Source organism: Microtus pennsylvanicus, chromosome 8 (genome assembly GCF_037038515.1).
Source record: "Microtus pennsylvanicus isolate mMicPen1 chromosome 8, mMicPen1.hap1, whole genome shotgun sequence".
Lineage (NCBI taxonomy): Eukaryota > Metazoa > Chordata > Mammalia > Rodentia > Cricetidae > Microtus > Microtus pennsylvanicus.
Genome location: NC_134586.1, coordinates 84,065,784 through 84,209,962, shown reverse-complemented (window position 1 = coordinate 84,209,962; position 144,179 = coordinate 84,065,784). Strand labels below are relative to the sequence as shown.

The window sequence follows — 144,179 nt, the reverse complement described above, 5'->3', positions numbered from 1 at the left end:
AGATAACCTATCTCAGTGCTCAAATTTGATCACCATAAAGGCCTTATTTAGCACTGTGGATGCCATTGAAAATAATCAGTTTGCCATGAGATGGTATATACCATGAAATAGTTAGTGTATGTAGAAGGAAACTTGGAAAGGAAAATGTTTTCCTCCCTCTATGTCTAGAGAAAAAAGATGGGGTGGGTAATTGGTGAATGAAACTATAAAATAAAAGTTGAGAATCTACTGACTTGTGTCCTGCTTGCTTGGTCAGGTTCCACGGGTTTGTGTGAACTAACATAGGCAGGTTTGTCTCTTTTTGTGCTTAATGCAACTTAACTCATGCGGAACACACTTATGGCCTTAGTGACCCCTGGATTTGGCATAAGGTTTAAACCTCCAGGCAGGGAGACATTCTCACAATCCAGATTTCTACATCATCTTACTGTCTTAGATGGTTTAGCCTACATCAGATACCATCAAGGAGACAGGAAAAGGAAATAATTTCACTGTTCTGTTGATATTTCTTTCAGCTGTTTAGAAATTTATAGATGTAATTACTACAGACAAGATTAAGGCAGAAGAGTGTACCAATCAGATACTTTGGTTGTAGTGAAGTTTAAAGTCACTCAAATTCACAAGGGAGTAAAAAAAAATGTATGATTTTTAAAAATTATATAATTAACTTTCCCAAGTATATTGATGTAGGATAAAATTAATACTTGCATATTAAATAATAACGAAACTACTATACTTAAATTCTTTGGGAGCTTACGACTTTAGCTATATATGCACTCTCATTTATGTATAGGACTCTTGTGGGTCATAGCTCATAAGATTCTACCACCTCTAGGAATCAGTTCATTTCTTTCATTCGGATGTAGGAAAATAACACAAAGTGATAAAACTAGCATTTGAACTTGAGTCTCTTCTTATTATTGCCTTTTCTTTTTAATTATGTGTAGAGTGTGTGTGTGGAGGGGTTGTGTGTGAGCATAGATGTGCACAGAGGTCATAGAAGTCAGATCCCTGGAGCTGGAGTAACAGGCATGTTGAGGTGCATGACACAGAATTCAGGTTTTCTTCACGAGCAGGACACAGTCTCTTTACTGCTCAGCTACCTCTCTGACCCTTAAGTCTGTTTTTCTGATGGCCTATCTGCTGTTTTCATCCCTTCTCGTCATTCTGTGTAGCCTTTAGCAGTCTTTACTAATATATTCAAAGCAGTGGGTAGACTGTAGCAGTAAACTGAGCTGGTACCACATGCGCCCATCTCGGTTCTAAAGATGAGCTTTTTGTGGGATGTTTCTGGAGGTGAGGGCCACTGGGAAGGAGAGAATCTCAAGCTTAGCTCAGGACGTCTCTGTGGAAAAGCAAAGATCCAGGACTTATTTCCTATGTCTAAGGAGTCATGGCGTAGTCTTGAGAGGACAGCTGCGGCCTGAGCTGAGTGAGCGCTATCGCAGTGACCTAGTGAGCATCCCAGCCTAGCAGGCAGAAGACTGAGTAGAGGGAAGCTGGCTTCTGGGTTTCCCCAAAGTGTCCTGGGGGTAGGCCACCTGGAGCTCTGCAGCAGAAGGCAACTGTCACTCAGACTTCCTATTTCAGGATAGTTCGGGCTGATGCATTTCTAGGGCCCATAATAGAGCAGTTCCTTCTGTTGTGCAATGAAAACCGTTCCCAAATTACAGAGAGGTGGAAAACATTTAGTGAGCCATTAGCTCCCAGAGAGGACCTTGGGAGAAGTGTTCTGAGATTTTTCCTTCCCTCAGGACACAGAAATGAGGGTCTATTTTCCTTTCCTTGTTTTGTTTGTCTCTTCAGAAAATCTGTTAGAACTCAATATGAACATTTGATTGAGGTTTTGGTTGTCTAAGTATCTTCCAAGAGACAAAAAAAATTTCCAAAGAAAGAAAACTAAAACCAATTTTTAAGTAGATACATATAAAGTAAGTTTGTGTATATTAATACAGTATGTGTTATGTTTCCATATATTGATGTTTCACATTAACTTATGCATGTCCAATCATTTCTAACATTATGTCTCTATACTGAAAGCTTTCAAATTCTTTTCATCTGAAATGTTCAGAACAGTTTTTTTCCTATGAGCACTGGAGGGGCAATGCTGGATTAGAGCTCCTGTTTCTACTTAGCGACAACATATTGCTTGTTCACCCATAACCAACACTTCTGGGCTTGAGAGATGGCTCAGGATTTGTTCCTGCAGAGGACCTAGATTTGAAAGTCAGCATCCACATGGGAGATCTCAACTGTTAGAGTCAAAGAGAGCTCCAACTCCCCAAATTCCAAAAGGCAGTCCAATGAGTGCAAGCTGAACTATGGAGGATTTCTTTCTGGTGGTCAGATAAAAGCCAGCATTCCTCGGAAACCTGTAAACTAGTTTCCCTCTACCAAAAGATGTCATTTCCCTTACCTTCTGGCAAGAGGGACATACGGATGCCTGTAGTATCTATCTGCACATCAAAGCACATGTTGGGCGCTGCTGGTGTGGACTCGGACTTCGCTGGGACAGCCCCTCCCGCTGCGGGGCGGCGGCACCTGCCCAGCCGCCCCTCCACTTGCCGCCCCGCCAGCCACTCCGGACCCGGTTTCCAGCGCCTCTTCCTCCCAGTCCCGGGCGAGACGCGTTGGGTTTATGTCTTTTTTTTTTTTTTTTTTTTTTGGTTTTTCGAGACAGGGTTTCTCTGTAGCTTTGGTGCCTGTCCTGGAACTAGCTCTGTAGACCAGGCTGGCCTCGAACTCCCAGAGATCCGCCTGCCTCTGCCTCCCGAGTGCTGGGATTAAAGGCGTGCGCCACCACCGCCCGGCCGGGTTTATGTCTTTATTTGACGAAAACGAGCTGTTGCGCAGCCATTGGTACCTGTATTGGGGAAACATAGCATACAAACAAGAAGCTTACAGCCTCAGTGGCGAAAATTTTTTCATGTCAGAGACCGAGAACTCTTGCAGTCTTTTATGTCATCCCTTCTTCTCCAGGCAGAAGATACCAAAAAGTTGCAATCAAAGATCTGTTCATCTTATTGATAAAGTCAATAATAAGCCAAAATGTCTGTCAACGTCAACCGCAGCGTGTCAGACCAGTTCTATCGCTACAAGATGCCTCGTCTGATTGACAAGGTTGAGGGCAAAGGAAATGGAATCAAGACAGTTATAGTCAACATGGTTGACGTTGCAAAGGCGCTTAATCGGCCTCCAAAGTAACCCACCAAATATTTTGGTTGTGAGCTGGGAGCACAGACCCACTTTGATGTTAAGAATGACTGTTACATTGTCAATGGTTCTCATGAGGCGAATAAGCTGCAAGACATGTTGGATGGATTCATTAAAAAATTTGTTCTTTGTCCTGAGTGTGAGAATCCTGAAACAGATTTGCATGTCAATCCAAAGAAGCAAACAATAGGTAATTTTTTTAAAGCCTGTGGGTACCGAGGCATGCTTGACACACATCATAAACTCTGTACGTTCATTCTCAAAAACCCACCTGAGAATAGTGACGGTGGTACAGGAAAGAAAGAAAAGGAAAAGAAAAATAGAGAGGGCAAGGACAAGGAAAATGGCTCCGTATCCAGCAGTGAGACACCACCACCTCCACCACCAAATGAAATTAGTCCTCCTCCACACAAGAGGAAGAGGAGGAGGAGGATGATTGGGGGGAGGATACAACTGAGGAGGCTAGAGGCGCAGAATGAATGAAATCAGTGATCATGCAAAAGTTCTGACACTCTGTGATGATTTGGAAAAAACTGTAGAAGAGCGTGTTAACATCCTGTTTGTTAAGAAAAAGAAAGAAGAGGGCATTATTGATTCATCTGATAAAGAAATTGTTGCTGAGGCAGAAAGACTGGATGTAAAAGCCATGGGTCCTCTCGTTTTGACTGAAGTTCTCTTTAATGAGAAGATAAGGGAGCAGATCAAGAAATACAGGCGCCATTTCTTAAGATTTTGTCATAACAACAAAAAGGCTCAGTGGTACCTTCTTCATGGTTTGGAATGTGTGGTAGCCAAGCATCAAGCTCAGCTGATCTCCAAGATTCCACATATCTTGAAGGAGATGTATGATGCAGCCTTTTTGGAAGAAGAGGTTATCATCCGCTGGTTGGAAAAGGCCTCTAAGAAATATGTCTCAAAAGAACTTGACAAAGAGATTCGTGTCAAAGCAGAACCATTTATTAAATGGTTGAAGGAAGCAGAGAAAGAATCTTCTGGTGGTGAGGAAGAAGATGAAGATGAAAATATTGAGGTGGTATATTTGAAGACTGCCAGTGTACCAAAAGTTGAAACTGTGAAGTCTGACAACAAGGATGATGACATTGATATTGATGCCATTTAAAAGGATGGATACAACTTAGCTTAACAGTGTAATGCTGCAAATTTTTCTCCATTATCAGCCAGAAGTGCAACATGTCTGTGCAAAAGCTAAAATGGCTTAACATCATGCTACACTTGATACTAAAAAGCTATTACTGTGAGTGGTCTATAATTAAGCCCAATGAGACATCTAGGGAGTCCATACATAACAGTGAACAGTTGTAGTTTGCTTATTTATAGCATGTTTCTTTTGGAAAAACTAGTGGTGGACACATTTGGATCACATTTATACTGTTATAAAAAATAAAGATTTGATTTTGGTCATTCTTCAGACTTTGGGCTCTGAGTGGCTTATACTGAAGTGATTGGCTACTTTTAGGATGTTACACCGTTTATTAAGGTCCTTGAGCCTGCTAGATTGTAGGTGCTGAAACTTGCAGAATGCAAACAATTGTAATGATCTTACTCAGCCATTAAGAAATGGAGTGTTTTAAAAGTTGTGTCTCCAGTCCCCATCTGTTCAGATTGGAAACTGACAATTTTTGTCATCCTAAGGGAGGCTGATGAATACATGACAGTATGACATCTTCATGAGCAGTAAAGACCTGCGTGTCCTACGGTTTTAAGAGCAAGTTGTGAAATTTGGAGTTGTGGTTTTTCAGTTTGTGTACACTCACCCCAAATTGTAATCTTTGGAGTCATGTGCATTGCACGTTGGATGAGACAGGGAAATAATTGACAAGTATTTTATGTGTTATTTAGTGGTTGCTTTGTACTGAGAGAAAAGCTTTGAGGTGTGATTAAATCATAAACTCTGATTCTATTTGGGAGAAACAGGAAAAGCTGGACTTAATCTCTAGCTAAAACAGCATAATTTTTCAGCTTTTACCCTTAAATTATAATTTCAGGATGTTTAGACATACTCTATCTTGTTTTTGATGTGTTCTCCTCTTGCCCCCAATATTATGGCTTATTCTTCAATGCCTTTTAATTTGAATATAATAGCTTGTACTTTAGATTTTGGTTGCTGTCTTGCCAAAATAAGTGTTATTGTGTTTCAAGCTTGATCCCCCTCCCCCTAATTGTCTTATTTAAAGAGAAAGTTAAAATTATACTTCTGAGTCAGAGCCTGTATTTTGGTGTAAGACTTGGGATATTTTTTACTTCATGTTGATATAGCTGGGCACCTGAGAGTGGGTACAGTTGCTAGGGCCTGACCAGCCCATTCAGAGCCTTGAACTACACACAAGTGAATTTCTTACCTGCTATCTGGTGTAAATTCCATCTGGGTTCCTGATTGTGTTTGCATACTTGTCTTCAACATTAAAAACTAGTTAGCATATACTTCCACAAGTGCATTCTGGGAGCTAACCCATGTGGTTAATTTGTGTGGCATACTAGCTTATAACATTGTTTAGATTTGACCTTGTGTCATCCATCTCACAGATTATAAAACTTTAATAAATGTATGTAAAATTTTTGCATTGAAGTAATACAAATAATTTGGTCAAATTAAAACCTTGAGTCTGCTGAGCATGGAATGGGAGCCATATACCTGGAGTGGATACTAACAAGGAAGTGTGCAGTGTCACACCAAAGAAGAAGCATTTGCAAACTCACTCCTAGGTTTAGATTCTTTGTTGCGTGGCCTCCCATCCATTTGTTACCATTTTCTGAGATTGTCAAGTAGATCAGCACATTGAGCCTCAGGCTGTTACAGTCAGGTCTTCAATACTTGGAAGGATCTTGGGCTTCAGCCACTGTTCCGTCAGGTGCCAAGCCAGTGGGATTCAAATTCACACAATCTGGGTTCATTGCTCTATTGAGGTGTCCTAAAAAGTTTCCTGTTTCAAACAGCTACATTACTTGATTAAAACAATGTTAAAATTAAAAAAAAAAACATAAAGCACATGTTGTCCTCCAAGATCCTTCAGCATCACAAGTACCTGTTACACATTTCAATAGTCCTCCCTAGCATGCTAGCCCTTCTCACCTTGCACCTACCCTATACTCCCTCCAGCTCAGGCTTCCCTCCCCACGCCTACTCATTCTCCTTATATCCCTGCTATTCTTTCTAGGATCTCCCTGCCTCCCTCTCTGACTTCCTCCTGCTTCCCTCACTATGATTTCTCTCTCCCCTGCTATCTTCCACTCTCTCACAGATAGCGCTGGCCACGTTCAGGCAACTGCCCATGTCCAGTCTACTTTCTCTCTCTGTTCTGGACTCTTCTGCATGCCTCTAGCTGTTTTATCTCTCATTTCTACAATAAAAACGTTTTCCTAATCATAATATTGATCAGTCATGACATCTGTAACTCCATTTACAGGGGATCTGATACCATCTTTTGGCCTCCTCCAGCACTGCATGCATGTAGTACACTGACATACATGCAGGCAAAATACTCATACACACAGAGAGAAACATCTTTTAAAAAATTAGCATTTCCCTACCCTGGTTACTCAGCCTCTGGTAACCACATCTGTCCACTTGATATCTTCTTCTTCTTCCTCTTCCTCCATCTTCTTTTTCTTCTGATATTTTAAGACAGGGTTTCTCTGTGTAGCCCAAGCTGTCCTGGAACTTCCTTTATAGACCAGGCTGGCCTTGAATTCATAGATCTGCTTGCCTCTGCCTCCCAAGTTCTGGGATTAAAGGCATTTGACACCACGCCTGGCTCCTCTTGACTTCTATGAATTCAACTTTCTTAAAAAAAAAAAGACTTAAATGCATTTTAAGAAGCTGATGTTGCCAAATTGTTGTATTTTTTTTTTCAGAAAAAATTGAATCTGAAGTAATGGGAACAAATCAAACATGGTATGCCAATACAAAACACACACCATAACTACCTGGATGAGTATAGGTAAGGGTTACTTTTTCTTTGAATAATCTTTTTTTGGGCATTGGCATTCTCAAGTCTTTGTTGAACATTATCCCAAATATTTGCTGCTTTAACCTTGTACTAAAGTTTCTGCCAGCTTTTTTTACTCCATTTTCTTTCCCAATTGGATATTGCTAAATGGGTTATATTTCTGTTGATTTACTCTTTTTTTCTTGTTGACCTATTCTGTGATGTGTACCTTCTAAGATCCTTTTAATGTTTCTGAGTGTATTTTACTTTCAAGGATTTCTGTTATAATTTTAGATTGCTTGCGTTTCTACTAGAATTTTCTCAGAAAGAACTGATACTTCTCTGTTTTTTTTTTCAAATTCATTTAGTTTCTCCTAAAGAGCTGTTTCTATTGTTTTTTAACTTAATTTTTTTCATATAGTGAACTTTGGTAATATTTTTTCTCCCACCAAATCCTCCCAGACACCGTCCAATCAAATTAATGCTTTTTTTGTCTTTCTTCAAAGCACAAAAGCAAAAATCCAAAACAAGCCAAAGAAAACAAACAAATTACACAAAACAAATAAAAAAGGACAAAAATCTAGAGTCTGTTTTGTGTTAGTCAGTTACTTCCAAACATCAGGCTCTCCCTGGAGTATGGTTTGTATCCCACACAGACCCTCCCTCCATTGAAGAAAGCTGATTGTCTCCCCCCACCCCTTTGTTACCAGTCACAAAAGCCTTTTTGGTTAGGGGTGGGACTTTGTGTCTATTCCCCTTTTCCAAGCTGGGATTTTGTATGGTTTGAACTAGTGCATGTCATTCATGTGTCATTATAGGCTCTGAGTTCATATGTGTATCAGTTGTGTTTTGTTTGGAAAGCTGTTTCTTTGGAGTTGCCCATTACCTCTGGCTCATACAATCATTTTGCCCTTTCACATAGAACCTTGAGCCTTGAGAGAAGGAGTATGACCAAGAAATCCTATTTAGGACTGAGAGCTTCTAAGTCAATTGTTCTTAGCACAATTGTCCAGTTGTAAATCTCTGTTAGTTACTATGTATTGGAATCATACTCTAGTTTGTGGGTCTAGCATATGTCATTAAAAGTAATTTTATTACTGTGTTCATATAGAAGAATAATAGTAGTAGGTTTTACCCTAGGCCCATGACTTGTCTAGTCTCAGGTTCTTGGCCTCATTAACAGTTGCTAGTATAGATTCCAGGTCTTAAATCCAATAAAAAAAAAAGCAGTTGGTTACTCCTGTATGTTTGTGCCTTCTCAAAATCCCAGAAGACTATAGGTTTAGGAAAAGACTTTTAAGCACTGTTTCAGGAATATAAAACTTCTACTTTGTGAAAACATATCTCCTTTGAAAGCAAGTGCACATATTTTTGAAAATACAAGGATTCCATCATTCATAAATTCCTAATTGGTTTAATATCCTGATCATGCATTTGTCTCTGGTGTCACTAGGATCAGTTTTTGCTGACAAGAATTTTATCTTAAAGGGAAAAAGAAGTCAGGATAGACTTCTCTTCTTCTATTGAAAAAACTGGTGATCCGATTAAAAATGTATACCTTCCAATCATTTTACTAATTGCTTTAAAATATGCTCAAGGCTTATTCATACATTTTATGAGTTGTAAAGCTCATAAAAATTTAATTTAATAATTAATTATTAAGAACGCAGTGAGGGTAGAAAGAAATTTCATTTGCTATAATATCATTTACAAAAAGAGCAAAAAAAACCCTCCTAATTTGTGCAATTGTATTTCAACTGACACATATATAAATCCTATACTCATCTTGACAAGAATTAATTCCAGAACTGCAAAAATAAAAAAAAATATTTACTGAAACTAAAGTTACTTTTTCCTTTTCTTGATAAAGGAAAAAAAATTGGGGTTTTGGAGGTTTTGTATGCAAACAAAAGATTCTTATCTATGCTTGCTTGCTTTCTGCCCTTATAGGTAGTAATTAGTGGAAATGAGCTTCATTTTCTACTAGAAATATTTCTCTTGAATTTATTAAAGACAACAATCAATTCTCTGGCAGCCCGAGTTAGTAGAACTTTATAATGCCTACTAGGAGAAAACATTAGGTTGTAAAAAGATAACTGCTATTCAAATAGCATCTGGCTTTCTGATTACCAGTGATTTTGGGTCTCAGCATTTCAGTGTGCAGAAAGGTGGGCACACTGGACTAATTGAGTAGATAACAAAGACATCAGGGAAGTCTAGGTGCCATCACTAACTCCCCATTGTTCTTAATTTATCTGTGTTTTGACCATTTCATCTATTAAATAAGCATGATAATAATCATAATGATAAAGTCACAGGGCTCTTACAGTGAGCAGTAGGATAAGAAACTTGAAATAATGATTAACATAGATTAAACAGTGACTTCTCATTGCTAATTTAATTTAGCAGCCTAGAAAAAAGCCAAAGTATACCCATTTATGTATAAGTTTCCTATAAGCAAAAAATAAATACAACAAATTATCCCATTTGGTAAATAAGGACTATAAGGCATATATTTTCATTAGCTATGCAGTATGAAGTATATATGTCTATACATTATAGCAACTTAGTTTTTGTTCTGCACCAGTATTCTCCTTTATTGAAAGTCACTATCATATAATAAATACTATTAAATATTTCATTAATATTGATGCTTCAGAATGGGAGGGTCTGTGTTTCTTGATGTGGGTCCGCACAGAGATAAATAGACCCTTGAATACAAAATTGAATTTTAGCTATTCTGAATCTCCACTTGAATAAAATCGTATTATATTAATTTTCAATTCCCACATAATGAATGACCACAAACTGAGCAACTTAATCTAACTCAAGATAAGTTTTCTAATTTCATTTCCATTGCTGAGGTAAAAAAAAATATTTTGAAGAAAAACAACTTAGTAGAGCATGAGAATCTTAATCTCAGGGTCATGGGTTTGAGCCGCAGGTTGGGGCCATCTGTCATTACTCAATACTGAGACAACATCTGTCAGTGTCTAACCCTGACAGGTTTATACGTTTCAGGGTAGAGGTGTGAGTTAGAAATGTTAGGAAAAAATGTTAGGAAAATAAAACAGATATAAAAGAAATAAACAGAGACACAAGATAGAATTGGGAGGGCAACCCAGTGACTACTGAATCCACCTGTGTTTATTTCTTGTGATTTTTAAATATCCTGATCCAAAAGGGAGAGGGAAGGCAAAAGACTTCTTTACCTTGATACAAGACACAATCAAAGTAATTACTATCTTAATACCCCAAACACCAATTAACCACACCCTAGATCAAGATATCCTGGTAGTTGCTACAATTTAAGTCAAAACTCCTGTCATAACCTTAAAGGAGCAAGGATAGGCCTGATTTCTCTGACCTTTAGTCAAGGTGGAATGAATCCACTTCTGTGGGCTCCGGCACTTAGGCAAAAAAGGGGTTTACTTCAGCTGACTACTCCAGTTTATGCTCCACCATTGTGTGGAAGTCAAGGCAGCGACTTTAAACAGCTAGTCATATCACATCCACAGTCACATACACTCACCTTTCTGCTGGTGCTTGGTTTGACTTCTTCACTTTTATACAGTTCAAGACTCTTTACTAGGGAATGGTGCCACCTACATTGGTCTGGGTTATCCCACATCAATTAGCTCACAACAATCACTCCTCAAGTCATATCCATGGGCCAACTCAGTGTAGACAGTCCCATATTGAGACTCTCTTCCCAGGTACATTGTAACAATTAAAGCTGACCATCATAATTACAGGCTCACAATCGCTGTAGGTCAGTGTGGCTCATTTCTTTGCTTAGGTTTTGCTTGGCAAACATCCAGAGTAGTGATGATGAAGAAAGCATCTTTTCCCTAAATGCATGTGTTCTCCCTTAAGCTGACTGGTTGTTGGCAGGATTGATTTCTGTACAACTCTGGGAAGGATTGGGTGCTTTTTTTCTTCCTTGCTTACCAGTTAGGGTCCGATTTTAGCACTAGAGTTAGGTGGCACTTCTGTAGATGTGGGCTCTGGGGTATGTGGCTTTCCTAAAGGACAGTTAACTGGAAACTGTTTCTCTGACATTTCCTTTGAGAATCAATTGGATGAAACTTTTTAACAGTTCATGATGATTGTGTCAGTCTTAGATAACTGTATTTTAAGGCCAAATGACTTTGGACTCAAATTACATGCAACAGTGATTCAATAACTAGGAGAAGGCACACAAAGTGGGGAGAAGAAATCTTAGGAGCTATCTTGAGATTTTGCAAAACACAGTGACCAGAAATAAAGCAGGGTTTTTCATTTCCTGCTTCCATTTCCTGTACAGGGTCTGATGTTATTGACCTCTAAAATATGTAGTAACTCAGGGACCTCTAGATGATCAAGAAATACAAATTCCTTTGGGGCTGACAATTCACATGGCTCAAATACAGCAAGTACATACTTAGTGACAATATCTACCTAATTTTGGGGGGTTCGTCACTTGATTCAATCGTCATATCATTAAACATTACAAATGCAGTCTCTCATTTCCAAGATAAACTATTCAGTGTCATGTGACAATCATGTGAATAAAAATGGAATGTGTAACTGCCAGATGAAATGACTGTCTAATTTATTCTAGTATAATAAAAACTCAGGAGTCAGAAACTGAACTAAAAACCTGAAGAATCCAAGGAAAGTGGAAAGGCTGACCATGTTTCTGGAATATGCGTGCTAGAACCCCCACTCCCCTGCCCCTGCTCCCACCCTGAACTCCTCCCAGGTTCCTCTGTTCCCTCTCTAACCTCCCTGTAAAGTTCTCCATGAACTTTATGGGTAATCTCTGTCAGCCAATTGTGATTCCATCCTAGATTCAAGGTTGCTTTGTTGGCACACTGGAATGTCTGTATGGACAATTCCTCCACAACAGTCATGCTTTTTTATGATCTGAAGGCTTTTCTGTTGCTTGATATTGTGCTCTTAATATAACGTATATCCCCAAAGGGCCCATTGTGAATGAAAACTTTATGTCCAGGGTGAAACCTTTGGGAAGTAGAATCTATTTTTAGACCTTTATGTCAATGAGTGTGAGGTAGCTGTTACATGTCTTCTTTGGTAGTTCTCATGACAGGGTTGATATAAAGGATGAAAGCCTCACTCACCCATTCTCTATCCCTGTCTTCCTATTTCAACACATAATCACATGCTTGCTTTACACACATGCTCATTATGCTATTGACCACAATGTGGTGCAGCTGAGACTGGAGTTCAAACCAGTGCTGTGCCCTTGAGTCTCCAGAGAAGTGGGCTAGATAAATCTCTTCATAAGTAGCCAGGGTCGTATTTGAATAGAACAATGTAGAGATGATGAATTTGTAGGTCAAGTGATTTTGAATCTTTTCTCCTACTCTCAAAAGTTTTATTTCTGACAGTCTGGGTAAAGTTAAAGGAGTGAGGAGAAGAGAGGATATGAAAGGTTCATTCTCCTTTGGGTGCTGAAGTCTCAGAAGTGGCAAGTGCTCCCATCTATCTGACCATGGTTTCTGTAGATTCTTTGCAGAATGTTTCCTCTTCAGCATCATGCAGAGATTCAAATACCACCAGTTTAGCTTCAGTTTGATATTTTTTTTTTGTGTATTTTATTTTTTTTAGTTGTTGCAAAAAAAAATATTCCGCTTCCTCCCCTTTTCCCATTTCCCTCCCCCTCCTCACACATTGCCCCCTTCCCCTACTTCCATACCCTCTTCCCCTCCCCCCCACTCCATTCCCCCTCCCTCTCGAGAATGAAGAGCAGTCCAGATTCCCTGCCCTGCGGGAAGTCCAAGGTCCTCCCACTTCTATCCAGGACCAGGAAGGTGAGCATCCAAACAGGCTAGGCTCCCACAAAGCCAGTTCATGTATTAGGATCGAAACCTAGTGCCATTATCCTTGGCTTCTCATCAGCTCTCATTGTTTGCCACGTTCAGAAAGTCTGGTTTCATCCCATGCTTATTCAGTCCCAGTCCCTCTGGCCTTGGTGAGCTCCCAATAGATCAGTTCCACTGTCATAGTGGGTGGGTGCACCCCTCGTGGTCCTGACTTCCTTGCTCATGTTCTCCCTCCTTCTGCTCCTCATTTGGATCTTAAGAGCTCAATCCGGTACTCCAATTTGGGTCTTTGTCTCTGTCTCGATCCATCGCCAGATGAAGGTTCTAAGGTGATATGCAAGATATTCATCAGTATGGCTATAGGATAGGGTCATTTCAGGTTCCCTCTCCTCAGTTGCTCAGTTTGATATTTCTTGATAAGGTGAAGTACTTTCTTTTGACCCTTTGTTGTAGACTCCTAGGTTAACCTCTAGCAACATGGAGGTTCTCATCTGTCAGGATAAAACTTTGTGGACTCACGATTTTCTGTTCAGTTGGTCTTCCTTCAAAGTGACCTGCAGGTGTTCTTCCTATGTTTTAAAAAATCATGTCAATCATGTCACTTTTCTAGCAATTTGTATGTAGAATGTTTTTTTTTTTTTTTTAAATCACATTTAAGGTTTAGGTTCTCACGTAGCTAAAGTTTCCAAGTTTGTTTTCACTTTCCCTCCTTTTTTGAACTGGCAACATTTTATATTAATATTTCACTTTAATCTTATAAATCATACATGATGTGACAAAATTAATCCAAATCTTTTCCTATTTTTCAAAGATCTGACAACTGTGAGTGGTTAAAGTATTGCCTGTCCTCATGCTTCAAACAGCAAAAGGAAATAATTTAAAAGTCAATTTGATGTCTCATAGTCATGTTTAAAACTATTCTGAGCAGTTATCTAGGTTTACAGAAAGTGTAGTATGGAGAAGAAAATGGCAAAACTCTAGGCTTTTAGCAATAAAATGATAAAGCTTAGGGTAGTTGGGAATGGAATTGTTTTGTCTATCCAACTAAATTCCTACAGTTTTTGAGATTATTATTACCCTCAATTTATATATGAATGCTTCCATATTCAGAAAATTAAATTACTCAGTCAAGAATTCCAGTTCATAAATTTGAAGCTGAGATTTGAACCAAGGATCTGTTGACATCAAGAGTATCTACCCTGCATCCCTTTTGATCATCTAAATTGTTTGAAGAATCTGCCAATGGAAAAAGGACATGTTACTGAGACCTGGTGTCCATTTTTACACAGCATCATCTGAGGTTCAGGTATATATGGAAGTGCTCAGATGAATGCTTGGTATGTATTTATTATCTTAGTTTTCATCATAGGCTAAAGAATATAGATATCAAGTAAATCCTTTCCAGCCCTTCATGAAATCTAACTTCCTTGTAAACACAGTTTAACTGAGGCATGTAAAGTGGGGACAAACCAGGTTTAGAGATTCCAGAGATGCCAATCTTCCTTCCAGAGAAGCACTTCAAGCATGTTTAGTATTCATCCAGATAATACGAATTTAATCATGTTAGTTCTCTATGTTTTATTCAGAAAAGCTAGCTGCAGAACATCGTTAGTGTAGTTACTACACCTACAAATTTTGAAACTCTAAAAATTAGCTCACTAATACTTTATAATGGTGTGGGTGAAATTGAACTACTTTTGGCATTTACAACATTAGTTATAGATTAATAAATTGACAAGTTCATTAAAAATGTATCAGTGGTGCTGAAGAGATGGCTCAGTAGTTAAGAGCACTTGGTGCTCTTCTAGAAGATCTGTATTTAATTCCCAGAATCTGCACGCCACAGGGCAGTTCACAACCGCCTGTAACTCCAGTTCTAGTCAATCTACTGACCTCTTCTGGCCTCTTTGGTCACTGTAGACATGGCACAAACATATAGGCAAAACACTCTTATATAGAAAATGAAAAGAAAAAAAAAACAAAAATAAATGTCTGCTCTGGTCCAAATGTATTTATTCACCAAAAATTTGCATGTAAATCATAACTCCTGATGTGGTGGTAGGAGGTGCCATCTTTGGCAGGTGATTAGGGCATGAGAACAGATGGGACTATTGTCTCATTTATAAAAGAAGCCTGACACTCCTTGCTACGTCTATTATGTGAGGATACAGTGAAGTAACATTATCTTTAAGCTAAAGAAGCCACCCACTAGACAGCAAACCAACTTTTTCTGATGGGCTTTTCAGCCCCTGGAGCTGTGAATAATATATTGATGGACCACCAAGTTGATGATGTGTATTATGTAGCTACAATAGACCCAGATGGCCTGGTACTCAGAAAGTCATCCTGCAAGGCTTAGAAAGGGATGGTCTTTCTTCACAAACAATAGTTGTTTTCATTTTTAGCTTTTTGTTGATTTTTGGTGAATTTCACAAAGAAATCATGTACTCCAAACTCATCTTCTCGTCCCACCATCTCCACCCCCTGAAAATAAAAATTAAAATAAAGGTTAAAAAATCTCACCATGGAATCGGCAGTGTACCACACAGTATATCATTTTGCACAAACAACTTTATTTGCACATGAAGTTTTATTTAATATCACTCCAGTTAAGCCAAATGATGCGAAAGACCTACTCTGCACATTTCTCAAACCTAAAAATAGGGGGAGGTGAGAATAGTTGGCAGAAGAGTCACTTAAGAAGACAGCAATCTAGTGTAATCACCCTGTGACCACTGCCAGACAGTGTCTCCTAGGATGGAAATGTTTGAGGCTTAACAGAACCAGGATAAAATATCTTTTGTTGTTGTTTCTGTTTTTCGAGACATGGTTTCTTGGAATTTTGGTGCCTGTCCTGGAACTAGCTCTTGTAGACTAGACTGGCCTGGAACTCCCATATATCCACCTGTCTCTGCCTTCCCCCCGCCCCTGAGTCCTGGGATTAAATGTGTGTGCCACCATTGCCTGGCCAGGATAGAATATCTTAGTATAGAAGAGTAATAGCTACCCCAGGCACCATTTGACACTGTGACAGCATATGTTTAGATGTATTTAGATGTACATGTTAATTTAGAAAGACTGAATAACTACAGGAAAATTTAAAGCTATCACTGTTTAAACAAATAGTTGTTTTAAGCAGTGGTTTTCAATCTTCCTAATGCTATGACCATTTAATACAGTTCTTCATGTTGTGGTGACCACAGTCATAAAATTATTTTGCTGCTACTTCATAACTGTAATTTTGCCATTTATGAATCATAATGTAAATATCTGATATGTAACCCCCAAAGGGGTCATGACCCATAGGTTGAGAACAGTTGGTTTATAGTTTATGGAAAATTAATCAATTTTTGTAAAGTTTAAGTTTATAAATCTTACACTTCTCCTTAAAAGTTCTTTGATAAAATGAAGACAAATGTAAAGAAACAAAGGGGTCAAAGTATGATGTTCATTTAATTAATCATCAAGACCAAATCAAGGACAAGACTGGACTTCCTTTTGCCTTTTGGGAATCAAGATAACAGGATCCAATAACTTACTCAGGAACAGAGGTTGGAAGAGCACAGCAATAATCTTGGAAAGACAGCAGGGTGTGGATAAAAGGCAAATAGGTTCCACCACCTTGCCTATAGTTCCAGCAGCACTAAGCTGTTATATCTCTCCATACAGGCTGGTGCATGTGCACACATACATATACACACAAGCACGCAAAGATAAATGCACATAAACATACAGACATATTCAATCTCCCCACCACCTCACTCTATCAAGTGCAAGAGAACTTGTGCTTATGATAATCAGGAGGTATTGCTGACCCAACATGGGATGTACTCACTCATAATTGGTTTCTAGCCATAAATAAGGGTCACTGAGTCTACAATTGGTGAACCTAAAGAAGCTAAATAAGAAGGTGAACACAAGGAAAAACATATAGTTATCCTCTTGGCTATGGGAAGTAGACAAAATTGCCGGGGAGAAAACTGGGATCTTGGGGGTGGGGTGGGATGGGGGTAAGGGGAGATGGGGAGAGAAAAGTGAGAAGGGGAGGATGGGGGTAACTTGGGGAAACAGGGTGATTCGGATAAAGGAAGGTTGGATAGGGGAGCACAGAAGCACAATTCTTAGTTAAGGGAGCCACCTTAGGGTTGGCAAGAGACTTGAACCTAGAGTGGCTCCCAGGAGCCCAAGGCGATGTCCCCAGTTAGTTCCTTGGGCAGCTGAGGATAGGGAACCTGAAATGACCCTATCCTATAGCAATACTAACGAACATCTTGCATATCCTCATAGAACCTTCATCTGGTGATGGAAGGAGATAGAGACAGAGACCCACACTGGAGCACTGGACTGAGCTCCCAAGGTCCCAATGAGGAGCAGAAGGAGGGAGAACATGAGCAAGGAAGTCAGGACCTCGAGGGGTGCACCCACCCACTGAGACAGTGGAGCTGATCTATTGGGAGCTCACCAAGGCCAGCTGGACTGTGACTGAAAAAGCATGGGATAAAACCGGACTCTCTGAACATGGCAAACAATGAGAGCTGATGAGAAGCCAAGGACAATGGCTCGGGGTTTTGATCCTACTTCATGAACTGGCTTTGTGGGAGCCTAGCCAGTTTGGATGTTCACTTTCCTAGACATGGACGCATGGGGGAGGACCTTGGACTTTCCACAGGGCAGGGAACCCTGACTGCTCTTTGGACTGGAGAGGGAGGGGAAGAGGAGTGGGGGGAGGGGGAGAAGGGTGGGAGGAGGGGGAGGGAAATGTGAGGCTAGGAGGAGGCTGAAACTTTTTTCCTTTTCTCAATAAAAAATTATATATATATTATATATATATAATTCTATCTAATCTAAGGAAAACACATCTCTTTTGTGGTAACCACTCTAGGCTCTACTCCACATTCCTAGTAGAAAAATGTCAGTCAGGAGATCAAGTGACTGGTATATCCCGAAACAATTTCCACAGCAATGGTGATAATAGAAACAGCAATAGAAGTGTAGGAAATTTTATTTCATATTATATTTATTATGGGAAGCGAGATGCAAAAATTATATTTCAAAACTTTTAAGGACAAAAGTAGCTAGCCAGCTGAATCTCAGTATTTTAAATACCAATTAAAAAACCAAAGGCAAATGCAAAATTAAGGTTGCAGTCTAAGAAATCATTATCTTTGTATAATGACCTTCCATGAACGAAAATGAATTTACTGAACAACGACCAAGAAAAGAGAACTTTTTAAAACAAACTATTTTATGATCTTTATAGAAGACATTATGCCATAATAGTTTCATACTTTCAATTTTGAATATTACCATTTGTTCAGTGATTAAATATGGTAGTTCATTTTGGTCAGTGTCCGTAAATGATTGTCACATTGATGGAATATTTTGGTGATATTTAAATTGCATACATTTTTCAAGAGAACATACATTTCTTTTATGCAAGAACAAAATTGGTGAACATCAAGATTTCAGGAATTGTATTTCTATCACAGGTGAACCCAGCCGTCTGCTGTCATGTAGTGTTTGTACAATGGTTAACCTTACCCATCTTTAAGGTGTGAAGACTATACATCCACTTCCTAACCCATGAATGTATGTTCAAATGCTGTTCATAACCTTTAGTGAAAGTGGTTGTATTTGTACAGAATAGAATTCTCTATCGAGGAGTAACGCTGATATTTCTGTTCATATTGTCAGCCCAGCAACTAGATAACAGATTTTAGTGCCATAGTGTTGGGGTCAAATTATACTAATTTTTAAGAATGTTGGTTTCTAATTTTTATTTAGCAGATGATTTTCTTTGAGAAGAAATGAGAAAACTTTGGTCAATTCCTTTCTGAAAACTGATAAGATTGTATAATTTTGTTTAGTATTACCAATAACTGGTTAACGGCTCTGGCCTTTGGATTAGTCTGTAGAGTAGTACCTGTGAGTCTTTCTTAAGGAACTTCCAATTGTTCATTCTATCCTTTCTTACCAACAGCACCTATAATTTATTTTCACTTTGAACTTTTATTTCTTTTAGTGTGGGTACACATGGTTTGATTAATATCAAGAGAAGGCCTATGGTTATCTCTACTTTGAATGATTATGTATACTGGAGAAAGCTAGGGAGACTTCGGCAAAAATGTAAGCTTTCTGTCAGGCTGTGAGTATAAATACTGGTAAAGGTCCAAATTCAGCTTCCAAAATATAAGTAGTTTCCCCCAGTGTGTGTCATTTCCAGATATAGTGCTCTATTTAAAAAAAGAGTATTAATACCCTGAAGCTGTTCAAATACCAGACTCAGTGAGACGTTAAATAGGAGGGACTTTCACACACATAAACTCTGCCATTTGGGTGTAATATCACTCAAGGGGGATCATTGAGTTCAATACTAATAGATGTCAAATAGGAAAGCCATGGAAAGATGGAGCTGTTAATTAGTTGTTTTAATATGCTAACGATTTATTCAAATGTAGTAGTATGAATAAAATGCATTTTGTGTGCACATCAATTTGGATATGATATTTACATTTGGCTATATACACATTTTATGTGTAGAAAATGGAAATCCATATTGACTAGCCCTTTTGAGGCTTTTGAATAATTATCTCTTCATTCTGCTTTCTTGCAACTGCTTAGAGAATTTAGATAATTCATACAAGGTATGTACACAATCACACCCATGGTATGTACATATTGTCACACACTTAACACAGAGGATGTGTGAAGAATGTCAATCAACCCAGTGGTCAAAGAACTGACCTTACTTGTGACTAATGACATGTGAAATTAGCTCTGGCATATTTAGTAACATGTAAATGTACAGACCACTCCATTTAGCCTTTGCGGTAACTATGCTGGCTACTCTTGTAGATGATAAAAACCAAACCAAACAAAACAAAAAAATCCAAACCAAGCCTGGTCCCTCTTGACCATCATCAACTGAAAGTATCTACTCTGTTACTGAACATACATGCACATTTTTGTTGATTTTATTCACTCTCCTGAATGTGCCTACCTGGCAATAGGAAATAGCCTTGAAATGGGCTATAGCATGCGATTGTTTTTCCTACACATGAAAGTGGCAGTTACTCACAGACTACACACACTTATAGAATGTACAGACACATCACATCCAGCTACAGTATTATGCACAACATATTTTTCACACATTACTACAGCAGAGGTAAATAAATATAGAGATTTAGGAATTGCTACTTGAAAGTTTTTCTTGATTTTTCAGGCCATGTTGACTTCTGTCGTCTTTAATACTAGGTACCTGTCGATCCCCTGATAGCAAGCGTCAGTAGTCGTTCCTGCCTTCTAATGCAGGACTAGACACTGTCATTTCACAATGTGTCATTTCAAGACATGGTAAAACGTGACTCCAAGACATGGCCCAAAATGAATGCCCATGAATCCACACTGAAATTAGAAAGAATGCCTCCAGACAAAGACAAGCTCCTTTTGCTCATCGGGGGTGGTTTGCTCCACACACCACCTTCACAGAGAGTTAATAAGTCACATGAATCAGAAAGAAACTGTTTAATACTTAGAAGTTTTCCCAAAAGAGACAGGTTAATTTTTAAAATAAGAAAAGTTAATACTAGCAGCAATGTTAAAATAAAACAAACCCAAATTATAATTTTATACCTAGGGGAAAAAAAAACCGATGACATTTTCACATTGAAGAGATCTAGGGGCTCGATGTTCTCTCCCATTTAATTCTCCATAGCACTCGCAAATCATGAGAACATCTCATCATAATTATCATTTGTTGGCTGATCATCAGTGTCTTTTCCTGAAGTGCAAAATATGTGACTTAATTCCTAATACTTTGCAGCCAATTAATTTTGAACTTGAACCCAGAAAGACACTTGACGAGTCATTAGTATTCAGAAAGTGTCTAGAACATTCTCTGTAAGGCATTATTTGAGGCTCCTTTTGCTAGAAGGGCTTGTGTTTCAGTACTTTTGGGAGCCTGCTTTTCATTGCCACATCTGGCAATCCACTATGTCAAGTTAAGAGAGTTGCATCTGTCATGCTAGTGTCCTGGAAGAGAAATTCCTGTAAATTCAATCCTTTTATTTGACAAAGGTTCTGGTTTGAACTGGAAGCCAGCAAGACTTTTAGTGACTCCTCTTCAGGCGTGGCTGGAATGAGACAGAGATGCAAGCTAACCTTTGCTCCTGGTCATGGGTGCGGTTTTCATCTGTGATACCTCTCACCAGGCTTTCCAACAGAAAGCAGAAATTGTCCCTCCACGTATCCTCTGAGATCGTCAACCTTCACAGAGGAAACTATACTTACATAATGTGTGCCCGCAGCTGATGCGCTTGCTGGTACAACTGCCTCATTTTGGCATGGTATTGCTTGGCTTTGGTTTCACAGTCAACAGTCTTTATCCTCAAATTGGTTTCTGAGATATCTGGTTTTTAGAAAAAATGTGGAAATAACATCTTGTTGCACCATTCTGGCCCCCACCACCATGTTATTGAGACTGCAGTTATTTGGATGTCCTTTATAATTATTGTCACCTTGGTTTTCCTAACAGCCAAAGTGTCTTCAGGATCATCCGTTGTTTGTTTATATACACATTTACAGATGTATTGGATTTACTTTGAGAGAGGTTATTCGGTTGTGGCAAGTGCGTAGCTGAGCTGGTGAGTATTCAGCGTTAACGTAGCAGTAAAGACCTCTGGCATTTATCACCATCAGGCAGAAATGTCCCATATCACTTCTTCATTTAGTTTCTTGGTTATTGAAATCAAACTTACTTGAATTTTTTAGTCAAAGAGAATAGTCTCTGTTCCAAAAGTAAGACAAAGTTCATGGAAAAACTGCTTAAGTATTTACAAAGCTATTTTTGGAAAATTGTTCAAAATTATATAGTTATTAATAAGCCTATGTGTCTACACAGATTACTTTTATAGTCACTTATCAGTTACAGAATTTCATTAGGGGAGGGTAAGGTCCCAAGGAGATTCACAGATTGCAGTTTCATTTGCCAGGGGGCAGCAGCAGCTGAGCTGCATTTGGAAAGAACCAAAGAGACTGCGCACACATCAAGAGACACTGCTAACAAATCAAAATGCTCAGGTATGAATGTGGTACAGTGGGTACCGACATGGTCAGAAAGAAGGCTTCTGACTCATCATATAGACAACGCAGTGGTAGCGACAATGTTGTCAGCTCACTTAAGATATTTTGAAGTTCACTCTGTCACCACACTGGGGAGTTCACAAGTTCATTTCCCACACACCACTTAGAACAAAGCCGGAGAGAGTAGACAGCCTCGGCTCCATGGCTGCACTGTAGCTAGTTAGTGAATCTGAGTCTACAAAAGGCCATGACTGGCCAGGGTCTAATAAACGCATATATACCTATATGCAGATGTTATCCTAATATATTGTTTTCTTTATACTGATCTGGAAAAGTAGACAAGAAATATGGAGAATTATGTGACACTAAAAGGGGATCTTTTAAAAATACTTCCATTGTAGAAGTAAAAGAAGACAGTGATTTCTCACGTATTTTCAGTAAATGTAAAAGTGAATACAAAAATGACTGGATAGGTCACATCAAAAGCACACTCTCATACACCCCCTACAAATAAAAGTTGAAGCCCCATTGTGTTCTGTTTTTGGTGTGGTATATACACCATACCCAGAATGATGGAGGATCCCCAAATGAAGCAAAATAGCACAAACTGAGGGCAGCCAAACTCCAAGATTCTCAGGTCCAACCAAATGACAATTTCCTTATCTTCATCTTTCTCTTCAAGATAGCAAGCTCCTGCTAAGGATTTGGTTACAAAGTACAGCCTCTGAGTAGAGGCTTTACATACACATTCAGTCCAACTTACTTCAGCTTTATATTTAATCTATAACACCGGGAATAGAGATATCCAAAATAATGTGTTGGACGATTTCTAAGAATAAAAAAATTATCAAAAATCAAATTACAGTCTGGGTAGCTAAACTGATCAAAGTAGGAAAACATATGAATCTGTTTTACAACTATTTCATTTTGAACATACATACATACACACAGGTTTTGGGTTAACTTTGATATAACAAAATATTTATCTTATGTCATTGATTCAAAATGATGGGTTGATCAGGGTTTTACTGTATTTTACATAGGCGGTCCTGGTATCAAAAACCACGAATTCAAAAAGATATTGTTATAAAATCATTCATGATAAACGAACAGTGGAAGCTGGGGTGTTTGTCTCATGGTCACAGAAACAGAATAATTACAGTTTAAGAATTCTAGTATTTTCTTCGTAAGTGGTATAGCATCTTTACATTGTAAATGCTGAAGGAACTTCTAGATCCTGAGTTCTCACTTCCTTTACCACTGATAACAAGAAATCTTTTCTATTTCTTTCTTTAATAAAGCATTTACAATATATATTTAAAATCTAATATGTATTGGGAAGGTCTAAATGGCATGTTACAAAATAATGAGAGACACAAATAACTTTCAAGCCAGTGTGTGTCACACAGATAAAGCAAGAAGAACAAGTGATGGAGAGTGAGTGTGCCACGAAAGACACCATGTGTCTCCCTGGTTAAAGAAGGTGAGGGGTTCCAGTGCTGTCTTGAAGGTCAAATGCTGGGCTGTGTCATAGGCTAATGGAAAGGAAAAACTTCAAATGCAATTTTACTACGAGTGTGTCTACGGGTAGTTTCTGTGACATAAACACCTGAACAGCTTCCCAGCTTAATGTATCCATTTGGTAAGTCATTTCCACTGCTGTTTCTAGAAGGAGCAAAGCCAAAACCTCTTTGTACCACTTTGTGATGCTTTCTAGAGTCTTGTAGAAATTGCGAATTTCGTTCTAGTACCAAAGAAAACCAAACTTAGTAATCAAACATTTCTTTAGTTTTCGATGTGAGAGGTACAACTATAACACCCAACTGAAGACTTTTGATTTACTGAATCTGGGACAGATGCCTACAGCTCTCTCAGGCCTCTGCTTCATTAACTATCTAGGCATTTTATGATTACTCTAAACTCACAAACATTATTACTGATCAGAATTCTTTCTTCTCTGTACGAGCAGCCTGCTGCAGCACTTCAGTGTAAAGGCTTGCTAGGGCCCACCATCCGCAGTGGGCTCTGTGGGCAGCTGCTCCTGGCTATGCACGGGGGTACTCTGTGTATACACAGCATGAGTGCTGACATGTGACAGAAGGCCCCAGTGTGTGCAAGATGGGAGATAGATTAAGTCCCAGCAAACGTACTTATACTAAAGGAGAGTTTTATGCTAAATCTCTAATCATTAATACAGCAATTTGATCAGCAATTTGACAGTAATTTCTACTTTATAAAGCATTCTTAACAGAGACCAATTAGTAGGAAACTGAAAATGTGCCTTATTAAAAATTCGTTATAAGCCTCCAAGTATAACACCGTAATTATCATTCTCCGACTCAGAGAGTGCTGTCACCGTGGCCTACTTAGACACAGTCAAGTTCTCTCCTAGACATCAAAGGCAATGCAGCTTTGGTTTTCAGAGCTCAGGTATAATTTTTATATTTATAATCTGCAAAATAGAAATAAATTGAAAAAAAAAGCCAAAGTAGATATTTGGCCATACCCTTGCTATTTGAGTCTCTGAAGAAAAAAGAAACAGAAACCACATGGCAGGTCCTCTTTGCTGGTGAGTGATTTCAGCCAAGGCAGTTAACTGCCGCTCTGTCTTTCACATGAGTTAACAGCAACCTTCAGATCAGCACTGCCTAGAGAAAATGAATGTGCTCCTTCTCCATACTACCCCAATGTGCAAGTTACTGTTTTCACCCCAGCTCAGGGCCCCAACAATGATCCCATGGTTCATGTTTATCCTGCTGTAGAAACCAGTGAGACAACATGGCCACCCAAAGCTACGATTTCACAAAGATCTCTGAAGGATGTCTCTGAAAAGTGATAAATATGGAAGAATCTAGGTTGTGCATTTAAGGAATCGGAAACTGTTACCAGAGGACAAATTTCACAATTCAGAATTTACTGTTATCCTTAATTTCATGGCTCCAGTCACAGATACTTCCCCTAGAGTAAGAAAATACCATTTTAATTTGCTCAGAAGGACAGAGAGATGCACTTTGCTTTCAGTGTAGGAAAATGTACAGATTTAAATTCATGTTTGGTCCAGGCAGTACTCATGTTTGGAGGCATAGCTAACCTTTCTAACCAGAACTTGCTCACATAAAAAGCTTCAGATGCTTATAGCCAATTCATATTTGTTATTATATACTTTTGACTACTTTCATTTTATCTTATTTGTCCCAGGGATTAGTTGAATTTGTTTCAGTTTTTCATATTAAGGTTCTTATGAACTACTTAACTTTTGTGGTACTAGCATCTTTACTTCAGTAAGACTAGAACTCATCACAGTGTTGCTAAGAGTGGTGTTTGCTAGTTTTAATGTAAAGTGGGTATTTTAGTGGAAATACCACCCTGTGATAGACTGAGGGGATGTACCACACGACTCACATGTAGTGAAAATGTGTTTTTATAAACAATTATGTATTAGGAAAACCTCAGTGAAGATTATTTCTTCTTTCTTCACCTCCAAGCTTTGCTTCACTTCTTGTGTTCTTTCATTGCGAAATGGCATTTTATTTATGGAGGACCAGATAGTTTGGAATAGCTAAGTCTGAAACGAAAACAAGGACAACAAACCCCAAACAAAAGAGAAATCCAAACTCTTAAGCATTGATAAGGATAGACATAAGAAATACCACAGCTCATACAGCAGTGCTGTTTCCTTTCAGTCCAACACAGAAGATGGCGCTGGGCGGACACAGCAGTTGGGGCGCCGGAAGTTTTGCAGCATGGACTGCAGAACGCCCTGCTGTCTCCCTTTGAGCTTCTTATTTGAAGAAGAATCTGAGGAGATAGATCTTCGAGTCTGGTCACTTTGTGTTTTAACTAGCTTCTCATTTTCCCTAATTTGTCTTTGTAAATGGTTCTGGATGGCAATTCCCAGGGACTCTGGGTCCAAGGAAGCACCATACACTTCCCAGGTCATGCCCTGGTCGTCCCACACGACGTCCCTGACTCGCTTGGACTGTTTCAGATGCAGCTTGGAGTCTGCGCCCATCTGTTTCTTCTTTTCTCCTGGTGTGAGCCCCACCTGGGCAGCAGCCGCGGTCACGTTGAGCTCCTTCAGGAACTCGCTGACCCGGCTGGCCCTGCGTGGGCTGGCCTTGACTGAGCGAGAAGGGGTCCTCTTGCCGGAGCCTGGGCTTGAGTCACCCGTGCCATCGGATGGCAGGCTAAGGCTTGTGGCGGTCTTGGTCTGTCTGTGTTCTTCCAAGGTGTTCTGCTGGCTCTTCCTCCCTGGGGAGGGTGCAAGATTGGCCTCTGGTCCTGTACCTTCATTTTCTTGAGATTTAGGATTCAGCAGTAGGATTTTGGCATCTACGGAGCAGGTGGTCCCAGGTGTGGGCTCTTTTACAATAAGAGGAGAAGCAGGCTTCCCATCCTTTGCACCTCTTTTATCAGTGGGGTTCGAGCTCTCCAGCTGGTCATCTTTACCGGCACCTCCACGGGAGTCAGGTGGTTTGCCGTCTGGCTGTGTTTTGTGGTCATTTGTAGTTTTCACTACAAATTCAGATGACCTGGCTTCAGAGTTCCCCAAGCCATGATTTATCCCAGCTTGACTCCCAGTCAGGAGGGAAATTTGGTCAGTGGGGCTATCTTTCTGGGAGCCAGGATTAGTTCCTGCAGGCTGCCCGGAAGTTGCCTCTTTGCTTGCTGAAGACCGCCCATCTTCTTCTGCATCCTGGTTTTGACTGGAGGCCATCAGGGAGGATTTAAAGGCTTCTCCTGGTTGATTCTCCGGTTTGCATTCTGCCTTGAAAGCTGCAGGAGTGGCAGCAGCTGGCTGGATGTGTACCTGCGGGACAATGCCGGGACACTGCCTTGGCTCTTGGGGGTCTACCATGCTGTTAGAGAGTTCCAGTAAGTGGCCCCCACTGCCTTTGCCATGGCAAACTACACGTAGCTGCTCTTGCCCATTCTCATGCTCAGGAGCAGGGATTTCCTTTAGGAATGCCGGAAGGATGCTGGGGCTAGTAGAGACAGACCTGCTCTCCACACTTGCCACTGCTTGCACCTCGGCGTCTTGCCAAGCCCTGCCTGGGACCTCCTTAACCTCCCTTTCAGCATGGCAGGTCATTGTACTGGCTTCTTTGAACCTTGACGCTGCCCGAAGCTGCACTAGCGGCGCCACTTTCTTTTCGTCCGGACAACAGGTGGAATCTCTGCTGGTGAGGGAGGATGGTGGAAGATTTTCAGATCCTTCATCCTTGTTGTCCAAGGCAGTGGCTGAGGGTTGTTTGTTCTCTGAGCATCCTCTTCTTGGTAGAGGTTCACTGGACCCCATTGTGGTGTCGCTGTTGACTTTCTGCCCTTCCCCACCAGATCTGTCTGTAGAAGGGCACGGGTGACCCGCCGTTGCTGGATCTGAAGCCTGTACAATTCCCTGGCTATTTTCTGGAGATGGAAAATCACAGAACATTTGATTTTTGCTGCTGCAACAGGTGACCCTGGTAGAACAACTTGACTTCTCAGGTTTCTCACTGTTTGAGTTTGCCTTTGATTTGCCCAAGGAGTTTTCTGGTACCACACAGGTGCTGCTGGTATTTGGCAGGTCACCTTGGATGGCATGGTGTACAGATACAAGTTCCTTTTCTGCTGAAGGATTCGGGCCTGATGCTGCCAGCTCCTTGCTTCCTAGCAGCTGGGACTCATCAGGAGTGTTGTGTGTGGGCGACACTTGCTGCACTTCATGGAGGACACCCGGAGATGCCATGTCCGACTGTCTGGTCTCCTGCACACAGGCTTGCATCAGGGCCTCAGCGGCTGTGCTGAGCCCAATGCTAAGTTCAGCAGGGGCATTGCCAGCGCCACTAGCATTCTTCCCTGCCTCAGCTTGTTGTGGGGAGATGCTCTGCAGCTCTCCTCGACCCTCTTCCTTTCCAGACGCTGTCACTATGGAGGCTTTCGTTACTCTCAGAGACTCAGGTACAGTCCCCATGGGACTTCTTTCCAAGAGCACTCCAGTGTCTGTTCCATGTATGTTTTCTCCAGGAAGTAGTCAGAGCTCAGAGAGAAGATATAGGGATGAGTCCTCTGGAGAGCTGGCCTGGGGAACCAAGCAAACAGTGTTGTTAATATACCATACCTTTGCAGGAGAAAAGAGAATAGTGAGCTACCACTCAGGATCGCATAAGTTCATTAAAACCTTTCTACTTGAAACTAGATTGGTGGTACAGACCCGGCTTTCCAGATCTCAGAGGACAAAGGCAGGAGGGTCACAAGTTCAAGGCCTGTTAGGGCTAGAGGACAGTGGAAAGTAAGCCTGGGCAAGGGAGGGAGACCTTCTCTTTTAAAAGGTGTGAAAATCTCAAGAGCAGAGCAGTTCCTAGGAGGTGGTGCCCTTGACACAGGTTCCTTCTCTACGACCGACAAGCAAAGGACAACAAAATGACACACACACACAACCACAACAGAAACTTCTTATATCTGTTGTTATAAAAATCTACCCGAGGTAGAAAGACTGAAAAAATATTCTAGCTGCACTAATATTATTTTGACTGAGGAGTTTCTGCTCACATTCCAGTGCTGTGCATTGAGTGAGTTTTTAACATAACTACCTTCCATAACTCAGAAGTCATCATTGTAATCTGATTTGTCAGAAAAATAAAATCCCACATTGCTACTGGGACTAACTTTGAGAAGCCCTAAGCAGACCTGAGGAGATTAAGAATCTTTGCAACAGAGTACCCAGAAATGGGTCTGGATGTTAGGGGGATTTTAGTCTTTGAAAAAAAGGGGCATCTCAAGTCTGTTAAAGGACCGAATCGAAAAGACTAGTAAAAGAGCTAGAACAGTTGTTCTCAACCTGTGGGTCATGACCCCTTTGGTGGTGGGCGTCAAATGACCCTTTCATAGGAATTACTGAAGATCGTCAAAAAACACAGACATTTACATTATGATTAATAATACAAATATAATTACAGTTATAAAGTAAAAATAAAAATAATTTTATTGTTGGTGGGCACCACAACCTGAGTAATTACATTAAAGGGTCACAGCATTAGGAAGGTTGGGAACAATTGCTCTAAAAGGAAAGAAAGGGAAGGTTTGTTTTATTAATCATATTCCAGTTGAAAAAATCCTAGATATATTTACATGGACTAAAGCATTAAAATGTAAGACACAAATAAAGACCATGTAAGAAGTAAAATCTAGGAGCCATCAGTGTAATAGGGCAGCAATAGTATGCTTTGTGATAAGGCACAAATTAAGGAAAACAAACAGGGCACTGGAGTGATGGCTCAGTGGTTAAGAGCACTGGTTGTTCATCCAGATGACCTGGGTTCAATTCCCAGCACCCACATGGCAGCTCAAAAGTGTCTTTAATTCTAGTTCCAGGGGACCCAACACACGTGGAAAAACACCAATGTGAATAAAATAAAAATAAATAAACTAAAAAGAAAAGAAAATCACCAGATTATGGTCATTTGTAAAAAAGAAAAAAAAAGAAAACAAATGGGTAGGAACCTGAAGCTCAAAACTTCCGCATAACAAAAAGTTCCATAAAATATATTTTAGATTACATACTTGAGGAAAAATGGTTTGTGAAAATTGGAAGATATTTGAACATATCTATATTATATCAAATGCTCTTAAAATTTAAAGGAGATCAAATAATCTGTTGGAAAAGTGGGTAAAATAACAGGAAAGCACAGTTAAGAAGAAGCCAATAACCAGTGAGCTTCAGACATGAAGGGCAAGATCATTTCCCACCAGATAAAAATAGACAGTGAGACTTGACTTTACAGCAACTGCTCTTGCAAAGGCAAATGTGCACCAGTGTGGCCTGTGGAGGCTGAGTGGAGGAAAGGAAAGGATCTTAGTGGTTGCCAGCACAGAGGCGTCTCACTCTAGCTGTTCCAGGGAAGTGGGTTAGTTGCTAAAGCACATTCCTGACCCCAAGAAGCAGACTTATCAATAGAAAGAGAAATGGCATGTTCATTCAGGTGTTATTGGTAGAGCAAAACCTGGAAACAAAGACTAAGAGAAACAGTAGGCAATATCAAGACATATTCTACTGTAAGGAATATGCAATATAACTGTAAAAATAAAGGCATAATGAGGCTTCAGCTTTTCCCTTGGCAAGGATTTCCTCAAATATTGTTGTATGAGCAAATCAAGGCACAGAAAAGTGTGTGTGTGTGTGTTTACGTGTATCCTTGTGCAAAAGATAACCAAGTACTTCATATGTATGTATACACAGGTTCACGTATGAGTATACAGATTTTAAAAACATTTAGGATGAGACCTACTAAGTATTAAATCAAAAGAGATTTCCTGGTTGGAGACAGAAAGGGGAGATAGATGAGCTAGTTGGGAAAATGCTGATTCAAAACAAAATGTATCTGATATGACCTAGTCTATGTACCTATGCAAAATTATATACATACTTCTGTATTGGTATTTTAGGAAAAATAACTAGATATCAAGGCATGTGGATAAAGTAATAGCTCCTAAATTAATACAGTATTATTATTGGTGACTGTATTAAAATTTATTTCTCTTACAAGCAGGCAGTTATTTTAAGCTAAACTCTTAATTTTGGGGGCTCCAAATTAATTTATTGGCACAGCTGACCATATGATTTCTATAGGTCTCTCAAACTGTATCATTTAAGGGCCCTGCTTCTTTGCATAGGGTGGACAGTACATCATCAACAGATACTCCTCAATGAGGCTGCAAGGTCTCAAGAAAAAAAATTAAATCTGATTAGTGTTGTTCTTTTGCCGAACTACAGTTCCCAGCATTCTCCTGGATACGGACATTTCCCAGAAGCATTTGTATTCCTCGTTAAAAAGCGAGGGTCCTACGACCCTCTCTCTCTCTTCTCCCCCTTCTCCCTTTTGTCCGTTTTCCTATTGTATCGGCACACCTTTACCTGCCTGTTGCCCCTCCCCCATTAAAGTGCACCCACGTGGGACCGCCGCGTGTCTGTGTCTTTTCCTCGCGTAACCGTCTTCGTCTTCTACCTTGCAGCCAGAAATTAATTAACAACAATTAGGTCTAGATTGTTTTAAATAAAGAATTTTACCATATTTTAAATAATAAAAGGAGATTTTTAGTTGTTTTATTGTTGATTATGTTTCTCCCCTAAGTTTTCGTGGATGATTATATAAACATAGGCAAGCTCACACTGGCAGATTCACTATCAAATGCTCAGTCAAAACTCTCTATAGAGAATTTTATCTCTAGTAGTATTTACCTAGGGCCACTATCATGTGAAATCTAAGGATAAACCAAGGTTATTTTTCTAGCTTACTGTTGATATTACTGTGTTGAATCCATCGCCAGTCTTTGCTCTCTCTACATTGATATCATTTCTAGGAGTTCCCATTCTCTTGGTTCTCACTGGAGAGCTACCACGTGCCATAACAAGCTGTTTCATTCTCTCACTTTCCTGGATTTGTGTCTTTGCGCCTTTTCTTTAATTCTCTGTCTTCCTCATCCTTAGAAAATGCCCACTGTTCTGCAAGCCCCCACTTGAATCTCTTTTCTTTTCCCAAGGCCTCTAAAGTCTTTGGGTCATGGTCTTTATCTTTTAAAATCGTTTTAGAGAATAGTTATCTTTGTTCTTTGAATTGAAATTTTTACATACCATTTGGGAAGACTGGAGGGAGAGGATGGGTCCTATTCCCTCCACAGAATACAGGGCAGGGTCTTATACATAAAGAAAGATCAGATATGATGCTGTTTCCCTCTAAAGTAGATACTATTAAAGGCCTGCCAAAATCCAAAGTAATGGGATATTTTAATTTGCAGATCAAAATATTAATGAAAACATAAAAAGAGTGTTGTTAGGGGGAAGTAAGAAAATGAGAGTGTCTTGGTTATTAAACTGTGTGTGTCTATAATCCACATTTAGACTATTAAGGCTTGGATACCTGCTATGAAAAGCTGGTAAATCTCATAAAGTTAGAACAGTCTGTCTCCTGTGTTATGTGGATGGATCCAAGAAATGAGTGTGCCAAGTAGAATTATAAAACAGAAATGCCTTGAAGTTTAGCATCTGAGACTCAAAAGACTTCAATGGAAATGACTTCATGGCATTTCCATAAGTTGTGTTATTTCCATTTTATACTTGCAGTGTTATTTTAGTGTTGAAATGTGATTCCTATAATCTGTTTTGTTAATAGAGGTCAAATTATCCATCTATCTAAGACGAAAGAGGAAAAGATTATCCTCTAACACATGCTAACCCCTATTTCTTATTAGTAGACAAGCAATCAATACTTGTCTCAGATAATAATAATAATAATAATAATAGACATCACAACATCCAAGGTAATGGGGCCATCACAGCATCCAAGCACCGACATACTACCCACTTTCTCCTCCTTTCCCCACCAAATGGTAGAAGCTTCCATCTCTGCCACATCAGAAAAACAGACACTAAAGTACAAATGTGTACTTTTATCATCACCCTGATCCCAGCACTTGGGAAAGTGAGGCAGAGGATTATGAGTTTCAGGTTAACTTACAGGACAAGTCCCTTTCTCAATAAAGACAAAATACAGAAAACACTTATGTTACCCCCCCCAAAGATAGCCCCTGGACAGAAGTATTTTTTTTTTTCTGCAGAACCTCTCCTTTCCTTTCCCTCTCTTCTCTCTCCTTCCTATCATCTTTCTCCCAGCTTTTAATTTTTCTTGAATTAAAAAAATCTGCCATGTAGCTATTTCCTCTTAATAAGTAAGAGTTAATTGAAGCATTCTTTGGTGCTAACGTGTTCTCCTTAGATGGTCCATTGCTTGTTAGGGGAAGCATTGTCTATCTAAGTGGCATAACTTCATTGAAGCTACACATGTGCGCACTCACGTACACACATATACACAAACAACTCCACACAGGAGAAGAAACCTTTTTTTTTTGTTATTTTTTTTTTATTGAGAAAAGGAGAAAAAAAAACAAGTTTCCACCTCCTCCCAGCCTCCCATTTCCCTCCCCCTCCTCCCACCCTTCACTCCCTCCTTCCACCCTTCACCCCCTCCTCCCACCCTCTCCCCCTCCTCCCACCCTTCTCCCCCTCCCCCACTCCTTTCCCCCTCCCTCTCCAGTCCAAAGAGCAGTCAGGGTTTTCTGCCCTGTGGTAAGTCCTAGGTCCTCCCTCCTCCGTCCATATCTAGGAAGGTAATGTAGGATCAAAACCGCGTGCCATTGTCCTTTGCGTCTCATCAGCCCTCATTGTTCGCCATGTTCAGAGAGTCCAGTTTTATCCCATCCCTAAGGTCACCAGTTAGGAGTCAGTGTTACTTGCATCTCTGCTACTTGCAGTGCTGTGAGTCACTTGCAAAAGAAAGGTTTCTTCAGTCACAGTCCAGCTGGAGAAACCTTTCTTTTGCAAGTGACTCACAGCACTGCAAGTAGCAGAGATGCAAGTATCACTGACTCCTAACTGGTGACCTAAGGGTAAGTGAGGATTGCTGACTCCCTACACCTCCAGTGTTCCTTCTGAAAACAATGGGTTCCCTGAGGACACCAACCCCCTATTTTCATAACAGACACCCACACTCAAAAATGCAGGTGGCAAAGTACCACAGCCCTTCATGAGGTTTTCCAAACCTACAGTACTGGGTGATGGGAAAACCTGATGTAGGAGGGTCATCTGTCTATGTGTTACTTTCATTGGTTAATAAAGAGACTGCCTTGGCCATTTAATAGGGCAGAAAATTAGGTGGGCGGAGTAGACAGAACAGAATGCTGGGAAGAAGGCGATGAGGCAGACGCCATGCCTCTCTTCATTGAGATCGACGCCCGCCCGTTAGACTCATCCCGGTAAGCCAAAGTCAAGTGGTGATACAGATTATTAGAAATGGGTTGAATCAATATATAAGAGCTAGCCAATAAAAGGTTAAAACTAATGGGCCAGGCAGTGTTTAAAAGAATACAGTTTCCGTGTTATTATTTCTGGGGCTAAGCTAGTGGTGTGGGAGTTGGGTGGGACAAAAATCAGGCCTGCTCGCCTCTTCACTACAGTAAAACACGAGGCAGGAGGAACAGAGAAAGCCTGTGTTGATGACCAGGAGGATGTCAGTGCATTCAAGACAAAGCCAGCATGGCTCAGACAGCTATTATCTTTGAGTAAAGCAGAGTGGCTGCTTCCCCTGACTGATACTTAGCCTATGCCATGCCTCTTTAAAGATGCCACCCCAATGTTCTGGGGACCCAGGGAAATACCTCAGTCTCTAGTTCTCTGACAGCTGATTTTAGACTTTAGGTGACTAAGGCAGAAGGTGAGAATCTAGCAGTTGCCTGGCACCCACTATGTGTTTTCTGGTGACAGTCTGATACCCAATTTGGGGCCACAAAAGTGATTACTTCTATGTGATGACTGTCCAAATTGGCACCAGGTCCTGGAATAAATCCTTTGTGCCCAGTCATTTTGGTGCCTCTTTAAAAGGCAGTTGTGGGAGTTATTTCTGGGGACAGCTTCCCCCTTCAGTTTGGTCAGTGGTCTGTTGGTTTATTGGGAGCTGGTTCTTGGATGGACTCTGATTTGCTTCAGTGCATTTTATCACAGATTTCACTTCAGAGGTTTTGTCAGAACCCGTTTCCTCACATTTAGCCCTCTTCTCTTCCAATATCTAACTGATCTTTTCCCTATCACCTCTCTGGCACAGAATAAACGTTCCCTTTTAGTTTAGACATATCCTGAGTATCTAATCATAAAGATATCAAAGAAATGGGTCGTCTCATCTAGGGCAAAGGATGGAGGAGTCACGGGTAACTCTTCAGGACACATACACGCCAGTTTCACAAGGTTTAGTCAGCCTCATCTTTACATATCCTAAGCATGAGCCGTCCTGGTGTAAGACTGAAAACACTTGGTGTTCATAGGCACACATGTGATGTTGTGTGACCAGCCTTGGAAAATGGATAAAATTCCTAGAGTTAAAGCTGTACCCAGGTTAAAGGTTCTAGACAGCTAATGACAATACAAGATTGCAGGGAGCTACCGTGCTGGGTATCTCAGGCAAAAATTATCTTGGGCTAGTTCCTACCAACACAGAAGCTGAAATCCTCAATTGGTAGCATCTGGAATCCATAGCAGAGATTTCTTCACTTTCCTGTAATTCATCCACCTACTGTCTCTGCCAATGTAAATGCCTTGATTTAGGATTTTCTTTCGGTCTGACTATTAAAAATGCATGCCACTATTCTCACATTGGAACCTGCTCTTCGGGTGTGTGGGCATCCATATCTCAGACCATGGTCGTTCCCATTTGATTCAGCTTAAAGAATCTTCCGTCCATTCTGAGACTAAAGCTGTGTTTTTCCTGAACACATACTTAAGTGTCAGACCTATTTTGTCCTTAGAATAAGTCCTGGAAACTGTCTGTCTTGCTCTGAACTCTGCTTTGCACATGGGTATCTCAGGCAATGACATTTACAGTAAATAGCACAGAACAGATGAAAACCCAGGCTGCATGTATGACTCCAAGGACACTACTAGCTACTCATGCATGGAGCTAGCTTAGTGACCAGGGCAAGAAGTGTTATCAGTTTTTTGTTTTCTGAATTGGAGTTTCTTTGTGTAGCCATAGCCTTGGCTGTCCTAGAACTAGTCGACCAGGCTGGCCTAGAACTCACAAATTTCTGCCTACTACTACCTTACTAATGCTGGGATTAAAGGTGTGCCCCACCACCATATGGCTTAAATATGTTTTATACTACCTATAAATCAGACTGACAGAAGACAGAGTATTAAGATACACATGTTCATGAATCTAATGTAGGCTTCATATGATGGAGGAACCTTTGTAGAAAGTAAATGGAAAGACCTGGCTCAGTGAACAAAGGTGATTACCATGAAAGTGTGTTGGTTTGAGCTCAATCCATAGACCTGCTATAAAAATGGAAGGAGAGAAGTGACTCTTTAAAGTTGTCCTCTTATCTCTGTACACTTGTACTTGTGTCTTCATATATCATATACATTCATATACAATAATAAGTAAAAATTTTAAAGCATAAATAAATGAAGACTTGAAGAAGTGACTAAGTCTGCATGCTTTTACGGTAGGTTGGAAAATCATGGGAGATGGCAGGATAAAGAGGATCAGCTAATGCAGGACACTGGGAGGAAGTGGTAAGGCCTCCTCCTGATCTTGTGTTTAATCCTTCTCTCTTAAGACAATGATGCTCTGACTGATGGAGTAAGGGGTGGGGGCTTTGTATGGGGAGATATCATGACTTGTTTGAGGGAAGGGTCCAGACAGCACTCTCAGCACAAGCCACTTTCTAAATCCTTCAGCTTAGAGAAGAACGCCAGGGCACCATCCTGTGGAGTATTGCCTCCCAACACCACTGGAAATCTTCCCATCACTGAACATAGATCTCCTTCTCAGAGGCCACAGGAAAACATCAATAAGTTAAACTTTCCTGTCTTAAAGAGAGGGAGAGAGCTTAAATGAAATAAGGTGAATCTATTTGGCCCATCTCTTTGAAGCAATAATGTGTTATTGTTATTCATTTAAAATTATCATTTAATCATTTGGTCAAAGCTTATCTATGAAGAAACTATGCAATGTATTGTATATGGCTCAATATTTAAAAACATTTACTATATGTTCTCTCAAGCTCTCATCTAAAGACGGTCCTGTGGAAGAAACATTCTGTCTACCTGAAATCAGCACACCAATAAACCCTCCTTCTTCTTTTTAGATTAGTTCAATATGGAGATACTTTAGTCTTTTATCAGCAAAATCAAAAACTCTGATTTCAGTAACCTTGAGAAATTTACCTTCGGATTAACTTGTGACTAAATATAAAATCAGCATTTAAAAATTCCTGAAGGTTTTTTATTTTTAATTTGAACTCTTGAGAATAAGCATTTGCAACATTTATGTTCTCTACTTTCACCTTGTGTAATCAAGCTGACTCCCAGCACTTTCTTGGTTTGCCTCATAGATATTCACACATTGGTGTGTTTTTCTTCTTTTGCAACTCACCTTTGAAGTGCTTCAATTTTCGGCTTATTTTAATTGCAAAGATCGTGCAAAGGGGCATCTCAGGGCTAAGGGGTGGTTAAATAACATGCTAATGGAAGTCAACCTAGCATTCTGTATTTGCATTTGCATTTTTGAAATCCCATATAAGATATGATCAAAGCTACTCCCCACCCTGATTTTTTTGTAGGATATATTTAGCTGCAGTGAAGCATCACTTAGTCTTCTGTGTGACACTGTTGTCCTTGCTTCTTCTCCCTTCCTGACCTGGCTGGTCCTACTGCCTCCCTCCCTGGCTCCTCCATCACTGATCTCCGCTCCAACTATCCAAGTCATTAAAATGAAGCCTTCTCCTCAGTCCATTTTCCTATCTTCCTATAGGTAAAAGCATCTTCCAGGGGCTGAGGCAAGCACCTCAGTGGGCAGACACTAAGGAATGACTTCTGCCTTCAGCTTATATCAAGCAGCAGTGGTGAGGAGTCCCTCTTCTGGTTCTCGTGGATGAATGAGAAGTGTACAGGGCAACGCTGGTGGTGACTTGTGAAGAGAGATGCTGTGGAAAGTGAGCAGCACAGCAAACTAAGACCATAGGGCTTCTGCTATCAAAGTCCCAGAAACCCCAGAAGAGACAAATTACCAGGAAACAGCCTGGGCCTTCCAGCTCCTTCTGTGCTGTGCAGCCCGTTTGCTCTGTGTGTCTGAAAGAATCCAGGGTGCTCTGTTCTCTGCTACTGGGAATGAGTAGGTTTCTTTTCTAGACTCAGGATCCTTGAGATTTGGCTTGTGAATTGAAATGAGAGTTAAGTAAATTTTGAAATGAGGAGACGGAGGGGGTGGGGAGAAGGGGAGGGAGGTGACAGGAGGGTAATGAAAGAAAAAAGGGAAGGGAATCAGTACACTAACATAGGCAACCTTGCTTTCCTGCTGGTAGCTTGCACAAACCCTGTCTGAACTGGGCATCATTCATGAATCTCAAGGTATTTGAAAGTGAGTCTGTTGTCCAGTATAATGGGGTCTGTACCCATGGTGCACATTCGTCTGGTCTCTGTTATGATTCAGCCACAGCATGGCTGATTCAGTCACGCCATGGCTGACACTTCCAGGTTCTAGGGCTACGCATGTGCGGACAAGCCCTCGGACAGAAGTGCCTAATGGCCCTGGTATCAAAAAGGGCCCCTGCGTGACCCACGTATGGCATGGTTGCATTATCTATGCATGACACAGCTGCGGGAGCCCTTGCATGCATGCCTGAGCTCCATCATCTGCGTACGACATAGTCATGTCATCTCCCTGTGCATACACGCTAGGTAACCTTTCAAAGCTGGATTGCCATCTTAGCCTCCCTCCCCCTGCCCCGCCTCTCTGTACACCCACCTCACCAGGCCTTAACCCTCCCCCCAAAACTCCTAAGTGGATTTGTTGCCTGTTTCATTCTTCCTTCTCACTCGCACCAGGTAATTTCAGTCTCTTCAGGCTAAACCACGAAAACGTGTTCTGACAATGCACCTGGAGTATGGTGTAAACACTACCCATCCTTTACAGGAAGGGAAGGAGACTGAGACTCAGAATTTAGAACCACTTCAAGGCTGACTACCTCCTACTCTCCTTTAACTGAATTCGAATGAATGCTCACGATTGGCTCCTTTCTATTGTCTAACTAGAGAAAGAAGTCAGAAAGTATGCAGGTATACACACACACACACACACACACACACACACACACACACACACACACACACACACAAAACAGCTCCATCCATGAGAGGAAACTTTTATTTTGCAAGTGATTCAGAGCAGTGCCTGTAGCCGAGATGCAAGTAACACTGACTACAATATCACCCCCCCCTTTTTAAAAAAAAAACCAAACTGTTGTTGGGCTATATATTTTCCTCTGTTTCCCTCTCCTCCTCTCCCCTCTCCTTCTACCCTTTCCCATGGTCCCCATGCCCCCAGTTTACTCAGGAGTTCTTGTCTTTTTCTACTTCCCATGTAAATTAGATCCATGTATTTCTCTCTTAGGGTCCTCTTTGTTGTCTAGGTTCTCTGGAATTGTGAACTGTAGGCTGATTTTTCTTTGCTTTATGTCTAAAAGCCACTTATGAGTGAGTGCCTATTATATTTATCTTTCTGGGTCTGGGTAACCTCACTCAATATGATGTTTTCTAGATCCATCCATTTACTTCAAAATATACAAAGAACTCATGAAATTGGTCATAACCCTGGCAACACAGACACTGAAATAATCAACTAATAAATGGGACCTTTTGAATCTGAAAAATTTCTGTAAAGCAAAGGACATGGTCAACAAGACAAAATGACAACCTACAGAATGTGAAAAGATCTTCACTAACCCCACATCAGACAGAAGTCTGATCTCCAAAATATACAAAAAAAACTCAAGAAATTGGTCATTAAAAAAAACCCAAATAATCCAATAAAAAAAGGAGTACAGACCTAAACAGAGAACTCTCAACAGAGGAATCTAAAATGGCTGAAAGACACTTAAGGAAATGTTCAACATCCTTAGTCATCAGAGAAATGCAAATTAAAACAACCCCGAGATTCCATCTTACATCTGTAAGAATGGCCAAGATCAAAAACACTGATGACAGCTTATGCTCAGTCCTCCATTGCTGGTGGAAGTGCAAACTTGTATAGCCCCTTTGGATATCAATATGGCAATTTCTCAGAAAATTAGGAAACAACATACCTCAAGACCCAGCAATACCACTTTTGGGTATATATCCAAAGCATGCTCAATAGCACAAGGACATGTGCTCAACTATGTGCATAGCAGCATTATTTGTCATAGCCAGAACCTGGAAACTATCTAAATGCCCCTTGACTGAAGAATGGAAAAGGAAAATGTGGTTCATTTTCACAGAAAAAATAATGACATCTTGAAATTTACAATGTCACTCCTAACTGGTGACCATAGGGTAAATGAGGACTGCTGACTCCCTACACCTTTAGTGTTCCTTCTAAAAACAATGAGTTCCCTGAGGATACCAACCCCCTATTTTCATAACAGACACCCACACTCAAAAATGCAGGCTGCAAAGTACCAAAGCTCTTCATGAGGTTTTCCAAACATGCAGTATTGGGTGATGGGAAAACGGGAGGCAGGAGGGGGCAGAGCAAGCCTGTGTTGGTGACCAACAGGAAGGCACTGCATACTAACAAAAGCAATCTTCCTTTCCTGCTGATAAAACACTGCTAGGCATCAGGAATCCAAACTTGGAGACTTAACCCACTTAAAGAAAGAAGACAATCTCAATCACAGGCTAACTGTGAGCACAACAGTATGCAATTAGTGACTTTGGGAACACAAAAACGTGAGCCTATTCTAGCTTCTCTGAAGGTCAGAGAGCTTGAGCTTGTTTTTGCTCTTTCAAAGTTGTTGACAACAGCTGTGGCTACAAAACAAGACATCCTGACCTAGGGTGTGGTTCTTGGTGTTTTCACATCAAGATGGCCCGAGGAGGTAGATTCACTGAGCCTTGACCACAGATCAGAGAAGTCAAGCTCCTTCTTTTGAAATAAAAGGTTTGACTTAAATCGTGGCTGCCTGCAGGATACTTGGTCTAGGGTGGGTTCACTGCCCCAAACATCAAATTTACTCAGGAATTAGTGGCTTGATGCCTCAACAAGTATTGGCGCTAGTAACTGTAATGGTTACCCTTTGTATCATGTTAAAGTAGTTTTTTTGTATTGAGGTATTAAAGTGTATGAAAAAGCAACACGGGTGAACTCAGAACTCAGTATGCAAGAGGCACTGAGCTGCCCTCCTGATACTTTCCTATGTCTCTGTGTTTGGTTCTTATCTTTGTTCCTCCTACCTAACATTTCTAATCCTCATGTCCCTATTCTGGAATGTACAAACCAGCTGTGGTTACGATCAAGGCAGAAGTCACCCCAGAATGCTGACTTGTGACAGTGACTTAATGCTGTGGCAATGAAGTATACCCTGTAGGTGTTCAAATCTGTAGAACAATATAACTAATTCAGCTGGGAACTCCTGTCAGTATCATTCTGAAAGTTCAGAAAAAACAACTGCCCATAAAAATCTAGAGAACAGGGGAGTAAATGTAAACCGAATCAGATTTGATTAAAATGAAAACCTTTAAGTCAGACTCAAAGGTAAGACTGAGTACTCATGAGTGTCTCTCTGTGCCACAGGTTCAAGATAAAAAAAAAAAAAACACAAAGAAAGCACTATCCTCATGCTTGTGAGGGGCTCCCAATTCCTGCAAGGCGTTGGGTAAAACTGGCATGTTGTAAGAGAAGAGAAATAAAAAGGCCAAATGTATCACAGAAGTGGGTTCATTTTACTTTTTTGGCAATACTTCACCCTAAAGGATGTAGACCTTTGTAAAAAATGTATTTAGTGTGATGAAGGGAAAGCAGATGCTGTGTGGGACCCTAGTACTAGGAACATTCTGTGCTTCCTTTTGGTTAAAGATCATTGTCCTATGCGCTATAGGAGGCTGAGCAGCCCACTCTCCTGTCCTTTCCTGTCCTGTCCTGTCCTGTCCTGTCCTGTCCTGTCCTGTCCTGTCCTGTCCTCTCCTCTCCTCTCTTCACTAGATTCTAGTATCAATCTAGCCTCTATTTGTGACAATTGAGACTTGTAGTTCTCAACCTCCCTAACGATGCAACACTTCAACACAGTTCCCACATTGTCGTGACCCACAACCATAAAATTATTTAGTTTCTACTTCATAACTGCAATTTTGCTACTGCGATAAATTATAATGCAAATATCTGATATGCAGGATATCTGATATGTGAGCCCTGTGAAAGAGTCATTTGACACCCAAAGAGGTTGCCACTCCCAGATTCAGAACCACCCGTCTAGACTGTCTCTAAGAATCATCCAATAACTTTGTGGGGCAAAGGTAAATGTAGTCTTTAACAGCAAGAAACATGTCTGCAAAGTATAATAACTTCTTCCAGCTGAACATGAAGAGATACTGGGGTTTGATCTCAGGGTAAAGAGAGTGCTCTGATAGCTGATACTCACCCTCTGAGGATTGTAAGTTAGGGCAGCCTGTGGAGGGAAATCTTTGTAAAAATGCAAGGCCATGTGAGCTTTGGCTCAGTAAGGCCACTTTTGGTACTGACTTTATGGGAGTGTACTAATGCATATATGCACTGGGTTATTTGGCACATGAAATTAGAAGAAATTTAAACGAGCATGCACTGGCAATTCTTGGCATGAATGGCAACATCGCACCCGGTGAGTATGACACACTGAGCAGCGTATCTCATGAGGACAGCAACGCGAAATGGGAAGGAACAAGCCCAGTAGTACAATTTTAAGTGAAATGAAAACAAACAAAACAAAACAAAAAAACTAGTAATAATTAAAAAATGTCAAAATAAAGAATGTCTTCAGAGTGCTACCATTCTCACTGAAAGGTGGACATAAAGATCTTTATTCATACATGAAGGAACTATTTCTGCAAGGATAAATATGGAATTGATCAGAGCAGTGAAGTGGACAGGGTAGAGAAATATTTTATCCTAAACTATTTTATACATTTCAAATTTTAATGTATATAATGACATAAAGTCAATGTTCACATAGTCCATACCCTGTAACATTTCCATTAGAGGAGAGGGTTTGTGCTGTCTGACACTAAGACACTTCCTACTTGCTTTTTGTTAAGTAAGGAGGCCAGCCTGGCCACAAGTAGTTAAAGAAGTCACACTTATCTCTCTTGGTTATCTACAAGCTCCAGGCATCGTCAGTAATATTCATTGGCCATAGTTGACAAGACACTGCAGTGATGTCGTGAAGTTACAAGAACAAATCTTGTTTAAGTTACTTGTGCCGGACTATCCCTGTGCAGGGGTAGTTTTTACTTATAAACAGACTGTTTTAATCCAAAGGAGTGACTCATCTAGATGATAAATCTTATATCTATCAGAAGTCAGGGAATTTCTATCTCCGTGTCTAGATGGGTAAAGCTTATCGGGGCTGGCAAGAAAGTGCTTACAATGCCTTTTCATTTGTTTGTTCCAAATACTTAGGGGAAAATGTGATATGTAAATTGATTTACAGAAACATGTAAAAGATTAAGAAGTCTCCTCTGATATCTTCTTGTCTAGGGAGCAGCTGCGTTTGCATATTCACAGGTTTTTGACAAACTCAAGAAGTGACTGTGAACACAGAGGTTGTGGGATATGTTGTGGGTTATCACGATTTTGTCTAAGGCTGATGATAAGTTAGGGTCATACTATGGTTGGGTGGTCTCCTTCTTCCCTCCCTCCTGTGACTTCTTCCTATTGCATCTACAATTTTGTTGATATACCCAGTATAATTTATTTGAAAAATTTCTATAATAGTACAAAGCAAAAGTGTAAATCACAATGCTGTTCTCATTATTTCTTTTGGAACAAAGTAATAAGCTTTGTAGCTACAATTAATTATACAATGGTGTCTTAGTTACTGTTCTAATGTTGTGAAGAAGCAACAGGACCAAGGCAACTACTATAAGAGAAAACACTTAATTGGGGCTTAGTTACAACTTCAGAGGGTTAGTCTATGATTATCATGGGGCATGGCAGCATGCAGGAAAGAGCTAGAGCAGTAGCTGAGAGTTACATCTTATTCCTTAGGCAGAGCGAGAAGAAGGGAGAGACTAAAGGGAAGTGGGCTGCGCCATGTGCTTTTGAAACCGTAAAGCCCACTCCCAGTGACATATTCTTTTTCTCCAACAAGGCCACACCTCCTAATCCTTCTCAAATTGTACCACTCCCTGGTGACTGAGCATTCAAACTGATGAGCGTATGGGGGCCATTCTCATTCAAGCCACCACAAAAGGTTGTGTAGAAGATGCAAATTAAGGAAGTTTCTTGGTGAACTCATATACATGCAGTTATGAAAGACTCCATTACATTATCTGATACTACATCCAAGTGAATTACCACTAACGCCACAGTCACAGTAGTTACATGGGCAGGGTGAGACTGAACATTTTAGTCCTGTTTTTGAAAACGTGAACAGACAGATGGAGAAGATTAGAAGTACCCATATCATTGAGGTAAACTTTGACCTGATAATTCTACCTATAGGAAGTGAGCTTGAAAAGCAAGTGAAATAACTGGTATAGACATGATGGAGCTCACCAGAGGGTTCACAGTAGAAGTTCTCCAACTACTGACTAGCTTTTCGTTCCCAGCAACAAATTTGCTGACGAGGCCCATGACATGGAGTCCCATCAGCTGACAGTCTTGGAGTGTCTGCTCAGCAGGAGCCAGGAACTCTTTCTCAGCTTACTAGTCAGTTCTTGTTCTAGCCACCACATCAGTTGGCTCTAATTATTTTGCATGAAAGCATGGAACAGAAATCTTTGGAAAAATTTGGCAATGGTGGTTGCTAAAAATGTTGCTACTGAGTTAATGGTGAGTGAATAGCTGGGAAAACAGGACAAGAACTGTAAACACTGAATCGTCTTTTAAAATAATTTGTTATTATTAATCATTATTTAACATGTATGTGTATGTGGGGGGAGGTGTATGTGTAGGCACGCACATACCATGCATGTGAGGCAGGTCAAGCTGGTTCTCTTTTCTCTTGGGTTTCAGGACTGAACACAGGCGTCAGGTTTGTGCAGCAGACACCTTTACCAGCTGAGTCATATCTGCCACCGCACTGCACACTCCTGTTCTTAGCAATGCTTCGCTCCACTGTAGCGAAATTTGAGGTAGACAAGTGTTAAAGGTTTCTGGCTAGTTTATATGAGAAAGATGTTCTGAAATAAGTCCATTAAAAACGATAGTGTTTAAGGCTGGATAAAAACAGTAATTTGTAAATGCAGAAGTGGGGACGTGGTTTAGGCTGGAAAAATCCGCATGCATATTAGAAGGAACACCAAAGGAGAGGTCAAACCTACACCACTCAGGGATGGGGCAGGCTGTGAAGTAGGAGTCTGTGTGTCAGTCTATGGAATGTCTGAGAGTACTTTCCGTCTGTGAAGTAGGAGTCTATGTGTCAGTCTATGGGAAGTCTGAGAGTACTTTCTGTCTGTGAAGTCTATGTGTCAGTCTATGGGAAGTCTGAGAGTACTTTCTGTCTGTGAAGTCTGTGTGTCAGTCTATGGGAAGTCTGAGAGTACTTTCTGTCTGTGAAGTCTGTGTGTCAGTCTATGGGAAGTCTGAGAGTACTTTCTGTCTGTGAAGTCTATGTGTCAGTCTATGGGAAGTCTGAGAGTACTTTCTGTCTGTGAAGTCTATGTGTCAGTCTATGGGAAGTCTGAGAGTACTTTCTGTCTGTGAAGTAGGAGTCTATGTGTCAGTCTATGGGAAGTCTGAGAGTACTTTCTGTCTGTGAAGTCTATGTGTCAGTCTATGGGAAGTCTGAGAGTACTTTCTGTCTGTGAAGTCTATGTGTCAGTCTATGGGAAGTCTGAGAGTACTTTCTGTCTGTGAAGTAGGAGTCTATGTGTCAGTCTATGGGAAGTCTGAGAGTACTTTCTGTCTGTGAAGTCTATGTGTCAGTCTATGGGAAGTCTGAGAGTACTTTCTGTCTGTGAAGTCTGTGTGTCAGTCTATGGGAAGTCTGAGAGTACTTTCTGTCTGTGAAGTCTATGTGTCAGTCTATGGGAAGTCTGAGAGTACTTTCCGTCTGTGAAGTCTATGTGTCAGTCTATGGGAAGTCTGAGAGTACTTTCCGTCTGTGAAGTCTATGTGTCAGTCTATGGGAAGTCTGAGAGTACTTTCCGTCTCTTGTAGGTTGACAGCGAATTACGAGATGGAAACATCCTGTTGTACACGTGGCTTGCTACAGGTGTCCTTGTGTTCTAAAGACTGCAGAGTTCTCATTTACACTCCACAATAATCCGGAGAGGTGGTACTCATTTCACTCATACTTTAGAATTGATGAACCAAGCTCAAAATATTTAATCAATTTCCCTAAAGTCCGATAAAAAATGAGCAGAATGACTGACCTACATCTGCATCCTTTACTAGCTCACTGACATCATTCCAGGACAGGAATGGCAGGAGCAGAGAATACTGCAGGGGACACGGGGGGATGTCTATGGCTAAATCAACATTCTAGACAATCAGTAGGAAGAGAAGATATAGAGGGATTATATCGGAATAGTTTCCTCCATGAAGACATATTACCTGAGCTAATCAACTTGGGGAGGAAAGGCTTGCTTTGGTTTCATGGGCTTCAGTTCCAGGTTCCTTGGATCCACTGTTTCTAGCCAGGTTTATGGTATATACAGAGACAGAGGGTCATGCTGAGAACATGGAGTAAAGCAAAGCACCTCACCTCATGGTAGACAGGACACAGATAGGGATAGAGAGGAAGAGGAAGGGTCCAGGGACAAGTAATAGCCTCAAAGTATAGTGATCTCCATCCTCCACTTACCTATCAACTTGTCATCAATGAAATTAAAAGCCTCATGATTAATTATCAGTTAATCGTACTGCTAGCTCAGGACCATTTTTCTTTGAAGAGAGATACTCCATATCCAGACTGTAGCAATATTTTTCAAAAGAGAATTGTGTAAACTTAGTTGAATGTGGTAGAATGTGCCTGTGATCCCAGAAATTAGAGGAGACTGTGATAGGCGTGACCTTGTCTCAAAAAGCCCATCTGCAACCGGAAAACCAAATCCAATCCAAGCAAGCAAGCAAGCAAGCAAACAAACAAACAAACAAAAAACTCCCCAAATCCCCAGCAAATCAATAGCAGCAGCAACAACCCACACAAACAAACAAACTAATCAAACAAAGGTAAACAAGGGTTCTATTCTGGACTGCATAATTGTTGTTCAAAACTCAGATTTTGAAAGCTGATCTCAATGATGGATGGATGATGAGAACCTAAGGATGCAGCTTTTATGAAAGGGATTATTGATCCTGTAAAAAGGACTGAATTGCTCTCAGCCCTTCTGCCTTGCTAGGATACAAGAAGAAAGGAATCTTCTGGTGCTGCCTCACCAGACTTCCAGTCTGCCTGTTGTGATTAGGAGCGGCGGGGCTGCGTCCCCAGCACCCCGGCAGCCTGGCTAGCTTATGCCCCGAAATAACAACACACAAATTGTATTCTTTTAAACACTGCTTGGCCCTTTAGCTCTAGCCCTTACTGGCTAATTCTGATATCCAGATCAACCCATCTCTAATAATCTGTGAGCACTGGACTTACCGGGAAGATTCTAGCCTACGTCCATGCTGGGTCGGAGCTTCATCGCGTGTGCCTCAGAGAGCAGAGCTCTCGCGTCCGCCCTGGAGATGGGAGCATGGCGCCTCTCTCCAGAGAGCAGAGCTGTCGAGTCTGAGCTCACTTCCTCTTCCTCCCAGCATTCTGTTCTATTTATTCCTCCCACCTATGTTTTAACCTATCAGGGCTAAGCAGTTTCTTTATTGCTTAACCAATGAAATCAACAGATTGATATATGACACTCCCACATCATCTGCCCATGCCTTTTCTACTTCCAGAACCATGAGGAAATCCCTGTTGTTTAAGCTGGCCAGGTCTATGGTTCTTGTCACATAGCCCTAATGTGTTCAGACAGACATCAATATGCCAAGGAGGATTGTGACAAAAACTATGGATTCAACCTGTACCATGATGAATGTCTGCAACATGTAGGATTCATAAATGAGTAAAGGGATGGGCAGAAAGAGGCCGGGCAGGGGTGGCATCAGTGACCCAGCACAGCAATGGTCAAGGCTGCTATAGTAACATCATACAACCAAGAAGTTTTTAAGCTTTTTTTACTTGTGGTTACTCTTGCTCCCAGAATGCTCTGCTAGATCTCATAGCTATACAAAAAAAGTATACAACACAAACATTTACTGATAGATTTAAAATAAATTTATTTCAAGACAGTTCTTTAAAGATTAAAGTACAATGCATACTAATGCTATGCAAATCCTTGTTTACTTTTATATAAATAATTAAATCTTGGCTGAATATTTGTCACTTCAGGACACTGAATATTGCTTTTTAGAATGATATGTACTTTGTACAACTGTCAATGCTAGAATGTTGCTTCACATAAATATGTGGTACAAAATGGCGGAAGTCTGTTGAGGGCCAACTCAGAAAATGATGCAAATTTTGTTTGAATAACAAGTCAAATTCAATGAATATTTTTTTTTTTACAAAATTTAATTCAGCAACTTAAATAGCAATTTAAACTACTTTTAAAGAGTTATTTCTTTTTATTTTGTGTGTTTTCCTGAATGTATGCACATATGAGCACCATGTATTCCTGGTGCCTGAAAAGGCCAAAAGAGGGTGCTGGATCCCTTAGAACTGGAGTAACAGATGGTGTTACTGTGAGTAAGTCATGTGAGTGCTGGGAACCAAACCCAGGTCCTCTACAAGAGCAGAAAATGCTCTTAACTGCTGAGCCATTTCTGGAGGCCCACTAAAAAACAATTTTCAGAGCCAAACGTTCTAACATGACAGGATACAAATATATACTATGGCCTAAGCTGAGGAATTGCAATAAGAAAATATCAAAAGTCTTGAAATAAAAACATTATGTTTCTGTAGAAGCAGAAGATGCTATATGCACAGTAATGACACTTCAGGTCATAACACACAGTGTCATGAAGGCTAGTGGAGGTATTTCAGGCAGTATTCACTGCTGTGTGGTAGGACAGCAATGTGCACATGCTATGAGCTCAGAAATAAAGCTGCACTGAGTCTGTACTACACCAGGGAGAATACTTCCAGAAGCCTCTCAAATGCATTAGTTGTTTGATTTTGAATTTATTTTATTATTGCCATTTTTCCCAATTTCCATAAGTATATGTTCTATACAGGGGTGTGACCCACTTTCAGAAGTGGGAAGAGCCACGTTCCCAGTACACATATCTCTGACAGTCCCATGAGAAGCCTTCTTCTGAAGTCTAATCAACCACGCTATGGTATTAGTCAAGGTAACCTCAGCTTTTCTGAAGTCAGGATTTGTAAGAAGAAAATTTTCTCTTCGCATTCCCAATTGCTTGAATGTGCAAAGCAAACCTGCATTTGTTCTAAATGTTTTTTTTTATTTTCTTTATAACATGTTTCTAATTGTTCTAAGTGGTTTAATTGGATTACCAATTCAATGAAATATTAAGGTTTCACAAACTTTATCTATCATTCATGTATATCAATGAACTGTAAACCTTTTGACCCAACCTGATTTAAATATATTGCAACCAAAATATACATATTTATATCTAAGTGCTTTATTGTTTCTCCCAAATCAAATATTGATACAAGCAAGACTTATCTTCTGCTTTTTTTATTAAATTTTCTCTAAAAGACCCTGAAGACTCAAACAGAAAATTCTAAGAACTGATAGTTGTAGTAAAATGGCAGTATATGAAATTAGCATACAAAATCAGTAGCCTTTCGGTACATACCAATGACAAAGATACTGAAAAAGAAAAAGGGAACTGATCTTATTTACAATAGCCTCAGAAAATAAAACATAGCATCTTGGAATAACAAACCTAACCAAAACCGTGAAAGACCTCTACAATGAAAACGTGGAAGAAACAACTGAGGAAAACACTAGAAGGTGGGAAGACCTCCCGTGCTCATGGATCAAAGGAGTCAGTATGTGAAAATGGCCATCTCTACAATACAGTCTGTAGTTCCAATGAACTCCCAATCAAAGTTCCAAAGCCATTCTCCAGAAATTTTTTAATGTTAAAATTCATATGACAGTGCAAAAGATCCTGGATCATCAAATAATTCTGAGCAAAAAGAATAGCACTCTCCTGAACCTATCCCCATCCCTGATCGTAGTAACAAAAATAGCATGCTCCTGCTGCAAGAACAGACATATAGACCAATGCAGAAGAACAAAAGCTGCAGGTAAAAGTTCACACAGTCATAGCCATTTCATTTTTTACAAAAATATCAAAAGCTCTCATTGGATAGCTGCACGTTGAAGAACAAAGCTAAACGCTTACCTTTCCCTTTGTACAAAACTCAGCCCCTTAATGTCCAGAAATTGTGTGAGGGATAGAGGAAAAAGGAAGGGTGATACTCTCTAAACATTTGCTCAGGAAATAAGACAAACATTGAAAAGTGGGAGCTCATAAAATTAAAAAAAAAATCAAGGGAAGATATAGCTTACAGAATTTGAAACATTCTTACCAGCTACACAGCTGATAGAAGATTACTATCCAGATAACACAAGGAATGTAAAAGCCAGAAAAACAAGAAGAAAACAATCTAATCAAAAGCTGCCCTAGTGCTGTTGAGTTACCAAGGCTCCAGCAGAGACCTTCTTACTCAAGCCCACCTGGGCAGCCCTTGTTAAACCCAATGAGTCACAAAGCAAAACCAAAACAAAGCAAAAAGACACACAAATGGGGTGGGGACTTGGTGGCAAGTGGAGAGGAGATAGGCATATCAGGAAGAAAAGAGAAAATAGACGGATGTGATCAGAATGGATTATGTGTGTGTGCAAAACTGTCACAAGATAAATTAAAACCAAAAGTGTGTCAAGGATAGACCAAGGTCAGAGCCAGCGCAGACCTCTGCCTGACAGTTCTATACACAGGCACTCCTCTTTGAACAGAGCACCAATACCTAGATAGCAGCCTAGGACCCCTCCCTGTGTGGAGCTGCGTGCACATCCTTCTCTGAACAATAATATAGTTTCTCCTTCTGGTAATTTCTGACCTTCAGTAATAGACAGTTTCTACTGAAATGCTCTCCAGCTATATCTAGGTAGTGCAGAATAGAGAGAGTTATCGGGCCTGTAATAATTTTGGATGTATAGGCAATATGGTAAAGTGTGTCCTCTACTTGGAACTTTTTGGAGAATTCTTTATCCCTATGCATATTTGAATGTGTATATGATTAAAATCAAATGCATCATGAGAAAAGATGTGCACAGTGATCAAAAGCTTTCCTAACTCAAATCTGTCAATCAAAATAGGGAATTATGCAAATTTACCCTGTATTAATTACTTTTCTTTTACCATGAAAAAATACCATGATCAAAAGCAACCTAAAGAAGTCTATTTCATTGGCCTATATGTCTAGAGAAGAAAGAAGTTGATTTGGTTCCAGAGGGACCATAGCCATGGCAGGAGGAGCAAGAAGCAGGCTGATCACATTGCATCTGTATACAAGAAGTAGCAGAGAGGAGCAGGAAGCCATCAAGCATGTAAACGTTCAAAACTCACCGCTAGTGATGTACTTTCACTAGCTGCGCCTCCTAAAAATTCTAAAATTCTTCCCAAACAGCACCACCCAGCTGGGAATCAAGTCAAATGCATGAGCCTCTGGGAAGCATTTTTCATTCAAGCCATCACATACCTCTTAGCAAACAGCTTGTCTTTCTTCAGACTCCACAAAAGAAGACAGACAGTGACTTGAGACCCTTGAGTGCTCTCTCCCACGTGCCCCCTTTCACAAACATATCTTGAATGTATTATTGCCTTGCCCTTAAATAGTTTCTCCTGCTACTTAAAAATCTTTGTGAACTTATTTTAAGTCTTTGAATAAAACGCCAAGAACCTAGAAACTTCTGACCTACTCCTAGCCACTGGTAACATTTTGATAAATGGATAGGATGTGCCTATCAAATTGCCTTCTAAATAACTATGTTTAAGTTGAGAGATTCATAGTGCTGCCTTTGTATTTGGGCATAGAAGGTTCTTTTTGCAGTGGGAGGAGGTTACTGATCAATGTGCTGAGATTTCTTGGAGCCCACAGGTATTATACAGTAGATGTACCCCTGACAAATCTATAGACTAATCCACAGGAAGTGTATACATACACATCCACATGGAGTAACCCCTTCGGCAGAGCTGTGGGAACACTTGTCTTTTGGAAAAAGTCACTGTCAAATCTATAAAAGCCTTGTCAAGCCATGATTTTCCCTTCAAAATGGGATTCATTCCCAAAATAACTTCTCTTGCATGGGCAATGGAAAGACCTTTCCATTCCCCCATACCACGAGGCCTTAGAGCGATAACATTCACTCTTTGTTCTAACACTCAGATTTACATAGAGTAAGTCCCACAAAACTACCTACTAACAGATCACATAGGAATTTCAAAAGAATAGAAAGACACCATCCTTACCAGTCAGACAGGTCTGGTGTGGGTGAAGTCCAGGTTCAGGGACATTGAGTAACCTTATCTGATGGTTTGGAATGTTAGGTATTTCCCATTGGATGCTGACTCCACGGGTGGTGCCAGCTGTTCTGGGGCGCTGCTTTGCTGCTTTGTCAGGCTGTATCTGCCCTTTTTGTGATTTTGATATGCATATAATCATCTTTGCCTATGGAATTTTTTAAACCATGTCTGTAAAAATTAAAAACCTGGTGGAGATCACCTCTTTTTTTCCTTCTTCTCTTTCTTGCTGTTTCTTCGCTCCAGGGAATAAAGAACGAGAGCGGATTTATTTCATTTTATCCTCAGATTCAGTTAGCCAGGTTTTCACTTTGCCATAGAGAATCTAGCTGGACCCTGTGGGGTTGCTGAGGCTGATACTCAAGACACCCGAGAGAGACTGAGTGAGTGTAAAATGACCGGCCTTAAATAGGACATCTACATCACCTGCCATAAAGCACGGGGGCCATCATGGAGAAGAGGGCATACAGAATGTAAGAGCTGGAAGAAGAAACACTGTATTCCAGAAATAACAAGGTCTTGACTCTTAAATTCTCAGCAGCTGCACACGATCAGCCTGAGAATGGCACCCTCAATATCCTGTCATGAAAGGGAAAAAGGTTCATGATGCTCCAATCTTCCCTGAAGATTATTGGCAGTCTATGGTTGATGGAGGAAGAAGAGGCATTTTTTCCAGTGGCATAGCCTCTGACAAGATATTCATGTTCTTATAAATTACTTCTCATCTATGCTCTCATAAATCCAAAGAGACTCACTGGAGATACACACATAGAACACATGTGTGCAGGCATGTACTGAGTGTGTGCTCTGGTGCCTAATGCAGAACCCAGTGTATGGAGCTTTAGAATAGGGAACAAAACTTTTCAAAAAGAGCTGCACCTTTAGACCAAACCCTCTGCAAGTCTGGTTAACTGATCAGAACTTCAATGAGGTGGAGGTTGGGATGCTGCAGGTCTATTGCTAATTAAATTTACCTTGAGTCACCTTTAGCCCCTTCAGTAGATTTTTCTTTCCCCCTCTGTGTCAGACCTAACCCCTTTGACTCTCAGAAAGAGATGTTTTATAATGTAATAATGTAAGAAAACCTTAGTGTCTACCAACCAAAAGCCTGTCATCCGACAGCATCTGAGGCCCATAGCTGAGACTTCTCCACTGTGCTGTAATTACCTTCTTAATGTTCTCACCAGCGCATTTGCAAAGTGCCTTGATTCATTTCTTTGTTCTGTTACTATAAATTAACTTCATGAAATTGCTTCTATCATCAACCATGAAATTTGAAAAACCTAACTCTGTTCCTAGGCCATTGTCACTCATGCTTGGTTGCAGAGGAAAGTTTCTTCTTTCCTGTGTAAGGTGAGACCTGCAGTTTTTTGTTCACAGAAGTATTGGATACAAAAAGAAAGGAGTGAATGCACTCCTTTCGTCTTGGTAGATTGTGTAATTTTTTTTTTTTGAGACAGGGTTTCTCTCTGAAACAGTCTTGGCTGTCCTGGACTCTGTATACCAGGCTGGCCTCAAGCTGGGATTAAAGGTGTGAGCCACCACTACTGGGAAATTGTACAATCTTAATTTGAAACATTAAACATTTCTTGAATGGCAGTCTCACTTTGTTAATATTATATGAAATTTAGTAAATATGTTCCCAAGCCTAAAATTCAAGTTAACCAAAATGCTTAATTATATCACTAATCCAACTATCACTGAGAAACAAGGTTTAACCCCCTGAAAGAGATAGCCATGTTAAATCTAAATAGTACAATGCTTGAAAGCATTTTTAAAAGCAGAGTGGAGACACAGGAGTAGAAGTCTGGACTAGATTATCAAAGCAGAGCATTGTCACTCACTCCCGCCTCAGAAATTTCTAGAAACCACACAAACTTTGAGAACTTACTCAGTGATTGTAAAAGCACCCGTTCCAAGATTCATTTTAACAAGCAAGTCTGTGTGACACACTGTACCCTGATTTGTGTCTGGCATCTGTGCCTTTATATGTGATGGTCCATGTCCTTCGCAAGCACCACATCTTCCTTCCTGCTGTTTCCAATTGCAGTTGAGTTCAGCTTCACCCATTACCCAGAGTATCCAGAGTTCACAGACAACTGCAGTAGGCACTGAAGACACAAAATCAGCATGGACTCTGATCTCAAGAAGAGTGGTTGAAATAAGCAAGAGAGAGGAGTCTAAGGAAATGCTAATTACAGAGTGGCCAAGGCACATAAGGGAGGGATAGCTGAAGTCTATGAGGATAGAGAGCAGGAAACAAAGGGGTTACGTTGAGCAGTGTGGGAGGGAATAGTACTGCTTGAAGCATCCACAACCCACAGAAGTATGGAGAGAACATGGTGCGCCAAGAGACACTGACACAAAAGTGTGTTTGAGTATTTTATGCCCAGATGAATCATGACAGTCTCTAATGCTGCTTGTTGGAGCTGACTCGTGCTTACAGTGATGCTGCAAAAAGGAAATATTTGATTTGATAGTGCAGCTATGAGTCCCAGGTGACATGTCTGCCAATTGTGGCCAGATATAGAATAGTTTTCCCATAAGGTCATAAGGGTGACAAGTGAACCATCATGGTGCAACGCTACCATCCTAAACAAGGAAGCTGATGTGCAGATGTAACTCACTCTAATGACAGTAGGTGACCATATTGGTTTGCTTATTTACTGTACCAGAATTCTTATTATTTTAGAGTGTACTTGTCCTAAAAAAATGTCTACTGTGAAATTGCATGTGATATTTCTGCAGCAGCTCCAACATTCCTATGCACCACATTTGATTGCTTCAAGAAGCCGTACTGTGGACCAGCATGGCTGGTCCATGATGCTGCACAAGGATGAGATGAACTATAATGCACTTTTCAGGACACATTCCCATTGTTGATTGGCCCGTACATGTAATGGTGTCGATTCTTATGGTGCCTGGGATGCTTTTCCAGAGAATAAGCTGTACGATAGCATGGAGCAGTAGGAAGATTAGAAAGGAGGAAGACTTGAGAATTAGAAGGGAAACAGGATCTTTATCTGGGAAACAATTGGGTAGACTTGAATGAGTGGGCCCAAATATAAAGATGATCTGGAAAGTTCTGGAAAATGTAGATTGCTGTGTATGTTCACCCAATTCTATAGAGTTAACTTCTGTGCTCACAAGGAGCAGCTTCATATAGAAGTCAACATGGAAGCACTTACTTCTCTTATGAAATCTCTTTGGTCTGATGGGCTTATGCCTTATTAACAGGCAATCATTCTTGCCAAAAGATTTCTCATGCACAAGGACAAACTTCTTTCAAAGGCCAATCCATTCTGCTCCACATCATCTAGGTTATAATGAAGGGTAGCAACAGTTTAATTTTCAGGGGGAAAATTAAGCAAGTATTATCAAACACTGAAGATTCACTCTCAATAAAGTACACATAGACTCTAAGTTGAAGCCCCATGACCATCTGGTGAATGAACAGCTCAGATTGCTTAGTGAGCTGGCTTCCTGTGCCAGCATCTGATTGGGAGCATATTTCCCTGCTTCTCCTACCTGCCAAGCTGTGTCTCGAAGCTTTCTTAAGCCCCAACTGCTTGCTCTAGCAGTGCCTTCTGCCTAGCCTGGAACTGGGAATTGGCAGAGAGAGAGAGAGAGAGAGAGAGAGAGAGAGAGAGAGAGAGAGAGAGAGAGAGAGAGAGAAGAAACCTAAGGTGGGCAGCAGTTTTTGTGGCATCAAGGTCAAGAACTCATGGGACCTTGTAGAGACTGGTGCCTCCTGGGTTGATGCTGTGCTGGGGAAGGCAGAATGAGTTAGTGCATGTCAGTCAGCAACTATTCTTTTCCAACCCTAGCCTTTACAGCGTATCTGCCTTCCCAGTGAGCTTTCTAGCTAATTACATCAATATGGAAACTGGCTAGTAAATAAAGACTAAGTGGCTGCCATCCCGTCATCCTACCCTGACAATGTTCAGTATTGAGAGATGAATATATTGGGTGGGAGTGTTTCACACCCACACAACCTATATGACTATTAAGGTGAAAAGGACACAGGGATTAGTGATCACCTCTCAAACTCTCATTCTCTTTTCTTCCTCTCCTCCTTCTCACACCCTCTTGCTTTCGTGTGTGTGTGTGTGTGTGTGTGTGTGTGTGTTTGTATTCACACGGAAGGGGTGCTGGGCACACATTACCCTAAGGGTAAAGCAGTTGAAGGGACACATGCCAATTCAAGCATGTAGCTCTGGGAGGCTGTGGCCGTCTTCTGATTTCCGCTCTTGCTAAGAAAACATTAGATTTCATTCCTAAAGCTACCCACCAAGGTCTATTCCCTTATTTGACCACTTCCTCCTTCTGAGGCTAACTACCAAGATCCAGCTATCAAAGTATTTAAGTTCAGCAATCAAAAGCCCCCTTTGGCTCATCTAATTAACATGCTCAAATAAATTAGACCCCTCTTCCTAACATGAGGTCTCTCCTTTACCTTGATGAAACTACCCTTTTCCTGTGTACCATGTATTTCCTCTCTATCCAGATGTAGTCCTTTGTCTCTCTGGAACAAAGTCTCCCACCCTTTCTTTGTTCCCCTCCTCTCTATCCTCTGTCTCCTGTGTTTGTCTCTTAATTCCTGCCTTCTGTCCTTCTCGGACAAATAAACTTCCTTTGGTCTGAAAACTTGGTCGTGGGGGTCCTGAGCTGATACTTTTTCTTTCAGCGATTGCATTGTGTAAGAAGAATGCTACATTCCAAGGTAATCCTGGGTCTCTGATCTGAATAACAAACACAAACTCTGGAAATCTACTTGAAAATGTCTGATGATGTGTACATTCTAGTCAAGTCTAACCAATACTCAAATAGTCGAACCTGCTTAGAGCAGGTAGGGTACTTTTTGCTGGATGTTTGCATACTCCTTGACCTTGGACTGTATGTGCTGTCTTGGAATAAGGGGGAAAATGACAAAGAGGCAAAGGGCCAGCTTTCTTTTTCCTTGAGAACAGTGAACAGTTGGATAAGATTCGCTCTGGCAGTTTTGTGCCCTAGCTAACAGAACACTAATGACATCGGCTTTGGGACAAGCTTCAGAATATTATTCTTCCTCACAGCTCTGCTCAGAGCTGCAGAAACTCTGGTTATCTTGTTCCCTGTAGTCTTTTCTTCCCTTAATGAAGCAGACCTCTGTTTGCCTGCCTGTCCTCATCCCCAGCAATGACAGATCATAACGCCCCCTCTAAAATGCAATCTGATGTGATTCTGATGTGATGAGCTAATGCTTGGCCACATATTTTATAAAGGAATATGAAAGATAAAACCCTGTCTGCCTCACTCATCTTAAAGGGGTGTGGGCCATTGTATGCAGTGCTCAAATCTATTATAATCATCTCTACAGTTTAAATGTAGGTCAGGGACACTTTCTTCCAAAGCATCATTTGTAAGCATCATCTATTTCAAGAGAATTAAATTCTAGGAATTCTTGGCTGAACTTGTACAACAGGGAAAAACAATAAGATTTTTTTCAGAGCTAACTTGTCCCTCTTCCAGCAAACAGTATAGGTATCTTTTTATATGAGCAATGAATTTTTAAATACATCAATCATTCTTTGAAAATTATTGATGAAAATTACATACTCTGTGCCAGTATAACCATGTTTTTTTATATATTTACTTTTCTCTTTATTCTGCAGAGTGTGTTAATCTTTAAGTCTCTTAGACTATCTTGATATGAGTAACAAGACATTAGCTGATGATAATCTAATTGGCTTTAGTGAATTTTTAATACAATTATAGACCCATTTCATTTCCTATTTTACTAATTACTTCTATTACTCAAAATTTGATTTTACTTTTGCTTAATATTTATATATGCAATTTCCTTTTAAAACCCAATTCTTTCTCTTTGTCCCCGTACAGAAAATATAGGTGATTTTTCTCATGGCTTCTCTTTACTGACTCAGAAGTCTTGGAAGACAAAGGGGACTACATCCTGTCCATAGTTTCAATGTGAACAAATTGAGATGTTAGCTAAGGAAGCAGTTTCATAACAAGGGAGAAGCCAGGAAATGTATAGGGGTGGGCGAGGGATATTGTTCTTATCATCCCCATCACCTATATCCTTTTACCAACTTAAAGTCTCCATCGCCAATATTTTCTACTTGAGGCCTATTTAGCACTGAATGGAGGGGCTGGAGCACTCTTGACTGATAGGTTTGAGAAAATAGAACACAGACAGGAAGAGCAGAACACAGGAGTGCTGCAGAAAACAGTCAAACAACAACACCAAAACAGATCTTGGAAGGGTGGGCAGTGAGCAAAGCTCAGGATATGGAACAAGAAGGAAACCATTTTATTCCTGATGAATAATAGCGGCAGTAGTGTGAGAAACCCTGTGCTGCCCGAAAAAGTATGTCCCCTTGTCCCCAATGTGGGAGATGCCCTGATGCCTTCCCAGGTCCTGCCCCACCTGTGAGGCTATTCTATAGCACCCTATTTTCACACCTGAGTGGAATCAGCACACTCTTTCCTGACCAGGGTGGCTACAGATTTGTGTAGAGGTCTGACTCCCTCACAACTCAACTTTGTGATGAGGCTACAAACCCTTCACAATTTTCTCCTGAAGTCACTCCCAAATCGGCTGTCTTCTTTGGTCAGTGAAATGGTCCTTGTTAAATGACTAGCTAGCCTTTGTGAGAATGGATGGGCTCACTGCCCCTACCCCTCACCCCATCTTGAGGACCTCCCTTGGAACATTTGTTATTTTGACCACTGTGTCTGTGCTGGGTAGTTTCATGTCAACTTGAGCCAAGCTAGAAGCATTTGGGAAGAGGGAACCTAAACTGAGAAAATGCTTGTGGGCAAGGCTGCCATTAATTCTCTTCATTGATGATTGATGAGGTGAGTCTACCTACAGGGAATGGTGCCCCCCTCTGGGCTGGTGGTCCTCGGTATTGTAAGAAAGCAGCTGAACAAACCATGAGGAGCAAACCAGTAAAGATAGCCTCTGTATCAGCTCCTGCCTCCATGTTTCTGCCCTTTCTTTGCCTAGGTGACAGACTACAAGCTGGCAGGTGAAATTAACCCTTTCCTCCCCAGGTTGGCTACGATATTTTATTATGGCAATAGAAATCTCAGGATACTCTCCTTCTGGAGGTTTCTTTAGCTGTGGTTTGCTCTTAGTCTGTTTTCTTCTCTTCTCTATGGAGGGCTCTATAATTTCATTACATATTTCCCCTTTCCCTTGTCAGTTGATAAATGCTGTGTTCCCTAGAAGTCTGCTCTTTTCACTCCATGCACTCCACCTAAAATTTTGCTCACTTACATGACCCCAAACATCCAAGCTGTCTCCACCCAGAGCTTCCACTAGTCTCAAGGCTGACAAGTTCCATTTACTAGTCTTTCTGGTACCTTGTAAAAGACATCCCCAACACATCCATACATCCATTTTTACTGTGATCACACTCATCCCCTTTAAGGCAATTCTATCCTTTTATTCAAGCCAGAAATGTCCAAGGTATCCTTGTCTCACCGTCCTTACTCCACACTTTCAGCCACCAAGTCTTAAACACACTTTCTTTGTAATATAGCCTACAACTATCTTGTATAGACTCCTATCATTCCTTGCCAGAATTTTTTCAGTGACTTCTTGAACTCACCTCTTCTAATCTGTGCCTTCTTCATTTCTCCACTCTGCTACCAAGGGGCATTTCTAAAACTGCAAATTGCATCCTGTGACTCTTAGAACAATGGCATATATCCATTTCAGGATGGAACACAAGTCTGTGCAATGAGGCTTTCAGTATTCTTCATGCCTCATCCTTCTTGTTGGGGTTCCCAAAGTCTTTCAGCTCAACCATGTGAGAAGGATTGATGGTTGCTCAAACACAGCAAGAGCTTTTCTGCTCTCATGCATGTTGTTGTCTGTTTCCCAAATGTTGTCTGAGCGGGGTTCATTCCCTAAATTTCTGGTCTACTTGTGAACGTGATCTTATTTGACAATAAATTTTTTACAGATATAATCAATTTATGATAAAGGCATTCTGGGTTAGAGTTGGTTTTTAATCCAGTCTGACCAGTGTATTCATAAATACAGCCACAAGGGAGAAATCTGACCAAGACTGAGACAGAGATGGGTGCAGGGTTTGACAAATCACTGCCAGACAGCAAATCCAAGGCAGCATGACACAGTCTCTCTAGATTATGATGATAGAAAAAAAATGTGTGTTGTTTGATTTCAATGTTCTAGCTCTAGAAAACCAGCAGCTTGTCTGGATTCTTTTTCCAATGTTAACCTCAAGTTAATTCAGCATAATCTAACGTGGGAAAGTCACTTGCCCTGGCCTATGCCAACCCCTTACTCAGCTGTCCCTGTCTTTTCAGTGAATTTATGACTAGATCTATGAATATTCACTGCTATATTGTCATTTGCTTTGGTCTTTATATTCAAAATACATGATGAAATCCAGGAAGAAAATGAGGGTGTCTTACTTGACATCTTCAATATCTTCTACAACATAGGCAAGAAAAGAATAGGAAGGAGCCCAGTAAGGTTGGGTGATTTCAACTTGCTTTAGAAGAAGTGTGATTTTACTTTCCTCATATGGTTGCTAATAAATCATTAAGTAAAGTGGATGTATATTAATGGGAAAAGTAAGAAGTCATAGAATGTCAGCAATATACAGTCCATTACCAACAAAATTAATATAAAAATAATAGCTATTTACATTGATGGGTTAATTTTATTCACTAGCAATGAAGAGAATTATGTCTATGGTATATCAAATAATGAATTATTTGCTTTGAATCTGTCTTTCTGCTTTGGATAGGAATTTGTAATAAATTATACACAATAAACACATGCTTGTAAACAATAAGCTAAGTGAAATCAGAAATATGTACAGCTTACCTTGTTAGCTGCACCGTGGGAGAGTTGGGATTTCTCATTTGCATTTTTTGTGGGGATCAACACTTGGATATTCAAGAGTTCATTTAGAAATGGGCAATACAAATATAGAAAGGTAGCCAAAAAATTGCTTGTCAGAAGCATAGGCATGGTACTTCGTAGAAGCAACCTCTCCTTAGATCAAGATAGGCTATCTCCAAGTTTTTGTCATGAAACTTAGGAATTATAGCCACAATCTCATCAATTTTTGGAGATTCTTCTAATAACGACATACTGATCAGAAATGGTTTCCTTTTCAGAATTCATCATTGTGGTTATTTCCTGTGTATGTATGATGTTGCCCCAGGTGGTAATGGAGGTCTTTTCCCCCTAAAAGGATTAATAATATTCTCCCTGTACAAGGTCAAGAAGATTACCCATTATCAAAATAAGCAGAGCTGGACTGGGGTAGGGGGCTTTACTCTTTCACTCATAGATTCTCGTGTTTAGTTGAGGGCTGTGAGATAAGAGTATGCATGTATTAAGCATACTTTTTGGGCCATCCCAAATTGCTTAGCAGATAATTTGTGCCAGGCCAAGGGTAGGTTAATCAGTCAGGAAGACAACCAGTGTCCAATCTTGTACATGAGAGACTTGTATCTATTAAAACACTGTTTCAGTGGTAGATACTTTAATATTATACAAGACCATAATGGACTACATTACAATCAGAGAAAGCTTCCTGGGCATTTAGGGAAAATCTGCTGCAAATTTCTAGAAGCAGAACCATCGGGATCAGCCTAAGTGTTTAATTGGTCATAGTCCTTACAATGGCTCTTGGATGATAGCACCTAGTGTCTGAAGGAAAGAGAGATTGGAAGGCAATGCAGCCAGTCCTTAGATAGGGCCATGCTGCAGGAATCCTTCTACTCCTTCAGCCAATAGCCGTTGAGATACCAGCCCACTGGGGCGTGGTCTTTTTCTCTTTAAAAACCGGTTTGACTAAACTCCTTTCCTGGTCATGTAGGACGGCGTTCTGTAATTTTTTTTCCCCCTCAAATAAATAACCTTTTAAAATAATAAGTCCAAACTGGTATGGGATTGCTTTGCGCATTTGGGTCAGGCACAGAACATCAGGAGCACACGCTGTAACTATGTTCAGGAGAGGTCCGGCCAGGACCATGGAGTGTAGGCAACCTTGCATTTGGGCTTGCCAGAGAGAGCAGAGGGCATTTCAGGTGCATATGAACACAAGGCCAGGTATAGTGACAGCTGGCTGGCAGAGGGAGGTGGAGGAGTGGTTGAGGGTGCAGTGGGGCTGGAACAAAGAAAAGCTGGATGTTGCTGGAGCGTTCTATGCACAGCAGCCATCTCTTGAGGGAGGAGGCCAAAGGAAACTGACAAACCAGGCTGGAGTAGGACCAGGTGATGGACAGTCCAGGGTGTGCCCTGTTGGAAGTCAGGGGAAGACAGAGGACCAAGGTCTAGGCAGAGGGCAATTGGAGAAGCAATGGATTTAGAATATATGTGGTATTGCTTCAGCTGTACCATGTGAGTGTGAGAAGAGGAATAAATAGGCAAGGTCTCTAACGCAAGCTGAAAGGAAACAAGCCTGCGAATGTTGTCTGTTCACATATAGGCTGTTCACTGTAAGTCTACGAGACAAGGGATCCATCCCGCTCTTAGGGACCTTGGAAGACGTTGTCCCTGTTGGCACCTGAGCTTTGACTTGCATGTGGGGAGTTAGTCAAGTGAAGGTTTGGAAGGTCAAGGAAAGAACAGGAGCAGGGGAGGAAGAGCAATGACACATGGTAGATACAACCAGGAACTCTTTACTAGTTGTTCAGAATGATTGTGTGCCTGACAGTAAATACTGTCCTTGAAAGAACAGCTGTTAGGGGTATGTCTCCAGAGCAGGACTGTTTAGGTTCACATCCAGCTTGTCACTCATTAGTGTGTGACCATAGGTAAATATACTACGTGGTGCCTAGCATTTATAATGTTTTTCTCATAAAGATGAAAGAACCTAACTTATTGTGCCGTGTCTGCTCTTAGGAGAGGTTTGGAATATACCAATGAGAGCGATTTTGCTGTTTAGCATTAGTGATATGAGTAGTACAATTATCTGTTATTTTAATCTATTTATTTATTACTAATAGAACTCACCACTAGGCCAGTCTCATCATTCCACTACATATTACTATACTCTCCCTTTTCTTACCATATCTACTCCATCCCTCACAGAGTAACTGGATAATGGACCACGGCAGGTATTTTAATTCTAAAAGTGCACTGGGAATGTTTGGTGATATTGCATAAACCTCAGCTTCTTGTTCTGTCATTCAAATGCACATCATTTTATTTTTCCAAAGTAGGACATTTAATCCTATCTGCATAATCACCCCTAAAGGAAACTACCGAATACTCACCCATACACAAGCAAAAATGTACATTGATGAGGAAAAGAAATAGGAAAACTAGTGTGTCCCAATGCACAAGCTGGGAGTAGGGATGTTGGGAAGAAATTGTTAATGGCAAGTGACTTGTGACACAATTCATTTTTTTTTGTCTAAATTTCTACCAGATATTTTGTTGGGGGAGGCAATGTGCTTTTAAGTTCTTCTATTTCTCTTGCCCCCATTAGGGAACTTCTTCCTTCAACCTAAAGATGGTTCTTCTTTAACTTCAAGATTCTTCAGGTATGCCAAATTAAGCATACAAATCTGAAGCTTTGACTAATGGGATCCACATAGAAATGAGATTATGTAATGCCTCTGTTTCTGAATTGGAATTACCTCACTTTGTCTACTGTTTTTTGCTTCCATACATTTTCCTAAGGTTCTGTAATAGCTACACCAATTTGCATTCCCACTGACAGTGCATGAGGGTTCCCCATCCCCAACATCCTCTGCAGGATTTCTTACTTTTTGTTTCTTAATCTCAGCCCTACTGTCCATGATAAGATCTTAATGTAGTTCTCTCTTGTGCTTCCTGGATGACTAAGGTTGATAAGCATTTTTAAAAATACGCTTTATTTATTTATATTTCTTCTTCTGAGAATTCTCCGTTCAATTCCATAGCCCAGTATATAACTATTTCTTTTCTTTCTTTCTCAGTCTTTAGTATTTTTGGTTCCATATATGTTCTAGACAAATAATTCCCTGTCAGATATATAGCTGGCAAAGACATTTCCCCCCGTTATGTATGCTGCCTTTTTAGTCAATTAACAGTTTTCTTTGAAGCACAACAGCTTCTGAATTTCATTAAGTCCCACTTTTTGATTGTTGGTCTTGTTTCCTAGGCAACCAGAGTCTTATTCAGAAAGTCCTTACCTGAACCTACATCCTAACCTGAACCCTGGTCTTTCTTTAAGAAGAAGTTTCAGAGTTTCAGGTCTTTTTTGGGATATTTGATTCATTTGGAATTAATTTGTTTGCAGGATGAGAGAGAAGAATCAAGTTCCAACTTTCTATATGTGGATATTCAGTTTTTCCAGTATTATTTGTTAAAGATGTTGTCTTTCCTCCAGTGTTCATTTTTGGTGTTTGTAGGTTGCAGGTTCATTGAGTTGAATGTGGGCCCTTGATTCTCCTCTACCATTCATTGTGTCTGTTTCTATTCCAGTACCACATTCTAGTCTAACTACTACGGCTCTGTGCTGTAACATGAAATCAAGTATAGTCATACATTTTTGTAGTGATTTACTATTTTTGGTGGGGAAAAGAGTATCAGAAAGGAAAACTATCTTTAAGGACGTTTGGGAAAGTCACATGAAAACCTACCTATTTGATAAGATATGTGCATGTGTTTAATTGGAGTTATGTATCCTATGCAGTGTATTATGTTCATTCAGAAAGCCATAGGGTGCCAAATTAAGAGATCAGTGCCAGGTGTTGGATATCACAAATCAAGTTGTTGGTCAGAGGTGTCCCAGAGACCCCTGAAAAAAATACAAGCAATTGTAACTGCTTTTGGTTTCCAACCAGAACTTGAAAAGACCCTAATTTTAGAGATGTCACACTTATTTGTCACAGGACATGGAAAAAAACAATATTGGTATCAACCAGGATGCTCCTTTCCTGTTAGCTGGTGCTCAAAGTATCAGAGATGTTATATAGATTGCTGGGTTGAAGAGAAGCATAAACAGTCTGATCCAGCTGTGAACCATTTGAACTAAAAAGTAAGTGCCATGGTGTCTTAGTTACTGTTCTACTGCTGTGTGAAGAGACAAAGCCTACTTATAAAAGAAGGCATTTCAGGGGAACTTGCTTACAGTTTCAGAGAGTTAGTTCATTTCCATCATGAAGGGGAGCATCACAACAGGAAGGCAGGCATAGCACTGGAACACTAGAAGATAGCTAGAATCTTGATCCACATGATGGAGGCAGAGAGAAATCAAGACTGAATATGGCATGGGTTGACCCATGTGATGTACTTCCTCTAATAAGGCCATACCTCTTAATCTTTCCTAAATAGTCTGCCAACTGAGAAGCAAATATTCAAATATTTGAACCTATGGAGGGTATTCTCATTCAAACCATCATAAATGACCAGATGCTCATGGGTGCAATAATGCCATTAATGTCATGGGAATAAACAGCCATCGATGACATAGAAAAGCAAGAAGAAATAGTGTCCAAAACAGCAGATGGAAAGATGGGAAGAAATAATCACACTGAGGATGGAAAGTAATGAGATACAAACAAACAAAAGAAAAATTACAAAAAAAAAAATCAATGTAATAGAGACGTGCCTCTTGGAAAAAATCAACAAGATTGGCAAACCCTTAGCAAAATTAACCAAACTACAGAGAAGGAAGGTCCAAATTAATAAAGATAGAGGTGAAAAGAGAAACGTTACAACACACACAAAGGAAACTCACGAGAAACATGAAAATGTTTTAAAAATCTGTACTACATCAAAGTGAAAACCTTAAAAGAGTATTAACTTCTTTATATGTATAACCTAACAAAGTTAAACCAAGTAAACAAAGATGAAATAAACAATATAAAGATACGTAACTCTAAGGGAAATAGAAGCATTAATAAAAAAAAAATCTCCCAACAAAAAACTTCCCAGGACCAGATAAACACAGCAGAGAAATCTACCAGACATTAAAAGAAAAACGTATGCCCATTCTTCTGAAATTATTCCATAAAATGGAAAACTGAAGCAACCCCTTCTAGTTTTTTTTATGAGGCATCTACTACCCTAATATCAAAACTACACAAAGACCCAAGCAAAAAACATTCATCCCTGATGAACACATATGTAAAAGTTCTCAGTAAATACTTGCAAACTGAATACAAGGACACTTAAAAAGATCATCCACCAAAATTTAGGGATCATTCAACATACATAAATTGATAAATGTAAGCTGCTACATAAACAGACTGAAAGACAAAAGTCACATTATCACCTCGTTAGCTGCACAAAAGACTTTTGACAAAACCCAACATCTCTTTATGACAAAAGTGCTGACTGAAGTCAGGAAGAAGACAAGGTAGTCCACTCTCCCCATAGCTACTCAGTACACTACTTGAAATCTTAACAAGAGCAGTAAGGCAACCAAAGTTGAACAAAAGACTACAAATAGGAAAGGAAGAAGTCAAAGCATCTTTCTTTGCAGTTTACATGTTTTTATACATAAATCCCCTAAAGACATCACAGGAAAACTTCTACAGCTGATGAACTCTCAGCAAAATTTAGTGTATAAAATTAACATACAAAAATCTATCCTCTTCTTTACAAATAGGAAACATATTGTGAAAGGAATTAGGAAAAAGCTACCTTTCATATTAGCCAAAAAATAAAATACCTAGAGATAAGTCTATCCAAGCAAGAAAAAAAACTTCTATAATAAAATCTTTAAGACATTAAAGAAAAAAAAATTGAAGAAGACACTAGAAGATGAAAAGAGCTCCCATACTCATAGATCAGTAGAATTGATATTGTGAAAATGAATATCCTAAAAAAAGCAACCTAAAGATTCAATTTATTCCTCATTAAAATTCCAACACAATTCTTCACAGATCTTTTTTTTAAATCACCTTCCTATGGAAATTCCCTAAAACCAATATATGTAAAACAATCCCAAATAATATAAGAACTGTTAGAGGAATCACCCACCGTTATGGAGTTCAAGTTGTATTAAAGACCTTTAGCAATCAAAACAGCCTGGCATTGCTATAAAAATAGACACAGTGGTCAAGGGAGTCAAACTGAAGACCCAGGCATAATACCACACAACTACAAACACACACACACACACACACACACACACACACACACACACACACACCAAAGCCAAAAATGCACACTGGAGAAAAGACAGTATCTTCAACAAATTGTGCTAGTCAAACTGGTTTGACTGCATATAGAAGAATGTAAATAGATCCATATCTATTGTAATAGATCTAATGTAAATATGGACCTAATGTAAATAGGCCTATATCACTCTGCACAAAACCTAACTCTAAATACATCAAGGACTTCAATATATGACCAGATACACTAAAATATGATAGAAGAGGAGGGATAGTCTTGGACTCAGTGGCACAGGATACGGTCTTTTGAACTGGAAACCAATAGCACAAGTACTATGACCAACAATTAATAAATGAGACTTTATGAACCTGAAAAGCACATTTTTCACAAAAATAGCATTCAGGCAAAGTGGAAACTACAGAATGTAAAAAGAGTTTTATCAATTATAATTCTGATAGAGGACTCCTATCTAGAATATATAAAGGACTCAACATCAATTAAACAAATAACCCAATTAAAATATCAGGTAGAGAACTAAGCAGAGCATTCTCAAAAGATGAAACACAAATGTCTGAGAAACACTTAAAAATTGTCCAACATCTTCAGCCTTAACACTACTTTGAGATTTCATCACCCTATGCCACCAAGTAAAACCTCCTATGCCAGGAGTTAGCTACATCTTGTTGAATTTTTGGCTAATGAGGTCTCATAGGACCTCTGCCCCCCGGCTTTAAATATCACAGACCATTTCCAAGGCTATTGCTTACTTTCTACAACCTGATAGTAGAGCCATATTGGTGAAGACACTGTTTACTTATGTCATCGAACACAGAGAAATCAAGCTGCTACTCACAAAGAAGCTTAACCTTTACTGATCAGTACTCATATTGTTGGAAGATACCTGCACGCTACTATACAAAAAAGTTATTATCGTTGTCATCATCAGTATCGCCCAGCTATAAACCCTGTGATCTGCAGCAATGACCTGACTGCAGTCATGAAACAAATAGGAGTAATCAACCACTTTTTAATTTAATTTAATCTTCACTCTGTGAGATGGAACCTACAACCCTGCCAGTGCCAAAGTCACCACAAACCTGAAATTATATAGATTGGTCCTGGGGGGGAAGACCTGCTACTACAGTTATGCTGCAAGAACATAGCAATAAATTGACTCCTACCCATACACTGCTATACTCTTAGAGCCTAGCATCACTCAATTCTAATCTGAGAAGCCTCTTCTTGCAGCAGATGGCAATTAACACAGAGACCCACAACAGGACAATGTGTGGGGGCCAAGAGATTTGGAGCACCTACTCTTCAATAAAATGTCTTTATCAAAACCCTCCCCTCAAAGACCAGGCATCTACGCAGAAGAGGAGACAGAGAGACTATGAGAGACAAAGGTGGTGAATGACTCCAAGAACACAGAGTCTTCCAGGCACAAGGCTAATACACATATGAAGTCACAGACAGTGTTACAGCATTCACAGGTTCAAACCAGAATAGCTAAGAAATGGAAGCAGCCTATTTGTCCTTTAACAGATAAATGGATAATGAAAATGTGGTACATATACAATGACTATTATTCAGTAGTAACAAAGAAGGAAGCCATGCAATTTGCAAGTAAAATAGGTGATACCCAAAATTACTATATTGAGTAAAGTAACTCAGACCCTAAATGAAAATGCTGCACATTTTCTATTAAATTGGGGTTCTATCTCTAAACTGTTGGCTATGAGTATATAATCTGAAATAACTACAGAAGCTGAGAAAGTAAACCATGGGTGGATGGGCAAGGAGCTCTAGAGAGGGTGCTGGAGGGACAGAGATGGTATGAAAGAGGAAATGGGAAATATGGGAGGACTTTAAACAGGAATGGAGAGGAAGGGCAATACAGAAGAGAGGGAAGGAAGAGGGATAGGGATGTTTGAAAATGCATAGAAAATAAATTATTTTACCTTTAAAAACTACATATAGCAAATATATGTATGCGATACTGTTTAAATGAAATTATTCATCTTGCTGGTGTTATAGTTCTCTATAGGAGTTGTAGACTATCTAACAAAGCCCCAGGGCCAGGACTGGGGAATCTTCCTTTGAATTTTTGGTCATGGGAGTTCAAGAAGACTAAAATAATATAGACTATTGTCATTGCCCATGACTGCCCCACAGAACTTGAAAGTAAGACCTTATTGTTGAAGACAGTACATACTTCAGACATAGGACTTGGTGGAATCAAGTGGGAACTGGCCTAGAAGCTCCTCCCTGAGGACCAGCTCTTAGAATATCTTAAGGTGCAATGTAAGTTGCCAGGGAAGAAAACCAATAAACAGTTCCAGTCAGCTGTAAGGCTTAGGAACCACAACAATGGCCATCACAGCAAGATAGCACCAAAGGTGCAATAGTGGCTTCTACTGGAAGTAACCATCAGTCATTTCGTTTTACTTAAGAATCACTTAGTAGGAGGAAATTCATGCCTCACACTGTAAATATGACCAACTGGGTGAGGTCATGGTCCCTAGAAAATCTACTATCATCACTTTCTTAAACCAGTTTAATTCGTAATTGCATCCAAAATACCCATCCTTATGCCCACAAGCAATCATAGTTCTCACTCGTCATCAAAGAAGCTTCTTTTTGTAGTAGATGACACCATTACAGATGTCTATAACTAGTTAAAATGAAGAAGGCAAGTGGTCACGAGGTGTCCAACTCTAAGTTATACAATACAAACTCTACACTTAAGGCTCATAGAGCACTGTGGAAGAGAGGGCCGAAAGACTGTAAAAGCCAGAGGACAAGGATGTCAGGTGGGATGTCTTATATATCTGACAGGGAGCTACAGCCTTAACATATTAACAATATTGCTGCCTAACCAAGATATGCACACTGACAGCACATGTAACTGTGGATGGGAGACATCTCAGAAAGCTTCACACCCAAATTAATAGCTACAGGCAAGTAAGGGCTGCTAAGAGAGGGAATAACAGTCTTATGTGGGAATAAGACCTCTAATAGGTTATGTAATTTAAGTTGTCAGTCCTAAATACATACACATGCTAGCAACAGTAAATGGATATATTGGAGTGGGAAGAAGAAGGAAGAAATGATCTAAACACAGTAACGGTATGAAATTCTAAAGAAAAAATAATTTAAAAAGAAGAAGGCAATTAAAAAGGAAACTCAAGAGTATAGTGGCACATGCACGCCATCCTCACATGGGGGAAGTGGAGGTGGAGGTCAGGTTATGGACATTCTCAGCAGCTGTATAATGAGCTCCAGTTGCACCTGAGTGGCATTAACACCTTGTCTCAAAAAATCAAAATAAAAAAAAATCAACCAAGTACTGATGGGAAATACATGGTTTTCTTATTGCAATAAACATACTAAAACATTTATAAACAACATCCCGCTGTCAAATGGTATAAAAATTTAAAAACATCTCCACAAAAATATTGACAAAGCAAATGATTTTTTAAATATACTAATCAAGTCTCAGGACCTTGAGGAATTCAGCAGTACTAAACTCAATGGAAAATAGAAATGAATTCAGTAAATATACATTGAGGCTTCCACTTATGCATACTTTGTGCTAAGTGCTTTAAGTGCTACACAGATAAATTAAGACATACAAAATCTGGATGTGCTCCTCCAAATTGAACATTGTAGGGAAGCTATACCAATAAAGGTAACTCTTGTATTAGAATAAAAATGGAAGTGCAAGGGGGATGCACAAGCAAGTGTTCTAATCACCAGAGGGCTCATGTGTTGACTTGAGTGTCAGCATCAGGAACAGATGTTTGCATCAATTTTCTTGAGAGTGTCCATATTTTTAATATAATATTTTATTGGAAACCCTACAGTATTTTATTTCCTGTGTGTGTACATATATGTGTGTGCATTCATGTGTGAATGTGTGCATGTGTAGGAAAAAAGTAGATAGTGTGTCTTATTCTAGCTCTTCAACTTTTATTTTTGAGGCAGGGTCTCTCAATGAACCTAGAGTTTATTAGTTGGCTAGGTTGGTTAGCCAGCAAGCCCCAGGGATCCTCTTGTTTCCAGCTCTCGGGGCTGGTATTATAAGTGTGCTAGCTTTAGACAAGAGTGCTTGGGATATCAATTCAGGTTTTCATGCTTGCATATCAACTATTTTTCCATCCGAGGCACCTTCTTAGCCCTGGGAGTGCCCAGATATATATTTTTTTTGATGAGTCACCTTATGCATGCCATAATGTATTATGGGAAGAACCTACTCTTTGCAGTGGTTTCTCCTGGGGAACTGCAGATATCTGAAGTCTTTCTTCTTTCTCACTGTGATTTCTCAGTTGTGGACATTTTTTAAAGGGCCTATTTGAAATAGTAAAAAGTTGATGGTCCTGGAAGAGAGACACTTTCCAAATTGTTTCTCAGCAAAGCAAGCTGACTTTTGTGTGCATCAAAGTAGAGATGCTTAGTCTCTCGGGCCTGAACCATGCAAACAGACTGGATGATGCTCTTGTGCCTTCCTCATGCACAGGAAATTATAGGCATGTTCATGCCACCGAACATTCTGTTTAATTTTTCTCTTAAGTATTGATTTTGAGCCAATTGCGTTTTCATAAAAACACGTGCCTGCCACTGTCAGGACTGCAACTGAGTCTTTAATACACACTACTCAAGAGAAGAGGAAAGCTGGCATGCAAGTTGCTCTTAGCTCATGTAACTTGGTGGGATTCAGCTTCAGCCTGGTTGAGGAAAATTTGCTTTTGCAAACAGGGTATTCTCAGAAGCTACTGGAAACAATATGCTCTGTCAGGAAAACACAGCTCTTCTAAACTGAAGCGAGCTACATCATTTTACCCTTTAAAGGGCAGGAGATGTTATTATGCAACACATTTAGCCGGCGATTTATTTTTTTAAAGAAAAAGGCAGCATTATATACAACCCTCGTAAAGTCTGGGTTACAGTTCTCAGCATCCCTAAAGGCGAGGGAAGGTGAGTGTGGTTTTTTCTATGACTGCCTGGTAACTGCTCCTACTTTCCCGCCTCTTGCGTGAGACTGCTTAGTGCTGGATCTTACTTCCTTTCCACAGCAAACCCAATCATATTCCTAATTGCAATAATGTCTGGGATCATTTTGCCAACGTCACTTCTGCCTGATGCTCCCTCTTGCTGGCAGATGGCCTCTTTGTGGCTTTGATTTCAACTTCCCTTTTCCTGGCTCTGAATTCCCTTTGTTAAAACTCTTGGGCCTGTCCCTGGGAATCAGTGTCTAAGGGTACTGACTGCGGATTGAGGCCTCCGCTCCCTCTCCTGCTCAGCGCTGCATGTGCAGCTGGACAGCTGAGCGGAGTGTTGTGTCTGAATGCCACCAGCCACATCTGCTACTGGGTTTAGTGCTGTTCTACCCGCACAGACTCTAACTCTTGGCATCCTTATTCGTGTTAACGACACCAATGTTTTCTCTGTCATTTGGTGGTTTTGGCATCCTTCCTGCCTCCAGGGATGAAGTCACTGATTCCTGGCTCATATCTGCCAGAAGTATCTGTAACTTTGATTCTGACAGCAGCAGCTGAAACTCAACTATCCTAGCACAGCTCTCAGCAACATAGCACTCACAGGTCATCCAGAGGGACGTCACTGACACCCAGCGCTTCAGACACTGTGCTGTGTTGCTGTCAAACTAAGAGCACAGTCCCAGCTCTTCCCTCCTGTTCTCCAGGTAGAATAGTACAGTAGCTGCGGTTCCCCAGCCAATCTCCCAGTCTCACTGTGTCAAATGACATCCTGTTGAAACCAGTCTGATCCCATTAGTCTGAGCTCAAAAACCCTTCAGTGGTTCATTATGGTGAAAAAGCTCCAGTCGTTCATGGTGTTTCCAACACTGCTTTAAAACATTGCTTCCAGTAATCTGCCTGGACCACAGCCAATAAGAATCATTCCAGTTTTAAAAGGTGGCAGTGATTTGGCCTATCCTCCTCAGCTTGGGCTGAACAGGTATTGCTTGCCTTGACCATACTTGTCCTTCCCTGCCTTTCTCCCCCAGCCCCCATCCACACCTGCATATGTGTGGAGAAAAACTGGTGAGAATGGCAGGGAAAAAAACATCATTTCTCAAAGAGGTTAGAAACAGCGAAAATTTCAGTTTCTGGAAAAATGCCAGTCTGTGTAATAATCCTCTCCTGATAGCCCTCCCTAAAGCCTCAATACAGGGAAGCAACCTCGATTACAGGATTTGCGGTAGTCTGGATGACAGTTACTGAGGCGTGTGTCTTTCTTTCGTGCTAGGTTACAAGTCCCACATCTCATGGGACCCTAAGTATCTCAACATTAGCCTTTATGACAGGAAGCCACTGCTCATGAGTCAGAAAACTGGGAAGGCATCATTCCCCTGTCTGAATGTGGGTGTGGCTATCAGGCATGCCCGAATCACACAGACAGCAGAGGGAACACGGCATGTGAGGCTCACACACGGGCTCACCAGAGCGGTAACACAGTCTCATCTTAGGCAATGGAGCTGTTAGCTGAAATCTGAGGTCCATTTTAACAGGATCAGGATAAGCATTTTCTCCAGATGACTCAGATTTCTGACCTCAGAACAAGGAGGATATTATACTCTGGGCCATAATTCTCAGCTGGATTTTATTGCTTTTAATAATGAAAATTCACATACAGTTATATCTACGCTTTTTATGTTTGTGAATTCTGGCAAATGTTTAAGGTATAACCATCACCACAATCAAGAGAGTAGACAGCTCTTGACTGAATGCCTTTTTTTTTTTTACTTCACTGATATTTAATACACATTGAATAAAAAATATATTTCAAATTTGGGATCTGTTTTTTGTCCCGACTAAAGACATATAATATTAAACTGTTTTGAAACACTGCAGCGACAGGGAGCCACAGGTCAGTCAGCTCTGCAAGCAGGGGAGGGAACAGCCAGTACTGTGTTTATTCTACGTTGTAAGTCAAGATAGCTGCTCAGTTAATGCGCTAAATACATTTTACTCTAATGCTGACTTAGCTTAGACAGATCTTCATAACTGCATAGAGAACTTCATAACATATAGAGGCCCCTGCAGTTCCAGGACCTCAGATAACCACTATCAAAAGAGAGTCCCTGATGACTTATGTTCTTGCTTATACTTGTTGTCAGGGTTTTTTTTTTCTTCATCATTTCCCCATCACCTTTTCTTGAACATTTGCCAGAATAACCATAAAATTTGAAAACTTAATCTTTTAGACTCATAATATTTCTACTTCCATAGTAAGGCCATCGTCAGTGTTCCCTCCCCTTCTACTTGGTTATGTATGAAGTAGTCCTGTATGACCAGAATAGACTAACACATTCGCCAACATAACTGAGGCATGTACTATTGTCTAATTTTATCTCTTTGGAATAGCAGAAGAATTTCAATTAAACCATTGTACCATCTTCCTTTTTTTTCCTGGAATTTTAAACTTTTAGTGGTTTTCATGGATACTTGTTTAAACCATACATTTTTATTTGCCCACTTTAGAAAGAAGAGAATTGGGTGATACAAATGGAATGTTGAAATATTTCATGCATGGATTTCCTGGCCCTACAAAGAAGATAGAAGATGTACTATGTCGTTGCAAAAGCAATTTGGGGCGCCCACCTTGTATAGAATGTAAAGGTTAGGATGTATTCACCATTGTGTATTGTTAGAGCTGTTTAGTTTCCATAGTAATTTTCCATTGATTCTTTCCTGTTAACAGTATGTGTTGGGTTATAAATGTTTTTCTATGTATGCCCATTATAACATTATCATAGGTGGCTGAGTAGTTAATAGCACTTACTGCTCTTGCAGAGGACCCAGATTGGCTCCTCCCACCAACATGGCAGCTCACAACAATTTGTAACTCCAGTTCCAGGGGATACAATGACCTTTTTTGTCCTCACCAGGCCATGCATTCATGTGGGACACATATAATGTACAGATAAAACACTCACATCAACAAATATAAATCCCTGAAAAGTTATGGTACTACGTAGGAAATAGTATTAAGTTATTAAACTATATCATTTAATTTTTTCTTTTTGTGGCAGGGGTTTGGAATATGTGTTTTCCTCTCTTCATATAAAAATAATAGACTGTGGCAGAGGAGGTAGTTCAGTGGGAAGAACATCTATGAGGACCTGAGTTTAAATCCCTAGCATCTGATGTGAAAATCTGAAAAGCCAGGCATAGATGTTGCAACTCCAGCATTGGAGGGCAATCAGAATGACCCTGAGATCACACTGGCCAGCAGTTCAGGAAAAACTATGAGCTTATAGTTCAGGGACAGGCTCTGTTTCAAGGGAATAATGGTACTAGCAACAGGGAAGGCCATAGATGTCTTACTTTGGATTTGGCATGCAAGCTTATCTGCATGCTCTTTTACACAGATGCATGCATGCACATGTGTGAGTGTGTGCACACACATGACTCTCTCACACACACATTCCAAATAACTAATTTTGGAGTTCAGTTCACGCTAAGAGAACAGAAAACTTGCCAAAATAATTTGTACTTTGGTTCAATAAGCAGACTTAAAAACTATCCATAACAGGGATTGATGGCATAGAACCATAACCACAGCATTCAGGAGACTGAAGCAGGAGATATGCCTGGAGTTCTCACTGTCTGGGCTACAAAATAAGTTCAAAGCTAACGCAGGTTACATAGTGAGACCCTGTCTCAAAAATAATCAACCCACTTACCAATCAGCACCCAAACTAATAGAGTTGACCAGTTCTTCCTTTAGAACACGCCCTAATCTCAGGCTACCTGAAGAGTTACATGGACTCACAATGAAATATAACATTATACATGTGCAAGCAATTCCAATTAATCAGACTTATCACAATGTGTTTACAGTAAACATAGAGAAACTCTCCCGTGTTTTGCTTTTTTTTGCCTAAATTATTGATATTTCACCTTCTTTGTTAGAATTCACCCCTTCAAGGCAGGTATCTTTTTTTTTCATTTGATCCTCTCCACACTGGCGTGCATATTAGTCCTCTCTGAACATGAGTTGAAATCAGTTAAGTACAAATGTTGGCTTCCTGTTGTTCACAAAAGAGACAAGAGCAGCAGTAGGCAGGCAGGCAACCACAAGGGCCGTGTCCTCTCCTGCTCTTCTCACCATTGCATTGAAACTCCGGCAGGAAACCACAGCCATTTCCTCTTCACCAATTCAAATCACAGGAATCGCCAGCCAGCGTAAAGCAGATGTGACAGTACACAGATGCTCGCGAAAATGTGTGTTCGCTGCATTGGGGAGCATGTGTACGGTCGAAAATGTTCCCTGAGGGCAAACAACCCCAATAATAGTTTCATCTTAACCATTTATTGTGTGTGTGTGTGGGGGGGAGCGTAATTTATGTGAAAAAAGCAATGAAATACTACTGAACTCTAGCTGCCATCTCAATGTTGCTGATCTTTTTAAAATTCCAAGAAACCGACGTGCTAAATTTCCACGTGTCTTGACCTTGTAAAATCTCCAAGTGAACAAAAACGAATTACCTTACAACCCTAAATCAGCACCAGTTTCTCCTACAGTGTCTAAAGTGGCTTCAGAGTCTCCGTGTCTAGCTGTGAGAATAGAGCCCTTTTGTCTGTGCTCATAATACCTTCCTTCAGAACACACCTTGAGGTTTGTGATATGAGTCTCTTACAGTGCACGTTATCAATGGAGGGACTTCCTACCAAAGATCTCTAAGCGTTCAGGAAGGACAAAGAAAAGATTATGGCAGAGGTCCAGGGCTCTCAAGGGCTTTGTCTTCAGCAGGAATGGCAGATGTTCAACACTCACAAGAACACTGTTGATGGCAGCTAGGAGTTTCGCAGCTTCCCTACGTATCTACACTGCCTGATGCAGTGCTTCTCGACCTTCCTAAGGCTGTGACCCTTTAATACAGTTTCTCTTGTTGTGGTGACCCCCAACCATAAAATCATTTCCATTGCTACTTCATAGCTGGAATTTTCTGCCATTATGAGTTGTAAGGTAAACATCTCTGTTTACATTCTGATGGCCTTAGGTGACCCCATTGAAATGATCCTTCGACACCTTCCTAAAGGGGTCACAACCCACAGATTGAGAACCACTGGCCTAGAGCATGAGTGTTCCATGGAGCATCTCATTAAAAATCTACCTATAAGTGAACAAAAGCAATCTTACTGGTGAGCAGAAGGGTGTAAGTAAGGGTATATGGTAAGGGTATATAGTAAAAAGGATGTGTCTTGGAAAAAGTGTCAAGGGCATCTTAACTCCATGAGCATGGAACATGGCTAAAGAACGAACCCTGATGGACGGGGTGAAAAGGAGCAGGACTTGGAGCTGACATCCACAGCAGGAACTGAGGCCCACAGCATGGCCTCCTGGACCACGTGAATATTTCCATTAGATAAGATGCTACTTATCTAAATTAATTTTTACTGAATATTTTTATTAAGTAGACTTTAGCTACTGACCTATTTAGAAAAGATTAGCCTCTGCAGAAGGAATTTCACCCGTGACATCACAGGTTTGGCAAGCCAGTCAGATATTTTTAAAAGACATACTCATACTTTCGTAACTGTTAAACTTAGAAGTGACTATCTAAGTTCATTTCACAAGCCACTGGAAGTCTCCAGACACAACAGAGCACAGTCCTTGCCACCACCCCTTGCAACAGAGAGGGTTTTTTGACATGGTAATGGTGGTGAAAGCCTTCTAGAGGAGCAGGACAAAACCAGCCCTAAGGAGAATTCCCTCAATTTCTTATTTACTAGGAAAATATCAATGACTTTTAAGAATAGTTAATTTTCATCGTTGAAGTTGACTGAGACTGATATATTTCAAGTCCACTGCTGCATCAGAAACATAGCTTGGGAGTGGTGAAGTAGCTCACTGCATGGATGAGGCTCTGGTACGCCAGTGAGTGCCATAAAGAACACCAATAATGAAGACCTTAGCATTTGCGTGGCATCAGAGTTTAAAGGCTCTCTTCAGCCTCCCGTGCATATGGTTTTCTTTTTTTCAGTTGTTTTCACGCAGAACACTTAGCTACAAGCTATCATAGGGCATTGCTTAACATTTCTGAGTAATGAATATCTAAGATTAAAAGAGCAATCTCGGAAACACCAGTTCTATAAATAGTTCCTAAGTCCAAAGTCCATGGCAAGTTCAACAAAACACAGGCCTGGCTATCCCTTCTGTGCATGTGAGTGTTCACGTGCTTGCGCACATGTGTGTACTGCCTGTGCACGTGACTATAGAGAATGCACTTAGCTTTGCTTTTGAGAAACAAAGAAATGTTGTTTGCTGAACATATGTGTTACCTGGATATTCTGATAAAGTCATGTTTGCTGGTTTTATTGCCTATACAATGATTTACAGACTTAAAAGGCTTGTCCTGGAACTTACCGTTTATTAAAAACTATGTCTAATGCCTATTTCAGAAGTTTTCACATTTATTTTTAAAGTATCATCAAATGAAATTCAAGTTGGGAGAAATCTATCTATTAAACCCTGGTTAGTCATTCCTATTGATAATTTTCGAGGTTCAGCACAGCATGGCATATGGAAGCCGGCTTTGTAGCCGGGTGACTCTGAATAGATAGTATTCCATTCAGCAGAGTTTGCCAAACCTGTTTCCTCATTTTTTAAATGGGAGGATAATAGGGTAACCTTCTAGCTTTCATGAGAAATGGGTTCAGCAGAATGATACCAACAGGGAATCTTGAAGAGCAGTTTGAGAATTGTATGATTTGTAATCTTTGCCATCCATTTCTTAAAAAGTAGATGGATAAAATATAATACGCCAGCCTTCTCCTACTGCGTAGAGTCAATATGACTGAGCGTCTGCAAGGTTCCTCTCAGTTCCTGTTCCCTCTTCACTCTTTCCCCCATCTCCCCGACAGGTCTGGTTGCTCTTTCACATAGAAGTGGCACCCTGCCCTTAGCTTCCTCTCTTGCTTTTTGGGTGAAAAAGCAAGGACACCTCCCCCTCAGTTTGCGCTAGAAACAGGAACAATCACTCTTGAAAATTCCAGAGGTGAGCAATGTTACTTGAGTTACCAGGTTTGTTGTCCGGAGGGGAGATCCACAGAATAGTGATGGGCAGCACCAAGTGGGTGCTCAGGGCGGTGGGGAGGGCAATACAAGAGGGTCTGAGGCATTTGAAAGAGCAGCTAAGGGAACAGCTGGACATTTCCAGCATTCTGGAATGGGAGCCCCAACAATGAGGCTCTAGGGTAGAGAGTGTCCCCAGGTCTATGCAATTATCCAAACCAATTGTCACTAACCACTCAACATTTACTGGAGGACCACCAGCAATTCAGCAATGGTTTATCAGTATGATGAATCTTTTATAACATTTGTTATATTATTATCTTTATAATAAAATGATTTCTGTAATAATATTACTCTTGCTTATCTTATTTGTAGCTATTTTCTTGAAGTTTTACCAAGGCTGTGACTCAGAAGAGACTTCCTGTGCTAAGGCCAGCCATCAGTAGAAACGGGAAGGTTTTTCTTTAGTCTGCCTCTTTGCTCTTACTGTGCCTTGGTTTCTGGATTTTAACAGTTTTTACTTTAACACACAGTTGAAGACGTGTGTCTGAGGTCTTATTTCCTGAAACATTAGAACTAGACAGAGAATTATTTCTAGTTTTCAGATTGACCTACCAGGGAAGAAAGAAACCTGGGTGAAGCAAGCATGTAGTAAAACTCGGAATATGCACAGAAGCTAAGCTTAACTGCTGGAGCCTACAGAAACAAGAGATACAGGGGACAGAGGCGGGGATATTTGTTGTCAGATTACTTGGGGAATTCCTGAGATCCTGGCAGGGAAAATGGCCCACTGTTACTTTGGTGAATCACAGTTACTGGTAGCAGTATTCCAGGAGGCTGGGGATTATTTAAATGCTTAGGCTATTTCCTTCAACTTTAGATCCCCTAGCACATAGCCCAGGCTCAGTATGCTTAGACTAATGACTAATGAATTGCACTTCCTCCAAGCAGGGACTTCCCCAGTCACATTTTTAAAAGCCAGCTCCAGAATAAATCCATCAATGCTTTTCTTTAATCTATAAAGGCTAAGGAGCTGACATATCCCTAGTCCATCCTGGCTTACATTATTACCTCCAGGGGCCCCCCTCTCAGAAGTCACAAAACCCACAGGGGTATTCACTTATTCAGCCATCACTACAGTTTCAAACATCAAAATAATCAGTAGGAGATCTGCAGACCACTTTCTTACAGAAATATTAAACTTACGTTACCTTTACTAAGAAAAAAAACTATTTCTGAAGAATTTTATGATCATGAGCCTCCATGCTATCAGTGCATCTCAGAGTGCATGGCACCAACAGGTCCACACTTCCTACGGCGCGAGGAAATGCTGCTGCTTCTGCAGAGAGCCCCAAGTGGATGTAGTCCCCTATTCCCTCCAAATGATGCTATTCTCAGCACTGTCTTCCTGGCATGAAGCTGCTGCAGCACCGACAATTTTAGGATTAATAATTAGATGAGGGGATGCTTTTAGAAAGAAGGTAGGAGGTCTCATGTGGGGGTGCCTTATGAAGTGCTCACAAGAAAGGAAAGCTGAAGAAGGCCGAGAGACTTCAGAGCTATTGAGGCAGCTTTTGCTTCCCAAAGGTTGGTCTGCGATCTCATCCTGTTGTCTCCTGGGGGTGCATTTTAGTCAGCAGAGTGCCTAAGGAGAATGAAGTCCTGGTTTTGATTCCCATCACCACAGAAATTCTGGTCAGGGCAGAATATACACCCCAACATTCTGTATGTAGAGGCAGAAGGCTCAGAAGTTCAAGGTCATCTCCAACTGTACAGCCAGTTAGAGATCAGTCTGGGATACAGGAAACCTTGTGTTAAAAACAAAGACCAAAAAGCAAACAAAATAAGCAAAGGGGCATCTGTCTTTATTTGCAACACAAATTCATTAATCCTGACAAAGTCACCTCAACCATATCCCTCTATCCATATCAACAGCACAATTCTGAGCTCCAGTGGCAAGCATATTCGTAATTAGCACTAGCGAAGGGTCATATGCAGAGGCAGCAATCATCTTAGAGAATTTATCTCAGCTCACAAGACCCAGCCAGGAACAGGGATATGCATCCATGCTACTCTTGGAGGATTAGTTCAAGTACCCATACTCCAAAGCTTAGGAGTTGCTCTGAGCTTTCAGAAGGCTATGCAAATATGGCATATAAACAACATATGATGTTGTATGTAAGCATCAATGCATTTAAAATTATGTAAAGCAATTCAAATGGCTCTTTCAGAGAAAGAAAAAAAATAAGTTATTGTAAAAACTGATAATGATTGCAATTTCAAGACACTTAAAATCAAGTAAGCGACCAATCAAATAAACAAACAAAACACCTCTACTCTTACTAACAGACTAGGTCAACTCAACTTGCATTTATTAAGATTTTATACAATCTACATATTTTGAAGATGGGAACTTTGTAAGCTCGCCCATTTAAAGGAGTTAGGTGAGACATGGAAGTTTAGAGTCCTGTGGCACCTTTGGAACACCCCGTGCAGGGTTCCAAGACTCATACCTGCGGAGTCCTACGTGCACGTCAGAATAAAGTGGGAGGGGTGAGCACCAGTGACTTACAGGAAACGTCAAGGTCAGCGGGGCAGCAAGGGGAAGTGGAGATTGTAATAATGTTACTGCAGGTAGCACAGGCAGCTGTTTTGTGCCTACCCAGAGAACGTGGGCCGGTATTTCATGTTTTTATAATAGATTTCATCTTTGAACGTTGACTTAGTGAAAATCAAACACCTGCAGGCTAAGATGCTTTGGCTGGCCTGCTGACTGATGGGTTTTAGTTTCTGAGCTGGTACCTGTCCAGCTCCACAAAGCTGAGGCCCATGCAGTGAGGATCCCTGAAATGCTGTCATCTGTTCTAAGAAGCAAGGTAAAGACAAGAAATCATGCTGAGGCGGTGGGGATTGCCAAGCCGGTTCACACCTACTCAGAGCTAAACCTCTACCCCCTAACTGACAAGTTTCTGCTCTCTGCTTTCAGAGAATGTTCAATATGAAAACAAAACCAGCCTTTACTTAAAACTCTATTTATTTCACTATTACTTCATTTGGCTTTTATTTTTAAGGAGAAATAATTTATAGAAGAATTTTTTAAAGGGCATGCTCAAAAATCAAGGAAGGTTTGGGAAAATAGCAAAGCTTCAGCCTATGATTGAGTGCACTGAGAAACTGACTTAGAAGAAATGAGCATTTATTTCTAAATGCCATACAGCAAAGACAAAGACCAGATTTGAACAAAGTGGAACTCACAATGAACAGTGCTTATAACAATTTCCAAATCTTATCATGGGAAAGCACACTCTTATCACAGGCTAACAAAGAATGGGAACAACAAGATGTCTCTAATTCAGTATCTCTTTCCTACAGAGGCACAATTCAGAATGAAAATCTGGAAGCAATGCCAAATTCTGCAGCTTAGAGAATCTGTACAGAGTACTCACTAAGGGGAGTGCATGGGCAGAGCCAATTACACTTCAGAAATCAGTGGTCCACAAGTGCTGAAATGAGGATGCTCCCGTTACTCAGGAAACAGAGCACAAGGGCTCTGATCTCTTAAGGATTACATGTAAGCAAATTTGCATCCGTTATAAGGAACTTCCCATGACACAATATGCTTCCTTAACATTTAGGCTATTTATAATCAATAGACCTGAAAAAGAATCAGGAATCTATCAATATCTTATTCTTCACAAACTTGATCTCCCGCTTCAGTGGTTTGTTTGCAGTATGCTTAAAATATCTTGTCTGAGGCTTCCTTTTTCTACAGAAAATTGCTAGATATAAATGTGAGTTTTGAAGGAGTTTTGGATCTGTGATAGTTACCACTCACTTAGCAACACTATGGAGGTCCCAGAGAGGCCTGGGACTTGTCTTTTTGTTGTTGTTGTTTTGTTTTGTTTTATGGATTTCTTGGCTCTCAAAGCCTCATGGTTGTGAATCCTGACTACAGCTAACTTCCCAGCAGCAGCAAGAGGGGTACACATCGTCATGAGGATCCAGGAATTAAACACTCCCAATGAAACCATCCAGCTGATCTCCATAGTTTTACTATCACCTGGAACAATAGGGCCAGAGAGGGTCTGAAGTTTTCATGGCTCTTCCCATACGCTGCCCTTAGTGAGCACACTATGCAAATTCTCTGTGCTGCAAAATTGGTCATGGCTTCCAGATTTTCATTCTGAATTGTGACTCTGTAGGAGAGAGATACTGCATAAAACAGAGGGTTTTTTTGGTCCATCTTTCATCATAGCTTGTGATTTAGAAAGGCACATTTCACTCACCCTCAATTTGGGAGGAAAGACTACATTTTAGTCTCTTCTGCCTCCAAGGAGGAGACTCTGACAGCACACATCATCACTACCACTGCCACCCTGCAACCCCGCTGGGCCCTGTACCTGGGCTGTAACCTAACACGACTAAAGAAATGTTACAGACTCACAGGGACTCTGCTATTGCTATATAATGGTCCAAAATATCCCTATCAGAATCTTTTGGGAGCCTTAAAACAATACAGATTTCTAAACACCCCTGGATTTGGGATTAGGAACCAAGACGTCATTTCATTTAGCTGTCTGGTCATGGGTCAGTTATTGCTATCTGGCCTTTATGATCTGGTCCTAAGTTGTAGCTGGCTTCAAAATAAGACCTTCTAATTACAAGCTTGAAGACTGGAATTCTGTTACTATGTTGCTAACACCAACACATGCCCAGGTAAAAAAATCATTGAGCGATTTTTTCATTGGCATTCAAGACACTGAGTCATTTAAGCTATAAGATTATATAGAAATTTCCCCCATTTAATTCAAGAATGTCTTTCCAATTCAAATGTAGCCTCCAATTTTATCGTCCCAAACCTAAATGGAATGCTAAGCTGTCAGATTACCACTAATATAAACACCCAGCTATAGGAAAAGAACGATGGAGTAGGGAAACACTAAAATCCTCATATCTTGACTCCAAATCAATGAACTCATGCTGGCGAATCTATATGGCCTAGTGCTGTTGTTCTGAGTAAAGGCATAGCTTCATTCAGAGGGGGTCAATATCACAGTGTGGATTTATTCCAGAGGGGAGACAGCAAGACACGGGAGAAAGTCAAATTGTTTTTAAGGGCACCAAAACTTTCTCTTGTGACTTTTTCTCTTCACAATAACCATTAGGCACCCATAACAGAGCATGCAGGTGCAAACTGCCTTTTTTAAAATTAAAATTTTATCACTTTTCCTTCCTTCCTTCCTTCCTTCCTTCCTTCCTTCCTTCCTTCCTTCCTTCCTTCCTTCCCTCTCTCCCTCCCTCTCTTCTTCTCTCCCACCTTCCCTCCTTCCTTCCTTTCTTGAGTATATGTCTGGCATAGGGGATACACTCCCTAGAGGTTCCCTCCTTCCAGAAAGTGTGAATAGATCATGCCATCAGGCTCAGCAGCAAGTGTTTTTATCCACTGAGCCATTTTGCCAACCCAAGATATTTATGTTTCACACAAACATATTTAAACATTAGACTAAAATGACAGTCATAACTCCAAATAACCAAAGGAAAGAAAATATGGCCAATGGCGTGCTGACCACTGAAGCTCCTTAAATTTGTGGCTGCTTAGTGATGGTGCCCAGCCTGGGATTCTGTTCATGATGCATGCTTGCTGTTTGAATGTGACAATAACCTGACCACCTCCCTGCCCCCTCTGTTCGAGTGCTTGTAGCTGTGTTCTGAGAAATGAGTCATGCTACGCGTTGGTACATCTTGTCAATAGTCAGAAGTTCAATTATCATATTCAACCGAATCTAGGCCCAACCAGGAAACAACTGTAACAAGAAAAATCATGAAGGAAAGGACAGGTTCCTGATGTAATGACCTTTCTATCTAGATTTTCCTGAAATTGGAAGTATTAAGAAAAGAAAATTTAGCTATAAAATGACCAACAACACTAAATGCTATATATTCAGCTATAGAAAATAAACTATCAGTTATAGGGAGGGGAGGAATGGAAAGGTATAGGACAAATGACATAAAGCAAAAGACCTGCAGGAAGAGCAATTAAAGTTCTTGGCTACAACATGAAGGTAGTCATTAATGACAGTGTGCAGTCATTCAGAGTTTGCTGTATCAGTGACTGTTGCTGTTGCCAGGTAGAGTGGGATGAGGATAGAGAGTAGGCAGTGAGAAATTAGCAACTCGGAGAATGATTCATATGTTGATGGTTTCTCTATAGTAAACACCTATTTTCTACATGTCTACGTACCACCCTTTTCTCACTACCCACTTGAATCCAACCATCGTTCGCAAACTAACTGAAGCTCCAACCCCTCGCTGAAGCTTTTCGGATGGATTCCGCACTAAGGACTGTGTCCTCTGAATTTCTGTTGACACATTTGGTCAGTTCCCAGGTGTTATCTTCTCAGTGATGCAGCTCTACTGCTCAGGTCAGTGCATAAAAGCCTGCATGGTGATCTTAGTTCAACTCCTGCATCTTGTAAACCTAAAGCAGTAAGTAGCAGCCGGATGAGTCAGGACATGGGAAGCAGGAGCACACACTTACATTATGGTTCATTATGTACTTACGTAAAAACAAACCATTTAAAACTCCTCTGGGCTGCACCTACCTTTAAATGCTATTCTTGGTATATTCAACAATAAAAATGTTGGTCATATTCCCTAAACTGTCCTCGAGGTTTGAAATGCCCAGGTCTAGGAGGTTGGTTATCAATTATTACATGGTTGATATAATTATATCTCTCATTTAAAAATTAACACAAACCTCTATGTGTCTTTTGGGATTTCTTTGATCTATTTTCCAGCTATAACTGTTATTTGTTGATTGCATTTGTCTTCTGGAGCCATTTTAGGTATTTCAAATGCTTTCTGTAGTCTCTAGTATCCATCCTTTATCCTTGAGTTCTGTTATCATAAAAATAAGATTTCCAAGCTGGGTGTGGTAGTGCATGCCTTCTTTCATTGAACTTGAGAGGTTGAGGCAGGGGGATTGTGAGCTTGAAAGCAGTCTGTGTTGCAGAGCAAGACAACGTCTCAAAACAAATGAGTAAAGAAGTAAATAAATACAAATTAAAAGCAAAACCAGGAAGGATTCCCCACATTTCTAAAATTCATTCTTATAAGCTCAATCTCTACTCCTTCATGGGCCTTCACAACATACCAAGCAGTGATGGACATTGGGGATGAAGTGGCTGAGGCACAGAAAGTCACGGCTTACTCAAAGGCCCATCTCTCCTCTAAGCAGACAAATGTAAATTAAACTATGAATTGCCGATCTTGGAAGCATATAGATGTGGATAAGCGCAATCTAGAACAGCCCTGCTATGAATGGATTCGTTGTCTCCAAACAGAAGAGTTTCCTTAAGGCTGAGGTCAAAGCCCTTCAGGACTGAGCTTGGCAATAGACAGTTGCTTCCTTCTTTCTCCCCATCTTCTACCTTTAGGGACTCCCATCCCAGGACTGCCTTCCAAGGCATCTGTTTACTTAAGGGCCTTCCCTCTCCCCTTAATCAGAGTGGCAGCTCTCATCGGTATGGTTCCTAGGAAACTTGCCTTGTTTGCCCCACCTCCTCAACCTGACCACTGAAGCTCCTTCCCACAGTTTCTTAGGCATCGTCATCTGTCTCTTCATTAAGTGCTTTAAGCTCAGACTCTGTCTTACTTATTCTTGTTTTTCACATTCAAGGGCCATGCCTTGTTCAAGAAAACACAAGTTGAGTACCTGAATGAGCAAGTGACTGGATGGCTGAATGAAGGAGTGAGTGCAGAAAGGGGAGACGCAGCCACCTAGGAGAGCCCCACTGCAAGCTGTGTGGGAAATTGTGCCTTCCCTGTCTGAAGCCAGTATTCTATCATTTTGGGATTCTATGGCTGATATTTAACGACTTCCCAGTAAGTGGCAGATTTTGTGACAGAACTTCAACAGCGAAGGATAGCTGTATCTAAATGCGTCTTTTAAAGAATATCTCAGACATAATCAAGAACTAATAACGGTTCTGGGAAAGTCTTCGAGGCAATTAAAACACTCAAATTTTAGTACATACTGCCGGAAGTACACTTCTTCACTAACTGAGGTTAACTGATTTAGCTAGTCCTCCATCCCCCCTACCCCCGTGAGTATGCCATGCTATACCACGTTCCCCACAGTACTTGATGATTAGGTGACATCTCACCACACTGAAGCAGCAGGCTAATTGTGTCTTCTTGAGTTCTTGGCGTTCTAGTGACAGAATGTCTAGACTGGTGATAGGAATGGTGGTTACTACATTGTCTTCCTGTTTACGATCAATACAGTCTCCCCACTAAACACACACACACACACACACACACACACACATCCACCACACACCACAAATTTGGAAAAAAACAACAAATTCTTCCTTATTCTTCATCAATGAAGATTCTCTATGTAAACTCTGGCCATCTGAGGATAGCAATAGAGATTTTCTTCTTTGTACTCTGACTCATGTATCTTTCTTCCCACAACTGTTACTCAGGACAGGCCAATGGTGAACACAATGGAAAGGAAAGAATAGTTTCCAGCTGGAAAATAGGCTCTTTCGGGAGAAGTCTGCTCAACGCATTATCAAGGTAAAATATGCAGAAGCACCAACAAGAGCAAACAAAAGCCCACGCAAGAGCTGTGTAAATATTTCATGAAGCTAAGCCTTAATCACTCTCTCTCCAAATCTTTCTGGTGTTGTAAACACTTCAGTTTCTTCCCATTGTGGCATGACCCAGATTTCACAAAAAAAAAAAAAAGAAAAAAGAAATGAAAGCATGGACCTATGGATCCTGAACAAATGTGCTATGAAAATGCAGGGAATTAGACACCTTCAGACAAGGAGGCTGCAGAAGGGTGGCTACCCATAGCTCCCTTTCTAAAGCACCCACTCCAGTCTTTTGCCTTTCCCCCACCTCCTCAGCTGTTCTCACATCACCCTAACCTTGAACTGCCCACATGCAACCAGAGACTTCTCTCTATACCCCCTCAAAAGCCCCTGAAGCCTGCTCTGCCTTCCCTCCACCCCAATTGACTTTCCAGCGCCAAGTCTCCCCTCTCTCTCCTCCCCTTTTGTCCAGTGTTTAAAAGCTTGCCTACGCCTGTCTTTTCCATTTGTCTGTGAAGCAAAAAGATTTGCTGTGTACTGGATGAACATCTCAGACCTTCTCTATTATCTACCCGGAGAAGGGTTTATCACCCACTAGTCGCTGCCTTGATTTACTGTGGTTCCAAAGTTCACCTCTAGACGCTGATCATGCTCGGCACTGATTTCCCTTTACCAGCCTCAGTCTAACCTTCCTCTTCTCTTCCTTCCTACCTCAAGAATAAATACATATGCAAATATATTAATAAATACATACACATGTACGCATGGAAACGGGGGAATAGTGCATATGACTTGGTTTTTGACCTTACAGGAAATAATCACAGGAAAATAATAAAAATGCCAAATACACGCGCGCAAGCACAACACACACACACACACACACACAGAGAGAGAGAGAGAGAAAGAGAGAGAGAGAGAGAGAGAGAGAGAGAGAGAGAGAGAGAGAGAGAGAGAAACACGCCCCTCTTCGCATATTCGCTGTGTGCATATCCTACTGATTAGGATTTCCAAATTGGAATCATCAAGCGGCTTTCCTCTTTTCCCTTTGAGTCAGAGCTTAGGGAGCAATAACCTTGCAGAGAAATACATCACCTGCGGGGAACATGGCCCTTCTTGGGAAGCAAGATGGGCTGGGGACATGAGCAACAGGCAAAAAATCCACGACCAAAATGTGGGACCAAATTCCTCCTTCACTAGCACAGGGCACATTGCCAGCTCCTGTCCCAAGGCTGGCCACTGGGCCAGGTGGCCGCGGGGGCAGCTCCTCTCTGGCGGCGGCGGGTTGCTTACCTGCTCCTGTGGGCTGTCCCTGGCTGAGCCGTTGCCTGCGCGGTGCTAGGCTTCCAGTCGCACGCGTATTTCCAGTCCTGGCTCGGCCACACCGATGCTGGGGGGCATGCCGCGGTGCTCTGCAGCCAGGAGCCAGCTCCGCTCGATCAGGAACCGAGACTACTATGCCAAGAGCTGAGGCGGCGCTGGAGCGGGGCGGAGACCAGCAGCCCCGCCGCTCGGCGCCAAGCCAGCGTGGAGGTGGAGTTCACGTGCTGGCAGAGAGGTCCGTGCCCGCCCTGCGCGCCCCCGTGGCCAGGCCCCAGCCGCTGAGTCCTGGCTGCAACTCCACAGACTCCTTGCAAGGCGAACTCCGCCCTAACCGACCGGATGGGCCACAGAGCTGGAAGCCTAGCGCCCAGAGGGAGCTCAGCTTCTGCGGTAGGGGGACAAGTGACAGATGGAAAGTTAAGAAGGAGATTAAGGAAGAATGCTGGGGACCCAGAGCCACTCCGTAGGAAGTCTGACTCTTACTCCCTCCAGCAGTTCATCATGCCCACTGTCCGAGTATAGAGGACTAGATGGCTACTTCTAAAGTCATGCACTGTGATTTGAAAGCAAGCAGACCATAGGAGTTTGGTATGTGTTGTAAAATGGAAAGCATCAAAAGTATTTGGAATTGTGACTGTAATTGTCCCTCTCCCTTATACCTCCCTCCAAGAGTCTAGATGGCTTTAGACACAGCCCCTTTGTTCTGCTGTGGCAACACCAAATAGGCAGGGTGCAGTCTAGCGGCTGCTGTTAGATGATGCTAAATAACACCGCATGAACTATTATAACTGAGTGTTGGTTTGCAAAATATGCAGCTTTAATTCTCACAACTACTTATTAAGGGGGTGTTGCTCCTTTTAGCGCATCATGTTTTGATACTTTGCTTGAGATTGGGATAGTGAGCAGCCTGGTTGAGGTGCCAACCCCTCCAAGCAATGGCCTCCCAGCTTTCCCAGGGATCCAGTTGAAATGGCGACTATAGCCAGGCTCAGGGATCTGAGTTTTAAAAAGGATTCCAGGTCAGACGGAAAAGTCTCAGTCATTGGGCCAAGAGTTTAAATATGATTCTTTAATGTTAGTAATAGATACTTCCCGAAGGTGGGTTGAGGGCTTTCAGAATTTATATCGTAGCTCCCGAGCACAGAAGTGGAAAGCTGTCCTCGAGTCTCTGTTTGGTTGAAGGAGGAAGGGAGTGCAAAGGTGCAGTGGCCCCAGATCACCCCTGAAATAGCTGTCTCACAAGAGTGGCTGGAGTGCGGATTGGTCTTCCCAGGTTCTTAGGCTTTTAAGCAGAGACTGAAAGTAAGGGCTCATAGTGATGTGGAAACAGAGCAAGATAACTTTATTCAGGGGGCACGGGCAGTGTAGTGTCACACAGGGCTACACTGTCAAGACAGGCAGTACAGCAGACCTCAGAAGTGAGAGTTCTTTCTCAAAGCCACGGAAGAAAGGTGTGGTCTAAAGGGCATAACTTGGGGGGTTCTCTCTGTCAGTTGATAAGTAGGTTGCATATTCACTTCTTATGCACATACCTCTTCCGTATTCCCATAATTATTTCAATCATATGCACGCCCAGTTAATGATAGGCAAAAATCTCTTCTGCAATATAAAGTAAGACACCTTCATAAGTTCCTAAGGTCAGGGCATACACAGGGTCTTCATTCTGTTTTCCCATTGCACAGAGTAAGTTCCACAGCTTCTGTTAGGTTCTACTTACACCTTTCTTGTTCAGATGTTTTAAACTGTTGGGAAGTTTCTTCTGCTTAAGCTCACCTGTGAAAATCATTCAAGAAATGACATCAGTAAATAAGTACTGGCAAGAAATACTTTCAATGCCACGCAGAGGCCATATAGGGTTATGGTCAGGACGGTAAACAACAGATCGAGACTGTTTCAGATAAGCTGGACATTGGGTGATTCTTTTTTTTTTTTAATTTTTGAGACAGGGTTTTTCCATAGCTTTTGGTTCCTGTCCTGGAACTAGCTCTTGTAGACCAGGCTGGCCTCGAACTCACAGAGATCAGCCTGCCTCCACCTCCTGAGTGCTGTGCGCCACCACCGCCCAGCTGGGTGATTCTTAAGTAACACCCTGTTACAGCTGGAATCCCTGCTTCAGCAGCAGTTCTTGTGGTTCTGTTCTCAACAGCACACATGTGTAAGAGAAATGAAGCTGTTACAAATGTAAACAAAAACCAAGTGTGGTGGTTTGAATGTAACTGGCCCCCATAATCTCATAAAAAATGGAATGAATAGGATGGCTTTGTTGCAGTGGGTATGGCCTTACTGCAGGAAATGTGTAACTGTGGGGGTAGACTATGGGGTTTCTGATGCTCAGGATACCGCCCAGAGCCCAATGTCTCAGCTGACTTCCTGTTGTCTGCAAGATGTAGATCTTTCAGCTACTTCTTCAGCACCTTGTCTGCCTACACACCGTTATGCTCCCCACCATAATGATAATGGGTCGAACTTCTGAAAACTGTAAGGGAGCCACTCCAAGACACCAAGTATGATGCCAATCCCATCAGAGAAAATTTTCAGAATAACGATAAACAAAAACAACAGACAAAATAGTGTAAGTGTTACTGAATGCTCTTACACTCAAGACATTTATAGACATGAGTCTCAAGGGTGTTTTTGAGGATGCAGAATTTATGAAAACTGGATCCTAAGTGATCCTAAATGGAGAGAAGAAATAAGAGTGACAGGTGATGACTAGTTTTCCAATGGGCAACACTATTTGGAGAGTTTCTTGTTCATCTGAAACACAGGTCCTTATGGGCAGGCCTTGAAGGTGACAGTTGATCCATGCTTCCTTCCTAAGCCTCTAAGATTTTTTCAGGTTGCATTCCAAGCTACTGTCTCCCAAGACTGAAATGTCCCAACTGTCATGCCTTTCTAGCCATGGGAGACTGCATCCTCTAAACTGTAAGCCAAATCAGCCTCTCTTCCCTCAAGCTGTGATCATGAGCACAAGGAAAGTCACTAGTGCATGTTGCAGAGTTTTTTGTTGTATGCTTGCCTTGTATGACATAATGGCTTCTTTGTGTGCTTTCTGCTAGGTCTGTCTCACATAAACATTGTCCAACATAAAGAACTCCGAAATTATTTGTTCAGTGAATCATTATCTTCAATTTACTAGAATCCAAATTCTGAAATATTCAAATGGCCTGTACAGTGTACCACTGCTATTCATTGACTTTATCACAAATTAAATTCAATGTCCATCCCAGTAATATTTTTGATACCATATGTTTTTGAAATGAATGTCATTAGTAAGATACAGGGGTCACAATATACTTAAAATATGTAAGATTTTAGATCAAAGATTTTTTTCCTAAATTCCATGTCTTTGATTAGGTATATTCATTTTAGCTGTACTGACAGGAAGTACTGGCAATATACACAAACATACAAGCCACATTGTGTAAACACACATTCATTACACATATAAGCACTTGCACATACAACATGTAAACACATATATGCATAACATGTGCATCCACAAATACACAGACGCATAAGCAATTTATCACTGAACAACATGTTAGATTTTCTAGATGTATAGAGATATATTTCAGTTTGATAGGTATTCTTCAAATCTTTCAGAGACCTTTAAAATATGACATTTAAAATGTTTAAGAACTTAAGACTTTTCATGACAGTGAGACACATCTGCTTCTGGCAGCACCAATTACTTTGAGAGGAAGATGGGCGTCGAAGAGGCTCCTTATGGAGTTTGTTACCCACTTGAGCAAGAAACTGCTCTTTCCTGGACTGCTTCACTGGACATGTAGGACCCACATAAAAATGACTGCTGAACTTGCATAAGGGTGGGATGACCTTTCAGAGTTCCTGCTTCATGAAAGAATCTGTGAGAAATTCTGTAGAATACAGAAAAAAGTGACTAAACTGTCTTTGAAATCTCCTGCTTTGTGAAAAAGTCTGCTGGATACTATGGGCCCAAAGGCCAAAGATGGATGCCCCAACAGTATAGAAAAGCTTTGTGTGAATGTCCGGGCAGCAAGATGTCTCTATCTATTCTAGAGTTTTGGAAGTTTCTTACAATGCGCTTCTGGTTTACTTAGGTAATATCATATCCTCCTGGAGTCTTTGATGGAGTTGAAAGATTTATAGTTATAGTTGTTCTTAGTTATGATAAAAGATAAAGTAGATATAAAGATTGTAACTGCAATTCTTGCTTGATAACTGTTTTGTTATATGTAATTTTACTATGTTAAAGACTTCATTTCTGTTCAAACAGAAAAGGTGAAATGGTGTAGGAGGTCCTTCTGTTTGTGTGTTGCTTTCATTGGTTAATGAATAAAGAAACTGCCTTGGCCTAGTTGATAGGGCAGAACATAGGTAGGTAGAGAAAACAGACCTGAATGCTGGGAGGAAGAAAGGCAGAGTCAGAGAAGCCATGGATCCTCCACCTGAGATGGATACCGGTTAGAATCTCCAGTAAGCCACTGCTATGTGGTGATACACAGATTAATGGAGATGGGTTAAACTAATATGTAAGAGTTAGCCAATAAGAAGTTAAAGCTAATGGCCAAGCAGTGTTTTAACTAATATAGTTTCTATGTGTAATATATTTAATTAATATATTTCAGGTGTAAGTCAGACAGGTGGCTGGGACAAACAAGTGGTACTCCTCCCTCCAACATTCTACAGTAGACAGAACAATTTGGTCCAAAGCAGTCTACATTCTAATCATCAGAACCTGTGAATATATTGTCTTGCACAGAAACCATTTTGTTGTAAATGTGATTAAACATTAAGGTCTTGAGATTCAGAAGATCCATGTAATCACACGAGTCCTTGAACACAAAGGAGAAAAACAATATAGGGTCAGTAATGGGATGAGCCAGAGGATGTAACATACCAGCAATCCCAACAGTTACCAGAAGAGGGAGAAGGGTGGAAAGTTTACAGCTAGCCTGGGACATATAGTGAGATTTAAGGCATAAATAAAAAAAAAAATAGGGATGGGAGGGTGAAAAGAGATTCTGAATTTCAACCCAAAAGGAAAAAAAGTTTACACGAGAAAGTGTCCCCTCTAGAAACTGAAAATGTGTGTGAGGATATTTCCTTTCTGATTAGTTGCTGTAGGAGGGCCCAGCTCACTATGGGCAGTGTCAACCCTGAGGAGGTGGTTCTGGGCTGTATAAGGAAACAGAGTGAGTTAGCTATAAGGAACATGCCAGTTATCAGTATTTGTCCATGGCCTCCATTTTAGTTCTTCACTTCAGACTCCTGCCTTGAGCTTCTGCCCTAATTTTCCTCATGATTGTCTATAACCTGTAAACTGAATTTAGCAATCCTTCCACAAACTTCTTTTGGCCTTAATCAGAGTAATAGAAAGCAAACTAAGACAACTAGAAAAAAAAAGAAAGCAGGTTTAAGCCTAGAAGTTCAGACAGCATTAGCTGGTGGTGGAGGTGCTTTCCTCTATCCATAGGGACCAGTTGTGTAAGTTAGACAACAAGGGCAGGTATTGATGGGGAAGGGTGAGTAAACAGCACAGATGAATTACTTGGGATGAAGTAGACTTTAGTATTAGCAAAGTTATAACTCAAAGTCCCCTGAGTCTAATAGTGAGGAAGAACACTCAATGAGCACGTGGGGGAACGAAGGTGGACAGTGTGGTAGTCTGAATAAGAATGGCTCCCATGGAACTCATAGATTTAATGCTTAGCCACCTGGGAGTGGCACTATTTAAAAGAATAGAAGATGAGGCTTTGTTGGGGAAAGTATCACTAGGGGTGGCTTTGGAGGGTTCAGAATCCCAACCCAGGTCCCAGTGTCCCTCTCTTCCTGATGTTCGTAGATTCAGTTGTAAAACTCTCAGCTACTTCTCCAGCTCCTTGTCTGCCTATATGCTGCCATGCTCCCCACTATGACAATGATGGACCAAACCTCTGAAACTGTAAACCAGCCCCAATGAAAAGCTTTCTTTTATAAGAGTTGCTGTGGGTGTGATGTCTCTTCACAGCAAGGCTAAGAGAGACAGGAAAATCAAAGCAGCATGATTGCTGTTGTTGCACAAGTCCTAGTGTGGCCATGGTCCTGCAGGCTAACAGTGGCGCAGGCTCACTCCAGTTCCCATTTACACACCTGCCAGAAGGTTCAAAGTGAGCACATGCCCATTTCTTTGTGCTGTCCCTGCCTTCAGGATGGTTTCTTGGCGGCCATATTGGCAATTATAATTCAAGGCTAATACCGAGTCTAATGCCAAGGGATTTCATGTTGTGATCACAAATACCTTGCAGACTTACAGCTCACGATGTGGATGTGACACAGTGAAGGAAAAAACAGGGCCTTCGGGGAGAAATGTACTTGTCTCGACCTATTTGTGACGCAGGACTATCCTCCGAGTCAAACTGCCATCTTCAAGACTTCTGGGCCTGCTTGTAAAAATACCATCACAGCTGAGCCTGTTGGCTGTTTACCTACCCTCATAGAAGGAAGTGACAGTGAGAGTCACGAGGTCCTTTAGACCCCTCTCCCAAGCCTTTCCCAATTCCATGTCATCTTTCAGGGAAGGTACAGAAAGGCAGAGGAAGGGACTTTCACCTATGCGCCATGAAAAGCCATCATTCCTGCTGAGAGTGGATGGTATGGCTACTTTAAGGTCCTGTGCTCCTTTCTGTAACTGCATTGTTTTATATGTAAGACTAAAAAAATCATGGACTTCCTGGGTGAACTTTGTGGATTTGTACCTCAATTTCATGTTGGGATCTTAGGAGGAGGGGTTCGATGTTTCCATCTCTCTTAGGGAAGAAATTTTAGCAACAACCAGAATGTCTGCTGAAGAGTACTCATGAGGATAGAGCTAGCTTAGTTCCATGTTCCTGAACATTGATTTTAAGAACAGGAGATAAAGCTTATGAAGCAGAACAGTTGAGGAAGATACCTCTGTTCTCATTCAAGGGTGGAATTCACTGCAAAATCTTTCAGGCCAGCTTTCTTTCTCTTTTTCTTTGTTGTAATGGGGTAGCTTTGTATTCATAGAATGAAAGGTTGAATGGCATCTGAAAGATTACACGTGAAAAAATCCTAGGACTTCTGAATCATTCATTAAGCTTTGGAACAAGTATCAGAATTCTATTTAAAGACATTTCTTGAACTTTGATATTAAGTTAATCAAACCAGAAACCATAGAAAAAACATTAATATTGTTAATAATAAAAAGAATTTATCAAGGCCTAGACTTTCTGTGCACTGAGGAATTTATAGCATGTTTTAAAATCATAGTCTAAAGCATATTCTTTTACTGTAAATTATTCCATAAAGTTGATCATCACATGTGGTCTTTTAAAGAGCTAGGAGCCTCTCCATACACAACTTGAAAGACAAGCTTCCAGCTATTACTTCTGGGAGGTTGAGCCTGGGAATATGTAAAGAGGAAAACTAGTATTTTTTTATTTGTTTTTTTTTCTGTGTGTGAAAAGATATTTAGTTTTATTTGTTTATATCCTTAGCTGCTTAATTGAGAACTGAGCAAAGATAATCTGATTTCTTATCTAGGAATCTGCATCTACCAAACAGAAAACATGGGCAAATCCCTTCCTGCTCCCAGGGGTCCCTGAGCTTAGTTGCACTCTCCTATGAATTATTCAGTGGTGATTGGCATGCAGTGCCTTTCTTTGATCGTTAAGATTAATTGTTATGTGTAATTCTGAGAAAAATCAATCAGTAAGGTTAATAGTGTATAGTAACACTATGTGGGGTTTTTTGCTGTTTGCTTATCTTAACAAATTAGGATGGAAGTACAAAGAACATTAGGCAAGTGTTATTAAACACAAGGCACACCGAAACAAAAAAAAAATGTGGCTAAATTCTGTTTTTCTACGAAAGCTTTTGATTCTTAGATTTCCTGGAATTTCTTGTATGACAAGTATAATTTTGTTTAATATCAGCTTCTTCCAAAACAAACAAGACCTAAGAAACCCAATAAGTAAAAAAATAAATATAACCAAACAAAAACGAGGAATTAAGATTCCATTAAACCCTACCATTTCAGCTTTGATTGAGTAATGGTAGACAGTGTCCTAAAATGATTCAGAGAATTTAGGGGTAGAAATAACCCTTCACCTCCTTCATTCCTCATTTTCTCACACAACACAGCCCTGCCCTCAGACGTGGAGTTTGTTTCTGTGTGGGTGTCTGTGTGTACATCAGTATGTGTATCTGTACAGGTGTCTGTGTGTGCATCTGTGTGGGTTTCTGCATGTGTGTATCTGTGTGTCTGTGTGAGTTTGTGTGTGTGTGTGTGCCTGTACTCCTTTGTTACCTGTTTGCAGAAGAGAAAGTGAGACTCAGGTCTAAGAAGTAAACAGTCCCTGCCATTAAGTGTTCCCAACTCCTGACTTCCTGACCAGATTTCATTTCTGATGTCATTTGTCCCTGGAAGGATCAGAACAATAGTTCCCATAAGGACACTATCTGAAATACATCAGCTCTTTATTTTCTATCCATAACAGAGAAGATCTATGTAAAAATCTTTCTCGAAATACCCACTAACTTCCTCACTGCTCTGCCTCTTCCTCTTCCTTTCTACCCCCTCTCCCTGTCCCCGTTCATTTCCTTCTCTGTTTTAATTGAAAGAATGAAACCATCTTCTGCACTAACTTGACATTGTACATCATAATTAGCTCCCAAAGAAGTCAATTTTAAAGGAGGACATATATGGTACCATTGAGCATGACCCAATAGGCCATGTCTTAGTGAGAGAAAAGGAACAAAAAGAAAAAAAGAAGGAAGGAAGGAAGGAAGAAAGGAAGGAAGGAAAAAAAGCATTAGTTGAGAGTTGCTACATTAAAGATGAAGATAAGGTGTTTTTCAAAGGATCAGCTTAGTAGGTAGATTGGCCAAGAGTCCAGGTTCTTCAAAGAATTGAATATCCAAGGACAAAGAAAGTGAAGAAAAGGTGAAAACAGGTGTTGGTTGACACAAGCAGAGAAGAAATACCAGGAATCACTCAGGAAGAGTAGGGACTTTAGCGCTAGTAGACCACCAAGTGATCTCTAAGCTGGCCCTTTCATAGGGCCTCTACATCCTTATTCCTTTCCTTAGATCCACTTTACCCACACTCTATCTCTTGACTACACGGCCCTGTTGCAGATAAACATGGCTAAGACTTATAAGTCAGATGCTTTTATTAGTAACCTATGTGGTTATGAACTAGGATGCCATATTACAGATATGAGGAGCTATTTTTTTCTTTCTTTTTTCTTTCTTTTTTTCTTTCTTCCTTTCTTTTTTTTTTTTTTTTTTTGAGAAAGGATTTCTCTGAAGCTTTGGAGCCTGTCCTGGAACTAGTTCTTGTAGACCAGGCTGGCCTCGAACTCACAGAAATCCTCCTGCCTCTGCCTCCTGAGTGCTGGGATCAAAGGCGTAAGCCACCACCACCTGGCACAAGGCGCTATTTTCTAAAGGGAAAGTCTTCCCTAAGTAGCAAATATGTGATTAGATTTTCTTCAGCAGTTTGGAGGAAGGTCTATTGACTCAAGAACAACATTGATCCCATTTGAATTAAGATGCCTAACTGACCCTTCTAGGCACTCTTCCAAGTTATAGTGAAGGCATGCTATTGAAAAATGTATTCCAAGGTTATTAATCATTCTTTTCGAAAATGAGTCAAGTTAGAGGATGTTATTATAATTGAGACTGCCCCAGAATGGTTATTTTTCAACATCTCCCAGGAGTTATTGGGGCCAGATCTCCTGGAAGAAAAAGATAGATTTGTTTTCTTAAGACTTTTGGGTCTAATTCTGTCTTAGGTATCTGAGTAAATATTTAGAGATATCTTATAGAAAGGTTGTCCCATCGGTAATCAGATGGAGGAGGAAGGACAAAGAAGTCGTGGGCTGGGTATGACCTCCCCCTTCTAGCATTTTATAGTTTACCTGGAAGTATCTCCAGTCTGCCTATTAGGGGAAAACTAGTGTGAACTAACATGTCTCAGAAGGGTTCTAGCCTAAGTGGTGAGATTCTGAACTTACCTGTGGCTCAATACTAAGTTCTCCTTTCTACTTCTGAACTAACTCAGAGGATCATATTCAGAATTTTTCTTTCCCACTTGTAGGAAAATGGAACCATATCCCTGGTACCTCTTATATCTTATGTGTTTATAAAATTACCACTCTTCAAAAGATCTTATTTACCGTTTGACTTCCTGTAATCACAATACAAGGAGACAAGAAAAGGCTAATAAATAAAGGAAAGTGAAGGTATCTTGTGGCAAGGGTTAGAGCCCACTAGTTCAGTCATTTTCAGGCAAGAATAAAAATGGTGGTTTTCTGAGCTTCCATAGACAGGGTGGGGATGGGGCAGAAGGACTCAGAGAGAATGAGGTTGTCTACAAGTACATGAGCTACATTGTAACATGTGGGCCTACTTGTTGGGGTTTCTGTCCTGCCCAGTTCCCACAGCCGTTTAGACCCCCAAAAATCACACAGAGAGTCTGCATTAATTATAAACTGATTGAACCATTAGTTCAGGCTTGTTATTAACTCTTGTAACTTACATTAACCCATTATTCTTATCTATGTTAGCCACATGGCTCGGTACCTTTTTTGGTGGGGTAGGTCACATCTTCCTTCTTTGGTGTCTGGACAGAACTGGGGAGGAATGGGCTTCCTCCTTTCCAGAATTCTCTTGCTCTCTACTTTGACCCCTTCTACTTACTGTCTGGTTGTCCTGCCTATATTTCCTGTCCGGCTACTGGCCAATCAGCATTTATTTAAAACATAATTGACTGAATATAGACAATTCTCCTGGACCACTACATGATAGTAAAGTTTCCCTTATATCTTAGCTTGCATGGTTATCCCTGCCAAAAATGAGGCATAGGCTGAGGGTGATGTCCAAAGTGGCAGATACAAGTCAGGAAAAAAGGAACTTGGCACATGGAGAGTGTGCAATGGAAAGATGAGGTATAGAGGGACAAACTGATGGGTAAATTTAGAAAATGAAATGTTATAGAAGTAAGAAGACGACTTCATAGTACAGTGCCAGTCATGACTGATGAAATACCCCCATTCTATTGACAGACAGATGAACTATTGAATTCACACAACCATCCTGTGTTTATCAGTTAGAGCTAGTAAGATTTAGCTATCTCAAAGAAAAACAATAGAGTGAAGAAGAAACCCACAGAATGAGAGAGAAGTTTTGCTAACTTTACACCTAACAAAAGACTAATACTCAGACTACACAAAAAACTCAAAACAAACAAACAAACCAACCAGAGTGAGGAAACAAATGACTCAGTTAAGAAATGGGTCAGGGGACCTTTCTGACAGTTTTGTTGCCTGTCCACCATATTTCCAATTCCACACCCTCCTAGTTGCCTTATCCTACCTCCAACTTGGGCAAAGATCCCCTGCTCAACTACAGGCCACAGGGCCCAAAAGACCAGAGAGGAAACAGAAACCAAGGGACAAAACTCAAATCTAACAAAGATAAACTTAAATCATCACTATACCTATTATTATCCCCAAACCCAAATACCTAGACAACAGCATAAGAACACGATCAACAACAGCCAGGACAGCATGCCAACTACCAGAGTCCATATATCCTATTACAGCAATCCCCGAATATTCCAACACTACAGAAGCACAAGAAAATGACCTTAAAAGCAGCTTTATGGAGACTGAGGTACTTAAAAAGGAAATGAATAAATTTCTTAAATAGAACAAGGAAAAGACAAAGAATAATTGGAGGAAATTAATAAATCCCTTTTAAAAACCCAAGAAAAAAACATTTAGAAGAAATGAAAAAAACTGTTTAAGACATGAAAATGGAAATAGAAACAATAAAGAAAACACAGACAGAAAGAATTCTTAAAATAAAAATTGTAGGTAAGCAAACAAAAACTTATTTTTAATAAGTTTAATTTTTATTTATTTATTTTTAATTTATTTATTTATTAAAGATTTCTGCCTCCTCCCCGCCACCGCCTCCCATTTACCCCCCTCCCCCAGTCAAGTGCCCCTCCCTCATCAGCTTGAAGAGCAATCAGGGTTCCCTGACCTGTGGAAGTCCAAGGACCACCCACCTCCATAAGTTTAATTTTTAAAAAAGTCTCAAATATCACTGACAGTATACAAGAGATGGAAGAGACAATCTCAAGCACTGAAGTTACAATAGAAGAAATAGATACATCAGGCAAAGAAAATATTAAATCTAAAAAATTTCTGACACAAAACATCTAGGAAATCTGAGACACTATGAAAAAAACCAAAACCTAAGAATAATAGAAATAGAAGAAGAAGAACCCATCTCAAAGGCAGAGACACTATGAAAAAAACCAAAACCTAAGAATAATAGAAATAGAAGAAGAATCCATCTCAAAGGCACAGAAAATATTTTCAAAAAATCACAGAAGAAAAATTTCCTAACCTAAAGGAGACAATAATAAAGGTACAAGAAGCTTAATGAGCTCCAAATAGATTGGACCAGAAAATAAAGTCCCATTGCCACATAATAATCAAAACACTAAGTATACGTACAAAGAAAGAATATTAAAACCTTCAAGGGAAAAAGATAAGGTAATAAATACAGATAGACCTATTAGATTTACTCCTGACTTCTTAAAGGAGATCTAAAAGCCAGAAGGTCCTGGACAGGTAAAGATGCCAGCCCAGACTATACCCAACAAAACTTTCAATTACCATAGAAGGAGAAAACAAGATATTCCATGATAAAGCCAAACTGAAACAGTATCTATCCATAAATCCAGCCCTATAGAAAGTACTAATAAGAAAACTTCAACTCAAGGAAGTTAACTACACCCACAAAATCATAAGAAATCTATAATCTAGTACTAGCAAAACCTAAAGAAGGGAAACTCTCTCTCTCTCTCCTCCTTCCTCTACCCCCCCTACATTCATACACACAAAACACACACACTATCATCAACAATAACAATAGCAAAAACAGGAACTATTGATTTTTGGTCATTGATATCTCTCAATATCAATGGACTCAATTTCACAATAAAAAAGACACAGATTAATAGAATGGATAGAAAAACAGAATCCATCCTTCTGCTGCATAAAAGAAAAACACATCAGTTACAAAGATGGATATTGCTTGGAAAAGAATTTTCAAACAAATAAACCAAAGAAAAGTTGGTGGGGGCATTCCAGTATCTACCAACATAGATATCAAACAAAAATTAATCAAGAAACATAAGGAAGAATACTTCAAACTTATCCAAGAAAAATCTACCAAGCTAATGTTCCATTTCTTTACAATTATAGCCCCAAATAGAAGGGCACTGACATGTGTAAAAGTAGCATTACTAATCTTAAATCACACACCAAATCTCACACATTAATTGTGGGAGACTTCAATACCCCACTCTCACCAATGAACAGGCCATTCAAATCAAAAGCTAAACAGATCAGGTTCCCTCATGAATACATACGCAAAAATTCTCAATAAAATACTTACAAAAGAAATCCAAGAACACATCAAAAAGATCATTCACCAAGCCAATTAAGCTTCATAGAGAGATGCAGGGATGGTTCAGCACACAAAAATCAGTCAATGTAATGCACAATATAAAGTAACTCAAAGAAAAATACAATATGATTATCTCATTAGATGCAAAACAAGCCTTTGACAAAACCCAACAATTCTTCATGATAAAAATCTTGAAGTGATCAGGGATACAAGAGATATATAAACATATATATGTATATATATATATAATTTTTTGCCTGAAGATCAGAGGGTAAAATGAAGCCACTAGAGGCCAGGCAGGGTGACATACATTGTTAATACCAGGGAGACAGAGGTAGTTGGATCTCTGCGAGTGCATGATTACTCTGAGCTACACAAGATCAAAGCAGAAACAGATCCAAGTGGTGGTGGTAGATAACACTTTTAATTCCAGTACTAGGGAGTCATATGACTTTAATCCCAGCACTAAAGGGGAATATAAAATGGGAGGAGGCAAAACCTTAGGGTTCATTCTGCCATTGCCCAACCTTGATAGAGGTTAAATTATTCTATTGGCTTAACTGCTTTGCTTTTCTGGTCTTCAGTTTGAACCCCAAAATCTGTCCCTGGGTTTTTATTATTAGTGCTCCATTTTGTGCTCAATGTGGGACTTTAACCCACAACTCTGAGATTAAGATTCTCAAATTCTACCATCTCTGGGTTTTTATTATTTGTGCTGCACACATACACACACACACACACACACACACAATATAAACATAATATTTATGACAAACCAGTAGTCAACATCAAATTAATCAGACAAAAATTAAAAGAAATCACACTAAAATCAGGAATAAGACAAGGTTGTCTACTTTCTCCCTGTCTATTGAATCAAGAAGATCAAAAGGCTACAATTGAAAAGGAAGAAGTACAAGTATCACTTTTTATACAAAATGCTTCATTCTACCATAAAGACACTTGTTCAACTATGTTCATAGGGGCCCTATTCATAACATTTTATATTATACTGAATGAGGTAATCCTGCTGCCCAGAAAGAGAAACACCAAATGTTCTCTCTCATTTGTAGTTGCTAGCTCCAAATCTTCAGAAAAGCACAATAAAAAAGATAGTATAAAGAGATCATAGATTTGGAGTGCGGAAATTCTTGAGAGTAACATAAAAAGGCACAGATGATATAAAGTGTGAAACTGAGTGACAGAAGGGGGCTCTAGCTGTAGAAATGAGTGAGCAGTCAGTACAGAAGGAGGAGGGGACAAATAACACCAAGGTCCTTTGATAAAGCCTCAAAGAATTATATGATTTCATATTTAACTAAAATTCTACATAATACATAGAAATATATATAAATGGAAGGTAAGCCAATTGAGCTGATCATGGTCCCTCTAAGACTCATGGACTAATAAAATCCTCATTACCAAACCAGAGAAACAGAGCTGGTCAAAATAGTTTATCTGATGCCTGAAACAATATAATTATAGATGTATTTCTTCATTGTCTATCAGAGAATAGAAGTAAGCCCCTGTTGCTGAATATAGTATACACTTGAGACATAAGAGCTGGATGACTCAATCTGGATCTAACCTAAAATCTTCTTTCCTGTAGTCTAGTTGCTATCATAGTTCCAGAAAACACTATGAAAGCTAGCAAAGGAAGGAAGCAATTAAATAATCTCACTCAGCTGAAACTTTTATGAACTTTGAGAATTGTTAGTATGACAAGATGTCCATAAAGGTACAATAAGTGACACATGTTTGTGGTCCTCAACAGCTAACTGGACTGAAAGCCTGCCCAACAGGAGGGAAATTATACCTGCTATTGGAAACCTAGCCAGTTCTTGTGACTAGTGAGGTCATGGATCTTACAAAAGAATCTACTGCTGCCACCTTGATAAACCAGCATAATTCCTTACTGCATTCTGGATATCATCTCGATCCATGCTGACGAGTATAGTTACCATTCCACATGAAAGAGGCCTTTTTACAGCAAATAGAGAGCATCACATTCACCACAACTGGGACGTAATGCAAATATTAATGGACTGTGGGAATCTCAGCTCCAACAGGCACATTTACATCACAGCTTCTGCATCTATCACTCAAGAAACATCAGGGAAAAGGAAAGGAAAGATTGGAAAAGGCAGAATACCAGGAAGTCTGTTGTTTCTTCTAGAAACAACTCTGCAAACAAATCTATAGCAATAGTAATATCAATGGACATGTTAATGTGAAAGGGTACTATTTTGAGACAACTACAATAACTATTGACTGCTGGGAAAAGAAAAATTAGTCTTTCCCAGGGGCGAGCCCCCTTGTAGGTTGTCTAATGTAGAGTGGTCATCCTTGAATTTATATACATACAAACAACAAAAATGGTACTCAGTAGATTATATATATATATATATATACACACACACACACACACATATATATTTGTGAATACACTTGCATAGTATGTGTACATGTAACAAATATAATCAAAAAAGAAGAAGCTATTAACTTGAGAGATGGTAATGGTGGGAGAAGTTCAAGTGAGGATAACTGGTAAGAATTGGAGGGAGAAAATTGAGGGTGAAAATGATTTTACATAAAAAAGCCAATAAAAATTTTTGCTGCCTCAAACTCTCTGTTGTACCTCAGGATCCCATATGTTGGCTTAGGAACAATGGTATTATCTGCCTTCCTAGTTCCTCTAACTGTAGGAGACTAAGTTGCCTTGTCTCTTGGACCTGGTCTTCTATGTTTCCTGACTTCCAGTTTTGAAAAGGTGGTTGACTCAGGGTCTGACTGTGCTAAGTATGGATGGAGGGCAGTCCCTCAGCTGGCCAGCATTGCTGGAGTGCAGAGTAATTGATGATTATTCCCTATTTCTGCCTCTTGAGTTTTAACTAGTTTTCCTGAGCTTGAGTGATGGCCTTCTTCAATATGCTCCACACAGGCCAATAGAGATTTTACAAGAAATCAGGGCTTTGGAAGTGTGGGTCCTTCCCAGAAACTACCAACATGTTGAACACCAAAGAACAAAGGAAGCAGAACCACCCAGAAAAGGTGAAATGGGTGTTTATTGAAGCAAGCAGAGAGCATTAAGCATGAAGGACCATGTTGGGAAGACTAGGGTCTCAAGAGCTAGTAGACCAGCAAGTTGTCTCCCAGTCTCTGGGACAATACTTTTATAGAAGCCTAGATGCTTCTTTCTTCTTTTTCTCTCCTTTTCCTTCACTTTATCCCTTGCCTGGATGGTTTTGTTGCACATAGAGATAACTAAAACCAGTGGCTTTGTTTGATAAGTGATCTTGTTAGACAGGGACTTTGTTAAACAACACACAGCCACTATGTGAAATGTCATCTTACTTCTCATTGTACCTCTGGATTCCTGCACTTAGCTATCTCCTGACAAAAGAATTGATACTTTGGGCATTTTTCATGTAATATATATATATATATATACACTTTCAAATAGAACAATGGCATCCACATTACTGAACTCTCATATTTGGAATGTCGTTTGGAGGTGAGCAGAACTCAGAGTGGATTCAGTAGGGAGGCTTTCTGGTTGGGTGTCAAATCCGCTGTACAGTCACCTTCTCTAGATTCCTACTCACCTGCTACTCTAGAAACGGCATGTCAGAATGCTTCTGGAAAGTTGAATTCTTTCTCAGTTCATCTGTGTACACTTATTCTTCTGATGTTATCAATAGGGCTCTACAAATATTTGATGGACTGTTCTGTGAGCAGATCACAGTCACCTCACAGCACACTCAGAAGGTCTTGCTCACATGTCGTTCATGGAGAGGGCTAATTCTTCTTTTCCTTCTTTTCTAATGTTCCAGCTCATAGGTGAAATCAACAAAAACTATAGGACAAAGCCAATATAAGGCTGTTATTTTTCATTAGTCTTTTCTATTTACATATGTTCTACATTTTCAATAGAAACAACAGTAAACTTGACATTACTAGACCTCAAAAGTTAGAGAGTCATACGGGGACCTTGGTGTGATAAGTATTTGAGTGTGTTGAAGATGTTGGAGCTAAGGAAAATTAGAGATTGAAACTTGACACCTTTGATTCAGAATAATATTCAAATCCAAAAGGGTGAAACAAAATAAGCACCGACTTTGGAATAGAGTGGAGGAAACAATACGATAAAAAGGTTTTAGAAACACCAAGTAAACTAGAAGGAATGTGTGAGGTTGAAAGGGGATAGCGTGGTTGGCAGGTGGAGCCATGGTGTAATTTGAAGAGTAGAGGTGATAAGGTATAAATGGGAGCTGTTCGAGGCCCAGTTTCCCTGTCAGAATAAGGTGTACGCAGAGAATCTAAGGATCAGTGATTTGTTAGTATCTCTTAACTCTTTGTAAAACATTACATAGTTATGTTGACTGTTGTAGAAAAAAATTAACCTGCTCTCCACAATAGCATGAAAGTTAATCTCACCTAGCTTTACTCAATCTTGTATTACTGAGATATGCCTCAAAACTATTTAGACTTTATTTTGGGCATGAAGCTAATGATTGATTTGGTGCATAATATTAACTTGTGTTAAACTAATACTTTTGTACCCAGTGATTTTTTTCTCAGATGTTAGTAATAAATTAAACTCTAGCCTTCACTCTCATAGGAGTGATATATTCATTCATAAAGGTCAAAATGGAGCAGAATGGACTAAATAGTGTAAAATTAATCTATGAGTGAAGACGTGGTATCTCTTGTTTTCCTAGGCACCAACCATGAAGCAACATATAGAACTTGGAATACAGCTCAGCAGTAGAGGTTGGTCCAGTGTACCTATGAAGTCTTTAATCTCATGCACATAAAGAAAGAGAGATGTAGTAGAGGGAGGAAAGGAAATAAAGAAGGAGGGAAGAAAGGACAGAGGGAGAGGAAGATGTGAAGGAGAAAGAATGTCACTGTTCATTATAACATTTGAAGTCTTACTACTTTTATAACTGTAGCTTTATAATTATGCAACTGCCACAACTATTCTGAAAACTGCTGTTTGTGAAGAGCAGTACATAGGAGAGAAGCAGACATGGGCAGATACATGCACACATCTGGATAAGTATCTCTGTGTGGTGAGCGCATATTTGTATTGTTTTGATCAAATTTCATTTAGGTGAAATATTTTAATATTCTGGGATTTTTAATACACATCAGTCTTACACCCAGAAATTGGTAATGACTGGGTATTTTTTACTTTTTAAATAATCCAGTCTATTACAAAATTCAATCACACTTCCATAATCAAAAAGATAAAATATGAAATTCAATGAAGAGACTGTGTGTATGTTTGTGTGTGTGTGTGCGCACGCGTGTGCGTGTGTGAGGGGGGAGAGAGTGCATATTGTTGCTGTTCTGTCCATGTCCCTCTACTCTCACCAAGCATTCCTACCTTGAGCCACCATCTGTGTCTTTTTGCTCTTTGTATAGTTGTTCTAGTTTGGAGTGCATCCATTTATCTTACCATACCTGACAAATGCCATTTTTTGTTGCATTGAATGGAAGAATATATCCCATATGTGTTGACTAGTTTTATGTCAACTTGACACAAGCTAGAGAGAGTGGAGAAAAATTCAGTTGAGGAAAACCTGCATTAGATCTGACGGTAAGCAAGACTGTAGAGTTTTTTCTTAATTAGTGATCAATAGGGGAGGACCCAGCCCATAGTGGTGGTACCACCCCTGGTCTGGTGGTCCTGGTTCTATAAGAAAGCAGGCTGAGCAATCCATGAGTAGCAAGCCAGTAAGCAGAATCCTTCATGGCCTCCGCATCAGCATCGCCTCCAGGATCCTGCCCTGTTTGAATTCCTGCCTGTCTTTGATGATGAACTGTAATGTGAAAATGTAAATGAAATAAACCCTTTCTTCCCCATGTTGCTTTTGTTTGTGGTTTTTCATCCCAGCAATAGAAAGCATCATTAAGACATTACATTCTTCAGTTTTACATGTGTGTACATAAAGGATTGAGATTTAATGTTAATTTAATTCCATACCACCTCAGAAAGCCAGGGAAAACTCACACACTTCTATCTCAAAATAGAATGATCACAAACAATATGACACTGGAACATCACAGTTCACACAAGCAATAGCTTGAGTTCTTTTGAGGAAATAAGATAAATAGGACTCAGTACCTGCCCTCTGGAACTAACAGTTTTTGTTTTTTATTTATAAAGAATTGAATAATGAAGAAGCATTTGGTATAAGCATCAATTGAGGGTAAATAGTGAAAAAGTGCAAAAATTCCATAGTTAGTGAAGGCACACATATGCACAGAGAGATTTTTTCCTTCACCTTTGCTGAGCTTCATGGTGTTGTTACAGTTAGCAAGCATTTTTCTGCACAAGGTGAGGCATTAAGGTTCATACTGACTATCTTAGCTAGGGTTACTGCTGCTGTAAAGAGATACCATGACCACAGCAACCCTTATAAGGAAAATATTTAATTAGGGTAACTTACAGTTTCAAAGGTTTAGTCTGCTATCAGCATGGTGGGAAATGTCAGCTTGCAGAAAGACATGGTTCTTGAGAAGGAGCTGACAATTCTACATTTTGATTCACAGCCAACAGGAATGAGCTTGAACTCTGACACTGTGCACAGCTTGATCATAGGAATCCTCAGAGCCTGTCTCCACAGTGACACTCTTTCACTAATACCACAACTAAGACAGCAAGGCAACACCTATTAATAGTGGCACGCCTTTGGGGGCCATTTTCTTTCAAACCACCACATTGTCTTTGCAACCTCTATCACAACTAAGTACTCTGTTGAAGCATGTTAATCTTCATGTAAAAAAGCGGGAGTTGGGAGACAAGAGAGTCTATGGGGTGGATGATGATGGGAGACTACGGCATCTAATAACATACCATACTGTCTTGGAAGCAAAGAGACAAGTATTCTCTGGATTTTTCCTGTTATCCTTTTTTCCCCACTCACACCCCAGCCTGTGCAATCATGCTCCTCATATCGTAAGAATCCTCTTATCTTGGTTAAGCCTATTTACAAATGCCCACATGGATACACTCGTGGATGTGCTTCACTAACCTCCTAAATGTTCCTCAAACTCATCAAATTGACAATCAAGGTTATCCAGGAGATACACTAGCTGCGGCTGCTTGATCTTGGACTCTCTCCAAAATGTCATTATACCAAATAAAATACCCATTCTTGGGTGTTTTGTTATAACACAAAATACATTAAGACTCCCACAGAGTCTGTGCAGGCTCCTGCTAGTATCTGCAATGCTGTTCATCATTTGCTCCATAATTCAGAGAGGCACACCCTGACTCCTAACCCATCTGCATTAGCACTCTACCACTCTCCAGGAGTCCTGGTTAATATCTCTCTGAACACCAACTCATCACATGGCTAATATTAACCTAAAAATTTCAAGAAGAAAGAACAAATTTATTTAATTAAAAATTGTATTAAATATTATTATATTTAATTACATTAAATAGTTTTAAATATTAAAATTTAATTGAAAGACTGTCCAGTTAAATCAAGCTTTATTAATTACTGGTCATGAAAATGGACACTGGCCAGGATCGTACCAGGGATTCACAAAGAAAATGGCCATGAACTACATTAGTCTTATTCTTATAAAGGCAAACCCATGAGGTACTACTTCCTGCCTTCATCCAATCAGGGGCAAGCATATGTCCTGACTTGCTTTCTGCCTACATATCTCCTGCCTACTTTTGATCAAGCACATCCTATACAACTGGGACACCAACCTTATTTACTGAAGTGAAAATGTGACTTGTTATGGTAGGTAAGCAACAGCCCCAAGCATTTCAGGTAGTTATCTGACCTTGGACAAGCAGGGCTTATAGATTAACTTGAGCTAGCTGCCTTTACATATCAGGAGAGGACTAGGAGTTACAGCATTCAGCTCAATGGTGTCATTGCCTAGTACATGTGCGTTTTGCCATAAATGGAAGAAATGTTTTATCCAGTTAAACTTTCCCAGGCAGCTTTAGTCAATTTGAACGAAAATGAAATTTATGCCCTGGCAATGCTGAAGCATGGTGCAGCCTGTATATGGCAGTTCTATGGAACTTGTTCTTATATTGGGTTTCATGATCTAAGTTGATGACAACTGACTAGTATCTTCCTCAAGAGGGCACCAGACCTCATTACAGATGGGGTTGTGAGCAACCATGTGGTTGCTGGGAATTGAACTCAGGATAGTGCTCTTAACTGTTGTAAGACATATTTTTTTCTGAAATTCTTTAGACTAATAAGAAGGCAAAGAATATTATTCACTGAATCATGTCTAACTAATTCAATGACTAATAGAACTATAGTATTTTATTTAAATAAGTCATGTAATTCAGTAAAGTTCAAATTGTTCAGAGTTATATTTGTTTATATAGTATGGGTAATCCTTAGACAATTTATGTACACATATTTTCATACCATTTTACAGAATTTTAAACATAATCCTATTTTAAATGACTGTAGATGTTTTATTACTTTTTCTATGATATAATGTTAATTTTTAAGCTGAAACATTTTCATCACTGAATTCATAATCAGAGAACATTATTTCTATAGGGAAAAACAGTATGCTTTGTATACACACACACACACACATACACATAGAAGGACCTGGTGACTTTTCATGATAAGTGGATAATTAGACAGACACCTAAGAGGTGATTGAGAAAGTTAAATGTTTTTGTTTTATATTTATTTTTAGTGTGTGTGTGTATGTATCTTGTGTGTGTGTACGTGCATGTTCAAGTGCAGTATCTATGCATGTGTATGTGTGTGTACTTATTATGTGTGTGTATGTGTGCTTGTGCATGCATACACACATGCACACATGAGCTCATGTACCATCAAGGTTACAAAATTGTGTCAAGTCCTCTAAATGGGGAGTTATGGATAATTGGTAGTCATTTGATGTAAGAGATGGGAACCAAACTCAGGCCCTTTGGAAGAGTACCAATTACTCTTAACTGCTATGTTCTTCAGTCCAAAGATAAGACCTTTTCTAACTGACTTTCCATAAACATGACACATTCATAAAATCTGGTCATATCTTGATAAATTCAGTTTTATCAGAATAATTTTTATCTCTAAAACCAAAACATTATTTAAAATTTTTTAAAAACATTATTCAAAAGATATACTGTATGAAAGCAAATCTTCTGTGTAGCCAGCAATTTGAAGGCAGTATATGAAGAACCTTATCCTTGACACTCCAGAATTCCTACCCTGGTGTAGGAGATCCTTCTTTCTATGTATGGCTTGGATTAGTTAATGAATAAAGAAACTGCCTTGGCCTGATATGGCAGAACTTAGGTAGGTGGGGAAGATGGAACTGAATTCTGGGAGGAAGAAAGTAGAGTAAGAAAGATGCCATGGATTTGCCTGAGTCAGATGCTGGGAATTTTACCCGGTAAGCCACTGCCACATGGCAATACACAGATTAATATAAATGGGTTAAATTAAGATGTAAGAATTAGCCAACAAGAAACTAGAGCTAATGGGCCAAGCAGTGTTTTAATTAATATGGTTTCTGTGCGGTTATTTCGGGGCTAACCTAGCCTGGTGGCCGGGACAAACAAGCAGGCCCTCCTTCCCTTACAACTCTACCCATTTAAAAATAGCCACTGGTTGCATCAGACTCTTCATTTTATACAACATAGAAGGCCCCATCTGCCTAAAGCACAGTTTAAATTGTCCCATTGAGCTAAACAGTTTCAATAGAAATTGGCTGAACTTAACCAACCTGGGACAAATAGCATTTCCATCAATCCAAAACCCTATGCATGTGAATCAAACTCATTCATAATTCAGTATTTGCTAACACTTATGTAGACAGTGAGCACCTACATCACTTTTATTGCAAATTTTCCACAACTATTACAGACAACAAAATCTAGAACTATATCTTACTAGCAATTTATTTCTGACTTATTTTTGTTTAATTATACGATGCCACCCAATTCTGCCAGAAGCTTCCATAACTCTACATCGAAACAAATTCTATTTGGCATATTGTAAGTTAGGTCTGTTGAAACAAAGATCACGGGGCCAGCTGCATGGCTGGCTGGCTATTTTAAGCAGGACCCCATGGGGATGTAATACTTGTATAAACTTACCATAGGCGTGTGTTTAGCTTTGTAATTTGGTATCAGTTCTGCTGATTCACTCCAATGCAATCAAAGTTGTAAAAATTATTGAGAATGGAATAATACATGAGACATAGACAAGAAAACTATGATATCTCCAAAGGCTGAAGTGCTTGGCAGGATAAGACATATGTTGGTTAGATAATGCATCAAGTAAATAAAGTCTCAAAACTTGGTCTGTAAATCTAGCCTTAGGACAATGGGAGTTAAAGGTTTATAAAACTATCACAGAAAGCTAAACTACTTATCCAGTATTTGCAAAGGGATTTATTGAGATGTAATTCACAAATCATGCAATTCACTTCTTTGAAATATACATCTCAGTAATTTTAGTTCACAAACTTTGTCATGTACTCATCACTAGTAACTAGGTTTAGGATATTTTCATTACTTCAAAGAGAAATCTTATGTACATTAGATTTCTTTTCCCTTTCCCTTCTCTCTCCCCTACAGCCTTAAACAACCACTCATTTACATTCTGTCTGTATACATCTGCTTAACCTTGAGTTTTTTATATTGATAGAAATCTGTAATGTGTGATATTTTATGGATGACCTTTTTCCATTTGTTATAGTAATTCCAAGGTACATCTTCTCTGTAGTGCCTGTCAACATTTTGTACTTTTTAATTTACAGATACAATTCTATTTAATGAATCTATTGAAAGACCCTCGACGAGGACCTTTTTTCGGGAGGAGACCTCCCCAACGCCAAGAAACAGGCCGAGACCGCATGGATGCAAATCGCAAGGGGTTTATTGAGTAGACACAGGTACCTGCGGGCGGCAAGATCTCTCGGAAGACTTGCGTGCCTGCCAACTGGAGGGCAGGCTTTTTATAGGGAAGAGCAAAAAGCAAGTTTACAGAAGCAAAAGCGTGGTTATTGGAATGAGGCGGGGGGCATGAATGGTTTCCTCTCTCAGCATGGATGTCTGGCAACAGTCATCCTGTTCCTATCTTATAGATATCCTGTTTTGCAGTCAACCTGCTTTGTTGATGTCCTAGCTTATTGATATCCTGCCTTGCAGTCTTCCTATCTCATCGACATCCTGCTCTCTCAAGCACATGGGATGTTCTTAAGCAAACGGGACGTTCCCCCGGGAGCATGCTAGCTGTGGGTTTTGAGGAGGGGGTCTGTAGAGTCTTTCATTATCACATCATATTTATCTGATCATCCACAGGTAGTGGCTATTTGGTTCATTTGTACTGTTTGGATACTATGTATGAATAACACTTCTGTTAATATCCATATTCTTATGTCTAATAGGCCATTTGGTAACTTAAGCTTTAACTTTTTGTAAACCAGCCAGTGTTTTCCACATCTGTGGTTCAGTACGGGTGACCCAGCTTTCCAGACTCACACCAACCCTTGTTCTTTCCTATTTTCTGTTCACAGGCTGTCTTAGTCACTGCTCTGCTGCTGTGAAGAGACACCATGACCATAAATAAGGCTGCTCTTACAAGAGAAAGCCTTATCTGGAGGCTTGCTTATGGTTTCAGAGGCTTAGTTCACTGGCATCATTACAAGGAGCATAGTGGCAGGCATGACAAGGATGGAAGGCATGGTGCTAGAGAAGTGTTGAGAATTACATCTTTATCCTCAGGCAGAGAGAGAAAGAGAGACAGCGAAAGAGAATTGGATCTAGCAAGGGCTTTTGAAAATCAGTGACACACCTCCTCCAACAAGGCCACACCTCCTAATCAGAGTTCCACTTCCCCATGACTAAGATTTTCAAATATACACATGTATAGGGAAAGCTAAGGCAGGAACTCAAAAAGGAACTCAAGGAATAGCACCACCCACAGTGGGCTGGGTCCTCTCATATCAACCATCAATCCAATCATTAAACAAGAAAATGCCCCAAGGACAAATTGACCTCTTGTACACTTGACTCAAAAATACATTATTATTAAACTATAACTTTTTCCTTGTCCCCAATATCTCATATTACAATGACAATATAAAATATAATCCAACTTCTAAAAGTTAAACATTTTAAAATTCAGGTTCAGCACATGCCTTTAATTCCAGGACTTGGGAGGCAGAGGCAGGTAGATCTCTGTGAGTTTGAGGCTAGCCTAGTATATAAGAGCTAGTTCCAGGATAGACTCTAAAACTACAGTCTTAAAAACAAAACAAAACAGAAAAAATTATCCTGGGTCCCAGAATCTTTTTAAACATCCAATCTCTAAACTGTTGACTCCTGTAAAATATAAGAAACAAGTTTTATACTTTCTTATCCCAAGAGGAAAGAACATGGGCACAGTTACAATCAGATTAAAGTAAAATCCAAAATACAGATATATAAAATCATATACTGTAACTCAGGGTCCAGCATCTGGAATGAACTCATCATGATCTTCTGATCTGTACTCCAAACTTGGGTCAGTCCACCTTCCCAGATTCTCCCCACCTCACTAACACCCTCCACCACCCAGAGAGAGAGAGAGAGAGAGAGAGAGAGAGAGAGAGAGAGAGAGAGAGCTTATCCAATAAGCTCTGGTCATTTGTCTCCATTCCCACTATGTTTTTAAAGCCTGCTCAGGTTTTACGTGGTTGTTGGAGGGAGGAGGGCCGCTGTTTGTTCCGGCTGCCCAGCTAACCTACACTCAAAATAACCACACAGAAACTGTATTAATTAAAATGCTGCTTGGCCATTAGCTCTAACTTCTTATTGGCTAACTCTTACATATTAGTTTAACCCATCTCCATTAATCTGTGTATCACCATGTGGCAGTGGCTTACAGAAATTCTAACTGGCGTCCATCTCAGGAGGAAAAATCCATGGCTTCTCTGACTCTGCAATTCTTCCTCCCAGCATTCAGTTCTGTTTTCTCCACCTACCTAAGTTCCGCCCTATCAACTAGGTCAAGGCCGTTTCTTTATTCATTAACCAATGAAAGCAACACACAAACAGAAGCACCTCCTACACCAGTAGAATCTTCGCTAATCTGTTTTGACCTAACATTTCTAAAAATCATATGATTGGCATCTAATGGGAACTTATAGAGGGAACACTGGGCACAGGGATACATTCCAGTACTCAGGAGTCTGATGTGGGAGGATCATCAGTCCAGGTCAGTCCAGGCTAGATAGTTAACAACTCCTGAGCCTGCTGGGGCCATACAACGATACCTTCTGCATTTGAAAAGGCTACAGAGGAAGTTTATGCAGTGTAGTAGATATATTTTGATTATAAATTAAAATAAAAAAGAAATATGTTTGTTAGGTCGTTAAATAGAGAAGTCCAGATGACATCATGTAGTGGAGGAGTCAGGAGTTCAAACATCTTCAGGGGCTGCCTCCCCTCATCATTTTTTTTCTTTCTGTCAATTGTAGACTCAGGCAGGCAGCCTTAGGCTTTTTCTTTATCATTTTATATCTCACAGGAAAGTGAAACTGTGTTTCCCTCTAACTAAAAGACACATTTCCGGGACAGGTTCTCAGTTATCTTGCCAGGTGACATTCTTGTAACCAGTCATTCTGTGCCAGAGAAATGCAAACCTTTGAATTGCTAGGGCAAATCAAAAGTCAGTCTCAAAAATCGCAATCAAAATGCCTAATTCTGAAACTGGGATATAGATGATTGGTAGACCACATACCTAGCATGTATGTATGTGAGGCCCTAGGTTTCAAACTAAAAACTGTAAGGAGGAAAACAAATAAACCGACTCCTGGAGCCAGGTGATAGTAAATATTTAAATCCTGGCAGCCTTGGGCAGGAATGGCTACCCTTGTCCCCTTTCAGCTACCCATTGCTCCAGCATTGGGAGTGTTGTCTTTCTGTGTGTACACATCTCATAGGGTAGAGGAGTTACCTGGGAAAGACACAGGGAAGCAGGCCTCCTAGGGCTTGAGAACTGTGGCTCGAGACTTTACATTCCAGTTTCGTTAACCTAAAAGAAGAATAAAACTGTGAATCGCATTCAAGCAGAAACTCAGCATAAGAGGACAGCTGGGCAACACAGCTCTAGAACACACTTGTTTTATTGATGAGTCAACTAAGCTTTGCATTTCCCAATTATAATCGAGAATTAATGTGATGGGAGAGGCCAGGACACTAACTCACCATTTACTTTAGGAGACATGCTCTTTCTACCCATTACACCTGACACCCCAACTTCCCCTTTTTAAAATTTAATTGTCTTTACAAAAAGTGTCTGATTACTGTTTCTGTATGTTTGTTTTCCATAAGAAACTCCCAATAGCTGGAGGCATGCCAGTTGTGAAGTATATTTTCAGGAAACTTTCTCCCATGTTGGAACAACCTCTTTGTATCTGGAGTCTTGATGCTGACTCTATCTTCAAGCCTGACAGCTTCACATGGTTGTGCAGAGTAAATTCTAAGTTACCAAGTCCAGTAAATTCTGTTACTACAAGGCCCCTTCTTCAGGAATACAACCTATCTTTATGGATATCCTAACCACATTCTCTTATTAGTTGTTGTTGCTATTGTTTCTAGAAAATATTCATGTTACTTTAAATCACAAATTCCTGGATAAAAAAAACATGGTTCTGTTTAGAAAGATAGAATGGCTTTTGAAGACAGTTACAGAACCTGGAAGGCGGAGGCAGGGTTCTTCAGAAGGCATATATGCACTGAATCAGCATCTGGTAAATGGTACAGTTTATCCCATAGCCAGAATCCACAAGTCCAGGAATTAAACAGTGGAATGAGGAATAATTTCACTGTCATCCCTCCTGGCCCACTAGGAAAGCTTTTGCTTCCTGTTCCTGTGACCTTGAGTTCTTTTGACTAGAAGTTCTGGTTCCAGAGAAGGGAGTACTCCTGCCAGAATCCACAATAAACATTCCATTGAACTGGATGCTCGGACTCCTTTTAGCCATTTTTGGCTTAAACCAACATGCTAAGAAAGTAGGAACAGTGTTTGGAGGAGTGATACATGCAGAATACCACGGGGAAATTGAATTACTTCTTTACAATGTAGGACAAAAAGACTATGTCTGGAGTACAGGAAATCCTTTAGGGCATCTCTTGGTGCTACCATGTCCTGTGACTAAGGTCAATGGGAAAGAACAACAGCCTAATACAGGCAATATGACAGAGGGTACAGACCCACCAGAAGTGAAGGTAAGGGTCAATCCTCCAAGAAAAGAGCCAAGACTGATAGAGGTGCTTGCAGAGGGTGAAGAAATACAGCTAAGGCATGCAACCAGTTACAGAAAAGAGGATTATGATTGACATGAGGGCTTCTATCATATTTTATTAGAAATGTATTTGTACAGATCTTTATGCTTCTCCTCATTTTCTCATTATTTAAGTTTGAAGCACTAAAAGGATGTCTCTCAAGGGACATTGTCACGCATTGTAAATTTATAATGTGTTTGAGGTTGTATGTGGGACAGTTACAACTTGTTTAGGTGTTATTATGACCTGGTTTTTGTTTTCATTTAGAAATTAATCATTGCACAAGGAGATGTAATTATGTGTCAAATTTACAAGAGGTGAACTTGTAATGGCTATTTTTGGTTGTTAACTTGACTATATCTGGAATTAATTAAAACACAAAAATGGAAAGTATTCCTGTAAAGGACTTTTGCTTAATTTGAAGTAATAAAACAAACTTTTAATCTGCATTTTTGAGGTAGGAAGACACACCTTTAATTCAGATCTTTTGAGCTTGGAAAAATCCATTTATAATCTGGACCACACTGTCTCCTGGAAGCCTGTATAAGAACATGATAGAATTTGTTTTAGCTCTTTGCCTGCTACTCTTGCTCTGCTAGCAAGTCCATTCCTTCCCTGGCATTAATGCCTACTTTGGGATTCCAGGTATACTGAAGACCAGCTGAGACATCCAGCCTCATGGACTGGGTAATTAGTGGATTCTTGGTCCTTCTGATCATAGGCAGTCATTGTCTCATTAGCTGGACCACAGCCTGTAAATTGTTTTAATATGTCCCATATGTATATATACATATGTATGAATATATACATAAATACATATATAGAGATTCTACAAGTTCTGTTACTCTAGAGAACTTTGATTAATACACCATTTGAATGAAAGTGATTATGTTTGGGAGGTGATGTTTTAGTTAGGGTTTCTAGCATGATGAACACTATGACTAAACAGCAAGTTATTTTTGATTTGTTTTGTTCTTTTAGCTTACACATCTATTTTGCCGTTCAGTATTGAAAGAAATCAAGATGGGAACCCAAACAGGACTGAAATCTGGAGGCAAGAGCTTACACAGAGACCATGGAAGGGTACTGCTTTCTGCCTTGCTTCTTATTACTTGCTCAGCCTGCTTTCGTATAGAACCCGGGAACATCAGACAAGGTAATACATCACCCACAATGAATGGTGACCTCCCTCATAAATCACTAATTAAGAAAATGCCTTATAGATACATCTTATGGAGGCATTTTCTCAATTGAGATTCTCTCCTTTGAGATAATTCTAGTAATGGCTTGATATGTCAAGTATTGAAGCAAGTATGTAATTGTATTTCATCTGTATGTTAATAAATAAAGCTTTCCTGAAGATCAGACAGTAAAACAGCCACCCTGGTTAGCCTTACAGACCAGGCAGTGGCAACACACTCCTTTAATCCCAGTAGTCACATCGGTTTGCCACAGAAACAGGGCTGGAGTAGTGCATGCCTTTAATCCCAGCACTAGAGAGAAACAAAAGAAGGGAGGAGACAGTTCTCAGTCAGTCTCATTCTGAGGATTCCTGGAGGCAAGACTGCCATTTTTGGACCAAGGTAGAGGTAAGAGCCAGTGGCTGGCTGCTTTGCTTTTCTGGTCTTCAGGTTGAATCACCCTTTGCCCCCACCAAAAAAGAGATAATTGTAGTTTGTGTGTCAGGTTGACATAAGACTAGTCAGTACAAGTGATAGACCCAGCAATACCGCTTTTGGGCATACACCCAAAAGAGGCACAATCATACCACAAGGACATTTGCTCAACTGTGTTCGTTGCAGCTTTAGTCATAATAACTAGAACCTGGAAACATCCTAGATACACCTCAATGGAAGAATGGATAAGGAAAATGTGTTACATGTACACAATGGAATACTGCTCAGAGGTAAAAAACAATGACATCTTGAAATTTGTAGGCAAATGGATAGAACTAGAGAAAAAACCATCCTTGGTATGGTAGCCCAGACCAAGAAAGACAACTATAATATCCACTCACTTGTAAGTGATAATAGATATAAAATAAAGAGCAACCAACCTACAGGCCACAACCTTAGAGAACATAGGTATCAAAGAGGACCCTAAGAGAGACATACATGGATTCACCTAGGAAGGGGAAAAAGACAAGCACTTCTGAGTAAATTGGGAGCATGGAGGGCAGGGGAGAGAGTGGAAGGGGAGAGGGTTGAAAGAAAGAGAAGGGGGGAGAAATATATAGCATATGCTTATCCAAACAATTACAATGAGAAGGATATACATAAATACATACATACATATACATATGGAAAGAAAAAGAAATATACATGGGGATATATGGATTCTGGGGGCAACATAATGGGATGTTATACAATTGACTGAGTGATGCTTATGCAAGTCTGGGCTATAGTGCCTACAAGGGAAAAAAGTAGAGCAAGGTGTGGTCCTGTACGCAAAGATTAACACTAGGAGGATGAATGGCTGAACATTGCAGGAATGCACAGCCTAGGCTTCAGGAAGATGAGCATATACCTCCTCTCTCCAAGGGCAGCAGCAGCAAAAAGCCAAGCCAAACCAAACCAAAAACTTTGTTTTCATTTCAATACAGGAAAAGCAAAGCCATTAAAGACATGAGCTCATTGCTGCAATAACATGAAAATCTGTGCTGAGCATCAAGCCCAAGGTTTACATGCTTCATCCCAAAAACTGGTTTAAAGCAAAACCCTTTGTTTTCTCTGATGTATTTTTTCGTTTATAACCAAAATACATGGCACAAAGTTAACATTCTCATTAATTGTTTTCATCTTTCTTCTAAGATCAGGTTTTGGGTGTGGTCCAGAACACTTACCCTTCAAGTAATGAATCTAATTGCTTCCTACCTCTCAGTTATGATTGCTTCACAGTTTTGAGTTTCATCATAAGCACATGGAAAGCATCTACACTACTTCTATTTTGCTGAAAGAAAGGGTTTGAAAATAGGTAATTCTGTTGACAATTATTATCTTCTGCCAGTTCTGGTTAATAAAATAAAATTGAATAGGAGGAAATTGTACATACATTTTGGAAGATTGAAGACAATATTACTATTAACTCTATATGTGTAGAATATGAGTAGGCAAATCTAAACCCAGAAAATACTATAAAAATATGTTTGAGAAAATCATGTATATGAAAAAAACACTTATAAACAAGTACAGTAAAACATTACAACAAAAAATTTTATAGAAGATATTTGGATCATTTTCTTCCCTTTTTCCCAGTTCCTCTCAGATACCCTCCTCCCTTCCTTCCTACCTTCCAACCTTTACATTCTTTTTCTACCTTGAAAAACAGCAACATAAACTTAACACATAAAACAAACAAATGTGTTACACATAACCAAAAACCAAAATGAAAAATATTTTATGTTTAAAAACTACTAAGCATAAGGTGTGTTCTGTGGTGGATATAATTGATGTCATTTCATTGAAGAGGAATAATTTTCCATCTCCTAGTAAGAATCAATTACTCATAACCTCCTGGGTAGGCATGCCTAAATTCACTTCTCCATTCTGTGATTTTGTCTGTCTTGAATGTGTGAAAGAAATGTGTGTGCTCTAACAGTCTCTGTGAGTTCATCAACCAGGTTTGTCTCAAATACACTGTTTTCTTGGAGTTGTCCACCACTTTGGGCTCTCCCAATCTTTCTACTGTTTTTCATAAGTTCATGAATTTTGAGATGAGGATGGTGGTGGTAATAAAGACATCCAATTTAGGGCTGAGTGCTCCAAAATCTCTGACTTTCTGTACGTTTTCCAGTTCTGAGTCTCTGTGTTAATTACTACCTACTGCAAGAATAAGTTTCTCTGATGAAGTCTAAGCAATGCATTGCCTTATGGGAATATCAATAATGTGATTCAGAGTAATTTTATATTATGCTCATTTAGCAGAATAATAGTTGTACACTTTTCACTAGAGCACATGAACTATCTAGGCATAGGTTATTTGCCTAATTGACAGTGTCTGGAATGGGTTCCATTTCATGAACTGGACCTTAAATCAAAGAAAAAAATTAGTTAGTTACTCCCAGAACACTCAAGTCACTTTTGCCTCAATGGGTATATATTGAGGCTAGATGGCTGTTATAGGGCACAGGATTCATAGCTCAGTGAGAATGAGGATATTGATTTTCCTCCTCCTAGTTGAGGACTCTTTCAATTTTTCTGTGTCTGGATGACAAAAATATGTCATTTATAGGACAATAGGACACTACTATCAGGTTTTGGAGGGTAAACAATAATGTTGACAATAGCCTATAATATTTAGGGGGGCATATGGGACTTCTTTGTCCATTGACTCAAAAATACATGATGATACTAGGGATTTTATTTGGTAGCATATGATATGGAGTTGAGATACTGTCTTCCACTAAAACTCTATAGTGGTGGCTTTTTATAGGGCTTTTCAAAAGCCCTTTAGTGTTTGTTATCTCTCTCAATATTACCTATTCTACGTTATCATCTAACCCTTGCCCCACTTAGCTTTCCTGCTATAATTTCCCTTTTATTCTTCTCTAACACTATATTTTATTACCTCTTCCTTGGGTGATCTCTCTCTCTCACCCTGGTCATTTACTAACTATCCAACATCTGTGTATGTTCTAAGTAAAACACACATACACACATCTAACTTGAAAGCTAATGTCAATGTGAAAGAGAATATATACAATGTTTGTATTCCTGGATTTAGATTACCAAATTTAGGATGATTGTATTTAGTACTATCCATTTATAAGAAAATTTTACTCAAGACAGTTAAATAATATCCCAGGGGTAAATGGAACACATTTTCATTATCCATTCTTTAGTTGATGGACATCTAGCCTGTTGCCAAATTTTGGATCCTATGAACAGAACTGATGTGGGAGTGTCATATATCAATCTGTTGATTTCATTGGCTAAGCAATAAAGAAACTGCTAGGCCCATTGGATAGGCCCACCCTTAGGTGGGTGGAGTAAACAGAACAGAATGCCAGGAGGAAGAGGAAGTGAGCTCAGACTCCACAGCTCTCCTCTCGGGAGCAGACGCAGGAGAGACGCCATGCTACCTGCTCCAGGGAAGACGCACGCTATGAAGCTCCGACCCAGGATGGACTTAGGCTAGAATCTTCCTGGTAAGCGCACCTAGGGGCGCTACACAGATGATTAGAAATGGGCTAAATTAATATGTGAGAATTAGCCTAGAAGAGGCTAGATAGGAATGGGCCAAAGCAGTGTTTAAAAGAATACAGTTTCCGTGTAATTATTTCGGGGCATAAGCTAGCCGTGCGAGCAGGCGGCTGGGGTGTTTGGGGACGCAGCCCCGCCGCTGCCCTTATTACAACACAGAACAGCTATGAACATGGATGAACAAATATCTCTATAGTAGGATGTAGAGTCCTTTGGGTATGTACTAAGAATACATACAGCTATAACTTGTGGTAGACCTATTTTTAGAATTTTGAGGAACTTCCACACTGATTTCCATAGTGACTGTACTAGCTTATACTCCCACCAGTTTTGAATAAATGTTCCCTGTTCCTTGAATCCCTAACAGCATATGATTTATTATTATTATTATTATTATTATTATTATTATTATTATTATTAATTTTGGCTTTTCTGACTGGAGTAAGATAAAATCTGAAGTAGTTTTAATTTGCATTTTTATCATGGCTAAGGATGTTGACTATTTTTAAAGTGTTTGTTTATCATTTGTATTTTGTTTTTGGGGAACTCTCCATTTAATTTTGTACCCCATTTTTTATTCAGGTCATTTGTTTTCTTAACGTTCAGGTTTTTTTCCCAGTTCTCTGTACTTTTTAGGTACTAACCATCTCACAGATATATAATTAATAAAGATTTTTTTCTCATTTTGTAGTTTGCTTCTTTTCTCAAATGATGCTGGCTTTTTCAGTACAGATTTTTTTTTTTGCTTCTCAAGATCTCACTTATTAATTGTTGGTCATGATACCTATGCTCTCAGATTCCTGCCCAGAAAGTGTTTTCTTTTGCCAATGTGCTCAACTGTATTTCATTCACATGTTCTCTTCCATCAGAGTCAGGCATCTGGTTTCACGTTGAGGCCTTTGATCCATTTGAAACTGAGTTTTGTGCAAAGTGATAGAGGGGATCTATATTTATTCTTCTGGATGAAGCTGTCTAGTCTCATCAGCCCCATTACTTGAAGACACTGACTTTTCTTCCCCTTCTTCTTCCTCTTTCTTTTCTTCATCCTCTTCCCCCTCCTTCTTCCTTAACTTACGGTACACATAGATGTGTGAAATTGTATCTGTGTCTTCAGTTCTATTTAATAGCTCTATAATACAGCTTGAAATATGGAATTATGATCTCTAGCATGTCTTTTTATTATTCAGGATGGTTTTTAGCCATCCTAGATTTTTTTTGTGTTTTCATATGAAGTTTAAATTTATTTTTTAAAATTTCCGTGAATAATTGTGGTGGAATTTTGATGGCGTTTGCATTTTCTGCAGATCACTTTTTGTTAAGAGGTCATTTCCAAAATATTAATGCTACTTATTCATAAGCATGGAAATTTTTTCCATCTTTTGAATTTTTCTAAATTCTTTTTTTTCGATCTTTTAAAACTTTTATTATACAAGTCTGTCATTTGCTTGATGAGATATTCTGGTATATTTTATTCTTCTGAGGCCACTGTGAAAGGAATTTCCCCCCCTAATTTCTTTCTCAGAATATTTGTCTTTGTACATAAGATGGACATTGAGTTTTGTATGTTGATTTTGTATCATGCTACTTCATTGAGATCAGCTGTAGACAATTCTCTGTAGATTATTTTGGTTCATTTTAGGCATAAAACCAAATTACCTGAAAATAAGGAATTATGATTTCTTCTTTTCTTATTTCTATCCCTTTGATGTATTTTGAATATCACCATAGAACCTTCGTCTGGCGACAAATGGAGATAGAAAGACCCACATCGGAGCACTGGACTGAGCTCCCTAGGTCCAGTTGAAGAGCGGAATGAAGGAGAACATGAGCAAGGAAGTCAGGACTAGACCACGGGGGATTGGTCCACCCACTGAGACAGTGTGCCTGAGCTAATGAGAGCTCACCAAATTCAGCTGGACTGGGAGTGAATGAACATGGGATCAAACTGGACCCTGTGATAATTAGGATAGACTGAGAAGCCAATGATAATGGCACTGGGATTTGTCTCTACTGCATGTACTGGCTTTTTAGGATCCTATTCTATTTGGATGCATATCTTCCTAAGCCTGGACATAGAGGGGAGGGCCTTAGACTTTCCATAGGGCAAGGTACCTTGCCCTCTTTAAGGACTAGAGGCGGAGGGGGAAGCCGTAGAGAAGTGGGAGGAGGGGAGGAAGTGAAAATTTTTATTGCTATTATGTATAAAGTAATTAAAAAGACCATAAAAAGTAAGCAAACAAAAAACACTTTTAACTAAAAATCTTAAAATGAGGTCTGGCAAAAAAAAAAAAAGAAATTACAATGAGGTTTCTGTCGTTTAATCCATGTGGTGGATTGTGTTTATTGATTTACATTTGTTGAACTAGTCTTGAATCTCTGGGACGAAGCCCACCTGATAATGATGAATAATTTTTTTATGCACTCTTAAATTTTGTATGCATGTGCTTTATTGAGAGTTCTTGCTTCTACGTTGATATGGAATATTGGTTTATAATTTTCTTTGTTTTGAGACATGTGTGGGTTGGGATTAGAGCAATTGTGGCTTCATAAAAAGAATTTGTAAATGTTCCTTCAGCTTCTGTTTCACAGAATAGTTTGAGGGGCACTGGTATTAGTTCTCTTTTGAATGTCTGACAGAATTGAAATGAATTAATCTGTCCTGGAATCTTTTCAGGTGCAAGACTTTTAATTATGGCTTCTATTTCAGAAGAAATCAAAGTCTATTTAAATTGCTTATTTCATTTTGATTTAACTTTGGTTGAAATCTATATATCTATGTATGGGGAGAGAAAGAGAGAGAGAGAGAAAGAGAGAAAGTCACAATTTTTCTTTTAGTTATTTTTAGGTTTTACAGTTTGTGGAATATATATTTTTAATATGTATCATGATCCTCAGTAGCTACTGTAATGGGTTCTTTTTCATCTCTAATTTTATTAATTCAAATATTCTTTTTTCTTTTTATTAAGTAGATGAAAGTTTTGCCCATCTTGTCGAATTTTTGAAAGAAAGAAGCTACTTTCCCTTTCTTTGATACTTTGTATTTTTGAAGTTTGCATTTCCTTATTTGAGGCTTGAGTTGATTACTTCTTTTTGAGGAGTTGTTTCTTCTTGTTTTCTAAAGCTTGTAAGTATACAGTTACGTTATTAATATGCATCTCTCCAGTTTTCTGATGTAGACACGAGTGCTATGAACTTACTGCTTAAAACTGCCTTTGTTGTGTCTCATAGATTTTGATATGTTGTGCTTTCATTTTCATTCAATTTTTATAAGTTTTAATTTCCTTCTTGATTTTTGTCTTGACTGTTTTAATTCAGTAGTGAGTTGATTAGTTTCCATTCATTTGCATGATTTCTGCTATTCTCATTCTTGATATCCAGATATAATCTACACTTGTCAGAGAGGACACAGGATATGTCAACTTTTCTAAATTTGTTAAGATATCTTTGTGTTCTAATTGTGGTTAACTTTGGAGAAACTTCCATTGGCTGAAGATAAAGTAAATTCTAAAGTGTTTGGGTTATATGTTCTGAAGATGTCTGTTAGGTTCTTTTGATTTAGGCTATTCAACTGGAGAGTTTCTCTGTTTAGTTTTTGTCTGGATATTCTGTCTATTGGTAAGAGTGGGATATTGGAGATCTCTATTATTACTGTGTGTGGTAGTTTGAATGAAAATGACCACAACAGGTTTTTAAGGAATGACATTAAGTGAAAGTGTTAATATGTGTGACTTTGTTGGAGTAGACGTGGTCCTGTTGACAGAAGTGTGTCACTGTTGTAGAATTTGAGGTTTCGAAAGCTCAAGCCAGGCTCAGTGTCTCTCACTTCCTCTTGCCTGAGGATCTAGATAGAGAACTTTCCAACATCATGTCTGCCTTCAAACCACCATGTTTCTCACCATGACAATAATGAACTGAATACCTGAACTGTAAGTCAGCCCCAACTAAATACTTCTCTTCATAAGAAGTTCTGTGGTCATGGTGTTTTTTTCCTGGTATTAAAAACCATAACTAATATACCATATTAGGGGCACTATGTGATTTGCTTTGACTGGGAGGACTTCTTTTATGAAATAACAGCAAGATGGATCCTACTTTTTAATCCAAGTTGTTAGTCTTTGCCCTTTCTACTAGGGAATTGAGACTGTCAATATTGAGATCTCTTGGTGAACAGTTTATTTTTAAATTAATTTCTGTTATTTGTTCTTCTATTATTGTTGCTTTTTAAACATTTACCTATTTGATTAACTGGGGGTTATTTATTTCTTATATTCTCTTGAGCGTAGGAGAAATTGCTTACATTTTTTATTTTTAAATGTTTTTCTTTTTCTGATGATTGTGATTCACAGTCTTGCTTGGCATAGGAGTATGGTCTGGCATCTTTGGTTTCCAAAGGTAACGAAAGCAGAACTATGGGTATCCTGGGTTGACAAAGAAGGCTGCAAGTCTCAAAGTAATGAATATAGGCTGGAGGAGGGGCTGCCTATAGTTAATGGCATCAGGCCAAAGAGCATCCTAGAGAAGCCAGAATGGATAAAAGAAAGGAGGACACAGGTAACTTACCTGAGTACCTTACAAATTTTGTGATTGTGCAGTCCCTAAAATAGTGTGAGCCTGAGGTTGGCAAAGAGGATATGAGCTGGGTATAATGACTGAAAATGGTGGTAGAGGAATAAAATGGGGGTGGGCTGAGAAGACCCCAGCAATTCTTGGTTACAAATTTAATAGTGTTATATTTCATTTACAGTGTTAACAAGGTATATTTCATAAGTTAGAAATAACCGTTTCAAGACTCTCAGGGCTGATATGAAGCAACCCACTTATTCAAAAACTGAGATGCCTCTAAGGGCTCTGGAGTCTCATGCTTGTACTAAGTCTGAAAAATATGAATATGATTATGATACTTATTCCTAAGTAAATAGGTATGCAAAACATCTACAAATAGACTTGGGAATAGAACCAGGTGGCAGAGAGCTTGTCTAACATGTGCAAGTTACTGAATTCAGTTCCCAGTACAGAAAAAAACTCAAATGGCATTAAGAAGCAGTAGTTTCCCAGATGTTTCAAATTTATCTGTAGAAGAAGTTGGAAAAACCCAGTTAAATACTGCTAATAAAACTTACTAGGATTAAAAATTAAATTAAAATTATATATAAAGAATCTGGGACTGATGGGAATTTCAGAATTCAGTGCTTTTATCGACAGACATTTGTTATTTAGGCCTTATAAAATTTCCTTACCCTCAGTAGCATATTTAAGTGAAATCATGTAACTTTATAAGTAATAAGGACTTGGCCTCTGTCTTTGACACTGATGACTTTTTCAGTTCCCTGTCCAAGCTGCCACTCTTATCTCTTGTCTGTCCAGTGATGTACTTTATTGGCTATTTGCTTAATTTTAATGAACCACCTTCATAACCTCTATTACTTACTGTTGTTTGTAGGTGTCTCCCATTTGGATCCTCTGGATCTTGTACTGTTAAAGCTCCTTAGTGGTCAATGACGAGGTCATGGTGGACCTGAGGTCAAGGCAAATATTTGTGCCCGCATCAATTTCATATGTCTTTTGTGAACACATTTCCTGTCCCTTCTGACCTTCGGGCTTGGAACTGAGTTTTTTCAGCAACTTAGAGACAGCTTCAGGCCATCATCACCTCACCCAGTCCTGAACCCTTGTCTTTCCCCATTGCTTCCCTGACTACTCTATTCTACTTTATCTAGAAACAGAACCCTTTGCTTCAAAAACACACAGATGCGACAAACTACATGTCATTATTAGAACCCAAATATACAGCAAAAATCTCTGTAAAAGCCAATTTCATTGTCTTATAAATCATTTGTTAGTAGTAATTTGTTATGGTTATTGGGACCAGCCATAGGATACGTTTAAAAATATCATGAGTTCTGTCCTCAAGCAACTTAGTGTTCAGAAATCCCAGCTCTTAGACAGTTTGAGAAGACATTGCAAATGCATTTTTAAAATGTGTGAACTGTACTTATCTACTTTGCTATGATAGATAAGTTACAAAAAGTATGAAAGGGAGAAATACATAATGGTTCTTTACACTCTTCCAAAATCCGTAGCTGAGACACTACTGTAATGGAAGACAGATTAACACAAGAAAAATAACCTTATTAATGTGGAATCCTCCCATCTTATATCCAGGAGCTAACTCCCTTTAGAGAGTAGACTCTTTTAAAGTAGTGACTTCAGAGCCTTCTCAAATATCATTTTAACAAAGAAAGTAAGAAAGAAAGAAAGAAAGAAAGAAAGAAAGAAAGAAAGAAAGAAAGAAAGAAAGAAAGAGAAAAAGAAAGAAAAAAATGAAAGAAATTGTTTAGGAGGTCCTCCCACTCCTCAAGCCTATAGCCGCTGAGATACCAGCCCATTGGGGCGTGGTCTCTCTCCCTTTAAAAAAGCGGCCACTTCCCTCTCCTCTCTCTCTTCACTTCCTGCTCCCCCGGCGACTAGACTCCCTTCCTGGTTGCATAGAGGGCTGTTGTCTGGGATGGAGATCTGTAAGTTTTTTCCCCTTTAAATAAATACCACCCTATTAATCATAATTCCAAACTGGTGTGGCATTGTTTGTGACTTACGCCTTCAAGAAGTCCTACAGAGTGACAAGCAAAGGAAGAAGCAAGTAATTCCAAAGGCTTAAAGTAAGGAAGCAGTGTTTGCAAACAAATTAAAATGAAGAGTGTCTCATTCCATATGATGATAGAAATATAGTGAGGAAGTGATTATCTATACAGTCGGTCTGCAATGATGAGCTCATTGACTCTAATTGATATGTGTCTCACACCATATTAAAAATGAGTTCTGAATGGAAACAAACACGAAAGGTAAACAGCATTCTGTATATGGCTCAGGGGTTAAAGTTGTTGGTGTGCAGGTATGAAGATCAGATTTTAGAACCACAGCACACAGAGAAAAGCCCAAGTGTGGGGGCATGAGTTTTTAGCCCCATTGCTGAGTAAGTGGAGAAAGTCAGAAATGACAACTCGCTAAGTAGATAGTCTAGCATAAAATTAGGTTTGGTGAGAGATCATGTTTCAAAACATGGGTGGAGAGTCTTAGAAATTCAGCCTCTGGTATACACTCACACACATGCACACACATACACACACACACACACAGAGTCAACCTCTAGTCTATTCACAACCTCTGATCTATACACACATACACACACACACACAGATGCACATTTTTTATTACCTTAGATAAATAAATATTTTATGAACCTTCATGAACCTATAAGCATGTAATCATAGGGTAACACTATTTACAATACACCTTCTGAGTGTTTAAAGTTGTAAAACAGACTCTGTGCTCACTGATCTGTTTCCTTAGGAACCAAGAACTGAAGGTGAAGCTATAGAAAGAAAAGGACACCATTTCAAAGGGAAGCAAACTGTGCCTATACTGAGTGGCTTATTGCTATTGTTGCATCTACTGAATCAATTAAACAAGGGATCAGGAAAGTTGTCTAGAGTTCTGTCCGTGAAGGGAGAAATGGAAAGAGTCTGGTGACCATAAAATAAATATAAAATTTATATTGTTAATTTGTTTTTCTAGTTAAAGAAATGAAACTCAATGAAAATAGTTAAATGTGTAAACGTGCAAAAATAGAAAATCACAATATTCTTAGAAGTAGTTCTCTTAGGAAGAGGAACACAGGGGAAATGAACTTGAATAGCAATGCCTGATGGTATGATCATTAATAGCTATTTTCCATAAATGTTTATGACTTTTCAGGCTTTAAATAAAATAAAGATACCATTTATTAATACTCAATTATAGAGTGAGTTTCTGCAGAATGTAATTTCTGTCCCTCTCCTAGACCACTCACTGGTTCCTGGCACCCATCCTATTACGATCATGTGCATGTTAGAAAAATAGGAGCTACAGTTCACACTTGAGAGAAAACTTCTTTCTGGACCTGGATTATTATAATTAATTATTATAATTAATAAATTTACCGGTACCATGCACTTCCCAGAAAATAGCTTGATTTTAATTTTTCTTTTCAGCTGAATAGAATTCCATTGTGTGTGAGCATCACATTTTCATATCTTTTCATCTATTGATGATTATTTAGGCTGATTTCATCCCTTACGGTAATGAAAGAACACAAGTAAACATGGATGAGCAAGTGACTGTGGTAGCCTGTGAAATTCTTTGAGTACACTCCATGAAGTGCTATAGTTGTGCAATAAAAAGTTTTCTTTTTAGCTTTTTTGAGAAAACTTCACATTGATTTCCACACTGGCTGTACCAGCTTACAATCCCACCAACAGTGAATTAGCATTCCCCTTTCCCCAGCCCAGCATTTGTTATCATTTGTATTCTTGGTGTTGATCATTTTGCATCACTTGAAATGGAATTTCAGAGTAGTTTTATTTGCAATTTCCTGATACTTAAGGATGCTGAACATATATATATATATATATATATATATATATATATATGTATATATTAAATTATATATTTAAACTACACATATATACATATATACCATGTGTGTTTTTTTTCTTTTAACAAATTTCTTTTTAGTGCTATAGTCCATCTTTAATAATTTTGGTTAGATTTATTCTTTGAGAATTCCATACATGTTTAATATATTGTGAATATGCTAACCTTTCCCTCTCTCTCATCTCCTTCCCATTCTTCCTATTCTCGACAAGTCCCTTTCCCAGATTCATGTCTTTTTGTCTTGTGATCCTCTGTGTGACTATGACTTTGAAATTATCCATTTGAAACTGGTGGGTTCATAGTGAATATACAACTGAAGACAATAACTGCTTCTCTTCCAGAATCTACCAGTAGCCAAGAACTCAACAAGGGAAATAGTATTCTGTGGGATCTTCTCCAATAAATGATTGACTGTGAACAGGTCCAGTCTTGTGTAGCCCTAGTGCAGGTAGCCATAGGGACTTGGAAGAGCACAATTATCATGCCCTGAAGACATAATTTCCTACCCTTCTTCTTATCTTCTGGCTTATACCGCCCCTGTTCCTTGAGTTTTGGAGGAAATGATACAAATGATATACTATTGCCCTAGAGTTTATTTATAAATTTAACTCTAATAGTTTTTGTTTTAAGAATTTGGGTGTGCCTCCATTTGAAGAATGTATGTCTAGAATTGTAATGTTCTCTTAATCACCAGAAAGTGATTTTTTTCATCGTTTTTGAATGGTTTTGGGTTAAAATCTTTTTGTTGGATTTTTACAAGAGTTAAAGAGTTATTTCCTAGAGCCATTTTCTTAAAATACATTTCCATTCCTTTTTGCTTACGTTTTTAAAAATAGTGAATGCATTTCTTTTAGTTAAAAAGTAGGTGGGGTCTTACCCTTTAATCCAGTGTACTCATATGTGTTTTTACACCTTAAAATTTAATTATCTATCTATCATCTATCATCTATCTATCTATCTATCTATCTATCTATCTATCTATCTATCTATCTATCTATCTATCTATCTATCTATCATCTATCATCATCTATCTATCTATCTATCTATCTATCTATCTATCTATCTATCTATCTATCTATCTATCTATCTATCTATCTATCTATCATCTATCATCATCTATCTATCTATCTATCTATCTATCTATCTATCTATCTATCTATCTATCTATCTATCTATCTATCTAACTATCTATCTATCCATCATCTGGCTATCACTTGAAGGTAAGAAGAGTTAGTTGGTCCTTTCCTATCATCATTTGGGTCTTGAGTTATCTACCTCAGTTTGCCAAGACTGAGTGTTTATAGCCTTTCACTTATCTTGTTCACAGATCTGCATCTTTTGCTTTGGGGTGTTATGGCCACAAATATTTAGAGTTCTTATTGAAAGATATATATTTCCCTATTATATCTTCAATTTTGCAGTATTTAATATGACTCATTACTTTCTTGCTTAACTAGTATTCAAAACTGTCTTGTTTTACTCTGTGTTGAAAGTATTTGTTATTTTCTCAGTCTGAACAATACTTAGTTGCAGCTTTACCTTTAGCCTGTTATCACGGAAGTTCCTTCATCCTTCAAGAAAGAGTAACAGCTTTGCTGGGTAAAGTCTGGGTTGGGAGTTGCTATCTTTCAAAACTTAAAACCACAGTTTGAAGCCCTCTTGACCTTTCAAGATTATTTTGAGAAGTCTAAAGCTATTCTGATGGCATGACTTTATATGAATTTGCTTGTTCTCTCTTGTTTCTTTCTGTGTGTTTTACTTGTTTTAAGCTTTCAGCAATTTAATTATAATAAACCGAGAGAATGTTCTTTAGTGAACTTGTCTGTGTGGTGCTATAAATTTCTCAGATTTATGTTGGTATTCCCTAATTTAGGAAAATTTTATGTTACGATCTTGTTGAAAATATTTTCTTTGCCTTTGGATAGAAACTATTTCTTTTCTTTATACCTAGGCACCATAGATTTGATCTTTTAATACTATTCCACATATCTTAAAAGGCCCACTCCAACTTTCATACCAAATTATCTTTATCCTCTCAAGAATGTTCCAGTTTTTCCAGTTTTTTCATTCTCTACTTTACAATATCCTCTGCTTCACTTGTATTGTTGAGACTTTTTAGGAATGTTTTAATTTGACTTAGGTTTTTGTTTGTTTTCTTTTCTGTTTTTGTTTGTTTGTTTGTTTCCAGTAGTCAAGTTTGGTTTCCTTTAAGTATTTTTATTTATTTATTGAATTCTTATTTCATATAATGTACTGACATTTGTTGTTGGATATTTGATCAGACTGTGAATCCCAAGATTTTATTAATTAAATAAAACCTTGGATCACGAGGCAGAGCCAGCAACTGGTTGGCAGGAAGTAACTATAGAAAGTTAGAGAGTGTCCAGCAAATGGACATAGAAATGGACAGGAAGTAATAGAGAGGGAGTTTCAGTTTGGAGTTTCAGTATGGTATCCTCTTTTGGTTTGGGATGGAGTAATAGACTCTTTCTTGCTGGGTCACTGGCAAGGAGGAAGGTCAACTGGTTGTTTCTCAGCCTTTCTAAGCCAGAAAGGTTTCACACCTGTATCTAATTTCTGAGTCTTTACTGGTAAAATGGAACAACAGAGGCTCAGTTAAAAACTATTTTTGGCTGCAGAGGCAGAGGCAGTTCCTGCAGAACACAGAAGCCCCTCCATGCCTCTGCCTGAGGAGCAGACAGTGATTGTGGAGCCACAGCCACAGCCAATACAGCAGTAGATTCAGATGTGGCCCCTGTGCCGGTGATAAAACAGACATTTCCATTTTAATTAGGTGTTTGTTTAGCTGTCTTGGACTTCTTTCAAAAGTTTATGTTCCAATAACAAACTTATAATCTTACTTTTGATTTATTTTTTCTGGGATTTCATTTAATTTCACTTTAACTTTAGGTCACTGTTGTGCAATTAGTAGTTGTTGGATGAATTAAATTACCTTGGCTTTTCATGTACTTTTGTTTTTGTGTTGGGGCTTACACAAATAGAGCTAGGTCATTAGTTAACTTTGTTTCTTCTTTAATTTGACCCCTAATATTCCTTTTGAGCTTGTATAATCCATTTATTCATTATTACCCTGCAACACACTGGCTTATTAAATTTAAAATGAATACTGAAATACATGTGGTGGTTTAAATGAGAATGGCCCCCTTAGGTGCATCTTTCTAATTACTAATACTTGGTCCCAAGTTGGTGAAACTATTTTGTGAAGGATTGGGAAGTATGGCCATGTTAGATGAGGTGTGGCTTTGTGGGAGGAGGTGTTCACTGGTGCTGTGCTGTGAGGTTTCAATTCCCAGACCTTTCTTAGTTAGTCTCTTACCCTCTTCTGCTTTGTGATTGTGGATCTGATATAAACTCTCAGGTCTTGTATTACCAACATGCCCTCCTTGCTTTCTGCCTTGTCCCTGCCATGATGGTCATAGAATCACCCTCCAGAATATGGAAAAAGAAACGAAGGAAGACCAGAACACATGCAATTTATATGATGATCCCTCTATTATGGGAACAACTCTGAGATTCGATGAGACACAATGAAGGTTATTGGATACAGACTTATTTTACATGCCATTCTTTCATGTGACATGAATAGAGGCTTGGCTATACAGTCCAAACAAACTTATAAAGTTAACAGATGACTTTTAACTGCTCAAGCATGAATAGAAAACTGACCTGTGCATACCTAACATTCTATACTTGTGTTAATACAGATATGTATGTTATCATTAAAAGTGTGTCTATTTTCAGGAAAAAAAAGAAACAGACACCAATGAAGACAAGTAGCCCAGGTAATTCAGCCTTTCAGGATACCTCTGTTGCAGTTTCCTCAAAATTCTGCATCCAGAGCAACGTCAAAGCTGCTAACTGGAATGGATGGTCCATCTTCAAAGACTATACAGTCAAGATTTCAGATAAAGTTTACACTGCCTCATCACACAGAAACTAAACAAAAAAAAAATAATACAGGAGTCTTCTGGGGCTTGACTATTATCCCAGTTTTCTCAGGGTCCACTAAAGTTGTTATTGCCCACAGACAATAGGAAACAGTATAGAGAACACTATGCCCACAATCCCAAGAGGGTAGGGAGGACGGGTTTTTGGTGATTTGACAGTTTATGAAAGTTTGTCATCATTTGGGACAGTTGGTTACAAGTTGTTATTGGTCATGGCCAGGAACAAAGCAGAACAAAGGAAATTAGATTCAGGGATCTCATTCTGAAAAGAAAAAGGGAGGAATAGAAATGATAAAATAAAAAAATAGGCATTTAATCTACTTTAAAACAAAAAACCAACTATTAGTCTCAAATATTTTACATTAGTATGGATTTTTGCATATTAATACAAATTTAAGTTTATTTTTGTTAGAATATACTCTATATTTGTTTCTACTCATGCTTAGGATCTTTTTGTATATTTGTTTAAACTTAAGGTTATTTTTGCTATATTGTGTATTTTTCTATTATTATTTAAGGTATTATACCTATGCAGCTCATTTAAAAATGCAATATAAAAGTTCTAGTCCTTCAAAGCTACTTAGGATAATTAAGAAATACGGGTTAGTAGTTAGTCATGTATAATAATCAAACTCATAATCTTGTTAGGTTGTTTTCAGTGTCAAACAGAGACACATTTTAAGCAGATAGATGGTCTTCTAACAGTACAAAAAACCTAAAAAAATACTACTTAAAATTTTTTAATAATATAAAGCTTTTCAGGACAGTGATACATGTCAGCTCCTGGTAGCACCAATTTGTTTCAAAAAGGATGATGGGCATTGACAAACCTCCATATGGAGTTTACTTTCTATGCAGCAAAGCTATCAATCTGGAAAAAAAAAGCTGCCCTTGCCTCAACTGCTGACAATATGCTGTTTAAATTGGACAAGCAGATCACAAAAGAAGGCAACTGCTGAACTTTACCAAAACAAGTTATGATATTCCTTCAAAAATTTTCTCCTTTACAAAATTTTTGTCAGATATTTTATGTTGTAGGTCAAAGATGGATGCCCCAATAGTGCAGAGGAACTTTTGAGAAATTGTCCACATAGTCAGATATCTCTGTCATTTTTTTTTAAGATTTGGAAGTTGCTTACTCTGCACTTCCTGCTTAATCAGGCATCATTATATCCTTCTCGGATCTCTGATGGGGTTGAAGATGAGATAGTTATAGTTAGTTTTTATGGTTGCCAAATTCAGAAAGAAAAACTCACAAAAGAGATAAAAGAGGCATAAAGTATGTAAGAAAGATTGAGAGCCATAAAAGCTTAAGTTGTTCATCTAAAAAAATATTTTGAGGTCTAAAAATATATTTTTAGGATGATAATATGAGTTATGATAAAAAGAGGTTTATATGTAAAACTTTAGAATCATCAAGATAGGAAAAATAATAGAGTATTTTCTCCAAAACTGCCAAACACAGGGGGCCTAGACATTGTAAATGTAATTCTCATCTGACAATTCTTCTTATTATATATAGCTTTCACATTTTAGAGCAAACTCTTTCCCTTTTCTTTAGACAAAAGGGGGAATTCTTGCAAAATATTTGTTTACATTATGAAGGTGAGTCTATGCCAAGGTACCTTCTGATTGGTCTAATAAAGAGCCAAATGGCCAATAGTTAGGTAGGAAGAGGATAGTTAGGTATCATGAGGATAGAGAAGATGCTGGAGAGAAGAAAGGTGGAGTTGCCAGCCAGATGTGGAGGAAGTAGGATGGTAATATGGAGAAATGAAATAATGTGTCATACGATAGAACATAGATAAAAATATGGGTTAATTTAAGCTATAAGAACTAGTTAGGAACAAGCCTAAACTAAGGGTTTCATAATTAATCCTAAGTCTTCCTGTCATTGTGTGTGAACTGGAAGTATCAATACATGGTACAAAAGTACCAATACACTGATTGTAGTACTATAGATATAGGAACTAAAATACCATGGTATTGCCATAAAAGCCACATTGATCCATGGAATTCAATTGAAGTGTGGACAAAACGCTAGAACCTATGGGAATGTTATCTTTTTACAAAAGATACAAATATACACCGAAGAAAAGACCGTATCTTTAACAAATTTTATTGGTTAAACTAGAACTTTATGTAGAAGAAATAAAATATATCCATATCTATGACTCTGCACAAGACTCAATGGCAAAACAGATCTAGGACTTCAATATAAGACCGGATATACTGAATTTGGTAGAAGACAAAGTAAGAAATAGTCTTGAACTCATTGGCTCAGAAAAAAAAAATACTTTCTGATCAGACCCTGAGAATTCAGGCATTATGATTAATGATTAATAAATGAGACTTCATGAAGCTAAAAAGCCTATATTTGATGTGGGATTTCCCTCTTTATACTATGAATGTGCTTTATTGCCATTGGCTAATAAAAAATCTGCTTTGGGCATATGGCAGGCCAGAATATAGCTAGGTGGGCAGTCTGAACAGAGATACATACAGAAAGACACCATGTAGCTGCTGAAGGAGACTGATGCCCCAGAAACTTGCCATTAAATCACAAGCCTCATGGTAATACACAGAATAATAGAAATGGATTAATTTAAGATGTAAGAGCTAGATAAAAATATGCTTTAGCTATTGGTCTAACAGTATTGTAATTAATATAGTTTCTGTGTGATTATTTCAGGTCTGGGTAGCTGGAAAATGAACAAGCAGTCTCTGTCTACATATGTTCAGCAAAGGACACTGTCATTCAAACAGAAGAAATCTACAGAAGTAGTCAAAAATCTCTACCCATTACACATTTGACAGACATTAATATCTGTAATATGCAAAGAATCCTATAAAAACATTAAGAAACATTAAGAACATAATTAACCTAACTAAAAATGAAGTATAGAACTAAATAGAAAGTTCTGGAAAAAGATGAAACACAAATGGCTGGGAGGCACTTTAAAAATTTTCAACATCCTTAGCTATCAGGAAATGTAAATTACAAGTACTTTGAGATTTTATATTGCTCCCATCATAATGATCATGATTAATAAAACAGTAAACAGCACATGCTCACCAGGAATTGGGGGAAAGGGAATACTTACTCACTGCTGTTAGAAGTGCAACATAGTACAGTTACTGCAAAAATCAGTGCAGAGGTTCCTCAAAAACTGACAACAGATCTACCCTAAGTTCCTGTTATACCACTCATGGGCACATACCCCAAAGACTCTACATCTTATTACTGAGAAACTTGCTCATCTATCTTGTTCACAATTCTATTCATAATAACTAGAATTTGGAAATATATTTTTGATGTCTATCAACTGTAACCAGATAATGAAAATGTGGTATATGTACCCAATTAAATATTATTCAGTTATGAAGAAAAATGACATTTGAAGATAACTGGATGTAGGTAAAAACAATCATCTTGAGAGATAACCAAGATGTAGCATGTTTCCTTTCATATGTAGATAAAAACTTATAATAAATTGTTTACAGAGCTCAGGTGGTCAGTAAGAAGCCAAGTAGAAGAAGAGAATCTTCCAGGAAAGATTATTTGGAATCATCTGTCTACTATAAAGCTTCCTAAAATATTCACATATAAATGCAGATATCTTATAATGGGGGAGACAGTACCCAAACTACAAGAAATGTATTATATCTTTTTGAAAAACTGACCACAGATTCAATAGGTATTCCAAGCATAATAGACCATTGCCAGTGCTGTAGGTTACCCTCCAGGGCCTGATAAGACTCTATTTCCAAAGATGCTATCTACTTTTGGTAAAGATCAATTAGAAATATATTTGATACTCTAATGGAAGTTTCATACATAGTAGCTAGTGTTCAAAGTGCTAAAAATTGGTATGCATGCGTCAACCTTTCCAAGATATATGAGGTATAATAATGACCTTCCTGCAAGATCTGCCCACTGGTGTAATATAACACAATTGTTATAGGAATATCCAATCACTTTAAAAATTGGATTTAAAGTCCACTCCATGTGCTGAAATCTATTTTAAATTGTTAGTGAAGCCAAGAACTTGCGACTCAATGGGTCATGGATATTAGGGGAATATCTAGCACTATTATCCTGCTACAGGAAAACAACAGCTAAGTGATTCCTAATGACATATGATTATAGTTCTGTACTCATAGATCAATGGGTATAATTTAACATTTATCAGAGAAGCATCTCATTAGAGTGTATAAAAATTAATGTAGAGAACCAGAGCTGTACAATGTACAGAGAGCTAAAAGAAACCAGAGTTCTCATCCTTGAAAAGAATATCTTTTTCATACTTCTCCTTTCAAATGCCAGAGATCTATGCAGAAGAGGGGGCAGAAGATAAGAAGACCCAAAGCATATGATTTTCCAGACACAACAGTATTAATGTACATATAAACTCATGGAAACTGGCTAGCATTCATAAGACCTGCACAAACTCAAGCCAGACAAGGAAAGGAGAGGATAGAGTGGGACTAACACTCCACTCCTAGCCAAGAAGACAGGCAAAATCAGTTCTCTTTGATGGACTGATACTGATCAAACCCTCTCTGAGACTGCCCCATCCTCTGAGTAGTTGGGTAATAGTAATTATACCCCATGTTGTGTGTATGTGTGTTTTCACATTTTTCTTTTCTTTTTTTTTGTGAGAGAGAAAGAAGATGGAGTTGGATGGGGAGGGAAGTAATGGACAATCTTGGAGGAGTGGTAGTGATGAGAAAAGAATTTGATTAAAATATATTGTATGAAATTCTCAAAGCATTTTGTCTCTGTGACAGTGTTAAGAAGTCTCACTTTGCAATTGTTTTTACAGCTCCTTGTTTATAGTACTGCCCAGTACCTGTCTCCTCCATGCTCTCTGACATATATGTCATATATAGCCTATAGGCTATATTGAGCTAAATCATGTTTCACAGAACTTCTTGTCACCCTTCATTTCCTTTTATTTGTGGTATTTCTATAAAGATCCTTTTTGTATTTGCTGATGGCTACCTTTCCTATGCTTATTTTTACTTATCTTTCTTTTTATTTTTTTCAATTGAAAATAGATTCATTTCTTATATAATATATCCTGATTATGGTTTCCTCTCCATCTGCTCCTTCCAGTTCCTTTTTATCTCCCTTCCCCCAGGCCTATCCTCACTTGAATCTACTTCCTTTCTGTCTCTAATTAGAAAAGAACAAGCGTCTAAGAGGGAATAATAAAATATAACAAAATAAAATATAAGATAAAACAAAAACTATCACATCAAAATTAAACAAGACAAATCAACAGAAGAAAAAGAGCCCAAGAGAAGGCACAAGAATCAGAGACCCACTCATTCACACACTCAGGAATCCCATAAAAACACTTAAAGTAGAAGCCATAGTATAAACTCTGAGGACATGGGGCCAACCCACACAGGTCCTGTGCATGCTGCTTCAATATCTATGAGTTGATATGAACTTTGCTCATGTTGACTCAGAGGGCATTGTTTACTTGGTGTTATCCATCTTTTCTGGCTCTTCGAGTCTTTCTGCCCACTCTCCCTCAGGGTTCCCTGAGCTCCAAGGAAAGGAATTTGATGGAGACATCCTTTTATGACTGAGTGTGCCAAGGTCTCTCATTCTTTGTGAAATGTCTGCTGTGGTTCTCTGTATATATTCCTATGTGCTGCAGAAGGAAGTTTCTCTGATGTTGGATGAACAAGCCACTGATCTCTGAGTATAGCAGAATATCAGTAGGAGTCATTTATCAGTATTTTTGTTGTTTTTAGACTAATATTATTTTATTTTTCTATAGGTCTCTGGACTATCTAGTCTTCAGTTATTGATCACCTAGCCAGTGTTGGATATGAGTTATATTTCATGGAGTAGGCCTTAAGTCAAATCAGTTTTCCCTCATGCTTTGTGCTACCATTGCCTTAGCCTAGCCTGCAGACAGGACACTATTAGACCAAAGGGTTTCTGACTGTCTTGGTGTTTGTTTGTTTGTTTTTTGGTAGTATGCAGAGTGTCTTCCTGGACCAAAGCCAATAGGATGTAGGAGTGAAGGTTCTGTGTAAACAACAGTTAGACTTCTCCACATTCAATGAGTTATGTAGGAGTCTTCAGCAATGTGTACTTACTATTCCTTTGTGGAGAGTAATCTATTGTCTTGACAATAACCAGGGTTGTTGGAGAATTTCCACAGGACCTCTTTGGTCAATGATTCAATTAGATGTAACCCAATTCCAGTACTGAAAGTTTCATTTAGTGACAAGTTGGGACTCCACTAATTTTGTGATTTCATTTATGTCACCTTTATATATGTGTATATATTAGGAAGTTTTTATTGTATTACTATGCCTAAAATCTTCCTTAATTTAACTGCCTCTCACAGATAGCTTTCTATATTAATAATGTCCCTCTTCAGATTTTAGAAGGAACTTTTTCTTTTTCTTTTAGACCCTGTCATCTTGTCTGTGATATAATGAACTATCCTTTCTTAATGTCCTCATACTTTATGGCTCCTGTAAGGTCCTTTCATCTAACAAAGCACATTTTCAAGGATAATTTTATGTCAGTTTCTTTCTTGAACCAAAAACCTGCTGATAATTCTTTTATTTCTAACAAATTTCAGTTAACATTAGTCACTGGGGCCAAATGCTTGATATAATTAGCTTAAGACAGTGTTTCTCAGCATGCTGTGACTCTTTAATACAGTTTCTCATATTGTAGGGAACCCCAACCATAAAATGATTTTCAGTGCTACTTTATAACTCTAATTTTGATACTGTTGTGAATCTTAATGCAAATATCTGATAGGCAGGATATATGATATGTAACCCCTGTGAGGTTACCTCCGAAGCCGTCACGCCCAATATGTTGAGAACTACTGGCTTAAGAGAAAGTAGGCTTTTCTGGGCTGCATCAGACGTTACAGTCCATGATCGCTGGTTGTATTATTTATGAGTCAGTGTTTAGGCAATGCATTGTGGTGGAATCATTTGGTGTAGCATAGCTTTTGACTTAATATTGGCCAGGAAGCACAGAGAATGAAATACAAAGGAGTCCATAAAATGATGCATCCTAAAGACCATGATCCCAGGGACCTAAATTCCTTCAAATTGGCCCCACATCCAATTGCTTGCATAATCTCTCAATACTACTATCAAAACTTGAATACAATAGAATATTAATCCACTGGTGATATTAGGGATTTTATGATCTCATCACCTCTTGAAAAATGGTTCTATACACTAGAGATAAAGCCTTCAACAAGCTAGAGCATCTTGGTGATAAATCATATTTCCAAGCTATAACAATTCCCCAGAAAGAAGTTCCTTGCATAATAGTAGTTCTGAAAGTGAAGCAAATAGATGAACAAAGAAGAATCAACTACAATTATTATTCAGTAAGAAGCAGAGATGCCATTCCTCCTACTGCATATTTTGATAATATTTATTAGTTCAATATTCATGTCAGGAATAAAACAGCTTGACTAAAGTAGAAAATTTAGCTAGAGTATCAAAGAAGTAGTTATGTGGATGAAATGTTTAAAACTTTTTTAAAATCTCAATTCCATATTATTAATAAATTTGAACAATCACGTAATTTAGATTATTCAAGATCAAATTTCATTTAAAAATATTTTATCAACATGAGGAAGAGTAGGTAAAAAACTCAAACATTTGGAACAAATCAAAGAACTCAACTTTTAGCTGCCAGGTAAACACGGTGAAGCCACCCCTGCTTCTCTGAAAGAACCTGGGATGTCCTCTTTTGGATCACTTGAGGCTTGAAGAGGACCCCTGCAGTTGCTCTCCACCCATTATGAGCAGTGGCCAGATGTGAGCTGGAGCTGGGCATAGTGGCAAGAGAAGCAGCAAAGTTCAATAGCAGGATGACTTAATAGTGCCTTTCTTAGAACACTCAGATCTGCAAAGAACCCGAGTTGGGTTTGCTATTCCGAATAAAATCCACTTCTCTTATATGTGCAGCCTGTGTAACTTGTCAGGAATTTAGGTTACTGATTTCCTTCACAAATATAGATCTGTATACTTTCAAAGAGTTACACTTCTTTGAATTAACAGATATTTAGAAAAGAAACTCAGATTTTTACTAAGCATCAGAGTCCTGCAGAGCCATCCGGACGGCTGATAAATTTGTTTCCCATCTCTGATTAAATTATTGAGATTTGAGCAAGTGTGCTGTTAGGCACAACTATGTTTCATGATTCTCTACGGATTGAAGAAACCTTTAAAGAAAATACAACTTGAGGTAGAGGGCAATTGCCTTCATAGTTTGGAGATTTATAATTATCTGGCATATTTTCCAAGGCTGTTACATCAAGTCATGGGAGCAAGGCAAATAACTGAAAATATCAAATCTTATAGACTGAACTTTTTGTTACCAAACTCATGGGTCTACTGAAAAATATTAGCACACAGGTATAGTTAATTTTCTTCTTTTTGCATATTCATTTAGGTTGTCCTTTCAATTAATTATGATACAAAGTTTTGATGGCTATATTGTTTACCTGAGCTAATGGGAGTTCACCAACTCCAACC

At 39.4% G+C, this 144,179-nt stretch overlaps 1 protein-coding gene and 1 pseudogene across 1 annotated transcript; one reads left to right on the top strand and one right to left on the bottom strand.

Annotated features, from left to right (window-relative positions):
* Positions 1-2,818: 2,818 nt before the first annotated feature.
* LOC142856470 (eukaryotic translation initiation factor 5 pseudogene) lies at positions 2,819-5,791 on the top strand (annotated as a pseudogene).
* Positions 5,792-23,807: 18,016 nt separating this feature from the next.
* Positions 23,808-89,425, bottom strand: Gprin3 (GPRIN family member 3). The gene is made up of 2 exons (XM_075983946.1): positions 89,200-89,425; positions 23,808-28,133 (listed from the first exon to the last, which is right to left on the bottom strand). Exon 2 carries the CDS (start codon positions 28,023-28,025, stop codon positions 25,752-25,754), a length of 2,274 nt encoding a protein of 757 aa, XP_075840061.1. The 5' UTR covers positions 28,026-28,133; positions 89,200-89,425; the 3' UTR covers positions 23,808-25,751.
* Between the last annotated feature and the right edge of the window lie 54,754 nt (positions 89,426-144,179).

What these genes read in the sequence shown, in the direction of transcription:
- Gprin3 (XM_075983946.1), bottom strand. Translation starts at nt 28,025, where the DNA reads ATGGGGACTGTACCTGAGTCTCTGAGAGTAACGAAAGCCTCCATAGTG.